This window comes from Elephas maximus, chromosome 5, assembly GCF_024166365.1.
Source record: "Elephas maximus indicus isolate mEleMax1 chromosome 5, mEleMax1 primary haplotype, whole genome shotgun sequence".
Taxonomy (NCBI): Eukaryota; Metazoa; Chordata; class Mammalia; order Proboscidea; family Elephantidae; genus Elephas; species Elephas maximus.
Window position 1 is genome coordinate 137,929,615 of NC_064823.1, and position 144,179 is coordinate 138,073,793.

A 144,179-nucleotide genomic window follows, 5' to 3' on the forward strand; every position below is an offset into this window, starting at 1 on the left:
ATATGTGTCTCCACGCAGAGTGGCTCCACTCTCTTCTGTTGTGGTTTAACCCATAAACATGACTGTCTTCGTTCTCTTTTCTAATAATTTGTACAGTGTCATTGTTATGGACTGAATTGTGTCCCCCCAAATCCACGTGGAAATCCCAACCCCTATAGCTGTGGATGTAATCCCATTTGGGAATAGGGTTCTTTGTTAATGAGGCCGTATCAGTGTAGGATGGGTCCTAAACCTTATGACTTCTGAGTTCTAAGGAGCAAGGTAGACACAGAGACAAGCAAGCACAAATGGGGAAAGACAGATACCACATGAAGATCACTAAGAAACCAAGAAATGCTGGGGCTATGGAAGCTGAGAGAGACAAGGATCTCCTCCAGAGTCAACAAAGAGAGAGCCTTCCCCTAGAGCCAATGCACTCAATTTGGATTTCTGGCCTCCTAAACTGTGAAAAAGTAAATTTCTGTTTGTTAAGGCCACCCAACTGTGGTATTTCTGTAACAGCAGCACTAGGAAAACAAGACACTCATCTTCTCAACCACCTCTTGGGCTGGAACAGATATGTGTTACCTTTCTACTGCCCAGCCCAGAGCAAGACTGCTTGTAAATTAGCATTGTTGTTTTTAGGTGCCATTGAGTCGGTTCCAACTCATACTGACTCTATCTACAACAGCACAAGACACTGCCTGGCCCTGCGCCATCCTCACAGTAGTTGCTATGTTGGAGCCCATCGTTGCATCCACTGTGTCAATTCATCTTGTTCAGAGTCTTCCTCTTTTTCACTGACCCTGTACTTTACCAAGCATGATGTCCTTCTCCAGGGACTAGTCCGTCCTAATAACATGTCCAAAGTATGTCAGATGAAGTCTTGCCATCCTTGCTTATTAGGAACATTCTATTCTGGCTGTACTTCTTTCAAGACAGATTTGTTTGCTCTTCTGAAAGTCCCTAGTACATTCAACATTCTTAGCCGACACCATAATTCAAAGGCAACAATTCTTCTTTGGTCTTCCTTATCAATTGTCCAGCTTTTTGCATACATGAGGCGACTGAAAATATCATGGCTTGAGTCAGGTGCACCTCCATCTTCAGAGTGACATCTTTGCTTTTTAACACTTTAAAGAGGTCTTTTGCAGCAGGTTTGTCCAATGCAATACGTCATTTGATTTCTTGCCTGCTGCTTCCCTGGGTGCTGATTATGGATCCAAGTAAAATGAAATCCTTGACAACTTCAATGTTTTCTCTGTTTATCATGATGTTGCTTACTGGTCCAATTGTGAGGATTTTTATGTTGAAGTGTATTCCATACTGAAGGTTGTAGTCTTTTATCTTCATCAGTAAGTGCTTCAAGTCCTTTTCACTTTCACTTTCAGCAAGAAAGGTTGTGTCATCTGCATAAAGCAGGTTGTTAATGAGTCTTCCTCCAACCCTGATGCCATGTTCTTCTTCATATAGTCCAGCTTCTTGGATTATTTGTTCTGCATACAGATTGAATAACTATGGTGAAAGGATACAACCCTGACGCACACCTTTCCTAATTTTAAACCACGCAGTGTACCCTTGTTCTGTTTGAACAACTGCCTCTTGCGTCTATATACAGGTTCCTCATGAACATAATTAAGTGTTCTGGAATTCCCATTCTTCTAAATATTATCTATAATTTCTTATGAACTATACAGTCAAATGCTTTTGCATAGTCAATGAAACATAGGTAAACTTTTTTTTCCTATTCTCTGCTTTCAGCCATGATCCATCTGACATCAGCAATGACAACCCTTGTTTCACGTCCTTTTTGGAATCTGGCTTGAATCTCTGGCAGTTCCCTGTGACGTAATACCGCAACCATTTTTTAATTATCTTCAGCAACATTTTTCTTGTGTGTGATATTAATGATATTGTTCAGTAATTTCCACATTCTATTGGATCACCTTTCTTTGGAATACGCACGTATATGGATCTCTTCTAGGCAGTTGGCCAGGTAGCTGTCTTCCAAATTTCTTGGCATAGATGAGTGAGCACTTTCAGTGCTCGTCCATTTGTTCAAACATCTCTGTCAATTGACATTCTGTCAATTCCTGGAGCCGTGTTTTTCGCCAGTGCCATCAGCGGAGCTCGGAGCTCTTCCTTCAGTACCATTGGTTCTTGATCATATGTTACCTCCTGAAATGGCTGAACGTCAACCAATTATTTTTGGTAGTGACTCTATGCCTGCCTGCCTACGTTTGGAAAGTCCCTAGGTGGCATAAATGTCTTGAGCTCGACTACTAAGTAAAGGTTGATGGTTCAAGCCCACCCAGCAGTACCACAGAAGGCCTGGCAATTTGCTTTCCTAAAGATGACAGCCAAGAATATCCTATGGAGCAATTCTACTCTGTGACACATGGAGTCTCCATGAGTTGGAATCCACTCAAGGGCAGTTATCTGTCTGTCTGTCAGTCTATCTATCTAATCTATTAGTATTTGGAGCCAGACAATCTGTTTTGCATCCTGGCTCTACCATCTACTAGCTGTGATTTGGGACACAACAAACCTCGCTGAACTTGGGTTTGTTTTTTTTTTCCCTCTGTAAAATAAGGATAACAATTCTTCCACTGCACAGCTGCCCAGAGAATCGTATGCATCTAGGTAAAGGACCATATGGTCTCTCCCACTCTGTACCCTCGCCCTTTCATGACAGACACCTGCAGGGAGAACCTTAAAATGTAGACAAGGAGAAGGAGAGAGGGTGCACGCATGAGCCTCAGGTCTGGCCTGGGCCCAGCAATCAGGATCTTTGTGTACAATTTGGCAGATCCAGTCGTTTCTGGGTCCAGCTGGTTCTAGGACCTCCTGGTCAGCTAAGTAGCAAGCTCAGTGCCATCTCCTTGGAGCCTAGGAACCCAGGACCAAGGAGAGGCATCTTTTGCCTCATTCACCAAATGGCCAGAGCTGCCTAGACTGGGCAGTTCCCCATGAGGGATGCTTTGGATGACCCAGGAGAGGTGCAGCCACATGGAGGCATTGACCCAGATCTGGGGAGGCGCTGAGCTGCACCTCTGCACGTCATGGGCCACCCAGTGCTCCTTCAGTAAACCTCCCACAGACAGGGCAAGAATGATTATCTGCTAGTCCTGCCGCATCCAGGGCCCCGACCTATGCCTCCAAGCCTGGCTCGTTCAGGCCCACCCTTCTGGGCAGTCTTCTTCGGCCCTCTCCTCGCTCTGCCACACATAATTGTTTCCATGATCAGCAGCGCACTAAAGACAAGGCTAAGCAGGACAGCACCATAAACACTCACTTCCTGAGCCAGTGAGGGAAGCTGCTGATTCCAGACTGCAAATCAAATCAGACCTGACCTCCACCTCGATTATGGCCTTTTAATCCTATCTCCCAGATGTAGGAAATACTAACCTATGGCTTGATATATGAATTAAGACTGGGGTGGTTCAGTGGGGGAATTCTCCTTCCATGCTGGGGCCCAGGTTTGATTCCCAACCAATACACCTCATGTGCAGCCACCACCTGTCAGTGGCTTGTGTGTTGCTAGGATGCTGAACAGATTTCAGCAGGGCTTTCAGACTAAGACGGACCAGGAAGAAAGGCTTGGTGGTCTGCTTCTGAAAATTAGCCAATGAAAACCCTACGATCTCAACAATCTGATTCACAACTGACCATGGGGATAGCACGGGACTTAGGCGGGCCAAGAACTGAGAGGCTAGGGTTCTGGATGGCCACTCTTTGGTTCTGTTGTGTGTGGGGTCTCAATGAGTCAGGGGCCAATTCGATGACCCCATGCAAGTGGACTTAACATTTTTAGTCTGTTCTGTGTCCCTTGTGGAGCTGGGTATGTATCTGCTGAGTTCCTCTATCCTCTAGCACGGTCACAGACGGCAGAGTGGTTAAGAGCTTGGCTGCTAACCAAAAGGTCAGCAGTGTGAATCCACCAACTACTCCTTGGAAACACTATGGGGCAGTTCTACTCTGTCCTATAGGGTCACTATGAATCGGAATCGACTCAATGGCAATGGGTGACTGCAGTCTTAAGAGTGGGGTTAAGAGTATAGCTCTGCGCCTGCCAGCCCGAGTTTGAATTCCAGCCTCACTTCTTCCTGAGTGGCCTTACTAAGTTACTGGCTCTCCTTCTGTCCTTTCAACACCCCCGCATCCTGGAATGCATGTAGCTTTCTCTGTCCTCATCCCCTCATCACTGTCATGCACTCGTCTCTCAGCCACAACCTCCCATTCATTGGTGACTTTCACCACTGTTATCACCATCGTCCCAACTCACTGTGACCTTCTTCACCATTATCACTGTCATCCCAACTCACCGTGACCTTCTCCATTATCACTGCCATTCCAACTCATTGTAACCTTCTCCATCATTATGACTGTCATCCTTTCTGGCAACTTTAACCACATGGCTGAGCCATCCAGAGCCCTGGTCACTCCATTCTTGACTTACTTAGCTCCAGTGATTTTCTCCTCAACCCCATCAAATGTACTGCCATAGTTACACTTGTCACCATCAACTCCATCACCTCTGTAATCTTCATTGCAAACACCCCACTCCCTGACCAAAATCCCTCCGATTCTAAAACTCCACAATTCTCCCACCTTCTAACCCATGGCTTCTGTGGCTATTTTACTATCTTCCCTGCTCCCCATGTCCTCACTCTCACTTTTCTTGGGTTAGATCTCGAAATCAGGCAATATAATCACCCCTTTGGAAACACCTCTTTCCCTCTCCTCTCCCTCTGTGCCTCGTTGTAGTGGCCTGGAAAAACACCAGTCCTGATTAAACCCCAACCCTAATCCGTTCTCACACCTGAGCTGGAGAAAATTGATTCTATTAATTGGACTCGCTTGAAATTTGTCACAAATCTCCAATGGGCCCTCAATGTGAAAACATCGTCAGTAAATTCACTTTCCCATCCTGAGGCAACTATTTCACACTTGTCCTCTCATCACTTTCTGCTATGACCTTGACATCTATTTCACGAAGAAGAAACTGTGTGCCTACCACCAGTCCCACCATCCGACAGTATCTGTCCACACTTAAACTCCTGTTAGGATGGAAGAAATGTTATGTTCCAATCAAAGGCTGATCACAGATCTAAGGTATTGGTCCCGGCCCTTTTTGCCTTCTCAAGGATTTGGCTCATACGTTTTCCACAGAATGATTGAATTTTCCCTCTTTAGTGGGTCATTCCTACTGCTGCATTGTTGTGTTGTTAGCTGCCATCGAGTTGGCCCCCAACTCATGGTGACCCCATGCACAACAGGATTGGACTGTTGTGACCCAGTTTTCATTGGCTGATTTGCAGAAGTAGGTCCCCAGGCCTTTCTTTTTTGTCTGTTTTAGTCTAGAAGTTCCGCTGAAACTTGTTCAGCATCACAGTCCACTAACAGACAGGTGGTAGATGTGCTTGAGATGCACTGGCTGGGAAATGGACCAGGTATCTCGCGTGGAAGATGAGCCACCCTCACTGATGTGTCATGCCCTCATCGATATATGACTTAACATCACCCATCTTTAAAAAAATCTGGATGCCAGTCCCACCGCCCCCGCCCCCACCTCTCTAGGCACCACTCCATTCCTCTGCTCCTCAGGCAGCAAAAGTCAAGAGTTGCCTACATGTGCATTCTCCACTTCTCCTCACATCTACTACACAATTGATTTCATGGGGTCGCTGCCCCAATACGCCTCTGAAACAGTTCCTGACAGTGTCACCACTTTCAACATTTCAGAGGTCATAATCAGTTCTCTGTCACTCTCTTTTTCTCTACTTCTTGGCAGCATTTGACATGGCTGATGGTTCCAGCCTGACTGGGCATTCGTAAAGCCAGTCACCTGGACCTCCTGCCACCTGGGCCGCTCTTTCCAAGCCCCCTTCAGTGGCTTCTCCTTCTCTAGCGGAACATACCACATGGACTCTGTACCTTGTAGGGCCCCGGGGCAACGGCCTCAGCCCCTTCACTATCCTCACTCTTGCTATATCTTAACTTCACATTCCAATTGAGCGGAGACCATACCATGTGTTTTTTTATCCTATCAACACTAGAAAATTTCACAGTATCACTTAAAATGCTGGCTTTCACTAGTGTAGTGTATAGATGCTGGCCACCCACCAAGTTTTACTATCTGAACGGTGAAAATATATCATTTAAAATAAGAATAATGTCCAGTGTCAGGAATCAGGAATACAGAAATAAAAACATTTCCTTAAGGTTTCAGCCTGGTTTAGGGGGATAAGAACACATTTCCTAAAGTTCTTAGCCTGGTTCAGGGGGATATATGAGAACATTTTATGTTTGATGGTAGGAGGCACAAACAACAAATTTGTCTCATTTTAACATTTAAGACAGCATATGAAGGTGGTAAACACCATTCACTTGCAGTCATGTCATGGGAGAGATTCGTCACTCATACTGCAGCGACCACGCATCCCGCCTCGGCTGGGGGCACTGAGAGGTCTGACTCCCTGCCCCAAAGGGAAAGTGACAATCACGGCCACACTTACCACACTTGGTGTCTACGACTTGGCCTGAACGTTGTTGTCGTTAGGTGCAGCAGAGTTGGTTTCGACTCACAGTGACCCTACGTACGACAGAACGAAGCTCTGCCCAGTCCTGTGCCATTCTCACAACCATCGCTGTGTTGCTGAAGGCGCCCCAGCCTTTGCAGTGTGTTCTTCTCTACATACGACAGTGCCTAGGCAGGGTTGGGGCGCAGTTACACCCACCGACAGAATTATAAAACGTGAGCATTTTCCATGTATAATTAAACCTTTTTTTAGAGTCACTTCTAAAGAAAAAAATCCATCAATTTTCAATGCATCTAAGTGGACAGCTTATGACCTTAAAACTAAGAAGTGCTAAACATCGAATTTTGTTTTAAAAAGAAAAAAAAAAAAAAAACAGCTTCTATAGAAGGTAATGGTTCTCACACCTTAGTGGGTATAAGCTTACCTGGTGAGTTGGTTCAAACTGCAGTCCCGAACCCTATTCTCACATTCTGACTGCTCAGGCTTAGGGTGGAACCTATGAATATGGATTTTTAACCACTGGCCCAGGCCATTCTGATGTGGTGATCTGAGTCATGGGAAATCCTGTCCTAAAAGCTTGATTTGCTCAGAAACCAGAAAAAAAGTGGAAATGAAACTTCAATTACCTACCATATTAGTTTCCTAGAACTAATGCTCTAACAAATGAGTTTCTGAATTGGATATTCCCCGTAAGAATTCAGACACTAGGTTCTGTTCTAATATGTTCCTTGTTATTGTTTGGTAAGGTTTTTGCGACCTTGACTTAGTACAACTTCCCCAGATTCAGTGACAACTAAAATCAAATACAGACTCTAGTAAATACAAACAGTCTAGATGATTTTCATAATTGTATGAGGTGCCAAAGAAACTCTGATTTGCTCGTGGTGAAATCACGCGACCCATGACTTCAGTCACGCCATCTTCAGTTACGGAATCCACTCAACTGCAACGGGTTTATTTTTTCATTATCTCACTAGAAATAAATATTCAGTACATGTTTACTTGCTGGAATTCCCCCAAGAGTATGAAAATAGTTACTCAACTACCTCAGATAATCTGCCCTAGTTGTGTCATCGTAAACTCAAGGCTCTGCTTTAATAGTTTTCTTCTCATTTTTATTCAAATGCTCTGGATAAAGAAGACAGAGCATTTTGCCAAGTATAAAATTGTTTTATTGGAGAAAAAAAAACGAAAAAATATGAAGCCAGAGAACCAGAAAGGCTTTTGTCCAGGCCTATTAAGTCTGGCAGAAAAAAAAAGGGGGGGGGGGGGAAGCCTATTTAAATTTCTAAAAAAATCAACATGATTTATTCTGGAAAAAGACAGTAGAGAACAGAACATTGTAAGTGCTAATGAAAGCCCTGGAGGGCAGCGGTGGTTCAGTGGGAGAGTTCTCGCCTTCCATGCAGACCTCACGCGCAGCCACCACTCTTCTGTCAGTGGAAGCTTGTGTGTTGTTATGATGCTGAACAGGTTGCAGTGGAGCTTCCAGGCTAAGGGACTAGGAAGAAAGGCCTGGCAATCTGCTTTGGAAAATCAGCCAATGAAAGCCCTGTGGATCACAACAGGTCGAACCTGCTGTGCTTGGGGTCTCCGAGAGTAGGGCGTCGACTTGATGGCAGCTACAACAACTGTTATCAGGTGCCTCAGACAGGCCACCACAGTGCCCTAAAGATAGCCCCATTTAGTCCTCAAACCCTGAGACAGGAACTCAACTATCCCCACTTTTAAAAAAGCTCAGATGCCCAGTTACACGCACAGCCAGTAACTGGTGGAGCTCCAATTCCCAGACCCCTCCACATCCTCACAATCCCCTTGTTGTTGTAAACATATTAGGGAACCGGTCTATGATTAGAAATGATCCACACTATTAACTGACATCAGTGTTAAGGGAGCTGATAGAAGCAATACCGGTCCCTGGTTCAAGTAAACCAAGAGTCTAGGAGTCTCAGTTTTCATTGGAACCCCAGAAAACAAATATGTACATATATCAAAAAGTCCTTAAAAAGGTAAGGCTGAAGTCATGTGACAGACTAAGGGAGAACTGATGGCCTATTACTCGTAATTCATTCTAAGTACAAGCTGTAATTATTTGTCCCTAAAATCCAACCGTTATTTGAATGTTAGGCAGTAGATTCGTGCAATGCATTCATTCCCAAATGCTCTACATATCCACAACCTGTAATTTCTCCTTAATGATGTCCAACAGTTCACCTTTCTTGCTCATAAAAGCTAATTCAAGATATTCTGTGCTCTGCCACGAACGCTGACCAGCCATCAGTAAACATTTAAAGGCTACAATCTACCATGGTCAGTCTTCTGTTCACCTCTAAATTCTAGGATCATGCACAAAACAATGGTTTTCTCTTCGGATTTCTCTGCAAAACCCACCAAGATTAGACCAACTGAGGTACCCTGAGGGTATCTACCTAAAATCCATGTGTAAGAGTTACCTATTAAAGACAATGACATAGTAATCCTGCAATCACCCATTTACCTGGCTTTATAGATTATAGTACATTTTCCTGTCTAAATATATTTAAAGGTCACTGAGCAGTGCAAATGGTTTGTATTCAACTATTAATCTAAAGGTTGGTGGTTCAAACACACCCAGCACCATGGAAGAAAGGCCTGGCAATCTGCTTCCATAAAGATTTCAACCAAGAAAACCCAACGGAGCAGTTTTACTCTGTAACCCATGAGGTCACCATGAGTCAGAATCAACTCTATGGCAATGACTTTTTTTTTTTTTGTAAAGACATAAAAAGCTTTAAAAAAAGGAATTCTCTCATTTATCAGTGAACTGACACTAGAATTTATATATAAAGTGAAAACCCTTTAAAAGTCACTGAGAATACTTTTCTACTTTAGGTATTATGGAGCTCTGGTGGTGCAGTGGTTAAAGGCTATGGCCGCAAAGCAAACGGTCAGCAGTTCGAATCCACCAGCCGCTCCTTGGAAACCTTATGGAGCAGTTCTACTCTGTCCTACAGGGTTTCTATGAGTTGGAATCAACTTGACAGCAACAGGTTTGGTGTTTTGGTTTTAGGTATTAATAAATCAACAGTAGCTGGTGTGCACTAATGCTAAATTATGTTTGTCGTTAGGTGCTATCAAGTTGGTTCTGACTCACAGCGACCCTATATACAACAGAATGAAACAGTGCCTGTCCTGCTCCACCCTCACAATCCTTGCTATTGTTACAGCCACTATGTCAATCCATCTCCTTGAAGGTCTTCCTCTTTTTCACTGACCCTCTACTTTACCAAGCATGATGTCCTTCTCCAGAAAGTGGTCCAACCTGATAACATGTCCCAACTATGTGAGATGAAGTCTTGCCATCCTCGCTTCTAAAGAGCATTCTGGCTGTACTTCTTCGAAGCCAGATTTGTTTGTTCTTCTGGCAGTCCATGGTATACTTAATATTCTTCGCCAACACCATGATTAAAGGCATCTATTCTTCTTTGGTCTTCCCTATTCACTGTCCAGCTTTCATATGCATATGAGGCAACTGAAAAACCACAGCTTGGATCAGGTGCATCTCAGTGCACAAAGTGACTGCTTTTTAACACTTTAAAGAGGTCTTTCCCAACAGATTTGCCCAAGGCAATATGACATTTGGTTTCCCGGCTGCTGCTTCCATGGGAGTTGATTGTGGATCCACGTAAAATGAAATCATTGACAACTTCAGTCTTTTATCCATTTATCACGATGTTGCTTATTGGTCCGGTTGTGAGGATATTTGTTTTATGTTGAGGTGTAATCCATACTGAAGTCTTTGATCTTCATCAGTAAGTTTAGCTGACCAATATTTCTAATGTTCCCAAGGAGTGACAGATGGCCACTGTATGTCCTTGATCAGTTCTAAACAGGAAAGAAGACACACCCAGACACTGCTGAATTTAGAGCTCAAATACAGTAAGAAAATTATGAAAGATAAGCATATTGGGTGTCAAGCAGTATTTCTGCTATTTAAATAAAAAAGACAGTATCTGCAGTAAATCAGTAAAATTTATATTGAAAACAACTTTGAAAGCATTCAGAAGTTCAAAAATGAACGAGTAGAAGATAGAAAAACAGGAAAAAATGTTGTCTAAGTTTTTAAATAATAAAATGCATCAAAATTTCCAGTGATGAATGACTGTTTTAATACAAATTTCTTCCCTGATGTAGAAATAATTCCTCATACCTATCTTTTGACAAAGAAGACTGAACTTTTTCTTCAGATGCGACTTGTTTTCTCAGTTCTGCATACAGTATTAAAGAAAAACCTCAGCAAAAATAAAGTCTATCATAGTGACATAAGGAGCCCTAGTGGCAGAGTGGTTAAACGATCTGCTGCCAAGCAAGAGCTGGAAACTGGAACCTACCAGCTGCTCGACGGCAGAAGGATGTGGCAGTCTCATTCCGTAAAGATTATACCCTTGAAAACGCTAAGGGGCAGCTCTACTCTGTTCTATAGGGTCGCTATGAATCAGAATCAACTCTATGGCAACAGGTTTAGGTCTTATCAGAGTGACTATAATGGTTAAGAGATGATGAAGCCGAATAAAAGTAAATAAAATTCACTGTTTATTTCTTTGTTACACAAAGAAAATTAAAAGTAGTCACAAGACACCTGAGCCCACCTTACTTTTGACATAATGTGAAGAGGCAAAATTATGACAACGTCTAGACTATGAATCCAGCTCGGGGTCGAGTTTTTCCACTTTAATTACTATCTCAGGAGGTGCAACGGCAGCACTGGCTGGCTGGTTCTCTGCCTCCGACTCAGATAACACTTCTTCCTTTATTTTTACAGGCTTATTGCTGGCCTCCTCATCTTCATCTGAAGACTCATCAAGTTCCCATTCATCATCAATGTCCATTTCAAATACTCTCACGTGACGGAGATTTGAGCTTAACTGAAGAAGAAAAGGTCATGAAAAAATTTTTAAAGTAGTGGCTTAACTAATACATTATATAGAAGAAATTATATATTACATGCTTGAATCAAAGAATGGTTTTATAAAAGCTGAATTCCTGACAACTGACAACAAAAATCACTAAACTCCACCTTCATTTTGTGTAAAAGGATCTCCACGTACAACAGTGATACTCCATGATTATTAAAACCTAGAATTGTTGTTAACTACTTAGTAAGCGTTCTCAAAACCAGAGAACTAAACAGCTACAGTTACAATGTGCTCATAATCAACATAAACTATAATTCACAGAATGTCGTACTGAAAGCACCTTCATATCATGTATTTAATGAAGGGCCCACAGAGCAATGTCACGTCTCCGTTACTTTTAGTTAATGAACAGTCTGTAAACACTTACCACACAGGACACTTTTCGAAAACCATTCCCAGCAACGTACTGTGCTTTCATGCTTTCCAGCAATCTCCAATGCTTCTCAAAATGCAGAGTACGTGTGGGGATAGCACCGCACTGCTCATCAAGCCTAGACAGGGAAAAACCCAGCCCGGGAATGAAAGGGGGATCTTCTCCCTGGTTTTACCAGTAGGGGTGGTATTGGGGTCATCTACAGGTTCAACTTCTACCCCATACTACCATTCCCAATGTAATTCTACCAGCCACCATATTAAAAGCTGTGATACTATATTCTATTAAAAATACTGCAATTTCAAAGAGTCCAAATGTCATCTTAGTATAGTTTTTCATTCCCTTTCAAGGAAAACTAATGAATACACTTTTAAATTAGAGAAGAGATCTGATTACTTAAACCTCAGTCAACTAAAGCCATCTCTTGGAATTTGAGAACTGGGTTCCTAATTCTGGAAGGAAACAGCAAAGGTAAATTTAAATAACTGAATTCTACAAATTGGGGTTAATGCTACCCTTAAAAACAGAACTAAAAGAAGTTTCAATTCCCACCCCAAAACAATTCCCCACCTTGTTCCAGCAAATACTTCTGGTTTACTAGCATAGCAAAGTGACAGGAAAGCTGCTGAAGCCAGTATTTATTGAATAAAAAATAGGATTATTTCTGCTTTGCTGACTTCACAGCTAACCCTAGGGTTAGGGATTGAATTGTATCCCACCAAAATATGTGTTGTAAATCCTAACCTCTGCCTGTGGATACACTCAGAGTTGTGAAAGGGCCATGTTTGTTATGTTAATGAGGCCGGATTAGTACAGGGTGTATCTTGAGTCAATCTCTTTTGATATATAAAAGAGATTAAACAAGAAAGCAAAAAAAGAGGCACTGGGGACGAGGGATGCCAAGCCACATGAAGATCGCCCAGAAGCAGAAGCTCAAAGAGACATGGACTTTCCTCCAGAACCAACAGACAGAAAGGCTTCCCCTAGAGCCAGCACCCTGAATTTGAATTTCTAGCCTCCAAACTGTGACAACCCTGGTGGCATACTGGTAGGAGCTACGGCTGCTAACCAAAAGGCTAACAGTTGAAATCCACCAGGCGCTCCTTGGAAACTCTAGGGAGCAGTTCTACTCTGCTATGAGGCAGAATTGACTCAACGGCAATGGGTTTGGTCTTTTGGTAAACTGTGAGAAAATACATTTCTGTTTGTTAAAGCCACCCACTTGTGATATTTCTGTTATAGGAGCACTAGATAACTAAGACACCTAGTAACTCAAAACAAAAACAAAAAACAAACCTGTTGCCACCGAGTCGATTCTAACTCATAGCAACCCTATAGTACTAGATAAACATTATCTAATAGACCTAAAGAACTGGAATCTATGATACACATTAAAAGTGTTTAACTGTTACATCAGAAAGACAATTTTACTGGGTCCATACCTCGTAGAATAAGTCCCACTGAACTGATAGTCTGCAGAATCTTCACTGTTATAGACAGAAGACAACGGCAACTGGACCAAGAGTCTATCTCTTCCTTCACGTCCTACAGTGTCTTTAAGAACTACTGTTACAGTTTCATCATCATAAAACTGTGCATCTAAACAACTGTAGGTACTAGAATCGAAATAGGTTTAGTAGGATCATCACTACCGAGAAATTGCTGCATGCATAATATTCTGGCACCAAGCAGAAAAAACCGTAATAAAAAAAGATCCGATGACATTCTATACAGTAACATTTAAAAGTAGATTATTTAGTTTGCACTAAAATCACGGGTATCTGTTGTCCTGATTATTCACAAATATAATTAGGCCTTGAAAATAGGTAATCACATAAAAAGAAAAATCTGTGAAGTTGGTTCACAGTTTCAGAAAATTCTTGACATTAATAGCCAGGCCTTCAGCCTGTGGAAATCCCATGAATGACATCTCATATAAGCCTTGGGGAAAACGTAGTTAACTAGGCTGGTTTTAGTACATACAAGAAAGTAAAATTAAGATTTTGCACATAAAAAACAAAAAAGACACAACAATTCCAAAGACTTTATCATAGAAAATTTCTTCTACGTAAGGAAAAGAGAATGATAAAAACATCAGCTTATCGTTAGTGTCTTTTCCCTGTAAAGCCTCAAGGATGGCTTAGGTATTATTACCCTTTTTATCTTAAGAAAGTTCCAGATGAGTGAGAATGATAGCACCTCACACTTGTTTTGGTTAGAACACGAACTTCAGCCTTGTAGGGCGTCTGCCCTGGAACCACATTATTTTTCTAGCAGAGAGCTCGGAAGTATTATAGGAAACCATGCCAAATACACTTCTCAGGAGCAGTAAGGTTCTAATCAATTTTAAGTCAAATCATTCAAATACATAAAATAAGACTCCTTCCCCTCATGGTGGAAGTGACAAAGCCCTTCTGCCTACATCATCGCTACAACAGAGAGTGACCACATTTCTATAATTGCATTCATTAGACACACAAACGTTATGTACATATATATTTTATCCAAACAAGATTCAAGATTTACCTTCTTCTCACTTTTTCAGTTGTAGCATATGTGAAGCTCCCAAATTTAATACCAATTAGTCCACTGCTTACAGATCTTGAATAAAGAAGGGAGAAAAAAGAGACTTTGTAGAACAACTTGGATAGCCAATAATCTAAATGCTTGAAAGATCATGACTATCAGTGTTAGTACATTTACCTAAATACCAAATCCCAGACCAAAATACTGTTACTTTCACTCTAGCACACTAATAACTAGTTTTAGTCAAACACCTAGAAAGATAAAACTAACATCAAAATTACAACTGGGTTTAAAATCTTATAGTCACCAAAGTTGTTCCATACCTTACAAAAGGAAGGTAAAATGGAGCAACCAAATTGTTTCTCTTTGGCTATATCTTGATCTCAGTAAATTTCCTTTAAATTCAGATTTAGAACCATTTAAAACACTAGCGGCACTGTGATATGACTTACCTTTCAGAACTTTTACTTTGGATCTTTGAAAGAAGTCTCTATGGGCAAGCCTTGTTTAATGAAAGGCACACTTAAGCTAAGGTAAAAAATCATTTCTATAAGGTACCCGATAATATAGTTTTGAACTTTTAAAAGTTCATGAAATATAATCCTGAATTTTTTGCTGCCATGTTTTTCCTAACCCTAAAAAATAATGCTATATATGATGGAAACCCTGGTGGCGTACTTGTTAAATGCTACGACTGTTAACCAAGAGGTCAGCAGTTCGAATCCGCCAGGCACTCCTTGGAAACTCTATGGGGCAGTTCTACTCTGTCCTATAGGGTCGCTATGAGTCGGCATTGATTCGATGGCAGTGGGTTTGGTTTTTTTTTGTTTATATATGATGGCTACCATACAAATACAAATTAGAAAATCTAGAACTAGAAAGGATCATGTAAGTTCCTAATTTGGCATTATCATTTTAATGATACGAAAACTAAGACTGAGACCAGTTAAGTGGCCAGCCTGAAGTCACAAGGTGGCTAGAAGCAGGGTTCATCTGCCTAAGTAAAACCTGAAATGTTGGGAAGGGAAGCTGTATGTTTTATTATTAGAAATAATAATCTTATCTCTTTGATTCACACTTTACATGAATACTTACTGGGAAATATCAGTATGTCTCCTTAAGATACACATTTTATAAAGTGAATCTTCTAAAATAGTAAAAATAAGATAATGCAGATTTGAAGTTTTATTATTCCACCTGTGGGAAAAAGATTAATGTCAAAACATGTTATTTAGCTATTGATACTTAGAATGGAATTGTATTCTTCACATAACAAAAAATCACACACTTACAGAAAAGGAAATTTGAACAGTCTACGTGTACAGTCTTCACTGAAACAAAAGGAAAAAAAATTTAAGGAAAATGTAAACTGGCTGCTGAATTACACCACACAAAAGTTAAAGAGAATTACCTTCTAGCATCTTTATATAATGGAATACAGACTGCTTGATTCATTGATTTTCCAATTACATCCTATAAAAATAAGATTTAAAACTATAACTAGAGCACTGACATACACAGATAAATACAGAAAGTAATTGATGCTCACTTTTCAACTCTAGTAAAAAAAAAAAAATCGTCTATATCAGCAAATCTTTCACACAAGAAAAAATTTTAAATATGTAGTGTGTTTTTTATTGTGGTGAACATGTATGTAATGAAACACTTGCCATTTGAACATTCTTCACATGTACACTTCAATGCCATCAACTGTGTCTACCACGTTGTGTGGCCGTCACCTCTCTGTTTCCAGATTTTTCTACCCCCCTTAACAGAAGCCCAGAGCCACCGAAGCAAGGAGCCCGTTTCCCACTCCCTCCCACCCCCTTCCGGTATTAGGTACAGGTCCAAGTTCATTCTTTCGTTTATCACACAGGAAATTAATGACAGTCACAACAGCAAGGAAAACAGAGAAAATGCCAAGCTGAAAGGAATCTCAGAGGTAAGAGCACAGCAGGTTAGAACCACCTCCTCCTCCAGTCTCGTAACAGCAACCATCCACCCTCCGGGGGTAAATGTGAGCCAGTCAGCTCTATAACTAAAACCGTTTCCAGTGAGTTTGTTCTGGGAACAAATAAAACACCAGAGATACCAACACTTTCAATAACTATATACAGTCGACCACTGGTAACCACGGGCAATGGTTCCAGGACCCCTGTGGATACCAAAATCCATTGACACTCAAGTCCCTTATATAAAATGGCGTAGTATTTGCATGGAAACCCTGGAGGCATAGTGGTTAAGTGCTACAGCTGCTAACCAAAGGGTCAGCAGTTCAAATCTGTCAGGCGCTCCTTGGAAACCCAATGGGGCAGTTCTACTCTGTCCTATAGGGTCACTATGAGTCGGAATCGACTCGACGGCACTGGGTTTGGTTTTTTTGGTTTAGTATTTGCATATAACTCACACACATCCTCCGGTACATCATCTCTAGGTTACTTATAATACCTAATACAATGTAAATGCTATGTAAATAGTTGTTATACTGTATAGTTTAGGGAATAACGACAAGAGGCAAGCAATGCTCAGACAGTGAGTGCTGGAGAGAGATTGAGGATCTGCGAAATGGGGGAGGCTACAGCAGGGCATGTCTACACATCACTCCATTCATGTGGATTCACTGCAGTGTGCAGCAAGTTCAAGTTTTGCTTTTTGGAACTTTTTATTTTTTTAATATTTTTAATCCACGGTTGGTTGAATCTGCAGATGTGGAAACCGTGGGTCCATGGAATGCCGACTGTATATATTTCCTTCTTATTTAGGTAAAAGACTAACGAGACAAAATATTAGGTTGAATCACATGACCTTGCCATTTTTGAGAGGCAAAAACAGTTGAATATTAGCATCTTCATATGGTTTATCCTAATAACTACGATGACCCACATACGTGAGCCCACATATAGTAGATAGTCTTGCTCCTCCTACACAAAGACATGCGTTTCTTTCAAACTTACTGCTGGCTTTTGCAAGCAATGATCAATAATGTTCTCCATCCGTCTTTTCACAAAATGCAATGATTTTCGAGGATAATAAGGAAACAGCAAAGGACTTTCTGTTTTCAAACAAAAACAAAAACAGCTGTAGCAAACCAGGTGATTAGGAGAAAACAATCTACTGGGGGAGCCAGTCCGCACAGCTTATCTCACAGAGGTGCTCGCACTGGCCACCCCACTCTACTTTCCCACACCCTCAGTAAACATAAACATAACCTTCTGCCTTTCAGCCCACTCCACTGCGAGCCCACTAAAACCAACCACACTCATGAAAAGCTTAGCCCTTATCAGCCTATTATTCTTTACCCTACTTCTCCCACCGATATCCGACAGTATGCTTCTGCTGGCTATGAGAAGAAAGGAATGATTTGGGAACCCAAAGACATATAATAAAGCTCGTTCTTCTCTGTTCTTTGCCATAACAAAGTGACTACAGCAGACCAGCACTGTTTTGGAAGTGTATGATACTAAACTCAAAAACAGGAGACAAGAAATGAACTCTCTAAATAAGCTCTTTACTTTTGAAAAGACTGCTTTATCAGTAGAAAGTAATATATAATTTAGCATCTACTGACTATCTACTATGCCAGATTCTTTCTTTACATATGTACACTACTTCTATTTCTTACAACAGCCCGACAAAGTACGCATCGTAGTCTCTAATGTACAGATAAAAAAAAAATGAAATTTATGGGAGTCGGGCAATTGATTGTGTCCAGACCTATGAAGCATAATCAGGCCTGACTCCAAAGCCCACCCTCTGTGTGGCCTCCCTTTTATAAAGCCTTTCACGTCCCACTTATGCGGGATGCAATAAATTTTAATCATGTTAACATTTTAAACTCCCAACAGGTGACAAATTCTAAAATATGTAGAAAACTTCCAATGACAATCAACTGCTAACATCTACTGACTGCTGACTATGCGCCAGGCACTACTCCAAGTTTAACCAGATTAATTTACTCTTCATAACAGCTTTTTGAGGAAGGCACTATTATCACCCTCATTTTAGAGATGAGAAAACGAGTACAAAGAGATTGGGCAACTTGCTCTAGCCACACTACTTGGAAGCAGTAGAGCAAGATTCCAGCCCAGGCATCTGGCTTCCAGAACCCCCCTTACCCATTATGCAATACTGACTCTCTAATAATGTACCCTAAGAAAGTACGTGTGTATCAAGAGTAGCACTTGATTTTTCTGCTTGAAAAAAATTTTATTATTTTCTTAATAGTTCCATAAAGGTGGCTGGTATTACTTCAAACTAGACTAAGAACCTGGGAGATTAATGTGCTTGCCCAAACTCACATACCAGCAAAATCTTGAGCATTTAAAAGATTGTTCCACCCTGGGACTCCTCTTTTGAGGATTAGGATATGTGTATGACATTTTAAGATCCTAGAGAATGAAACACAGGGTGAGTGGAAAAGAGGAAGACCCTCAACGACATGGACTGACACAGTAGCTGCAACAATGGGCTCAAGCATAACGACTGTGAGCAAGGCGCAGTACCAGGCAGGGTTTTGTTATGTGGTACATACAGGTTGCTACGGATCACAACCTATTCAATGGTACCTAACAACAACAATAGAGAATGAAAGGCACAACCAGAACACAAAAAACTACAACCTCGAAAGAATCCAGTTAAATGCAATTATGCTTTTAGGAGCTAACAAACTGTCATCAGCAAAACAGACTCCTCTCACTAGTGAACTCTGTAACATGCTCCCCCTCAACATCCCGTTTTTGGTTAAGGTGTAAAACAGATATGTGACAATACTTAAGAATAAGCAATCTCACTATATGACAGCTAATTTAAAAATGTTTTCTATCTATCATGGTGATGTCATACATACTTGTTACTCTGTTGTTTCTCTAGTCAAATAAAATGGGCACAAAAAAATAAGTCTAAAGAACTCAACTACTTAGTAAGTGTTCGACAAAGTTGTGTGCAGACCTGGTCTCAGGTAAATGTAAACATGGCCAAAGTCTACTTGGTACACGAGTACCTTTAAGGTGGCTGCTATTTTGAAGAAAGTCATACCACTGGTTTCCCTCTGTGTTAGGGGGCGACACAAGATCATCGTCTTCATCTTTCAAGTACTAGAAAAAAAGAAACAAAAATTAAAATTCAGTAAATCAAAGAATTGAGCTCCAAAAAAAGTTTATATTTAATATTTTTCTATTTAACAGGTTATTCTGTCTTACTGTCAAATCCTCTGAAAGTACATTAACTATTCTAAGTGAAAACCTATGACTAGCAGCAGAACACTGTCTGATACAGTTCCGGAACAAGAGCCCCTCAGGTTGGAAGACACTCAAAAGATGACTTGGGAAGAGCTGCCTCCTCAACATAGAGTCGACCTTAATGACATGTATGCAGTAAAGCTTTCAGGACCTTCATTTGCTGATGTGGCACGACTCAAAATAAGAAGAAACAGCTGCAAATACCCATCAATAATCACAACAAGGAATGTACCAAGTTTGAATCTAAGAAACTGGAAGTTGTTGAAAATGAAATATATAAAGATCAATATCCTAGGCACTAGTGAGCTGAAATGGAATGATATTGGTCATTCTGAATCAGATAATCATATGATCTACTATGCTGGGAATGACCAATTGAAGAGGAATGGTCTTGCATTCACCATCAAACAGAACATTTCAAGATGCAATGCTGTCAGTAATAGGATAACATCTATATGGCTACAAGGAAGACCAGTTAATATGACTATTTTTCAAATTTATGCATCAATCACTAATGCCGAAGATGAAGAAATTGAAGATTTTTACCAACTCCAGCAGTCTGATAAAAAATGCAATCATGATGCACTCATAATTACTGATGACTGGAATGTCAAAGTAAGAAAAAAAGAAGGATTGGTATTTGGAAAATACGGCCTTGGTGATCGAAATGACGCTGGAGATCACACGATAGAACTTTGTAAGACCAATGACTCATTCACTGCAAATATCTTTTTTCAGCAACATAAACAGTGACTATACATGTGGACCTCACCAGATGGAAAACACAAGAATCAAACCGACTACATCTGTGGAAACACATGATGGAAATGCTCTATATCATCAGTCAGAATAACGCCAGGGGTCAACTATGGAACAGACCATCAACAGCTCACATGAAAGTTTAAGCTGAAGCCAAAGAAAATTAAAACAAGTCCACAAGAACCAAAATATAACCTTGAGTATATCCCACCTGAATTTGGAGACCATCTCCAGAATACATTTGACACACTGAACATTAATGACTGAAGACCAGCCAAGTCATAGGATGACATCAAGGACTGTATCAGATGTAAAGGAAGTAAAAAGTCATTAAAATCATAGGAAAGAAAGAAAAGACCAAAATGGATGTCAGAAGAGACTCTGAAACTTGCTCCTGAACACAGAGTAGTTAAAGCAAAAGAAGAAATGATGAAGCAAAAGAGCTTAACAGAAGATTTCAAAGGGCAGCTCAAAAAGACAAAGAATATTATAATGAAATGTACAAAGACCTGGAGTTAAAAAAAAAAAAAAAGGAGTTAGAAAACCAAAAAAAGGAAGAACACACTTGACACTTCTTCAGCTCAAAGAACTGAAGAAAAAATTCAAGCCTTGAGTTGCAATACTGAAGGATTCTATGGACAAAATATTGAACAACTCAGGAAGCATCAAAAGAAGATGCAAGGAATACAGAGAGTCACTGTACCAAAAAGAAACGGTCAACGTTCCACCATTTCAGGAGGCAGCACATGAACAAGAACCAACAGCATTACTGAAGGAAGACGTACAAGCTGCACTGAAGGCACGGCGAAAAACAAGGTTCCAAGAATTGACAAAACATCAACTGTGATGTTTCAACAAACAGATGCAGTGCTGAGGCTGCTCACTTGTCTATGTCAAGAAATCTAGAAGATAGCTATCTGGCCAACTGATTGAAGAGATCCGTATTTGTGCCCGTTCCAAAGAAGGGTGATCCAAGAGAATGAGGAAATAATCAAACGATATCATTAATATCACACAAATAATATTTTGCGGAAGATAATTCAAATGCAATTGCAGCAGTTCATTGACAGGGAACTTCCATAAATTCAAGCGGGATTCAGAAAAGGACGTGGAACTAGGCATATCATTGCTGATGTCAGATGGATCTTGGCTGAAACGGGAGAATACCAGAAAGATGTTTACCTCTGTTTCATTGACTATGCAAAAGCTTTAGACTGTGTGGATCATGACAAATTATAGACAGCATTTTGAAGAGTCCCAGAACACTTAACTGTGATCATGAGGAACCTGTACATAGTCCAAGAGTAAGTTGTTCGAACAGAACATGGGAATACTTCATGGTTTAAAATCAAGAAAGGTATATGTCAGGGTTGTATCCGTTCACCATACTTATTCAATCCGTATGCTGAGCAAATAATGTGAGAAGCTAGACTACATGAAGAACTTGGCATCAGGATTGGTGAAAAACTCATTAACAACCTTCGATATGAAGATGAAACAACTCTGCTTGCTGAAAGTGAAGAAGACTTGAAGCACTTACTGATGAAGATCAAAGACTACAATCTTCAGTATGAATTACACTTCAACATATAGAAAATGAAAATCCCCACAACTGGACCAATAAGTGACATCATGATAGGCAGAGAAAAGACTGAAGTTGTCAAGGCTTTAATTTCACTTGGATCCACAATCAACACCCACGGAAGCAGCAGTCAAGAAATCAAAAGACGTATTGCATTGGGCAAATCTGCTGCAAAAGGCCTCTTTACAGTGTTAACAAGCAAAGATGTCACTTTGAGGACTAAGATGCGCCTAACCCAAGCCAAGGTATTTTCAATCACCTCGTATGCATGTGAAAGCTGGACAGTGAATGAGGAAGATGGAAGAAGAATTGATGTCTTTGAATTATGGTATTGATAACGTATACTGAATATACCACAGACTGCCAGAAGAATGAACAGGTCTGTCTTGGAATAAGTACAGCCAGAGTACTCCCTGGAAGTGAGGATAGCAAGACTTCATCTCGTACTTTCGGCATGTTATCACGAGGGACCAGTCCCTGGAGAAGGATATCATACTTGGTAAGGTAGAGAGAGGGTCAGCAAAAAAGAGTGAGACCCTTGATAAAATGGATTGACACAGTGGCTGCAACAATGGGCTCAAACACAGCAAGCGTTGTGAGGATGGTGCAAGACAGGGCAGTGTTTTGCTCTCTTGTACACAGGGTAGCTATGAGTCAGAACGGACCTGACTGCACCTAACAACAACATTCTAAGTGCGGTGACCAAAACTTGCTAAACGCCAAGCAACTAAGCAAACCGGAAACTACTAAAATGTTAGGATATTGTAAATGCAGAGACTATAAACAGACTTTAAACTTTGTGTTCCATTTTCATGAAACATATTTTAATCTCACATGTGTAAATTATAAATTAATTTTACAAGTATCAACTGTCAATACAATGTACGGCAGTGGTTCTCAAACTGGCAATCCTCAAGATGGTTTTAGGGCTCCATGAAGCAATACTATTTTTATAACAATTTGCTGTCTTATCAACTGCCGTCGAGTCAGCCCCAACTCGTGGCAACTCTATGCACAATGGGATCAGACCGTTGCGCTCATTTCAGAAGCAGATCATCACAACTTTCTTGGTCCAGAAGCTGTTCACATTCACAGTAACCAGTAACATGCAAGCCTCCACTGACAGATGGGTGGTAACTGCACATGCAATGGCCAAGAATCGATCCTGGGTCTCCTGCATGGAAGGTGAGAATTCTACCACCGAACCACCACTACCCCCTTTTATAAGTGCTGTTGTTCACTGACGTGGATTCTTACTCACAGTGTCCCCGTGTGTGCAAAGCAGAACTGCCTCACAGGGTTTTCAAGGCTGTGATCTTTCAGAAGCAGATCGCCAGGCCTGTCTTCTGAGGCACCTTGGGGTGGCTTTGAACCGCCTTTCTTTCAGCTAATAGCTGAGTGCTTAACTGTCTGTGCCGCCCAGGAAGCCTTTATAATAATATTATTAGGATGTTATCTGCCTTTTTCACTGTGTGGATATTGCACTGATGATGAGAAGCACTGGCGGGAAAACCTGCTGGCGCCTTTGCCAGAGTCAACGTAGTAGCCCCAAATCACCACAGACTCACAGTCCTGCTTACCTCGGAGGAAGCTATTAAAATTATTCATTTTATTAAATCTCAGCCCTTGAGTACTCCTGTTTCTAATATTCTGTATGACAGAAATGGGACGCATACATAAAACACATTTAGTGCACCCCACAGTATGGCAGCTAAGTTGAGGAAAAGCACTTATGAAATTGTTTCAGGTGCGAGTTCAACCAGGTACTTTATTTTTAAATGGAAATCTATTTTTACTTGAAAGACAAACGATGATCCATACGTGTGTATCTGGCAGACATTTTCTTGAAAATAAAGTGGGCCTGTCGCTTCAAGCAAGACAACTGACGGTATTATTGCTGCCAATGATAAAATTCAAACTTTCAAGCAAAAATTAGAATTTTGGAAAACCTGCACCTGCCACTGAGTGCCTGACGGCTTCCCGGTACCTAGAAGACTTATGGTGAGACTGGTCATGATACTAAGGAGACAGGGCTTCAGGGGACTGTATGATGAAAGGTGTCAGTGTTTGCAAGATGCACCAGTATTTCCCAAATAATCAATGCCCGATGTTACAAAATCACACACGGTGTGAGAGAGCTAGTCCCAGCGCACAGCAGGTTAGTGGATTTTAACGTAATAGAATGAAAAGTTCACTGACGCAATTTTAGGTTCCACGCGTGATTAACCTTTTAAAAGACTATCACTTGTCAAGACCTGGTACAGTATCAAAGAATATCCACAGTTATCTGATAAAACTATTAAAACACTGACTTTTCTGACTACATACCTGTGGATCTTCTTTACACACATTAACCAAAACAACGTTACCACAAGTGCAGAAACAGGAGAAATCTAGCTGTCTTCTGTGAAGCTGGACACCAAAGAGATTTGCAAAAATATAAAACAGTGCCACTCTTCACTAGATTTGGGGGAGCGGGGGGGCTGGAAAATCTATTATTTTTTACTAACAATATTTATATTAATATATAATAGTAATTGGGTTTACTGTTATTTTTAAGAGAATTAAGAAATAATCATTTTAGTCTAATTTCTAATACCTAATAATATCCATCTATCATCAACAGATGTAGCCCACATAAACAAAAGATATTCAGTGTTCTCAATAATTAAGAACGTGAAAGAGTTCTAAGACCAAGAAGTTTAAAAATTTCTGCTCTTTGGTTATTTTACTCAAAGGTCAGGGCTGTTCCACAACGTGGCATTGTATACTTCTCATAAACACTGAATAGCAAAGATTAATGCTGATAGAGTTTAAAAATTACTTCTTAAAATTCAAGAGTAATAATAACTGAATTCAATCCAAAGCACTTACCTGACCAACTTTTTCAACATTGAAGTATTTGCCTTTTCGATTATAAAGGTCTGGAGCCTGGAAAGAAAAAACGAAGTTTAATTCTTAAGTCAACTCATAAAAGAAAAAGAAAAAAAATCTTAAGTTTAAATCAAAAACTTTAAGAGAACTGTTAGTACCAGTTACTCTATACTTTTAGGGATTGTAAAACATACACTAATAGGTCAGGTAATAGCCTTTATGTGTAATAAATAAGCACTGCCATTAATTAGCTCAACAGTTTAAAAAATGTAATTGCTAAGAACTTCTACTAAACTGGATTAAATCTGATTAGTTCTTACCATTACCCAGGTTTATCACACTAAAAAAAACCAGCATTATAAAAATACAAATTTCCTACCTCATTGAAATGTTCAGTGAGAAAATCAGCAACAAATGTGATATCTTTTTGGGTCATCTATCAAAAACAAAAAGAAACCAATCAAGATAAAAGAAAGCTTCTCAGTTAACGGAACAAATACTAAGTAATAACAGGTGTGATGTTTTTACTATCCACCAAAAGCCATAGGGAAAACAGGCAAAGTTCCTTCAAAGAAACACCAATAGAAATCCAGGAGATTATGCCACTATGAAAACCATGAAATCCTCGGGCTCTGAGAAGCATGTAATTAAACATTTTAAACCCACATTTCCAACCAGCTAGTCCAATGGCTACAGAACTCCTTCTGGCCGAAGACTGCTCACTGACTACATCCTGCGCTAAGACTGTGTGCAGGTCCCTTTAGGAGAGGGGGGTTGTAAATCCAGACAAGCAACGTCAGCCTCCGTCTAGGGCTACAACTAAACGGCATTATTAGCTTCGGTGTCAGCCTCTGCTTCTTACAGTGACCCTGCCTTCTCTCCACCTCAGCCCGTTAGCCCTCAAAACGCTGTACATTAAGCTCCCCTTTTCCCAACAATTAACACACCTTACCTCCCAAAATGAAGCTAACAGTGATGTCAGAAAAACAGCTAACACAGGAAACTTTCCTAGTTCGCGAGGTCAGGCATCCAGAGCTCAAAGGACCTTTCACGACATCTACTTAGTGTAAGAGCTGTACAGTGAAGGATCCCCTGCTCATCCCATCCCCCTAACTGTATTGTTTTCTATTTTTTCAGGCTCAAAATTACCTACTCTATCTGAATCAGATGGTCTGAGCACGGTAACGATGAGCGAGCCACACACATCTAGTGGGAATTCTGCCCTATTCCATAACCTTTCTGGAGGATATTCCACTGTCACTTACCATGATCCTTATGGTCCAACAGAAACTGTTGCTTACCAGACATGAACACGGGTACTAATATCTAATAAGTAGATCTTCAAGGAAAATGAAAATGTTTTTAAGATGTAAGAAAGTTAAAGTAAGACCTACAAGGATCCTACATTTACAGATTATAAAACCTTATATAAACATGAAAATTATGCATTTAGATAGCCATCATAAAGGTATTCTGTGACATGGAAATAAAACCACGCAACTCATGTTTTTACCTTAACGTCTTAAAATAAATATTACCTTATTCAGCTCGGGAAGCACATGGTCTTCTGTCATTCTCAACATCGCTGAAAATATAAAGTTGAAATTATCTTTAAACTACATACCTAACTTTAATTATAGATGCATTTCAAAGGCTGCATCTGTTTCATTTAGGCCGAAATCAATTTGAAACAGCTTCTAGTAGGGTAGAATATTTACAGTATTATTTTCACCAAGAAAATTTTATTTTTCTTCTAAAAACTAAAGGGCAAAGAGCCTGAATTTTATTTATTCCTCTGGTTCAAAAGCATTGGTCTAAGCATTCTCAACTATCATTTTTCTTTTCCTCCCTGTCACTCCAAACAACTCTAACTTACTGCCTTGCACTGAGACTTCTAACCTCTCAAAATCTGCAGGCAATTCTTCCCACCAAAAATCTGAGAATAACAAAGACCCTGGGGCCTTTTTTAGCTATATGAAGACATCTGCAGTCGTATTTATATGCGTATACACACACATACATGCATATTTATATACTTTTCTTTAATCTACTACCTTTGGTTGACTCTTTTTCATGAGGTTGTCCTCACCAATATTGTGTTTTCTGTTTTGCCCACCTAAGTCAGGACTAGGTATGCTGCATGTTCTTTTGCATAGTGTTTAAGCATGCTCTTTTATAGTGTTTTGTCAGGAACAAGCTTCCTGGACATAGTTGTGCAGATATAGATGATTTTCAAGCTTTTTAAAATCAATTCAAACTTCTAACTTATCTGAAAAAGCTGCCATAAGCTAATTCAAATCATTCATTTATCCATCCAAATAATATTTACTAGACATACTACAGGGGCAGCAGTATAGAAGAAAAAATCCCTGCCTTCTTGGAGCTTACATTTTACAAAAGAGAATATCAGCTAACCAGACTAGAGACAGCCATGACTACAAATTAGGTCTTCAATTTTCCAAGGCAGCATGCTTTCAACACCACCATGCTCTAATGATAAGAAATGAGCAGGTGCCTAAATAACCTCCAATAATCGCGAGTAAAAGCACACTACTGTATAAGGAAGTTATTTCCAAGGTCTCATTCAGTTTTAATGTTGTATGACTTCTTATTCCAATTAACAACTCCGATCTTAAAACACGCTGCCCTGATAAATCCTCTGGCTCCCCATTCTGGCTATTACTGGTACAGTTTTGGGAAAACCTAAATATTGCAAATATCAGCATCTGCAATTATATTAGGCCAACAAATCTGGCTTCTGCATTAGAGCTGGGGCAACTCTGAACATTTGTTTACAGGAATGTTAAGCACATTACAATTAATTTACTTTCTATTTCAGTCTTTAGAATGTCAACAAATATGGAATAAAACCCATTTACAACTAAGTTTTGCATATGCTGGAGGAAAATGAATGCTGGATTATTTCAGGGATGTTAACAAGGAGTACAAAAACTTCTGTACAAATGTAACTAAATATACGTACACCGTAAATGAAAACATTTAATATCAAGTCAAATATTTGTTAACTATCTACCCAAATGCAAAGATACTGTGGAGACACAAAGAAATATAAATCTAGACCCTTATCTATACAAGTGGTCTACAATCCACTAGGACACTGCTGTCCAATAGAACTTGCTGGAAAAAGGAAACATTGTAATTCTGCACTGTATGGTGCTCACTAGCCACAAGTGGCTACTGAACACTTCAAATGCGGCTAGTGTCACAAAGGAATTGAAGTTGTAATCTTATTTCATTTTAATGTAGGTGTAAATAGCCACAGTTGGCTACTGGCGACCACACTGGACAGGACAGATCTAGAGACAGAAGATGAAAGTACAAAAACAGGAGGTTAGTTACTCCAGGGCAGAGGCTGTGTCTTATTTTTCCTTTTCTTTCTTTTTGAATCTAATACCTAATAGGGATTCAAAAACGTTCTTTTAATGTAAGGGGATATTAAAGGTAGGAAATGCTTAACTCTGAGTAAGTGATGGAAACAATAAGAGCCTTAGGAAAGCTCCCTTAAACGTGGGGGGAGGTGGGGATGGGTGAAGATGAAGTAAGACTGGCCATTGTATTGGTAATTGCCGAAACTGGGTACAATGGGGTCTTTATATTCTTCTTGCTGCTTTTATATGTATTTGAAATTTTGCAGAGTAACTGAAATAATCTAATACTCTCATAATTTTTTAGAGAGGGTTAAAATAACAAGAATGTTTGATTCAATTAACTTACCAACATACAGCCACCGAAAAAATGCTTTGAAGTTTTTCATACTGCTATCTATAACTCTAAGAAGATAAAAATAAATCAGAGGTAAAATTTTCATGTGGGGTTCATATGTCATTGTGCAATTGTCATGGATATAATAGCCCTCACCATTCTATTTTATCCTGTCTAGATAACAGTTAAGCCTACAGAACAGCAGATTTTACAAATCGAATGTATATATATTTAATAAAAATTTTTAAGAGCAAATCTTGATTCTTTTCAAAAACAAAGCAAATAACTCAGATTCTAAGTGGTTATGACAGCCTTGCCACAAACTGTGTAACAGTCGTCCCTGGCATTCAGTGAAGTGTGAAATTCTTTTCTAATTTTGCAAAGAAATCAGGAAAAAATCATTTCCGACATTATTCCCAGTTTAAAAAAATGCTCACTGGTCAGTAAGAAAAGCAAGCATCAACTCAAGAGAAAAATCATTATTATAAATTTGTACTGTGTCATCATCAGATACCAGCGGAGATTACTTTTGGAAATGGATTTTGGTTCCTTATAATAACTGATGAGATCTCAAAAATGGAATTTCCCTGGGCTTAACACAAATATGCCCAAAAATTTAGGATTAAGGTGGAAGTCATCTTCATTTTCGTGAAACTTTCTGAATATAGAGATGGGTATCATTTTTTTTTTTTTTTAATTTCTTTAAGCTCACATCTTTAAGATAATCATCCTAAGCATATACTACCGGTACTTTTCACCTCTAAATCTCAAAGCTCTTTCCAAGCATTAACTTTGACAACACACTTACTCCTCTCATTTACTGACCATCTTATTATCTGACATTTTGCACTAAAGACTGTAAAAAATTTATCCGACTATTTCGTGCATTAACGACACACATCTTTTAATAAAGAACACCACGGTGGGAGGTGAGGGCAATGCTGTGACGGTTATGTGTCAACTTGGCTGGGCCACGAGTCTCAGTGGTTTGGCAGTTATGTAATGATGTAATTTGGCCGTTATGTAATGATGTAGTCCTCCTCCATTTTGTGTTCTGATGTGGTCATCCTCCATATAATGCCGATTTTTGCATAACAACCTGGTCTTTGGAATCTAACCATGTCGAAAAGTGAGTAGTAGATGTACTACTGGAGAGGTAGGTCAAATCATTAACCTTTCTGTGTAGAGTAACACACTTGAAATAAAAGACTATGACATCTTATGTTACCAAACAGTATGATTAAAGTCCTCTTGCAGCAAAAATGAAGGGAAAAAAAGAGACCTCATCATTCTGAGAGTTCAGAGAATATTAATTTGATATCTTATAACTACCATTTAAATTCTTTTACCATATTAATTTACCTGTAACATTCGTTAAAAACAAACCTTATTTAGCTACAATTTACATAAAGTAAACTGCACCTATATTAGGTGTACAATTTGAAGAATTTTGATAAATCTATACACCCTTATGAGCACCACCATAATCAAGATAAAGAACATTTTCAATGCCCTGAAAAGTGCCTTCATGTCCTTCTCAGCCAGCCCCCACCCCTACCCCAAGAAACAATCAATCTGTTATAAATATTAAAATTCTCATCGTCTCATTTTCTCATTTGCAACCTGTAATATTACTCTACTTACCACAAAAGAGCAAGAAGTTAAGAGCAGTCACAGAGACCTTAATATTTTATATTTACTCTCAGCAAATATACTGAACTAAAAAAAAAAATTCCAACCTATGGAAAGAGCAATTCCATTTCTCCTCTCATTTTTCTCTTCTGAATATAAGTGACTATAGTTTCTATCTTCAAAAAACGAAACAAAAAACAAACCCGTTGCCATCAAGTGGATTTCAACTCATAGCAACCCTACAAGACACAGTACAACTGCCCCATAGGGTTTCCAAGGCTGTAAATCTTTACAGAAGCAGATGGCCACATCTTTCTCCTGTGGAGCGACTGGTAGTTTCAAACCACTAACCTTGCAGTTAGCAGCCGAGTACTTAACTACTGTGCCACCAAAGCTCCTTATAGAGCCATCAGCTCATAAAGACTACGGACTCATAAAACCAAAAACCCACTGCCATCAAGTCAATTCTGACTCATAGCAACTCTACAGGACAGAGTAGAACCGCCGCACAGGGTCTCCCAGGCTGTAATTTTTACAGGGGCTAACTGCCACATCTTTCTCCCATAGAATGGCTAACCTTTCAGTTAGCAGCTGAGCACTTAACCACTGCGCAACCAGGCTCCTATCTTCCAAGACACCATCAAAACAACCCCAGAAGGGGCAGGGAGCTTGTATCAGAAACTCACAATAACAAAGGGAACAGCAGGAAAGAGATAAAATTTCAGAAATGCCAAGGTTGATAGAGGACTGGTGCCTAGTGAGACTCAGCAGCAAGACCCACATGCTGGACAGTGCAGAGGGGCAGCTGTGGGGAGCTGTCTGCCCTGGAGGACTCCGGGGACACTCAGACCCTGTCGAGTTCCAAATACAGCTTCAAAGGAGGACATTAGGATGATGTGTGGAGCTGGAGACAGAAGGACACAATGAAATCTAAACCCAGAGTGGTTAATGTGCTCTTTCTCCAAAAACATGAAGAACTTGTCGTTTATGTTCCACTCAAAAACAGACTAAACGAACAGTAGGTTCTTCTTTCAGGGAGAAGGAAAAATACCCTACAAAGGAGTAAGAATAGAGAAGCACCAGGCCTTCCATTAGTAACAGAAAGGTCAGAAGACAATGAACGATGCTCTCAAAGGTTTATGAGTGATTTCTCCCTCAGAATCCAACACCTCACAGAAATCATCAACCAAGTATGGGTACGAGAAAAGACATAGAACAGAAAATTCATCCTTCCTCTCTGCTTTCTGAATAAGTTACTGGAGGATATTTTCCAGCAGAATGACTAAAGAAACCAAGAAAGAGAGGAGATACTGAAAATTCTGAATCTAAGCCATGAAAGCAATGAAGAATCCTGCAGGGTGGCTGTGTAGGGCCTCTGGAGCACGGTTGCCCACTCTGAGGCAAGAGCTGTTGCTGTTGTTGTGTGCCGTCGAGTCAATGCTGACTCACAGTGATCCTACAGAACAGAGAAGAACTGTCCCAGGGTCTCCTGGGCTGAAATCTTTACGGAAGCAGATTACTAGGTCTTTTCTCCCACGGAGCAGCTGGTGGGTTTCAGCAGCAGGTAGGTTTGAACCACTGACCTTTTGGTCAGCAGTCGAGCAATTAACTATTGAGCAACCAGGGTTCCTTATGGCAGGAGACAGAAGGCTAAAGAGCAAGGCATCTGGGTCAGAAGTGGATCCAGGGATATGATACTACCCTGGAGACATACTTAAGGACGTGATAAAGGCAGACAATGCAAGGAAAAAAAAAAAAAACAGAGCCTACGATAAACAAAACAAACATAGGGAAAATAATTTCTAAAAATTTATATATAAAAGAAATGGCAGTATAGTCATATAATTTAGAAATATGGAAGTAAGCTATAGAAAAACTGGAATCTTAAAATGAGTTATAAGAGTTAAAATGATTCCTTCTAGAGAGAAGGCCTTGGGTGAGAATGGTTGAGACAGGAGAATACTGCTTCATTTTAAAAGAGCTCTGTGCTACTGGCTTGTTTTAATCATATAAAGTTTGATAAAAGTAAAAATACTTAAGAAAATCATGACAACTTGCTAGGTTCTTATTTATGTTGAAAGTGAAACACTCTCAGGTCAATGATTTCCGGTATCCCCAATACTCACTGAAGAAGTTCATTTGCCTTGAGTATGAAAGAGCCCACAGCGGTAATAGCATCTAAAGGGGGGGAAAAATAGGTATCACTTGTCAAACAAGTAAACTGTGTTTAATGTATCATATTGAGAAATGAAATCACTACCTTCAATTCCTGCCGCATCTAGTCCAAGAGGTTTGTATTTTTGCTTCCATAAAGCCATTCCTTTCAGTTCACTCAAATGGTATAATAAAGACTCTGAGCCACTATCAAAAGAGGGTAGAAAAAAACTATCATTACTGTCATTGACCTTGTCTGAAAATTTCTAAATTTTCAGAAAAATTGAAAGTAACTTTGATTTTTCTCTATGAGAAGTAACTATTTCTCAAAACTATTTCTCAAAACTGCAGCAGGAATCATTTGGTCATCATGACTACTGAGATTGACATATGACTTACAAGATCAAATTTTATAAGATTATCAAATTATAATGCATATTAAAAAAATTATAAGGCAGTCAGTCCTGGCATTTTAACATGGTCATATGGTCATCTAGTTCACCCAACAGCTACGTATTCACCATTCAAGAAATCTTTACTGAACTCGTACTTTAGGTCAGGCCCTGTGCTGGACACTGGGGACGTAACAGCGTTAACAAAGGTCCTCCTCATGGCACTGATGGTCTAGTGGGGCAGATGGTCCTAATGACACAATCATACAGTATATTGTTCCAACCACAATAAACGCCTCAGAGGAAACACACAGAGTGCAAGTGTAACAGAAGAACCCAATCTAGTCTGGACGATCAGGGAAGGCTTCTCTGAAGAAGTGATATTTGAGCTGAGAGCTGCAAAATGCAAGTGAAGAGCAGGGTGGGAATGTTCCAGAAAGGGAGAAGGACATACAAAAGCCCTGGGATGAAAGACTAAATGTCAAATCTGAGAAAGTAAAAGGCCCCTAGTTTGGGCAAAGCCAAGTCAGCTATGCTAAACGCCATGTAAAGGATTTTGGTCTTGGTCCTAAGAGCAGCGGGAAGGCACTGGAAGGTTGTAAGGGTAACATGATCCGATCCGTTGTGGACAGTACATTTGAGGGGCACCGTGTGGACAGGAGAGACCAGCCAGGAGGCTTCTGCAGTGGTCAAGGCAGAGGGGGTGAAAGAGGATGCTAGGGACTCAGAACACAAAGGGATTTTTGGTCAAACACTCAGCATTATCACTCACAAACTGCTTCACTAAGGTGGCTGTGGATATAAACAGCATGAGACTGACAAAGAGTTATGCTAACTTTGGGCCAGCCATATGACCATTCTGAACTTTAGTTTCTTCTTGTGTAAAATGAGATAATGATAACCAACACTTTGCTAAGATGTTAAGTCAAAAATTATGTATATATATGGAACTCTGGTGGTGCAGTGGTTAACACATTGGCTGCTAACCAAAAGGTTGGCAGTTTGAATCCACCAGCTACTCCCTGGAAACCTTCTGGGGCAGTTCTGCTCTATCCTATGGGGTCGCTATGAGTTGGAATATATAAAATGTGCTTTGTGAAATTATAAGATGATATACAAAGATATTAATTTCACTGCCTCAAAAAAGGGACATATGTCCTATCTCAAAATATATCTCATGGTTCTCTGAGTGAAAAAAAAAAAAAAAAGCCAGAGAGGGTGAAGCCCTGTGTAATGATGTTGGAAGACTATTTATAAACTAGAATTACCATTAGGCATTCTTTAAATCTCGGGCATTCCAAGATTTTTCGCAAATGCCAGTGCAACCATTGTAGCTAGGTAAGGCTCAAAAAGAGAATGCCAGGTGATGAAGCGAAACGTGAGTAAAGAAGAACAGTGTCACCACACAATGGGGTTCTATGTTTGCGTTACATGTGAATGCAATACCAAAAAGTTCTACAGCACCGTCATACCTCTGTAAGTGACTTATAACCAACTTTTGTATACTGGAATATGATGACTCTATAGACTGGCCAAGCTTTTTTAAGCCCTAATTAAGAGAAGAAAATATATTTAGCACACAACTAGGACACTACATGCCGTTCTAACAAAAAAAAAAAAAAAAAATTACGACTGTTTCAGAGCCACTTAAACACACTGATAACTTTAACCGCACCTTTACAGTTAACTGGTTCATTAAGAGAGTCTGAAGTTCAGCACTAAAATGAAAAAAGAAAATATTTTTAGTCATTTCTCTATTCAAAACCCAAATGTACCGCCTCAACTGTGAACCTTCTAAGTATAAACAAGATTTTTAAACAAAGTAAACAAAAATTAAGGCTTTTGGTACTCATACTAAGAGAGAAAACAATAAAGTCCAGAAACAGATTCAATTATAAATGAGAATGTACTGTATGCTCAAATGACATTTCAAATCAGTAACGAAAAGATATAATACTCGAGAAACCATACTGGCCAATTATCTAAATATTTAGGAAAAAAGAAGTTAGCCTTCCATGACACATAACTAAATAAATCACATCTGAAACATATAAACAGAAAAATACAAACAACAAAAAAGCTCTAGAACAAAATACAAATCAACTTTTGAATGCTTTTACGATAGAAAAGAGCTTTCTAGGAATAACAACAGAAGCAGACACCACAAAGGAAAAGATCAATTTGGTTACCTAAAAAATTTGACTTTTATACATACATATATGCATATGTGTACACATACACACATTTCATTCTGGTATGCATAAAGCTGCCATGAGGAAGAGCTGACACGACTGGCCACTAACAATATATGTCTGTATGTATGTACGTGTATGCATATACATACACACATATCTATATTAATGTATGAAAGTTTAAAATTTTTTGTGTATTTTTATGTCTACATAAAAAACATGTGTATAGTGAAGTCCAGAAAGATATACACTGAACAGTTATCGGAGCCCCGGTGGCACAGTGGTTAAGAGCTACGGTTGCTAACCAAAAGGTCTGCAGTTTGAACCCACCAGTAGCACCTTGGAAACCCTATGGGGCAGTTCTGTTCTGTCCTACAGGATTGCTATGAGTCGTAATCAACTCAATAGCAATGGGTTTGGTTTTTTTGATACCGGGTAACAGTCTGCTTCCATAAAGATTCACAGTGTTGGAAACCCTACGCGCCAGTCCTACTCTGTCCTATAAGGTCGCTGTGAGTTGGAATCGACTCTACAGCAATAGGTTTTGCTGGTTTTATCCTGGGTAACGGAATTAAGAGGGCTTTTTACAGTATTTTTTGTTGTTGTACATTTTGTTGTTGTACATTTTTTAACGATGAGTACGAATTACTCTCGAAATTAAAAAATTAAAAAAAAAAGCTCTCAAAGACGAGAGAAAAGAAAGAGCCCCCAAAATGAGTTTATTACCTTGCTTTGCCCCACAGCAGCAGGTGCATGAATTCATCTTGCACTGATGTGGTTGTGTTCTTTTCCTAAAGAAAACGATGATAAATATTTTAATAAATCATATTTATTCAAAATTATAGGAACATGACTCCAATTCTTCTCCTCAACCTTCCCCCAAATCCATATTTAAATTGATCACCCAAATACCAATGACTTGAAGACAGTCAGCTATTCCAAAACCTGCCCCTCCGAAGCCATCTGCTCCATTCCACAATCCTGTCCCCGACTAAGTTGTACCAATGGGAAGAGAGCCCTTTGTGCAAATCTCTCTAAAAAGAACTCTTTTTTTGGTCATGTCAGTTTTTTTTTCATTTTATTTTTTTGTTACTGTTGTCAAGAATATACACAGCAAAACATACACCAATTCAACAGTTTCTACATGTACAATTCAGTGACACGGATCACAATTTTCTAGTTGTTTGAGGTTAGACCAAGCCATTTGAAAGAAACCATGAACTCTGCCTTTTACAAATTAGACTGATTCTTCTCTTGTACCTCATAAAATAAATACGGACATGGACTATTCTTTAACTCTTTCTGCGGAACGTTTGGTTACATTACCTGCACAAATGTGGTGAGCCGAGAATCCATCTGCATCAGTATTTCTTCCCACGCCTCACACATGCACGTAAGTGACAAATTTATATACTATCAGCAAGAAAAAAAAATTAAATTAGTAAAAATGTTTAAATCAATATGCTAATTAAATAATATATGCTTCTTATTGTCAATTACTCACAGGAATCCGAAATTTGCTTTCAATCACTCTTAGTTAAGCTTGAGATAAAGAGATCATGTGCTAAAACGACCACAGTTAACATTTAATAATCACTAAACTATACAAATTTCTATGATTCTTAGAATTTTACAATAAAGCTTTCCTAAAATTAAGTTTCTATCTTATAAGGTAAATACCCTCAAGCTTTTTTATATATATATATATCTTTTTTGTACACTAACTGTCAAAAGGCTCATCTGGTCAGCTATTCGGCTTTAAAACAGGATCCTTAAAAAAAAAAAAGGCCAAAATTCTTTTTAGTTCCTCCCACCAAGTCAACTTCTCCAGCCCCTGTATCTGGGCTGGCCTTGCATCTTGCTTTGTATCAACAGGATGCAGCAGAAGCGAAGCTGTGAGTCCAGGGCCTCAAAGCCTTTGCATGCTTCTGCTTGCAATAAAGACCCCTGCCACCACCATCACGTGAACAAGCAGGGGCTAGCTTGCTGGAGGATGAGGGGTGTGGAGCAGACAAAACCATTACAGAAGAGGGACACTTAAAATCAGCCCGTTGAGCAGAGATGCATGACCAAGCCCAGCAGAGATGAGATGAAGCTGGCCCAGATCAACAGAACCACCTGGATGAACCCAGCTCAAATGGGCAACCTACAGAATCATAAGTAAATTTAGGGTGGGTTTATTCTGCACAAAAATTAACTGACAGGATTGACGACTGTTTCCACAGTACGTTATTTACAACAAAACTTGTAAAAGTCCCAAATAGGATTTTATTTATGGGAATATTTAAAAAAAGGTCTAAGCTTTTTTTTTTCTTCGAGGTGGTAAATAGGGTTAAGTGGGAACAGATTCTCAATTAAATTTCCTTTTCTTCCTTTGAGATTATAAGATCAGCTATCAGGATAGACACTTCAACCACAGACAGCTTTACAAAATAAAACTTTAAAGTTTATTTACAGTACTTCAGAACACTTATAGTACATGTTCACATAAAACAAGCTATAAATACCTGCAAAAGAGCTGAAATGTGAGTAAACTTTCTGGCCATCCGAGTTACTTCAGGTAAGAAAGAGTACAGTAGATTGGTTTTGAGCTGTAAAATCAAAAGAATAAAGTGCAGTCACAATCAGACATACTTGCTTCTTTTAAAGGTGAATCGGTCCCTCCCAGCTCAATATCAAACAAACAAACAAACCTGTCGTTTACGGAAGAGTCTACCTACGTATCAGACAGTATCAGAATCCTACTCTTTGAGCGTAACACAGCTCAGAGACAAAGAGACATCATTTTACGATTTTCTAATCCGCTGCCTAATTGTGTACAGTCCACGCTCTCTGGGTCATCCATCCCCCCTACCTATCTAGAATAATGTCATGACTTATCTTGTGACACTATTACGAGGAACTTAAAACATGATCGCAAATATACATACAAATTATTGAAGGAAAGAAAAGGAATTTTAAGCTATTAATAACCACAAGTGAAATATCTGTTACAATGACATGTGAATTATTTCATAAAGCTGTTATTAAAAATGTCTATTACAAATGCCATAGAAATAATAAACCATTTTGTTACAGCACCAAATGCAATCTTGGAAATCCCATTTTCACAGAATCTTAGGATGAAGAGGGAAAATCAACCACAGTCACAGTGAACCACTAAGTCAACCCTGGAGCTCTGAATATAAGCAAGACTGTTGGAAGGCATCACACAATCTGCCGTCTGGCATTTTTTTAAATTTTTTGTTGTTGTTCTACTTTTGAGAGTCCAGGTGCACTTTGGGTAAGTGCTTGGGATATTTAAGATGACAATTTTAGGAAGATTTGTTGAAGGCAAGGCTACTGAAATTTAAAGACTAGATCAAACAGTTTCCTCACCCTACAATAAAAACCGCACACAACAAAAAAGGTTTTTTCTAATATTAAGCGGCCACCTTATATAAGAGGCAATGCGCTGGTTAAGAGCGCAGACTGCCTGGCACCACTTTCCAACCCTACATCACCAAGCAAGTTCTGCATTCCCTGTGATACCCATTCACTCTTCTACAGAATGAGGATAATAACCGTCTCTACCTATTAGATTGCAGTGCAGATTCAAATAACTACCATGAACACTCAGTACCTGGCACATATTAAACAATCAATAAATACTAGTTTTTCTTATTTTTATTAGGGTCAAAAGTCTTGAGAAAACACATGGTACAAAGTTGAATTGGTACAGTGGCCAGGTCATTAACAGACCATCAAAATACCATTTTTACAAAAACAATATTGTACACGGAGACAATAAAATGGTATTCACTATAATAATATTCCATACATAAGATTTTTGGAAGCTCCTAGTAGTAGATTTTTTTTTGGTTTGTTTGGTTTTAATCAACATTAGAATCCACTGACAAAATAAAAACCTGTAAAATCCATCAAAAATACATTTACTCTCTACCGCTATTAGGTATCAATACTCACCTGAAAGTATGAAACTTCTGAAGCACCATCAGTAGAAACCTCTGTGACCACTGATAATGATTTCAAATCACTTGATAAGCATAATGCAAGGCAAGTACCAGCAATCTGTAAGACAGTCAGATCCCTCAGTATATTCAGTATTACTGCTAGCCTGCATCTGCTTATAATACAGGAAGAATTCACGAAGAGTTTTCCAATGTCGAAACACGTACACCTGGCTCATGTGTAGCACATGAGGGTGGGCATCCCCTGCATGGCCCTTCTTAATCCCAAGGGCACAAATACACACACACATCCCTCCAAGGTCCCAAATCTATGTTGGAGAACGAACATATGCCACACAGTCTACAGTATCTTTTGCCTCCTGGGAAAACGGTAAGAGCAGAGAGGAAACACTATGGAGAAAGACTAAGACTCGGCAGCTGTGGCTGACTCAGCACTGAGCATAAGATTGTCTCTGATGACTTTCATTACATTCTAATCACAAATTCCAGCTCTTCTCTATAGCAGGATAGGAAAGCTCTCAATCACTCAAGTGTATGATACTAACCTTAAAAAAAAAAAAAACTTACCTAAAATCCACGAATAGCCCCCAATCTTTATAAACACCTTATCACTATTTTATCTTAGTAAGAAAACTATCCTCAAAACATTTAAGAACTAATCATCTCAATAGCTGAAACTGAAAAACTGTGTTTTATTCTTTTTCCATAAATCAATTACTTGTAACATTCTCACAGAAATGATACAGAAAATTTTCAAGAAAAACTTACCCCTGTGACTCGAGCAATTTTGAACATTCCATAGGCATAAAGCTCAATAAATCCAGAACTTCCTCCAAGGACAAGAATATTAAGCCTAATTAAAAATAATGCAACAAGCTGAGGACCAGTCAACAACAGAGATGACCAAATTCTTAAATCAAGACTGAAATTGTTACTGCTATGATCTAATCTCCGTGCTAAAGCCCTCCCCCCCGAGGGCAACTGAAATTACCCCACAAATCCACCGACTTATACTTCATCTTCAATCATACTGAGCTAACCCCTTTTTTTTTATCTAAAGAAAAAACATAAATTCCACCTAGCTTAAAAAATCAGCTTACAGCAAAATAAGAATATATTATTTTAACGGCAATTGTATCGATACACTCTCAGTAACACAGTAAGTAACACTTTTCCCAGCTAATACCAAGTGCCATCAGTTTTATCATGGCTATGACACTAAATCTATTAGGGGTATTAAAGAATTTTAGTATTTAAATCTAAATTTTAGAAACTCTAGTACATCTGTTCTCCTTTACTTAAAGAGAGATAAATTTTGATACACTGTTGGTCAAAACTTGCCAAAATGAAAGACCATACAAAAAAAAAACAGTAACAGGCAGTAATGTGTATACTGTTCAGAGCTGCTATGTCAGCAATGAAATAACACACCAAATAATGGACTTGATCTTGAAATTGCCTCAAATATTAAATACCAACTTTAGGAAACTGGACTTGCTGTTTAAGACATATGCAAGATTTACCTGACATCTCCCAAGAGCTTAATAATTTCATCAGAATTTTCTTCACTAAAATATAAAAAACAAGAAGGTTATCTTTCAACTATATATCAAATAATAAATTATCTTACTTTTAAAAAAAGGAGTACCTTACCTAAATATTTTTGAGGTGTTGCTATAACTAAAAAAAAAAAAAAAAGATTAAGGTAAGAAATACCCTCAATAAAAATTTATTTTTAAAAACTTATAAACTGTCACATAAATGTTAAGAGTAAAGAAAAAAAATCTGCAACAGTAATTCTGAAGAAAGCAAACTCTGTTACTTACTTTTTTGGCAACGTAGGTAATTTAGGTAGGAGAAGATTTGACTCATCCTCAGCATTATAAAAGGATGTTAAAACACTGAGAAGGAAAAAAAAATTACAAAACAGCAAACACTGTACTTCCCTTTCCACTAAAAAATGTTAATTTTTTAAAACACTGCCCAGTTTTATAACGCTACCAAGTAAACAGATGCCACAAACATATTACATCATTGTAAAATAGTGACCATACCAATCACAAATAGAAAAGAAAAGCAGGAAGCTCTTGGTTTAAAAGGGGTTTTATTTTTTTGGAAAAGCAATCAGTCTGCTCATTCTACAGTTAGAGGAACAAACTTAATTTTCTCAGCATCACATAAACTCAGTATTCATGTACTGAGATTTTATGATTTAATTCTCATGTAAGAAACCCCACTAAACATATGAGTACCTAGAGTAATTTTAAAGACCACCACAATGATTACATCATTTAATTGTGGATTCTACAGCTTACGTATGGAGCCCTGGTGGCACAGTGATTAAGTACTCGATGTTAACCGAAAGGTCGTGGTTCGAACTCACTAGTTTGGCTCTGCAGGAGAAAAGACCTGGCGATCTGCTCCCATAAAAAGTACAGCCTTGGAAACCCTATGGGGCAGAGTTCTACTCTGTCCTATCGGGTCACTATGAGTCGGAATCAACTTAACAGCAAAGGTTCATAGCTTATATGCACATGGCAATTTGATAAGTCAGCAGATTTCTAAGACTGACTACACGTACACTTTGAAATAGTCTAGTTACCCCCTTTTTTTTTCCTTCTAAATTCTACCTCCAAAAAAGGCTGGAAATAAATGAGCAAGCAAGTGAAAAAGTGGTGACTTGACAAGCATTGTTTCCCACTTTACACAAAGTAGCTGTCCTGAGAGACCCTAGAATCTCCACATAGCATCAATTAACTATTAGTAGGAAATGTGTTAGGAAGACATTTAGCAGGTAACTGGACTGGGATAGAAAGTATACGGTATGCTCTGCTTCCCCACCCTTCTATGAATTTATACAACCATCTGCAATCCTTGATTATTTGATGATGGATTAATCACTCTGTTTTTTTTATCAGGAAATTTCAAACCCTAGGCTAGATCCTTGTCATCTGATTCTTTCCAAGCACCTCTTAGGAATGTTATCAATTAATATTCAGGACTTACAAATTTATTTGATATTAATGAATTTAATTAGAAAGGGACGCAAAATGCAAAGAAAATTATCACATTTCCCCAAAAGCCAAAAGAATTTTTTTTTTCAATAATAGCTAAACCCACTGATGCTTTAGGCCATCTTTATTGCACACCTGGTGTACTGCTTGACCACGCAGAAAGCAAAATTATTTTCATGAAACAAGGAAACTATTAGGCACTATGAACACAGAAAGAACCCATTCAGCACTTTTTATACTCCAAGACTATTTACTAAGACACAAAAAACAAAGCTCCAGACAAAATAGATGGTGAAAAGAAAAACAGAACCTATACCTGCTAATCGGTAATTTTAATCAATGTTACTTGGAAGTATAAATCATTGCCATCAAATTCTAAACACGACTTAAAAAAAAAAAAACGGCCACTAAGGCATTATTGCTCCAATAAGAAAATAGATTTTTTCAGGAAAAAAGCCTAACAAAGCATTAAAAAATTTCATCCAGCTAAACTTAAAATCCAAATTTAAATGCAACGTACGTATCCATTCAACACTCAGATGTATATACCACTCAACACTCAGAAGTTACCGTTTTAAAAAATGAAACTTTACAAATGTTCTATGGTGACCACTGGAGTTTTTCTTCCTTTATTACTCTACCTGCTTTCTACGGTCACTTCCATCCAATGCATACAAGAAACTGGAGCCTCCACAGAAAATGAGTGCAAGCTTTCAGGTTTTTCCACATCACACAAAACAATTTTTTTGGTGTCAGCAAGAGCAAAGGCCAAAACTAAAACAAGATAAGAAAAAACAGAACAAATTAGTGTAATATTTGAGAAAAACAAATGGGTATTTCACTTACTGCCCAGTTTTACTATTTTAAATACATCTTAACCACAGAAATTATTTGACCTAAAAATCCTGACATTAAGTAATATCTTAAAAACCAAAGAGATATTTGCATATAGTTACACTTTTAAGATTACTCCAAAAGAAACCCTATGGGGCAGTTCTACCCTGCCGCATAGGGTAGCTATGAGTTGGAATTGACTTGATGGCACAGAATAGTAACACACTTCCATTTAAGTTTATCTTCAAGTGTTCAAACTTTCATGAGCGATCTACCACCATCTCACGTCCATACTTATAGTCTTACTTGTCTCTAGATTAGAACCCTAACTGTCAAGCAGAAAATACAGGGCAAGTCTCGACAGATTCACAATAATATCTTACAACTAAGACATAATCTACTGACCACTGCCATCTAGCTGATTTTGACTCATAGTAACCCTATAGGACAGAGTGGAACTACCCCATAGGGTGTCCAACACTGTAATCTTTACAGAAAGGAGCCCTGGTGGCACAGTGGTTAAGCATTTGGCTGCTAACCAAAAGGTTCATAGTTCAAATCCACCAGCTGCTCCTTGGAAACCTATGGAGTAGCTCGACACTGTCCTATAGGGTTGTTATGAGTCAGAATTGACTCAATGGCAACCAAGTTTTGATTTTAATCTTTACTTACAGAAGCAGACTGCCACGTCTTTCTCCCACAGAGGTGGTGGTGGGTTTGAACCACCAACTCTGCAGTTAGCAGCTGATTGCTTTAAGCACTATGCCACCAAGGCTCCTTTACCAAGACATACTGGTCCCTGAAACATGTCTAAAAGGTAAAAACTTATTCCACCTGCTCTGTCCTTAAGAGTCCCCCGCACCCCGTTTTGTATTTCTAATCCTTAACGATGAACCTTCCTCATTTCACTATGGCTGAATTACTTAGCAGTTTCTCTATATAAGTCATTAACCAGTTCCTAACTTAGCAAACTTAAGGATTTCTAAACAGAGGTCAGTGAGTTTCAACATGTGCCAGTCCAGGCTACCTGTGCTAGATATAAGGCAATTCCACCTCCTCTCCTTAAAAACAACTTAAAATAATCTTGGAATAACTACTGTCTAACAAAAGCCATGCTTCACTGTCCAAAAACATGAGACATATTTTTTACTGATAAGCACACTGAAGTAAGTTTTAATACACACTGACTTTCATGATTCATCTTTGAGATCCTAGTGTTTTGGGAAAAATACTAACAGGAGATCTCAAGATGTTACTTACAAAGCCTTCTAATTTTACACATATCCTACATATAGTTAAGTATAACTAAAAGACAAAATAAGAGCTGAGCAAAATGACTACAGAATGAGTACAGAATTTTAAAAGCACTCCTAGAAATCCCACTTCTGGGAATCAACCTAAGAGCTAATCACACAAAGTTCCTTCCAGTGTTCCGAACGTTTTATGCAGCATTATTCATAAAAGCTAAAAAAGGGAAACTCTCTAAATGTCCACCAAGGGAGACAGAGTTAGTAAATCACAATATATAAATAAAATGGATTGTTGTCGTTCTTGTCAGGTGCCGTCAAGTTAGTTCCAACTCATAGCGACTCTGGGTACAACAGAACGAAACACTGCCCAGTCCAGCACCACCCACAATCATTGCTATGTTTAAGCCCACTGTTGCAGGCACTGTGTCAATCCATCTCAGTTAGGGTCTTATTTTTCAATGATCCTCTACTTTACCTAGCATGATGTGCTTCTCCAGGGACTGGTCCCTCCTGATAACATAACCAAATTACATGAGATGAAGTCTCACCATCCTCGATTCTAAGGAGCATTCTGGCCACACTTCTTCCATGACAGATTTGCTCATTTTTCCAACAGTCCATGGTATATTCAATATTCTTCATCAACACCATAATTCAAAGACATCAATTCTTCTTTGGTCTTCCTTACTCACTGTCCAGCTTTTGCACGCATATGAGGCGATTGAAAATAGCATGACTTTGACCAGGTGCACTTTAGTCCTCAAGGTGGTATCCTTGCTTTTTAACACTTTCAAGAGGTCTTTTTTTTTTTTTTACAGCAGATGTGCCCAATGCACTGCGTTAATTTCTTGATTGCTGCTTTCGTGAGCTCTAATTGTAAATCAAAGTAAAATAAAATTCTTGACAACTTCAATATTTTCTCTGTTTCTCGTGATGTTGCTTATTGGTCCAGTTGTGAGGATTTTTGTTGTCTTTATGTTAAGGCGTAGTTCATGCTGAAGGCGGTAGTCTTTGATCTTCATCAGTAAGTGCTTCAAGTTTTCTTCACTTTCAGAAAGCAAGGTTGTGTCATCTGCATACTGCAGGTTACTAATGAGTCTTCCTATAATCCTGACACCACAGTCTTCTTCGTGTAGTCCAGCTTCTCGGATTATTTGCTCAGCATACGGAATGAGTAAGTATGGTGAAAGGATACAACCCTGACATACACCGTTCCTAATTTTAAACCATGCAGTATCCCCTTGTTCTGTTTGAATGACTACCTCCCGGACTATGTATAGGTTCCTCATGAGCACAATTAAGTATTATGGAATTCCCATTCTTAGCAATATTATCCGTAACTGGTTATGATCCACACAGCTGAATGTCTTTGCATAGTCAATAAAACAAAGGGAAACATCTCTCTGGTATTCTCTGCTTTCAGCCAAGATCCATCTGACATCAACAATGACACCCTTTGTCCCACATCCTCTTGAATCTGGCTTGAATTTCTGGAAGTTCCCTGCTGATGTACTGCTGCAACTGTTTTTGAATTATCTTCAGCAAAATTTTACTTGTGTGTGATATTAATGATACTGTTCAATAATTTCCACATTCTGTTGGATCACATTTCTTGAATAATGGGCACAAATGTGGATCTCTTCCAGTCAGTTGGCCAGGTAGCTGTCTTCCAAATTTCTTGGCATAGAACAGTGAGTGCTTTCAGCTTTGCATCCATTTGCTGAAACATCTCTATCGGTATTCTGTCAATTTCTGAAGTCTTGCTTTTCGTCAATGTCTTTAGTGCAGCTTGGACTTATTCCTTCAATGCCATCAGTTCCCAATCATATGCTACCTCCTGAAATGGGTGAACATTAACCAATTCTTTTTGGTACAGTGACTCTGTGTATTCCTTCCATCTTCTTTTGACACTGCCTGTATTGTTCAACATTTTTGCCCACAGGATCCTTAAGTATTGCAGTTCCAGGCCTGAATTCCTTCTTCAGTGCTTTCGGCTTAAGAAATGCCGAGTTTTCTTCCCTTTTGGTTTTCCAACTCTAGGTCTCTGCACATTTCATTATAATACCTTCCTTTGTCTCCCTGAGCCACCCCTTGAAATCTTCTGTTCAGCTCTTTTACTTCACCATTTCTTCCATTCATTTTAGCTACTCTACATTCAAAAGCAAGTTTCAGAGTCTCTTCTGACATCCATTTAATGACCACTTGCTTTCTTCATGAATGATGTCCCTGATGTTATTCTACAACTCATCTGGTCTTCAGTCATTACTGATCAACGCATCAAATCTATTCTTCAGATCATTGTCTAAATTCAGATGGCATATACTCAAGGTTGTGTTGTGGATCTTGTGGACTTTAATTTTCTTCAGCTTCAACTTGAACTTACACATGAGCAATAGATGGTCTGTTTCACAGTCGGCCCCAGCCTTGAAACCTGTCCGCCACGGGTGACCCTGCTGGTATCTGAAATACCAGTGGCATAGCTTTCAGTAACACAGCAACATGCAAGCCACCACAGTAAGCCAAACTGATAGATGAGTGGTAAATTACAATATATAAATAAAATGGATTACTATACATTAATCACTATCAGGGCTTTGAACCGGTTTATTCCAGTTTGGTAATGGCCAGGGTGTGGGGCTGGGGGGTGGGCAGTGCTGACACTGGAAGAGATATGAATTTTTAAAATTTGGGTGACTCAGAACCATAGCTGGAATGGGAAAAATTACAGGTCAAAGCCCTGCTAGAAACTTAATCTCCCTATTAGAAAACAAGGGGAGCATACGCGTTGCATAGCAACCAAATCTGTTACCCACTGAATTCTGCAGAGTCAGAAACAATGGTGCCCAACATAAAAGATGGCAGCCAACTGTGTGGCTTTGAATATGTGTTGCTGTCCTGAGTCCTGCCAATAATTCAATCTCACTCATCAAGCTCCTGAAAGGGCTCACTACACCTCTCCCAAATCTCCCATTCTAGGGCTTCTACTTATAATTTTTCCCCTTCCCATATGGTTCTCGATCACGCAAATTTTAAAAAGTTGAGGTCCCTTCCAGTTTCACTTCACCAGCCATGACTGAACCGGTTTGAACCAGTTCAAAACCCTGATTTCTATACATTGATATATCTACATACACTGACATAAAAAGGGTGAACTTAAAAAATAAAATAAAAAGGGTGAACTTACCCCCTCCAAAAAAAATACCTAACAAAATAGCACACCTTGAATTACCTTCTTTTGATAATACTGTACGTCTACATCTCTACAAATGTACATACTTTATCAAGAAAGGTCTGGAAAGGTGATGGGCTTTCAGGACTCTTTTATTTATTTATTTATATGTGTCTACAAAAAAAAGTTAAGCAACGAGAAAGAGCCAAAAAAATCAAACCCACTGCCATCGAGTTGATTCTGACTCACAGCGACCCTACAGGACAGAGTAGAAGTGCCCCACAGGTTTTCCAAGGCTGTAAATCTTTACAGAAGCAGACTGCCACATCTTTCCCCCACGGAGCGACTGGCGGGTTCTGAATGTCGACCTTCTGGTTAGCAGCCAAGTGCTGTAACCACTGTACCAATGAGTACATACCAAAAAAAAAATTCAGTTCTTTTTCTGAAAGCACCAGCGATAGGTTTACATTTTACTGTAGTCACTGTACGCGCACAACAGATCACACAGGGGCTGTCATTGTAAAAACAACAGATGGGAGAAGAGCAAGTTCAGTCATTGCAGCCATAACCAGCTATAACATAAAGGGGCGCCAGGAGAAGAGAGAGCACACAGAACTAGAAGAAGTGGAGTCGGATCTGATAGTCCTTCAGGTGAGGTAAATGGACATGCACAGAGAAATGAGTAAGCATGAGCCACACATTTAGTACAAAAATACAGTGGGGAGAGGCCTACGGGGGAAGGAAGGGAAGACCACGACGGCACTGAACTGACTGGTGAGCAGCACGTGGAGGCTGGGCCAAATGGTGCAGGACTGGACAGCAGAAGGAACAAAACCAAAGCAGCTTTTATAGCCCATCAGATTTCATTTTAGGGTTATCGTTGCCAAGAAACGAGATAATAGACTTCATCTGGGTTCTACAGAAAAATTTTAAACCTTCTAAAACCAAAGACCCTAAACTAGTATTTAAAGTTCTAGGATATAAGCGGAACAATAAATTATTTCTGGAAATGAGCTTTCTTTACCGGCAACTCTTTGGTAATAATAAAAATATATTTTTTATAAGACAATCATTACGTTTGCCATCTGGTCTCCACGCCAGACAGGTCACTTCCTTTCCTGTATTTTCATTTGGTGGGAAGCTCCAAACCCGGTGAAAACTTGCAAGTCGATGTAGTAAAACCTACGACAAAACAGAGATGGTGGCAGAAAATAAAAAATCAATTTCCAAAAATAAACCTAGATCCCCACTACAAAATTTGTTTTTAAATGCCCATTTCTTTAATACTTAGTTATACGGTCGCTATGAGTCGGAATCGACTTGACGGCACTGGGTTTGGTTTGTTTTTTGTTTTTTTTTAATTTGAAGAGATTAGAGAAAGACAATGAACATAAGGTATTTTGAGAGAAATGGGTGAAACACTAAGATCTAATTTAACCCTGAACCCTATATACTGTCCCACCTGTAATGTCAACTGGAAACTTACATTTTAGAAAGGAGTAAACAGCCTGGCCAAGACGACAAAGAAAGAACATAAATAGCACTAAAAAGGCAGATGTAAGACAGCCAAATCTGCATGGAAGCTTCTACTCTGTCACACGGGGTCACTGTGGGTCGTCATTGACTCGAGGGTACCTAACGATATACTCAAGCAACACTAGACTTGCAATCAGACAACTCAGAATCTATTTTCGGCTATGTCACTTACTAGCCATGGATTTTAGACCACTTAACAGTACCAGCTGCCACTGAATCAATTCCAGCTTATGGCGACCCCCTGTTTGTCAGAGTGGAACTGTGCTCCATAGGGTTTTCAATGGCTGATTTTTCAGAAGTAGATTTGAACCTCCAACCTTTCCACTGGCAGCTGAACACATTAATCATTGGCACCACCCAGGGAGAGACAAGTTGCTTACAAAAAAATCTTGTTGCCGTTGAGCCGATTCTGACTCATAATGACCCTACAGGACAAGGTAGAAATGTCCCTCGGGATTTCCAAGGAGCAGCTGGTAGATTCAAACAGCCGACCTTTTGGTAAGCAGTCACAGTTCTTAACCACTGCGCCACAAGGACAAATCACTTAGCCATCCTAAATTTCCATTTCCACACGTACTAAGTACCCACTTCAGAGGATCAAGATGATACTACAGGGCTCCCTGAGCTTCAGATAAGATGCTCCCTACTCCAGCCTCTAGACAACCATTGAAACTAAGAAGACCTCACAACTGCACATGCTGCTGAACACGCCTCCCACACCACCTTAGTTCCCCACGCTCACAGCTTCATCACCACTCCTTGACTTAGTGCCCTGTTACCAGTCACCACAGGGAATTCAGGACTCCCAAGGAATCACTCATTCCCCAGCCTTGATGCTCTCTCTTCTGAGCCCACTCCCACCAGTCCTTCCTTTGAAAGCCCTTCCTCTGTGCCCTCTGGAATTCCTGGTCAGATGTCACCAAGATACCGTGTCTCTTCATCCTCTCATCTGAAGACACCGCGTTCCTGCAGACCTCTCAATGTGGTAGTTGTTTCGAGTCCCATGCCCGTATACAGTCGGGCTAGAAGATGAAGTGAGTGTCCTCCCTGATGCTCACTGCCACTTCCGGACCTTTTTTTTTTTTCTCTTTTCTAAAATCCCTAATGTTAAATCACATGCAATGAGACGAAATATTACCCACTATCCCTCTTAACTGCAGTCATCTACAAACCACTAGGCCATTCCACTCATACCTTAGAGCTGTGGACTCCTGGTTCACTTGTGTTTCCCAGTACCACTTTTCATCGCTTTTGGCAATTCCAGGTCCACAATGTCAGGCTTTTCAGTTTTCAACTACCTCTCCTCCAATGATGACATCTTCAGTCTCCGCTCAGCTACTCCCAAGGTCACACCCTCAACCTTGTCATTACCAACAACAGCAATGGTGCCCTAATCTCAGTTCCAAATTTCTCACTTCCACCAACCACCTCTATCCTCCCAACTCACCCCTACTAATACCCAACTCCATTCTGCAGCCCCACCAGGACATACACTCCGCTGAGCACACCACCTATTTGCTGTCATTCATCCCACACATGCCCTCACTTCCACTCTTAATGAGGTCAGAATCCAGGCCCATCACTGCTATCACTTCCCTTGCATCTACAGTAAAACCTGCAGAAGCCGGAAGCTGTGTAAGGCAGAAACCTGTCAGAGAAGGAAAACGCAAATATTTTCCACTAAAATGCGTGATAGAAAACTGGTAAGACTGCACTCTGTCAAAGGTGGGAAACTTGCAAGACCCGGCAAAACAAGGCAGTCCCGTTGAGTTCCAGCTCTCACAAGTTTCACTGTACGGAACTTCGACTTCCTTGCATCTCTCTTGCTTTGTCATACTTCCAAACAACAACCTTGGTTAAACCAAATCATGGCTGCATCCACACAGCTGAACAGCACTGAAGAGACAAACAACCATGCTCAGTGGTTTCTCTCAAATTGATGCTGTTAGCTGCCAAGTCGGCCCCAAAACATGGCGTCTTCATGCACAACGGGATCAGGCTGTTGTGATCCACAGGGTTTTCATTGGCTGGTTTTTCAGACGTGGATCGCCAGGACTTTCTTCCTAGTCTTTCTTAGTCTGGACGCGCCACTGAAATCCGTCAGCATCATACCAACACACAAGCCCCCACTGACAGGTGACAGTTGTGCATGAGATGCATCGGCTGGGAACTGAACTCAGGTCTCCCACATAGAAGGCAAGAATTCTACCACTGAATCACTACCACTCTCTCCCTCGAATTACACCACCACTAACCTTACGTGCCTGTTAAAACTGGTTGGCAAGCCTGTTATTTCCCTAGTCCACTCGCCCTGTCATCTTTTTAATAATACATTCTTCTGTAACTTCCAATATTTTCCCCACCAGTCTAGCTCTTAGACAATGCCCTTGCTCATGTCTTCACTAAGAAAATGGAGACAACAGGTGTCCACTCTCACACCCACCCATCTGATGGCACTGAGAGCCCTATTCTCTACCTTCCTCCCTACTGCTGTGACTGAATGATCTGTATTCTTATCTAGAACCACAACAGAGTAACAAAGCGTCCTGGCATAAGAGAGTGAATTACTTAATGTGTCCCTTCTAGCCCCAGTCTTTGTAACTCCCACCAAATCACTGGGTAAGGCTATGCAAATGAGATACTTAGGGCCCACCAAGGGGATTGGACAGCCTGCTAACAATGTAAAGAAGCCACACGTTGCCCTTGTAAGGGTGGGACCATGCAAACAAGTTGAATGGAACTCTAATGACACTGGTCAGTTCTGCCATCCTGCTAGGCTTAAAGGGAGATGTGGGAGGAGAGCGGGGGGAAAAAAAGGGGGAAGGGGAGAGAAAAAGAAGCGGAGAGACGGAGAGAGGAGCTATAACACCAAAGACACAGTGAGAGACGGCGGTACCAGGAGACTCGCACGAGACAGCCACAGTAAGGCTTGCTGACCCACGGAACTTCAAGGTGTAACACTTGCCCAAGAAGGCCCCCGGCAGGGCCTGGTGGCAGAGGGTGAGAAGATGCTGTCCTGAGTTGCTGTTCCTGTTACTTCCAAGCTGATCCTCCTCCCGAGCTGTACCATTACTTCCCCCATAAACCACTTAACTGTAAGTACGCTTCATGAGTTCTGTGAGACACTGCAGCAAATTACCAAGCCCAAAGATGAGAGGGAGAGTACTGAGGGGAGCAGTCTGCTTCTGTAAAGATCACAGCCTTGGAAACCCTATGGGGCAGTTCTACTCTGTCCTATAGGGCCACTAAGAGTCAGAATTGACTCAGCAGCAACGGGCTTTTTGGTTTTGGAGTGGTACAGCACTTTGGAAAAGTTGGACACTTGGGATATCTTTAACTTCTGTCTCATAGGAACCAGCTTGGTGGTGATCCTTCTGAAAGGAACTGTTCATTTAAAGGCCTTGAGAAACAAGACATCAATACCCTGGTGACGAGCTGTGGCAGACAACATGGTGATGCAGTTTTGCAGGCTGTAAATTCCTTACCACCTAGTTTCCAAACCTGGCAGCACACACAAGACTCATGTGGCCGGACAGCTACCAAGAAAGCTGCCAAGAGGCCAGAGGAGGAGAGATGCACAAGTGAAGGTTTCCTTACAAGATGGCTGCCAGGTAACAGGCACTCTCAGCAGAAAGCTGGGTACAGTGGGTTATATTAGGCGAAGCATAATGTAATGCGAATCAGAAACGTTGACATGACAACACTCATGCACATTCTGACAGGAAATCAGAGCATCACTCCCTTGTTCAATTTAAAGGTATTCTTACTGGGACGGTGGCTATTCAAGCCCTAGTGTAAAACTTAGACATCAAAATGCAAATCCTTAAACTATAGCCTATGACAGCTATGTGATCATTTGCAGCGAAAAGTTTGACAACTATAACTCATCTTCCACTAGTAAACTGTAAGCAAATTTAGGGCAGGGTGTGTGGGTCTATCATTTCATCTAGCTCAAGAATGACATACAATGGGGCTTTAAAAAATATCCCTTTAACAAATAAATCTGCAAGTGAAGGTAACTTAGGGCTGCGGAACTGTGTGACTGTGCTAACCTGTGTGAAAACTGCTGTTTTAGCGATATAATACCGAAAATAGCATACAAACATAAATAATCTTTCATACATGGCCCTTTACGTTGTTGCTGTCCTTCAGCCAATTCCTACTCATGGCGGCTCCATGTGTGCAGAGAACTGCTTCACAGAGTTTTCAAGGCCGTGACTTTTCAGAAGCAGATCAACAGGCCTTTCTTCCGAGGCACCTCAGGGAGGGTTAAAACCAGTAACCTTTGGGCTAGTAGTCAACGATGAGCCGTTTAGGGCGCCCAGGGACTCCTTGGCCCCTTATACTTTGACTTAAAAGTTTACAGCCATCCTGGGAAGGAGCGGAAGGCAGCGCAGTGGCCCAGGTCTACGGAATAGGAAACAGGTTCGCGCAGGCTGTGCTCCCGTGCCCCAGGGGCTGTCCGCCTGCTCACCTACCTCGCCCGCTGTGTTGGCCAAAGCAATGAGATCCCGCTTCGGAGACCAGACCAGGAAAATGATCTCCTGCGGCAGCTGCTTCTCTCCCACCACGCGGAAGGACGGGAAACAGGTCGGAAAACGCAGCATGGGGGCGGCCCTGCAACGACACCCCAGTTGAGGCCGGCAGCAGCCCCCGTGGGTCCGGGGAGCCCCCCAAGCCGCCCTGCCCCAGCCAGGTGCGAGCGTCGCCTCGGCCCAGGCTCTCCGCCGGGAGCCCCGAACGCGGCGGTACCTGCGAGCTTGCCTCGGCGGCCCACACCTCGCCGGCGGCCTCGCTCCTCAACCGGCAGGCGCAGGAGCCTCCGGACAGCGCGCCGCCGCCCCCGCGCTGCGGCCACTTCCGGCGCCGGGGCTTCCTCTCTAGAGGAAGGAGGCGGGCCGGGCCGGAGCACGGGGGCGCGGGCGCGGGCGCGGGCGCGGGCGCGGGCGCGGGCGCGGGCGCGGGCGCGGGCGCGGGCGCGGGCGCGGGCGCGGGCGCGGGCGCGGGCGCGGGCGCGGGCGCGCCCCTCCCGCCTTTGGGTAATGGGTGTATGCGTGTGCACGCGCGCGCATGCCCGCAGGCCTTCCCCGTTTTCCTGGAAGTTCACTTCTGTGGGCAAAGCGACAGTCAGAGGTTTAGGGCTGAAGCCTCAGAGGTAAAAAAGGGGAGAGGAAAAGGAATGTAAATATTAGGGCCTGGCCAGCTGAAGCCTCCTTTGACAACCTATAAGCAAGTGGTTCTCAGGCCTGGTTGCGCGGTAGAAACACCTTGAAACCAAAACCAAACCCGTTATGATGTAGTCGACTCCAACTCATAACGCCCCTCTAGGACAGAGTAGAACTAACTGCCCCATACCGTTTCCAAGGAGCAGCTGGTGGATCTAACTGCCGACCCTTTGGTTAACAGGCAAGCTCTTAACCACTGCGCCATAAATCCCCCTTGCCCAGGCGGCACCCCAGACCAATTAAGACAATGAACACTTGATAAGCCTCAGTAGGAGTCCCTAGGTGGCGGAAACGGTTAAACTACTAGCTGAAAAGTTGGTGGTTGAATCCACCCAGAGGTGTCTAGGAAGAAAGGCCTGGCATAGAAGTGTTGGGTATTTTCAAAATACCCACCTGAGGTTCTACTCAAACACAGAAGAGGTCGCCGTTGAGTCAGAACGGACTGAATGCCAACAGGCTGGTTTGGATCTGTATCTACTAAAGCTTCCTGGGTGATTCCAACGTGCAGCACAGGTGAGGACCCTGCTCTAGAACCTCCTTGATACAGGCAATTAATACTTGATTCCTTAACCTATTTCAGCCTCAGCCTCACAACATACTGATAGTCATGTTGTTGTTGTGTGCCATCATGTTGATTTTGACTCCTTGCAATTCCATGTGACAGAAAACTGCCCCACAAGGTTTTGGAGGCTGTAATATTTACAGAAGAGCCCTGGTGATACAGTGGTTGAAGTGCTCAGCTGCTAACTGAAGGGTTGGCAGTTCAACCCACCAGCCACCCTGTGGGAGAAAGATGTAGCAGTCTGCTTCTGTAAAGATTACAGCCTTGGAAACCTTGTAGGGCAGTTCTACTCCATCCTATCGGGTCACTATGAGTTGGAAATGACTCAGTGGTAACGGGTTTGATTTTTTCAGATTTAATCTTTATGGGAGCAGATCAGCATGTCTTTCTCTGGAGGCGCTGCTGGGAGGGTTCAAACCGCCAACCTTTAGGTTAGCAGCCAAACGCTTAACCATTGTGCCATGAGGGCTTCTATTGATAGTCATAGCCCCACCATAATGAATGGTTCTGTGGGCTCATCTGGGATTTACCCTACAGCTATTTGAGCATCTATGTGAATTTGAGGCTACGCAAATGCATGGGACAAGGGTGGGCTTGGTCCCAAGGGCTCACGGACCAGCCTGGCAGAGAACATGTAAATGCTGACCCTCCTGGTGCTCCTTTATAAAGGACATGTTTAATTAAATGTGTCTGCACGTTCAACAGTTCCCACAGCTGTGGTTGGGCTAAAAGAATTTGACAGTATCACTGTGATTCTTCAACTTAAAATTTATGGTAGAAAACCATCAACTTTTACTCATTCAAAGGAGAAGAAGGCTGCCAGATCTTGGACTTTCAGCAAGCAGCATCTTCTTACCCCTTTTTGGCTCTAGCCCCTGGGAAGTAGGTGACAGAAGTAGATTAATTCATTAAGTATTCATCAAGCAGCTATTCTGTGCCAGGCTCTGTTCTTAACTCTTGACTTGATGCCACCCTGTTCCCTCAGAAGTGGGTTTTTGCAACCCTTGCCTTTGCTGCAAATAAGCATGTCCCCCAAATTCTTCCAAAGTCAACATTTCTAAGGTGAGAAAGGGTATATACCTTTGTTATTCATGAAATGCATTTTCAGGCGTTATTTAATGTTTTCGTGGTGACAATAACTGATCATCTGGATGGTGGGGGTCCAGTGTCTATCCACCAAACAATCTTATGGAAGTTGAATGCCCATTTTCCTGGAAATTCTCCTAAGTAGGAACCCTCAGACAACACATGAAAAGGACTGTTAGTGGAGGTAGAAACAGTACAGTGGAGACAGAGGAAGGTAGAACCTACACATGAAGACGTCTTCACAGCAGAGATGAGTGTGGATTTTCTAGAAGGCACGTATAACAGCACAGGAAGCAGCACAGATGCGAAGTTCCAGGTGTGGTCAGGAAATAGGAAATAGTTTTAAGTGGCTATGGCAGGAGCAGATTGCCAGGCCTTTCCTCCAAGGTGCTTCTGGGTGGGTATGAACCTTTTGGTTAGTAGTCCAGCAGTGCTGCCAAGGCAATCAACAATATTCAATACAACAATCAATCAAAACTATTCGAGGGATATTGTTAATTAAGGAAGCTCTGGTAGCACAATAGGTAAGTGCTTAAGTGCTTAGCTGCTAACTGAAAGGTTGGCAGTTCAAACCCACCCAGTGGCTCCAAAGGAGAAAGAGCTGGTGATCTGCTCCCATAAAGATTACAGCCTAGAAAACACTACGGGACAGTTCTACTTTGTCACTCAGGGTCACTATGAGTCAAAATCAACTCAATGGCACCTAACAACAATAGTGTTAATAATTATAAAAAGCACTTGGGAGATGTCCCATCTTGGCAGAATGGGTATGGACTCCTGGTGTTTTTGTCTCCCACAATCACCACAGTAACTATTAGGGGCAAGAAATCCAGAGACTAACACACAGGACTCCAATGTGAAGAAGTTCTAATAGGAGTTACATATCCAGTCTTCAGAAGTATAGAAATTTATCCTAAGGAAATAAGACTTGGTTATAAGCACATTCATCAGAGTTGTTTATAATAGTGAAAAAATGCAAACAACTTATGTGTCCAACCATGGGAGATTCATTTTTTAAAATACGGCATATCCATATTGGAAAAAATACTGTTGTTATAAATTGAGGTCCACAACATATTTATGAAAAAGAGTGAGTTACAAAACAGGAATAATTAACAATTCTGTATTTGTGGGGGAAAACTTAGGGTATGTCTGTATTGCTATCTATGCAAGAATCTATCCGTAAGAATAAACCTCAACGTTTTAACAGTGATTCTCTCTGGGTGGTAGGATTAGGGGTGATTTTTTCTTTGATTTACTGGGCTCATGTATTAATAGTCCCCTTTTAACACGCAGAATGTTTGGGTGACTTTCCCTAGTTTGCTCCCACTCCTCACTGCCACATTTGTAGGTGAAGAAACTGAGGTCTGCCTACTCCAGCTGTTTCTTAGGAATTACCTTGTCTCATCTGCAGTGGTATTCAACAACTAACCAGTCTGAGAATCTTGTGACTGTCCAGCTAATGGGGTAAAACTCAGAGCTAGCACGTCTGCTTGCTTACTTGCTTACTTTTGCTGCTATCTCCCTCAGTCTACACTAGCTCACCTGAAATCAAATAGTAGAAATCATATCATATGATCGTATCATATCACTTTCAAGTAACTTAACACATGTCCTAATGCTCCAATTAAAATAGCATCAAATAAATGAAATTAGATTTTCCTTTCCATTTTCTGGAAGTGTTCCTCACCTGGGCAGCTCTAAGTGTGTTAGCTTCCTATTCAAGTAGCAGAGTTAAGGTTTTGAGGCATTTCCACTCACTTAATCTGTATTTATAAGCACCTAACACTTGGAAGGTTTTTTTTAACACTTGGAAGGTATTGTCTTGGTGTAAAGAAATGCGTTAGGCTGTCTGCCTAATTCCCAGAGTTGTTGGGTGGAGTAACCCAGATCATACATGATGCAGCTGGTTATCTCTGATGTCACCGGGCGCAAGGGGCAGTTCCAGGAACCAGTGAACAAACATCGTTATGTCCACAAGGCCCCTGTCATCAGTGAGCTTCTAATGTGTAATGAGGTAAACGAGTACCTAAAGTCATTCTAATACAGCGCATGCTTTAAGTACCTTAAGAGAAGTACAAATTAAGACACACACAAGCACACATTGTATTTTTATTGCACTGGCAAGAGAAGTGCTATTCCCCTGGAGAGAACAACAAGGACATCGTGAAGGAGGTGGCATCTCCCCAGGGCCTTTTGCAGGCTGTAGTTTTATACCCAAAAGCTCGTCAAACTTCTCCCAGATGCCTAGTATTTTATAGCTTACTTCGAAGAGGCCAGACATCAACATAAATGTTTTTCTTAAAACAACCTAGGAAGCCAAATTATTCTAAGTTTAAAGACTTCCAGATAAGGCTGTCAATCTTCCTCACACAGCACATTCCAGCATTGAAAACCTCAGTGTTAGAATAGTCCTTGTATTGACTCTAAATTCCTATCAGAATTGTGTAGATCTGTTTTCCCTTTTTTTCAGCCCTTACAGGAAACAGAAAATAGAAGTTCTCTCCATATCTTACGCATGCCTACCATCTGAAAACTTCTAGAAAATTCTATCCTTCAAAACAATTTTACTGAGCACCTATAACGTGCAAGAGAGACATAAATGTTGAATTGACGTTATGTTGTGTTATATATATATATATTTTTACAATTAAAAAAAGAAAAAATTGATGGTGTCTTAAAATTAAGGAAATAATGTGATGATAACCATTAGCCATTAGGGCTCAATTCTTCAGGAGTCATGGTCCCACAGGTGTCTGGGTGCCAGACAGAGATACTTGAGAGATTTCATAGTTATCATGTATGGTGGATACCACAACAGTGAGGCAATGTCCCTGTCCATGTCTGACTCAGAGAAGGTTACTCTTACAATGATTTTACCAGGTTCACATCTCATCTAATCACCTCCAAATCTGTCTCTCCTACCACCATAGCAACCCACGTGACCAAGGGGGCAAGAGAAGAGTTTTCTGATGCTTCTAAAAGTCCAGGAACTTGGCCCATCCTTGGATGTCACCTGAAATATACCACTACCACAACGATCAGGGCCACGCTAGAGTATTCCACTTCATGTATTGAAAAGGCCTAACATACCTGGAATTCAAACACCAGATGGAGTGCACTTCCCTCCAACCTTACTCACAGGGGACTCCAGCTAACCCCAAGCAAAGATGCCTCCAAATTTGCTCTAAAGCGGTAGTTTGGGGACAAGGGAAAGCCATTATGCAGGTGGAAGCCATTCGAAACTATTCAGTTTTGAGGAGATAACGTCAGATATCTAGCAGGGAAATGGGGAGATGAACTGTTTGTTCTCTTGAGTATAAACTGCTCCCTGCAGTGCTTTGATACTGGACCACTGGAGGATTAACATCGGGCCTCCCCAGCAATCTTCATTTGTTATCATGGCTCACCAGTGACAGAAGAGAGCCATGAGTGAGGCACATGTGTCTCATTTAACTCACTAAAGCAAACCTGGGTCTACCTATTATTATCCTCATTGTAATAATGAGTAACGGGCTTCTAGACAGTGAGTGACCTGGTCAAGGACACACAGCCAGGAAGTGTTAGGATATGAGTGAGGGTTTAAACCACCAAACTAGCCTGCTTTCTGCTACTACTTACACATAGAGATACACTAACAGCATAGATTAAAAGAAGCCGAGATGACACAGCTCGTTGATTCTAAATGTCTCATTCATTCAACAAAGACAAGTGATTCTGTACATTGAAGGACAACTATAAAATGTACTTTACAAGTAAATATTTAAGAGTAATGTCATCATAATTATATTTATATCTTCAGAGTGCCTTTGTCAAAACTATTTCCATCTTCAGATGCAGCCTAAAAATAATTGTACATTGTACGTTTCTTTTCAAGTGGAGTTTAAACCATCTCATACTGTTTTAATATTTAACTTCAAATATTTCCATTTCTAAGTTAACAGAGTTTTATGTTCAATGTAAACAAAAATTCTTAAGTTTTCACTTTCATTTTCTTCTGACACCTTCTGCAAAAGAATGCTGTATGTCCATTTTTCAGATAAAGAAGGCTAAAATAGTATGATTGGAAAAGAGAAGGAAGGCATGCAGAGAGAGCTAGTAAGCCAGCTAAGGATGGAACAACTCCCCAGGTCTCCAGAGAGGTGGACAAGGCATCTATAAACCAGCATATACTGCCTGACTGTATCTGGCTTAGCCAGGTACATACCTTTGCAAGTGGCTGAATTTAAGTCCAGTGTGGCACTTTCAGAAAATGGCATCAAAGGTTGGACTATAAATCTTTTCTGATTCTCAAGTCACTGGACATTTAAGAGCAAAGATATTGATGGGCTCTTTCCCTTCTCTTTTTTTTTCCTTCTAACAGATGTATGATTCATGGATTGTCCTTTAGTGGTCTCCAATTCCATCTTATTACTTTTTCTTTGCTTCTGCTTCCTGACAGCTCTGAAAAACAAGGTACTAAATTATTTTGTAGAATGAGCACAGTAAATTCTGTAATTATGTTGAAGTTTAATTAACTAGCTAACCAAATAAGAAAACAGAGGAGAGAAGGAATTTACTGTATTATAAGCATAAATCCACAGAACTCTTACCATAGTAACAAGGAGATAGCCAGAAGCCTGACCAAACAAAATGTTTGAGAAAAGAAATTTCTTTGAAAGATGGTTACTACACATTTAGAACAATCTGTTTAGGACAAACACATCACAGAGGTAGTCAAGCCAATGAGTTATGTTTTTGGTTTTTTCTGTTTTGTTTTTTTTTTTTTTTTTGGTACATCCATACTGCTCAACTCAGCACTTCAATCTTCAAACCCCTGAATTACATTTTTTACAAAAAGGACCTATGCATTCGGCAGTTAGCATAATGGGAAAATGACAACACTGGAAGGGGCCCATTTTATAAGTCCTACAGTCCTTGGGCTAATTTTCCTTTCCTCAGGAACTAAAAGTCCTGGGCAAGTGCCATACAGGTTGTCCACATTTTGTGGTCCCTGTCTTCCTGAAAACTAGCTTCAAAATGAAAAAGCTGGACCCTGCCCTCTAAAAGCACTAAACCACACCAGAAAAAAACAGATCATTTGCTTCTGGCATTCTCTGAACTAAGTTACGGGTAATCTGTGGCTGAGAAAGACTACTGGTTTGTACATTCACTTTCTCCAAGCTGGAAGAATACCATTTATCGTATCATGAACCAGAGAACAGGTTGGGCTTAACAGTTCTGGCAAGCCTAGAAATTTCCCGTCACTAGTCAGCAAAAGGAAACCCTGGTGGTGTAGTAGTTAAGTGGTATGGCTGCAAACCAAAGGCTCAGCAGTTCACATCCACCAGGTGCTCCTTGGAAACTCTATGGGGCAGTTCTACTCTGTCCTACAGGGTCGCAATGAGTCGGAATCGACTCGACAGCACTGGATTTGGTTTTGGTTTGGTTTAGTCAGCAATAACAGAAGCCCTCGTGGTGAAGTGGTTAAAGTGCTCGGCTGCTAATGGAAAGGTCCGCGGTTCGAATCCACCGGACTGCTCCACTTGAGAAAGATGCAGCTGTCTGCTTCTGTAAAGATTACAGCCTTGGAAACCCTAGGGGGCAGTTCTACTCTGTCCTATAGGGTCACTATGAATCGGAACTGACTCGATGGCAATGGATTTGGTTTTTGATAGCTAGCAATATCAATAGTTAGCTTCACCTCTCGTAAACCACAAGCCCTGGGGAAAAGCTTATTTTTGACCTCCCAGGACCAAAACCTGCGAAAGGTTTCACAAACAATACATAATCCCCTAGTGAACCAAACTTAAGCCTCACTTTTTGTTCACTCGGCATAAGTGTCAAGAATACAAAAATGAATGGGCATAATCTTTGACTTCAAAGAGCTAGAAGACAGATGAGGCGGAAATCACCCTCCTATCCCTTCCCTAGGCTTTTTTTAGGAAAAGAAATTAAGGCTATGAAAATCTACGATCATCCAGTGAGGAAGTGGCAAAACTAGACTGATTCCAGAAACTGCTTTTAATCATTTTGGATGCTATGCATTACTATAAATTACTCAGCTATGCAAAATGCTAAGCATATGGTAATCACTCAATAAATATTAGTAGTAGTTCCACACGACTCAAGTGTTATTCAGTTTCGCTTGACAAGTTTGCAATGTTCCGTATGTAGACTTTGCACTATGGATTGGAATATTCTATCAGTTCAAAATGAAAACAGTCATCTTTATATTGTTTTTGCACGTTATACAAATCTCCTCTTTCCCCCAGCCAATTTTTAAATGTAAGATAATTTCCTGATAAGTGATGATTTAGCAAGTTTAATGAAGTATAGTATAATCTCTTGATAACAAAGTCAATGCCTGTACAAATAAATTTAAACAAATTTTTCTTTGGCTCATCCGCGAATAAGCATGACTAAAAATCAACACTATAACCAGATTTCACTAGGGGATACAGTAAACAAAAATAGGTGGAAAAAAATCTTAATATATTCATTTTCAATATGAATAAACAAAGCTTTGCAGATATAAAGTCTTGAAGCTGTGATGAACTGATTGAGTATAAATCAAATAATTGTTTTTACTTAAAATTAAAGTTAGTCTTTGTCCTCTAAAAGTATTTATGTAATTGACAAAATGAGTTTTAACCACAAGAGGGAGCCAGCATCATTCCAGTTCACAACCAAAGGAAAATTAGCATTAAGGAAAAACAAATTAATATAAAACAGCTGTAAAAAACAGAAGCTAAAAAGATCTTTTATGCCATGTATGCCTAAAATACTATTAAAATTATTTTTTTACTATCTTAAAGAGAAAAAATAACATAGCCTTGTTAATTTTAAAATAAAAAATTTTTTAAGAGAAATGTTAGCAAGAGTTTAGGAATCTTCTCTGAGAGAAGCAAGTAAAATACTATTTAAGAATGACCAGATATACCACATCCCCAAGGATTTGCTCTTAGACTTAAACTTCCTAAAATCTGTACTGAAAGACACAGATGAATTCCCACAATGAAAACAATATACGGTAAAACCTGTGAAAGCCGGAACCTGTGTAAGGTGGAAACCTGTCAGAGAAGGAAAACACAAATATTTTCCACAAATAGAGAGCAACAGAAAAGTAGTAAGACTGCAACCTGTCAAAGGCCGAAAACTTTCAAGACCCAGAAAAACAAGGCAGTCCTGTCACGTTCCAGCTCTCACAGGTTGTACTGTATTACCACAAAACAGACTAACTGAGGCTATTTAAAACCCAGGAAAGAGCCTACCGGGCCCTGGTGGTACAATGGTTAAGCATTTGGTTCCTAACCAAAGGGTCAGCAGTTCGAGTCCACCAGCAGCGCCTTGGAAACTCTGGGGCAGTTTTACCCTGTCCTATAGGATCTATGAGTCCGACAGCAACAGGTGTGTGTGTGTGTGTGTGTGTGTGTGTGTAAGAATGCAAGTTCAGTTTCTATGTATCATGAGTTTACAGAGGTAAAGGCTGAGCATGTTATCTTCCTGTTCCTACTGAGAATAGTGTAACAGTCACAGACCGATAGTTTATTAGGTTGCATTCTACTCTTAAAGGTTTCTACTAGAAGATTTTGTAAGATTCGTCAATAAGTTCTGTCTGTTTCTATAATGATCTCAAATCCCATAAGGTCTAAGACACTATTATGCTTTCAAAATACATATGAATAAGCACTCATAATATGAACTTAGAACTATGTCTACCACTCTGAGGCTCTCCTAATAAAGTAATTTAGAAAATTTCTAAACTTAGACACAGAAACACAGGAGCATGTGAAGTATGTAAAGAATGTAAATAACCTTTAAGTTCACTCTGACCCAGCATCCTGTGATACAAGAAAACAACATTAATTAAACAACCTCCCTAATGTCTAACCTTGAAGAGAAAATGCATCTTTTGGCTACTCTCTAACCCTGAAGAAAAGACAGAACATACTAGTCTTTGACGTCACACTGGCCCTCATGTGAAGCCAAGGTGATAAATTCACATATAAACTCTAAATTTCTGCTCGCGTACTGAGAGAAGATAGATATGGAACTGAGATTCTGTCCACCACCACTGGCCTTGGACCCTAGCTGTAAGGGATCTCTAATGAGTTCCAGCTGTGGTGAAGCCTGCCTCCTGAGACCTCTCATCAAAGGTATAAACCTGAAAGCAAAAGATTTGGACTCTAACCATTGACCAACATTGTAATTGTAAATTCTGATTCTCCAGTTCTAAATGAATGTTGTGAGGTCTTACCTGCATGACTACCTTGCAGTAAACTAAAGCTTATGCATATCAAACCTGAGTATCTCTTTACTAATTTTCTAAGATATTAAAAGCCTACACGACAGCCTCTTTAATGTTTTTAAAATTCTACTTCCATTCGGGTTACTTAATGGAAAAAATTATTTAAAATAGAGTAAATCTGATAAAAAGTAATGGAAAAGTCAGTTTAAGTAGGAGGTAGAATTCAAGTGGCTGGGTTTTAATGAAAAAAATTAATTTTCACAAAGAAAATAAAAAGAGATAATAGAATCCTAATACAATCATAAAATAGTAACTAATGAATGCATCATATACTTCTAATACTAATAGGTGTTTTTTCATCACAGCTCACATGACGGCTCAGAATCTTCTATCTTGATTTCAAACGTTCATGTAATGTGAAATTTGGATATCTGGTAATCTCTACCTAATAACCATGTGACCTTAGGAAAGGGTCTCAGTTTTCTTATCCATAAAACAAGAGGGTTCAATTCCTATCATCCCTTTAGTTTAAAAAAAAAAAAAAGATAATTATAATCATTCAAATTAGCCTGGTTGAAATAGCAATGGTTTTCCTAAATATGCTATTGTTACTGGTATAACTTTTCTCTGGTCTACAATCAATACCAAATATTGGTGGTAGTAGTGAAAATAATCATAGAAAAGAATGGCAATAAAAGTTTGAAACATTTACATATTAAATATTTTTAAGTATTTTCCTTTCGTCTGACTTGCTTTTAAGAAATAATTTCATTTTACAATTTCTCTACCATGGAATTACATGTTACATTCAATCTGAAATACCTTCTCCAGCCTTTCCTGCTACCACAAGTCTAAACCTGATCTGTCCCTGGAAGACTGGCTTAAAGAGTCCTTCAGTAAAGCCTGAACTCTTACCCTACAGTGAAACATAACCTCTCCCTCTATCAAATTACAACTGGACACAGGACAGGTACAGTTAATCAGTTTCTGCCTTATATTTTGGTTATTTTCATGTCTTATCCTGTAAAATTGTGAACTTTTTGAAAGCAAGCTCTTTGACTCATCTTCATATCCTGCCTCCATCTATGCAAACAATACTTAATTTTTTAGTAAATGATTACTAGTAGAGATTGTGACTTTAAATGTTTTATTAGTATCTTTTCAACGATAATAGCGAATGAAACCCCGGTGGCTGCTAACCAAAAGTTTGGCAGTTCGAATCCACCAGGTGCTCATTGGAAACTCTATGGGGCAGTTCTACCCTGTCCTTTAGGATGGCTACGAGTCACAATCGACTTGACGGCAATGGGTTTGGTTTTTTTGGTCACAATTAAGTGAGCACTTTTGAATCCTCTGACTACATACTTTTACAGCTTGCTCTCTGTGAGCTGTTCAAGGAAAGATTTTTCTAGTAAATAAAAGAATTCAACTAACTTGTTTGCTCTCTGAGATGAGGAGATGTTAGGGCAAGTGGTACGTTTGTGATCTAATTCACCACAGACGAAGCAGCCATCTTTAGGACCGCCACAGGAATGATGTGGAGCAGCACAGTAACTGCAAACGGTACAGTGGATCCAGGCTGAAAGATAACAATTACCTTTTAGAAGAAGTTTATTTCCTATAATTTGTCGTTTTACTAACTTTTAAGATAAGAAAACATGCATAGTATTTACTTCAAATATTGTGATTGGTTTGTATATCTGGTTATAATTTGGCTTAAGAAAACAAGGCAAAGAGGGTGGAATCCCACACAAGCCAGCTAACTTCTTCTCGTGACACAGCAACAAATTCAGCCCTTCTCCAATGAGCTCCCAGCCACTGGGATAGCAGGGGCCTATTAAGATAAGCCAAATCAACTCCTACTGCACTGAAACAGGTTAGCAGAACCGCCTCTCCCTATGAAGGAGAGAATATACAATTTGGTAACAGTAAAACTTAAAAAAGCAAGTAAATGAATGCAAATCTCTACAGTTGCTATTTTTTCTTTTATGAATACAATTAAATAAAAATCCTATTTAGATGAAGAAAAACTCTGAAATGTTTTAAAGGCTCTCAAACACCAAGTCTCAATACTCACAAGGCTTCACACACTTTTTGCAGAGAAAGCAGTGGTTCCATTTCCTGCCATCCTACAAAAACAATTTATAAACTATGTTTAATTTGTCACTAAAAATCAGGTTCCACAATTAAAAATTAAAATGTCTAATTAAAGTCTGTGTAAATTATTCATTCTTTATTTCTCACTTTCCTGGGCTTCACAATTAAATGCTTTGATTTAATTTATGCATTTCTCCACTCAACTCCTATGCCTCCTCCCTGGGCCTCAATTTCCTTAACTGTAAAACTGGGAGATTTATCTCGATGATCTTGAAAGTCTACGTAGTTAAAGCAAACCAATCTGCACAAAAAAAGGACTCAATAAAAATTTCAATAGAATGATTCATAATTTTGTGTCCATACTGTACAATAAAAATTCATTAAATTCAAATTTGAGAAATTTATGTAATTTAGATAGATATTACTGGTTACTGTTCAAGTAATTTTAAAACAGTGAAATAAAACATTATCTTGAAAAGTGCATAAAACGTATATGTCCAGCTTAACAAGTACAGGTAGTCCCCGATTTACAACAGGGTTCCATTCTGACAATTCCATTGTCAGTTCTGATTTTTTTTTTTTCATTTTCATTATTATTGCCAGAGCCTGCTATATGGCAGTATTTTGACCAGTAAACCATAACACTGAATATCTGCGAGTGAACATCTGAGAGGGATAACAGCAGCAAATCACATGCTGCAACACTGTATGTAGTACATATTACAAAGGATAAGATGTAAAAAGAAAAGCCCAGATGGTAAATGTAGTTCACCGTAACTCGAACACGTCCTAAGTCGGGGACTACCTGTATTAAAAACACTGATAAAACCCACCAGGTCATGAAAGAGACTCTCAGCAGCCCCCCAGGAACCTCCCCATGTCCCCCTTCCTAATCACAGCCTTCCTCCTCCCCCACAGAGTAACACTTATTCTGGGTTTTGTAATCATCCTTGCTTTCGTTTATTTTTACAGCTTATGTGTCCACCCTAAATACTAAAGTTTTGTCTTCTCCATTTTGAACTTTATAAAATGTAGGCATAATATTTAGAAATGAAGAATGCAAATAATTCCTAAACTAATGGAAAGAATATGTCATCAGATGTGCTACATAGTTAAAAACAAGTATAACCAGTAATAAAATTATACAATTATGAAAAACATACTTTCTAGTAGTTATATAAATATAACCTTTTCTTTGGGGAATAATTTGCACTGATCAGCCAAACTGAGCTTCACATGCCCTTTCTGACCAGATTTACTTAAAATAAACGAAGCATCTTAAGTATCATCCTACCCTTCTAAACAACAAATAGAGGTATGTCACCGGTCTGGAATCCCTGGGTAACAAAAACTGTTACCCGACAACTGTCTAGAAGTTCGGTGACTCAAACACATCCAGGGTGCCTCTGAAAAAAGGCCTGGAAATCTGCATCCGATAAGTGACAGCCTTGAAATCCTTACGGAGCACAGTTCTACTTTGCACACATGGAGTTGCCACGAGTTAAAATCAACTTAACAGTAACTGGGTTTGGTTTGGTTTTATGTCCCTTTGTAGCCTTCCCTCATCTGTAAGAACCAGGGAATAACTGTACCTACTTCGTAGGGCTGTTGAGAGAAGTGAAGACTGAATGAGTTAATCCATATAAAGCTTTCAGGAAAAGGCCTGGCACATAAATGTGCAGAATACATGTTATTATTATTTCACTGGAATAGTGATGGTTATCTAGTAAATCAATGCCTTATTTGTAACACATAAGTATATATAAATTTTATATACACACGTAGATATAAAGTTAGCACTCATTTAATGCCTTATTTGAAACACTCATAATTTTGGCAGTCATATAAGAAAATAGTGCTATGTAAAAATGAATTCAAATACTTGCTGATGATGATGAAGGCAATTAAGTATTTTAAAAAGCCTGTTGACCTCCATAATTATAATTAACATATAACATTAAAGCAAGACTAATAAATGAGCATGCATATTGATGTAAATTATAATATTAAAAAATAACATTACACCAAAGTAGTGAAATTAATAAAGTAAAATAAAACTAATAAAGAGGTATTCCATAAGAAAACAGTACCTTGGATGTACAAGAATCACAGTGCTCACAGTGTTGATTCTCTAAAGAAACATATCGTTGACACAGAGGGCAAAATCTAGATGAAAGAAAGAAACGTAGAGAAATCAGCTACAGGTACTCACTGAGATGAACGCAGTAGATAAAAGTTTACAAGACACCTATTACAAAAAGTGGATGTAATCCAAATTCAATATAAAATTATGGACCAAATTTAAAATTAAACACATTTTACTTTTAGAGATATGTATATATACATATATATATATTTTTTTTTTTAATAATAATACTTTATTGTGTTTTTGATGAAGGTTTACACTTCAGTTTAGGTTCCCATTCAAAAAATTTCTACACAAGTTGTTCAGTGACATTGGTTACGTCCTTCACAATGCGTGAACATTCCCATTATTTCGATTCTGGTTGTTCCATTTTGTTTCTTTATTTTCAGTGATTCATGGATATCGAAGTCCTGCTATGATCTTACCTGTAGCCTTCTTCAGTAGGAAGGATTATCTTATTAGGTGGAATGTTGGTGAAAATTCGCACAGGAGACTGTTTTCGACCTGTCTTTCCATGTTTATAAAGTGCATGATTATCATAATCTACCTAGAAAGTTTAAATTAAAAAAAAGGCAAAAAGAAAATTTACTCAAATGAGTCAACACAAGATTTGTTAAGCAGGAGGAGATGGAGCCAATATGTCGCCACAGACAGAAGCACCATGCCATTCCTCTGTAGCAAAGACCTGAAAGGCTAAGTAAAACAGATACAAACGTTAATCCTGAAACCCTAAGCATCAAATGAAGGAATAAAGACCTAGATAAAACACTGAAAGGAAGAAGAAAACTGATGGAAAACAGAGCACGAGGAGAGATATGGAGTGGAGGTTCCCTTGCCAGTCAACAGGGCACAGTGTTGCCATCTTAGAACAAAGACAGCAATTACCTCAGACTGGGGGTACAGGCAGGCAACAGCACTGAACTCCCAACAGGAGACACAGCACCCAGTAACCAGAGAAACATGCTTTCCACCCCTAACCCTTCTGCCCCATAGGCTACCTCCACTCCTTCCTGATGGGCTACACTATGCCACTTGGCTAGAGAGCCGTGGGCCCACTACCACCCCAGGTCTATCCCGGCCCCCCGCCATGCCATTTTTTCCCATTTTTTTCCTTTTCTTTCTCCCTCCTGCCTAGCCCTGTACAAAACTTCCATCCCTTCTGCCAGGCCACACTGCATGAGCTAGAGAGAGCCACTGGCCCACTGCTACCTCAGGTCTGCCCCACCCCCACCCACCAGATTCTGCCAAGGCATTTCTTTTTAGTCTTTTTTCTTTCTTCCTTTTCTTTCTCCCTCCCACCCAACCCCTATGCCACCTCCACCCGCCCCTCCCCTGGCCAGGCCAGGTTATGCTGCATCGGCCTGAGAGCCACAGGTCCATCATTGCTCCAGGTCTGCCCCACCCCCACCCATTGTCTCCCACTGCAGTATTTTTTTTCCCTTTCTTCCTCCCACCTAGAACCGTATACCACCTCCACTCACTTTTTCCCACTGGGCCACACTGTGCTGCCTCAGCTACAGAGCAACCAGCCTGTCACCACCATAGGTCTGCCCCGACCCCGCCTCCCAATTCCCACTACGCCATCTTTTTTCTTTTCTCTTTCTTCCTTTTCTTTCTCCCTCCCACCTAGCCCCACACACCACCTTCTCCTCTTCCCGCCAGGCCATGCCACACCACTGCAGCTAGAGAGCCACTGGCCTGCCACTGCCCCAGGTCCACAAGGCCCCCACTCACTGGCTCAACCCATGCCTATTTTTCTCTTTTTTCTTTCTCTTCTTTTTCCTCCTATCTCCCTCCCACCTACCCCTATACATCACCTTCCTTCACTTCTAACCTGCCCTCTGACCAGTCATCTGGGCCCCACTGTATCGCCAGTTTCTTTATCTTTTCTCTTTCTTCCTTTTCTTTCTCCATCTCACTTAGTGGCATACATCAATTCCCCCCCTCCCCCGCCACCAGACCCTGCCACGCCACAGAAGCTAGAGAGCCAATGGTCCGCTACTGTCCCAGGTCCACCTTGCCCCCACCCAGTAGATCCTGCCACATTGCCATATTTTTTTCTCTTTATTTTCTTTCTTTTCTTTTTCCCTCCCACCTAGCCCTGTAATCCACCTCCCCTTCCTTCCCACCTGCCATCGGGTCAGACCCACTCCCAATCATGGCCCCAACCATGCAGTTTTTTAATTATTTTTTTCCTCTTTCTTCCTTTTTTTTTGCCCTCCCACCTAGTCCTGTACTCTACCTCCCTACCTTCCCGCTGGACCCTACGCATGACTACAGAGCCGCTGACGCGCCGACCCGCTGCTGCCCCAGGTCTACCCCACCCTCACCCGTGGCTCCCAACATGTCATTTTTTATTTTCTTTCTACGCTTTTGTTATTTTTTTCCTCCCTCCCACCTAGCCCAGTATGTCACCACCCCTCCTTCCCCCGGCCCCTGGATCCACCCTGCACCCAATGGCCAACCTGCACTGCTCCACTACTTTTCCCCCTTTTTCATTTTCTTTTTTTCCTGTTTTTCTTTTTTCTTTCCCACTCCCACCTAGCCCCCAGGTCTGCCCCAACCCCACCTACCAGCTACATTTTTTTCTTTATCTCTCTTTTCTTCCCCCCTCCCCAACCTGGCCTCGTATGCCATCACTCCTTCCCACCAGCCCCCACTACGCCGCCATGGCTAGAGCTTCCCTGGTGCTCAGGCCTGCTACCTCACTGGCCCCACACCACCCCGCCCCTCTCACCACTTAACCAGCTGCTGAATGGTAGGAAGTAGGCCTATACCGCTCCCCGTCCAACACCACCACCTATCCAGCAAGGGGCTGTGAACACTCCCACAATGCTGGGCCAAAATCAGGTGGCAGACAGCACCCACCAGTCCATCCTCAACCACCTCAGCAAACCAGTGTACAGCGAAATAGGTTCACCCTAACTGCTGCTGCCCTGACCACCCAGACAAGGTGGTAAGAGCTATCATGCCCACAAACGAGCAAGCGGCACGCACGCCTGACCTGCCTGACCTGACATATCAAAACAAAGCAAAAAAGAAACAAATGAACATACAATCGATAAATAAGGAAAATAATACCTTAACATCTTGGAGACAGCAGACAATATCAAGACATACAAAAACCAGGACAAGATGGCTCTGGCAAGTGATCAAAATAAAGACTCAGGTGCCCTTCCAGTAGAAGATAAGGCAGTGGAACTACCTGATATGGAATTCGAAAGACTAATATTTAGGGCTCTCCAAGAGATGAGGAAAGAAATCAAGGGAAATACAGACAAGACAAAGGAAAAAATAGACAAAATCGAGAAAACCAACGAAAACACAGCCAAAATCAAGGAAAACACACAGCAATAGAAGAATTAAAAAAAAAAAAATACAAGAAAACGTAAAAATAAATAATTAGAAATCATACAAAAACAGCAACTAGAAATCCAAAAGATAAGCAACAAAATTTCAGAAATGGACAATTCAATAGGTTTAAGAAATTGGAAAAAATGGAAGAGAGAATCAGTTAGATTGAAGACAAATCCAAGGATGCCACTTCGTTTGAGGAAAAATAAGAGAACACTTAAGAACTGTGTGCAACACAATTAAGAGCAAAAATTTTTATGTGATCAGAGTTCCAGAACGGGGAGAAGATGGAAAACACAGGCAAGATTGTTGAAGGTTTGCTGGCAGAAAACTTTGCAAATACAATGAAAGATGAAAAGGTGATCATCTGAGAAGCTCAATGAACCCCATATAGCTTAGACCCTAAAGAAAATCACCAAGACATATCATAATCACACTTGCCAAAACCAAAGACAAAGAGAGAATCCTGGGAGCAGCTCGAGAAAAGTGAAAAGCCATTTACAAAGGGAAAACAAAAAGACTAAACCCTGATTACTCAGCAGAAACTGTGCAGGCAAGAAGGCAATGAGACAACATATATAAAACCTTGAAAGAAAAACTGCCAACCAAGAATAATACATCCTGCAAAACTCTCTCTCAAATACGATGACAAAATTAAGACATTTCCAAATATACAGAAATTAAGGGAATTCATAAAAACCAAACCAAATTTACAATAAATATTAAAGGGAGTCCTTCAGTTAGAGAATCAACATCAGACAACAACCTAGTCTAGGACACAGGACAGCGTCAGCCAGATGCCAACCTAGGTAAAGAACTTTCAATGATAGAACAAAGATTAAAGACTTAAAACAGAGAAACAGACATCAATCTATAAACGACTGATGTCAAAAGAATAAAAAAGGGAATAAAATGTGTAGGTATAGAACTTTCAAATGGGAGAGGAAGTCAAGGCAGTATCAAGTAATAAAAGACTGATTCAAATTTAGGAAGATAAGGGTAAATTTCAAGGTAACCACAAAGAAAGTTAACAAAACTACTCATCAGAATAAAAAAAAGAAAAGCATGAAGACTCAGTAAACACAAAATCTATAATAATTAAAGAAAAGAAAACCCACAAACAAAAGGAACTCAGCACAGAAAAATACGAGGAATAAAGAAAATATCAGCACTTCCCCCCGCAAAAAGTAAAATATGACAGCAATAAACTCATAAAAAAAAAAAACCTATCAATAATCACACTGAATGTAAATAGCTTAAATGCCCCTGTAAAGAGACAGAGAGTGGCAGAATAGATTAAAAAACATGATCCATCAATATGCTGTCTGTAAGAGACATACCTTAGAAACAAAGACATACATATATTAAAAATCAAAGGACGAAAAAATACATACCAAGCAAACAATGACAAAATAACGGCAGGAGTCGCAATACTAATCTCAGATAAAATAGACTTTAAGGCAAAATCAACCATAAAAGACAAGGGAAGACATTATATAATGATTAAAGGAGCAATTCACCAAGAAGACATAACCTTAATAAATATCTATGCACCCAACGACAGGGCTCCAAAATACATACAACAAGCTCTAACAGCACTGAAGAGAGAAACACACAGCTCCACAATAATAGTAGGAGACTTCGACACACCAATCTTGGTAAAGGACAGAACATCTAGAAAGAAACTTAACACAGATACAGAAGATCTAAATGCCACAGTCAACCAACTTGATCTCACAGACATACACAGAACACTCCACCCAACAACAGCAAAGTATACATTCTTTTCCAACCCACAAGGAACGTTCTTCAGAATAAACCACATTTTAGGCCACAAAGCAACCCTCGATAAAATCCAAAACATCAGCATAGGCGAGAGGTAAACAGAAAGATGAAGATGAAACGAGAGATTCACAACTCTAGTTGTTCTCCCCACAAGACAATTTCAAACATTTACCTCTCGCCTCAATATCCCTAACTCAACTTCCAATCTCAGCAGATTATCTTGAAAGTAAACTGAAGCGAGGAAGTATGATTTCTATTAGTTTCTTGCTTCCTTCTCCTCCTCCAACCTATTACCCACACACATTCTTAATTTGGTTTTAAACCTGCTATGAATCCACCTGGGCACTACATCCAGCTTTCTTTATATCAGTCATTCTCAAAGAGTGATGTGTGGGTAAAAGGCATCAACATTACCTGAGATCTTGTTAGAAATGCAAATGCTTGAGCCCCACGCAAAAAAAAAAAAAAAAAGCCATTGCCATAGAGTCAATTCCGACTCATAGGGACCCTACAGGACAGAGCAGAACTGCCCTATGGTGTCTCCAAGGAGCGCCTGGTGAATTCAAACTGCCGATCTTTTGGGTAGCAGCTATAGCACTTAACCACTACACCACCAGGGTTTCCTGAGCCCCACGTAAGCTCCAATAAATCAGAATCTCTGGGGGTAAGGCCTAGATACCTATGTTTTAACACACTTATGTTTGAGAACCACTACTTTAGGCTGTCCACAAGAATATCATCAGATTTTTATGAGGTCAATACAGGTAGATCCCGACTTTCAAGTAAGTTGTAATGAATTGTTTGAGTTCTAAACAGGAACACGCTTAGGACTCACAACAGAATTGGCTTGCAAGTTAGCTATTTAATAACCAAATCACAAAAATGCAAGGAATTGCTGACAATGGAAAGAGAGGCCTTACATGGCACATCCCAAGGCACTCTCTTTCGCCCTGTCCAGTTTAACACCAATGCCCTGGATAAGTCGTGGGGGAAATGCCTACCAGGATTATACACGAACAAATTTAGAAAGAATAATTAATAAGCTTAAACAGTGGGCAAAAATGGGTATAGGATAAGGACACTCAGCTAAGCAAGGGACAGTGTGAAAAAAACCCTAGAGGTTTTGGCTGTCACAGAGTGGCCCAACTGTAGAAGCTGGTGTGGGCTCACAGTGGGCCTGCCGAGAAGTGTAATATCACAAGAAAAGTAACAGGTTAGATCACATATGAAGACTCACAGTTATCAAGGATCCTAGATCACACAACCGGTTTGCACTCAACTAGTAACCTAAAGGTTCACAGTTTGAACCTACTTGGCAGTACCGTGGAAGAAAGGCCTGGAGATCTGCTTCTATTAAGATTACCACCAAGAAAACCCTAAGAAGCAATTCTACTCTGTAACACCTGGGGTACCCATGAGTTGGAATCGACTCGACAGCAACAGGTTTGGTTGTTTGGGTATTTGGTCATTAAGAGAGACATTGATAAACTGATTCCTTTTTATTGAAAATAATAGGAATAAATAAAATTTATAGTTTAACAAATTGGGGGTGTTTATTCAGAAAAGGGAAGACTGGGAGACTCTGACAGCTATTTTATAACTGAAAGGGTATCACGTGGAATAAAAATTTGACTTACACTTAATTGCTTCAGAGAACAGCACTAGGACCAATGGTTAGAAGTTAATGGGGAGCATATTTTATCTCAATGTGAGAAAATTTTCTAACGATTGGAGCTATTAAATAAATTGAGTTGCCTTATAAGGCTGTAGGACTCAGCTCACTGAAAGCATTCAAGTGAGGCTAGATGACTGCTTGTCATGAATTTAGTGAAGGGGGTTTTTACATCGGGAGATTAGCCAAGTTACCTCTATGTTTCTTTTCAACTCTAAAATTCTATGAGTATATGTTACCTATTAAAGGCTAATATACAAAAATAGATTTCACTTCAAAATCACTTCAAAATAGTACCTTAGTTTCCTTTTAAAATGATTTAAATTCATAATATTCTGTGTACTTAATAAATGTTACCTTATTAAATTCAACAAAGATGTTCTGAGCATTTATGAGTGTCACAAGAAAAAAAAATTCTTCGCAAGAGAATCTTACAAAGATTTTCAAATGCTGGAAAATAACATTTTAGAAAGATTTCTAGTACATAGACTATTCTGTGCCATAGATAGCAGATGGAAGAGAGAATAAAAACAAGAACAATTTCTTTATGATTACGCAAGGAGTTAGAGAATGTGTCAGGGAGGTGGCTGATTGCCTGATTTTGCATAACCTAATTGAGGTTATTATTATTTTTAAACGTGGGTTTGTTGTGCTAATTAACTATAAACACATGGTATGTAAAATGCATGCTTCTAGGGTAAATCAATGTACCTCTAACATGCACCCATATTTCATAGCTTTATCCACACAAATAAACCTCCTATGGAAGTGCCGTAAAGCAAACACAATTTTGCAAATTGCGTATCACTAGCGGTAGAGCTGATACACCATTTTCCCGTCATTATCCCTGACATTTCACTCACAATGATGATGAGAGGCATTTTCAAATAGGAAATTTCTTCCACGGAACTGATTAATGTGATGAAGTGCTGTATAGAAATGAGGAAAAGCATAAAATGTCTGCAATTCGTAACTTTTAATTTTATCTATACACAAATGTCTTCCGTAACATGAGGCTGAAACTAATAACACAGAAACCAAGATGTGCAAGTCAACAAACATTTTTTTGCACCTACTATGTTCCAGGTGGAGCCCTGGTGGCACTGTAGTTAAGCATTAGGCTGCTAACCAAAAGGTTGGCCATTTGAATCCACCAGCCATTCCTTGGAAACCCTATGAGGCAGTTCTACTCTGTTCTATAGGGTCACTATGAATCAGAATCAACTCAAGGGCAACGGTTTTTTTTTTTTTTCTGGATGTTCTAGGTGTCCTGCGGGAAACAAAGATTAAATAAGACAGAGCACTTGCATTTTCACAACTGCCTAAGAACTGAGTTATATTTAATTTCAGTATACTCAAAAGGTCCCAAGTGCACTCTTTAGCTCCATCAACCAATTTCTACCACGCCAATAAGGTCTTTTAGCCATACTCCCCACATCCCGCGTAGCTTCTTATTTAACATTACTGTATATACCTATTTTCCTTTTCGCACCAAACCCATTAAGTGGTTTATGCTTGTTATGTATTGAATTTTCAGAATTTAAGTTGCCATCATGTAATTTGCACTAATTTCGTAAAATACCTGTCAAAATATTTTCATTTCTGAATGTGAAACTAGCCCTGAAAAAACACAAAAGTTCTTATACAGGCCAATTTTAAAAAAGGAAAAAAATATAACAAAAGCAAATAGCTCTATTCTTGACAACTGAGCCACGTGTTCTATATTACATAAACCAAACCAAAACCCACTGCTGAGGAGTCGATTCCAACTCATAACAACCCTACAGGACAGAGTAGAACTGCCCCGTGGAGTTTCCAAGGAGCACCTGGCAGATTCAAACTTCCGACCTTTTGGTTAGCAGCTGTAGCACCAGGGTTTCCACACAGAAATGAGAAATCATAGAATGTTCAAGATATAGGGTTGTAAGATCATCTAGTTCAAATATGGCAAATACAGGGCACTAATGATCCTGCCCCTGGCAGACATCACTAATCAATCACATTACTCTTTGTCACTGAGCTGGTATTCTCAACAAAGCTCCAGAAAGTCACTACCGATTTACCAGGCTTAGCACTAGAAGTGGAACTTGTCTGCCATCCCTGTTCTGGTTCAATCACTTTACTTCACAGGTAAGGAGACAGACCTGGGAAGATAAAATGACTTCTCTCAAAATTAAACAGCCTCTAACAGGCTGTGCTACAACTCAAACTTCTTCTGACTCAAAATCAGAGTTTTTCATTATCACATCCTTCTTTTCTAATCTGCCCTTGATAAACTCTTGGTTTGATGACTAGAAATTTTTATTCAGTACTCATCAATTGCTTTATCACTGAAGTGTCTACATAATTTATATTTTATGAAGACTTGAAGCATTTCCTCTCTTCTCTTACTGATAAGTATTTTGAAGTAAGAGATTTAGTGATTTTGTTTTTTCATGGCGCTGTGGTTTGGGGGCTTATAATCATCTCAGGCAATGTCAGAAAGAAGGCCTAATCAAGGTCTATAGGAAAAGATCAGTGATGAAGGAGAGGAGACTCTGAAATTTTTCATCTGATGAAGGAGGCTAATGGAAAAGGAAAAAAGTACCATACCACAAAATGAGGCTAAAGTAATAGAAGAAGAGGAAAAAGTGAAAGACTCGGAAAGGAATGATAATAATAATAAATCTAGAGAATTTTTTTTACAAATGGAAGGAAAATCACCAAGGAGAGGTACAACAAATTAGGTCTCTGAGTATATTAGGCAAAGTGGCAAAATTGGCTTCTCCAGCATGTGTGTGTAATGGACAACACTGTTCATACCTTTTTTTCGGAATCATGAAAAACAGGCTTAAAATTTTGTGTTTTGTTTGCTTTATAGATTTTATTCTCACTTTTCTTTTCAAAGGTTAGCTTTCTCTTTAATGAAAAGACTGCTTTTCACCTTGTCAGATACATATGACTGAATCAGAAACTTTTTTTCACCAGCACACTGAATTGTGTAGTTATTTTTTAAAAATTTGGACCTTGGAGCTGTCTCTCTGAACTAAAACTTCCCAAAGTCCTTTCCTAGCAACACAGGCTGCCGAGGCACGAAAACCGGTTACTCTACCTTAACCACGTTATTCTCTGTCTGCCTTCTTTGGCCTCCTCACCATTTTAAGCTCTTGCCCACAGTGAAACTCTCCTTCTCTGGATGTGGATGCACTAGTCCACTGAGGGCCCTTGGGTCCCTGTACAAAAAAAGGACCCGATGAAGAGTCTTACTCCCACTGAGGAACTATCTGAATGACAACAATGACAGCGTAGTAATAGCAATAACCTTTACTCTACAGTTCCTAAGCCTTTTTATGCATTATCTCATATAATTCTTAAAACCTATGAGGCAGACATATTATTACTATGCTCATTTAACAGACCAAATGAGCTTCAGAAAGGTTAGGTAATATACGTAAGGCCCAGGTATAAGTGGCAGAACTCATTGCTGTTGAGTCAACTCTGACTCATGGCAGCCCTACAGGACAGAGGAGAACTGCCCCATAGGGTTTCCAAGGAGCAGCACTGGTGGATTCACACCGTTGACCATTTGGTTAGCAGCCGGGCTCTTAACCGCTGTGCCACCAGGGCTCCAGTAAGTGGCAAAACGAGGATTAAAACCCAGATCCTTTTGACTCTTTTTCCTAAAAAAAAAAAAAAAAAGCAAACTTAAAAAGGAAGCATGAAGCAGACTTTGTCTGAAGCAGAGCTCAGGCAGTTAAGATGGCTTGTGCCACACACTTTTGGAAAGGAACTTGTTAATATGGCTCAAAAGCCATGAAAACAATGTCTATTTGACACAGTAATCTCAGTTTTGGAAATCTATTTTAAGGAAGTTATCTAAAATATGGAAAAAATTATAGGCATGAAAGCTATTTATGGTGGTATTATTTATAATACCTTAAAGATGGAATTGGACAATGAAAAAGGAAGGCAGAAGAACTGATGCATTCAAATTGTGGTTTTGGTGAAGGATATTGACTATATCATGGACTGCTACAAGAATGAACAAATCAGCTTAGAAGAACTACAGCCAGAATGTTCCTTAGAAATGAGGATGGCAAGACTTCTACTTTGGACACGTCATTAGGAAAGACCAATTGCTTGAAAATGACATCATGTTCAATAAAGTAGAAATCAGCAAAAACGAGGGAAACCCTCATGGAGACGGACTAACACAACAGTCACAACAATGAACTCATACACACCAATGATCATAAAGATGGTGCAGGACCAAGCTACGTTTTGTTCTGTTATACATATGGTCGCCATGAATCACAGCTGACTCAATGGCAACTAAAAACAACAAAGACAGAAACAACCTATTAGTCCAAAAAGAGGCGAATGATAACATAAACAATAACACAGTCTGTTAATGAAATAACTAGTTATTAAAGCATAAAGATTATGCAGTTACAATTTTAAAATGTACACTTATATAAGGCATAGTGAAGAAAAAAATAATTCAAAATTGTCTGTTATGATGACAAATATGTAAAAAATGCTTTAGAGAGACTGGAAATGAATACTTAGAAAGTGTAACAGTTGCTGTGTGGGACAGAAGCACAGCTAAGGTTTGCCCCCTCATTTTTCATAAAATTATTTCAGAATTTCAAAATAATTTTCATGAAAGTATAGCCTTCAAGATTAGAACCAAGTGCTGGTTTGGAACAACTAGTGAAGACATCTATAGTTCTGGGGCTGGAAAGCCTTGGTCAGAGTCTAGTCAGATCACATGTACTGATGGTGACCACAGGAAAATGTCAGAATCCATGAAAATGAATACAGGAAAATGGACGTTAAAGCAGAAGAAGGAACTTGAGGGACAGTTTTTTTTTTTTTTTTTTAATGGAGCTACCATGGATACTGGTGTTTACTCTAACCTAAGGCATGAGGAAAATGCCATGGGTGGTGACATGAAGAAGGAGATGTGTGGGGAAAATACCAGGAGCTGATGTGAAGGAGGCAATCTCCATTTCAGTAAATAACTACCCTGAACCAAAGCACTCACACTCATGCTCCCAGCCAGACCCCGGCATTACCACCTTCTCTGATATCCCATGACCTTGTACACACCCTCTTTAGTTCTTGACATCTTCTGAGAGCACAGTAAAGTGTGCATGGAATCCTACCACCTAGAAAAAGCAACTTACTTCTCTACAACCTCCAAACAGAGAAAACTCAAGTTCACAATGACAATCCTGGGGTGTAAGAAATCTCCTGGTAATGATAAAAGATTAGATTAGTTGTTCTAAAAGCTAGCTGCACTTCAGAATCACCTGAGAAGCTTGGTAAAAATATTTTTTTTCCTGGGACTTCACCCTGTGATGTTGACTTGGTAGCTTTATTTTGGTACTGAAGAATCTATATTTTTATCAAGCACCCTGGGTATTACAGACATTTAGGCACCTCCTTGGAAACTGTATGGGGCAGTTCTGCTCTGTCCTATAGGGTCACTATGAGTCAGAATCGACTCAATAGCAATGGGGTTTTTTTGAGGGGGGGGACTAAGCTACACATGGTATAATTTTAGGTTTTAGTACAGCATATAGTATTTTAATTTACCAAACACAATGGATAGTCTTACCAGAAATATTTACTTTAGCAGAATACCCATTCCCAATCATGCCAGTAAGAAAATTTACTATACCTGGTAATCCAGCATGCAAAAGCTTGGAAAAAACTGACGAATTCGAGATTCAAAAAAATAGGGGAAAATCCAGAAAATGGGTAATTCTTTGCAACTGTCATCTAGTGGATCACAAAAAAAAGGGGAGGAAGAGTCAGAAATTGGCATTAAATAAAAAATAAAATCGATAACTATAATTGGAAAACTTCTGGTATCAGGAGAAACTGCAATTGTTCAATAAAGTTAAATCTCATACAAAAGGTAAACTCAAATCTCATACAAAAAAATTTCTCATACAAAAGAATGTTCATCAGAGTGACATTTACAACCTGACTTTCCCAAAGGTCAACGGGGATGTTCTTTTATATAAACACAGGTACAAACAGTATATAAAATAATTCTTATAATTATAAGGAGCCCTGATGGCACAACATTTAAGCACTCACTGCTAACTGAAAGATCAGCAGTTCGAACCCCCCCAGCAGCTCTGCAGGACAAAAACCTAGTGATCTGCCCCTTAAAAGATTACAGCCTAGGAAACCCTATGGGACAGTTCTACTCTGTCATATGGGGTTGGTAAGAGTCAAATCAACTCAATGGCACCTAATAATAGTGACATAATCAAGGTAAAGGCAAAGATATTAACAACAAAGTGGGAAATAAAAAAGGACTGTCACTGTGGAACACAAAGGTAGCTCTGTTGCAGTGGATAGAAGCCTGACCTAGGCCTTACATCTAAATCCTAGTTCTGCCACACCTCACTATCTTGTTTCCAAGGGTGAATCAATCTTCTGAATTGTGAAAGATCCTTAGAAACAATCTTATCAAAATTAATTTTTATGAGTGGCAGGACATAGAGCTATTATTTACACCCAGTATAGGCTAGGCACTATGCTAGGCTGCTGTTGTTAGGTACCATTGAGTCAGTTCGGACACTGTGACTCTATGTACAACAGAATGAAACACTGCCTGGCCCTACACCATCCTCACAAGCGTTATGTTTAAGCCCACTGTTGCAGCCACTGTGTCAATCCATCTCATCAGGGGTCTTCCTCTTTTTTCACTGACCATACTGACTCCTTAAAATAATCCTTCATCAGGTATTAATAACCCCATTTTACAAATGGGGAAACAGAAGCCCCAGATGTCAAGTAACAAGCTCAAGCCCACCCTACTACATGGCAGAACCAGAATGCAGGCCCACAGAAGTTCTTTATTCCCTCCCCAATAACACTGATTGTATCCAGTCTGATAAGTGGACTTTAGAACCGCAAATAAGTGGAATACTTAAGACTATGAGTCACATTTCAGATTTTGTTTGCGTTCCACCCCCAATGCATACATCTTATGTAGCATACTTAATGGAGACGCTCGATCACATAAACCCCGACACTTACAAGTTATCAATTTGCAAACTAGAAACTCTATCTTAAAAAATGATTGTGCTAACTAGGTGATTACATAAAATACTTTGAAGTCCTAAGCCATTTTAAGTGAAGAATAACACAAGGCCATGAAGCCATCTTCAGGGTTGGGTATCTGGGTGTCACTGAGAAGCACTATTAGGCTGCTAGATGTCTGACCTCCACACCCCAATCCTGGCAAAATTTAGAGCTCTGGGCAAGAGCCTGGTTCCCTCTGAGAGTTTGGGGAGAGACTTCAAGAGCGGGAAATGTCAGGCTCACGTGGGCAGAGACTTGTGTCCGTTCTGTTCACTACTCTATTCCCAGCACCTGAACACTCAGTAAATATTCACTGATTGAAGGACAACGCTCACTGCTGTCCTTTATAACGTCCTCTATCCCCACCAAAACCTAATATTTTACCTATAAGCCATTTTAAAAACACATGATTAGGATAACATCAAGTGTATCATGATAATAAAGTTTGCCACATCACTGAATAAAACAAACAAACCACCCCCCCCTCCAAAAAATAAGCCTGTTTAAAAAAAGACACGCACTCAAGACTTGCACATTTTCTCAGTGCTCTGATGCACAGGGCTCTGCTAGTATTTCACAGGCAGCAGGTGCATGTTTATTTTGCAGTAAGTAATAAATCACACACCTTGGCTTTGACCTTCTTTCCACAGAGCAATTAACTTCTTGAACGTAACAGCCAGAGGTTCAACCAGGCCGCCAAATGGAGGATCTGTCACCATAATGACTCCTTTGCCTTCATCCTCCTGTAAAAATGCTCTGCATTTTTCAAGGGCAGCCTAGAACAAATAAAACTTACTTTGAATCACCAACCTTTCAGCTAGTAGTTGAATGCTTAGCCATTTGCACCATCCAGGGACTCCTGCAGACACCTAGTAGATACTTACTGAGTGACTGATTAGTAGATGGTAAAGCTACTGAAAAACTTAACTTGGAGTGGGTAGGAAAAGGGAGATGTTAAACTCATTGAAACACTAGTTTTCTGCATATCAATTCATACAGCTGCAATGCTACTGAGCGACTGCCCCTAACACATAGAGTAAGGACAGCCTGTGCTGGAGGGCTGTTTTCTTCTAGGAAAGATGAAGTGAAAGCTCACTCTTTCCAGCTTATTCTAACAGTTGGCTTATAAAATTTATTCTATAAAGTCATTCTGTAAACTTTCAATGTTATTTAGAATTTTCTGGAAAAAGGCTAGTTACATGTTACCTTTTTAAAATATATAAAATCACTAGCCAAGAGTTAGGTATTTAATTTTACTCTTTTTTTGTCCTTATTCAAAATACAAAGCAAAATCATGTATGGTGTTAAAAAAAAAAAAAAAATCACTAGCCCACCACTGCACCATCAAGTAGTAATATAAATTTGATTACTTAATTTACTATGTCACTAGTCCCGACCTCACCCCTGACTCAACACCCCAGAGTGTCAACTGGCCCTACTGGAAACCTCCACATCAGTACTCCACCAGCCCCCAAAATTCAACATTTTCCAACTTTACTTCCAAAAGGAGTAAAATACAAATTCAGGCTACACCACCAAGTCATCTTTGACTTCTCCTCAGTACACCTTATCATTAAGTCTTCTCGTTGCCATCTGTGAAATGCCTAGAGAACCCATTTCTCTCCTCTTTCGGTCCTAGTTGAGTGGTCTCTCATCATCTCCTGTCAAGAGATTTCCACTCCCTGTTATGTTTCATCTAATCAGTTGTGAAATCCTAGTGATTCTCAACCACATAAACCTTTTGGGAAACGGTGAAATACATCTAATCCTAACTGCTGTTTATTTCAATATTCGGTTTTATCAGCTATCATGGCTAAGACATATATATCTCAATACTAAACTGACTCAAATGAAAGGAATACATCGTTGGCTGTACTTACCAACACAGAAGATTTATTTTTTAATCCCATCCAACAGTTTAGAGCCTGTTTCCATTTCCTGAATGCTTATAGCTTTTCAGCCTTGTTAATCACGGTCTCATTTTATCATTAGCTAATACCCCAAAATACAATATATACTTAGAGCATGGTTAAGACTTCAAAAAAAATACATATGCATATATCTGCAGGTATGCTTCAAGTAGCGTTCTTGATAATTTTAAAGCATTTCTGAGCATCTTCCTGACAGATTACTTGGGCGGCTAAAGTTTTTATTTTGTAATAGTCTGACAAAGAGCTCAAACTAGAAGTATCAACTCTGCTATGTTGTTTGTCTGTAGTGTTATTACTGACATCATACTAAAAGTAGCTTTTTTAAAGCTACTTGTCTAATTTTTTAAGGATTTGTTTAATAAAACCATAAATCTTCTTAACTGGGACATGGCATTTATCAGAGAGACAGACACTCAACAACTAACCACACAATAAATTACTTAATTACAATACAATAAGTCTATAAAGGAGTCCTTGGGTGGAGCAATGGTTAAGCGCTGGACTACTAACCAAAAGGTTGGCAGTTCAAACCCACCCAGAGGTGCCTCAGAAGTGAGGCCTGGCAATCTGCTTACCAAAAGGTCACCAAACCCCTTGCCAATGAGTCGATTCCGACTCATAGCAACCCTATAAGACAGAGCAGAACTGTCCCACAGAATTTCCAAGGAGCGCCTGGTAGATTCCAACTGCCAACCTTTAGTTAGCAGCCATAGCACTTAACCACTATGCTACCAGGGTTTCCGAAGGTCACAGCCAATGAAAACTCTATAGAGGAATTCTACTCTGACACACATAGGGTTGCCATGAGTCAGAGTCAACTCAGCAGCTACTAACAAGTAACAATAAGAAATCTATAAAGGAGAACTTGACCTTGTCTGGGGGCTAGGGGGACGCTTAAGGGAGTGATGTTTGAACAGTGCTCTGGAAGACGAGTTCAAGTTAACAAGGCAACAAGAGAGAAGGCAGAGGGAACAGTATACGTAAAGGTGGCGTGAAGGAGATCTGACCAGTTCAAGGTGAAAGCCAGGTGCCCTGAGCACAAACACCAAAGAGGGGAACAGGGAGAGAAGAGGATGGAGAGGTAACAGGGTTCAGATCCCACAGAGCTGCACGGGCCTTGGTAAGAGTGTGGTCTTTATCCCAAAAGCAGCGGCAAGTCATGAAAGGTGAATGACATAATCACTTCTGGGTACTCAATAAATACTTGGTGAATTAATAAAAAATAAATATCAATAAATGAGGGAACAGTCACAATTTGATCTTGAGGAAGCTGAGAAAAATAACAAAAAGTGTATCCTTGAATTTGTTATTCCACAATAAAACAAGAAAGAGACAGTGGTTATAACTCTTACCTTTCCATCAAAGAAATGATGGTTAAACATGTTATAATGGCAAAAGCTATCTTCCATATAAAACTGTGAATACCTGTAAAATAATTGTTTTTATTATTGGAGTTACTTGCCTAGTTACAGCTTTACATTAAATAAATACAAGCCAAATTTTAAAACTATGAAAGTGTACCTTTAATAAAATAAATTTCAACATTCTTTAGTTTTTTGAAATAAGGCATACTTTCTGAAAATCTGAAGTCTTCAACAATGGATGGGTAACAGACTTAAAGTATCTCCCAAGTTGAGCAAACCAGTGGCAAAACCACAGGATACTCATACATAAAATACACGTGTTGCTATGGCCTAGAATTTGACTGATAGGCTTTATGCGATTTAGGCTTGAGATGGGTTGGCAATTATAATACATCCTTCATAGTTAATCATTTTAAAGGAAATGCGAATCAACATTTCTGCTGAACAGCTGTTATTTTTTTCTGTAGTTAACAAAAAAAGGATTTAGTACACACAAAGTTTTCTTGACTGATTAATGTAGATTAGCTTATAAAATATGGTTGTCGACACATGAGAAAAAAGTATGTACATGTCATATTTACTGAATTAGTGCGAGGAAAAAGGGATGTTTATTACTGGTTAAATTATTTTATTCTTTTAACATACTACAGACAGTCCTGACTTATAACATATTTGAGTTACAATGAACCAACTTACGGCCAACCTTTTTTTTTGTACACCTTATGGTTAATAGCACTATGTACTACGTACAGTGTTGTAGTGCCTCATTTGCTGATGTTACCACTTGCAGATGTTCAATTTTATGAGTTATTGTTCAAAACACTGCCATACACTAAGTCAGGGGCTTCAGTTGCTTCAAAACATGGAGTCAAATGCTGATCACTTTGCTAAAGTCAACAGGCAGTTTCAGGAAGTAGTAAGATGTTACCATAAAATACACGAAGAAAAAAAAGTACCATATGGACAAGTCTCACTTATCTGACTACAAATGCCATCCCCGCTCCCACAGATGATCCAAATGACCCAGAACCTTCCACAAATGGAGTTATTACCACAACTGACAAAATGCCAATGCCACCCAACTCGTCTTCACTGGTGGGTAAATTTTTATGATTTGTGTTTTATGTATTAAAATATATCTGTAAGTTTATATGTAATGTTTCCAACCCCCAAAGATCGGATTTATAAAGAAACTGATAATAAAAGACAATAATAATGAAAACTAAAAGAAAAAAAAACGAGGTTTTCAACTTTCGTCACAACCAACTTACAAGAGAGTCAGTTAGGAACTACCTGTACTTTAAAATGCCATCAGCAACGAATGAGAGTCTTCTTAAAACCAAATAGGTTAACTAGTAAAGAATGTTTGCCTTCGGCATTATGCTCTTTTAAGATCAATCTATATAGGATCAAATTGACAACAGCAACTCGAAAGATTACATAGGAACCTTAGGGGGTAGTGAGTTTATGTTAATGGGGAAGGAAGAACTCAGAGGAGGAAGGTAAAAATGGCTGTACAACTCAAAGAATGTAATCGATGTCAGCGAACTATACATGCAGAAACTGTTAAATCGATGTATGTTTTGCTGTGTATATTTAACAATGAAAAAAGAAATAAATTATGAAAAATAAAAGGCAAACTCAGTAAGCCCGTGAGGAGCTTTTAAAAAATACCAAAGCCTAGGCCAGACTCCCAGAGATTCTGATTCAACTGGTCTGGATTACAGTCTAGGCATGGGTAGTTTTTAAAAGTTCCCGAAGTTGAAATCTCAATAAGGCCGGAAGATTGTATCAGTATCACCTTCATATGAACCATACCAACCTTCTACAGAATTCATAATCTAGTAAAAAGACTGAAAAAAATCAGGAATCCATTCTTAATTACGTGACTTCTTGCAAATCATGATCATGCTACTTCTTTGCTCCTACTTCTAGTCACAATTACCTATTATCATCTATAACTGATTCAACATCTATGGTGAATATTTAATACAATGGACAAGCCTAGTTTATCCTTTTCCTGTTAAATTATGGTTAAGAGCACAGGCTCTGCAATGAGATGGTCTGGTTTGAAACTCTCACTTATTAGCTGTGTATGTAACCTTAGTAAGTTATTTACTGAGCCTCAGTTTCTTAATCTACTAAATGGGGATAATAACAGTTCCTTCCTCAGAGGACTTGGAATAAATGAGATAACATAAAGACCTTTATACAATGCCAGTTACACAGTATATACTCAAATGTTACGTACGCATCATTCTTAGTATCGTATTTTTCACTATAATGCGCCCACCCACACATATGTGTGGATGTGATGAAATAAAGTAAAACGGTCCTGGCACAGCACACCCATGCATACACCACACACGTCTCGTGACACTTCCAGTGAATTTCGGCCTCATTCACCTGTCCTCCCGTATTACAGATAAATCCTACTGTTCTGTTCACTTTCTTTAATATCCTGCTTATATGTATAAAAAGAATCTGAAAATGTCACTTTTGATCATAATTTTATAATAAAGGTATAAGCCATGGTCAAGAAGTCATGGATCCAAGTTTGGCAGTCCCCCAGTAACTAGAAAATAAACAATCAAAACTGTGTTTGTTTCTATTAATTTGATAATTACAGCACATAAGCTCATCAGTTAAATGCAAAAACCTTATCAGATTATCTTAAGTGAAACTATTAGGTTACATTAAAAAAAAATTATTTCAGAGTTTGTCTTCGTAGTGTCAACTGAAGTCAGTAAATTATAAAAAAATTGACATACGAAACAAAAAAACAAACCAAACCCAGTGCCGTCGAGTTGATTCTGACTCATAGCGACATACCACGCTTATAAAAATAACGCATGGGGGTTGAGCAGTTGGCAAACAACGTACAGCTCGTGTGTTGTTTGTGAAAAAATACGGTATGTCTTTTAATTCCCCTAATACTAGGGAATCGTGTTAGTCGACCAAAATTTCTTCTCCTATAATCTAAACTTATTACCTCTCGTTCTCTAGAGAGGACAATATCCCTTAATATCATTTAAGATACAGTTAGCACACCTACTGCATTTCATACAACAGAAATTTGCACTGCAGAAATAAACTAGAGGTTCAGATAACTGGAAAATATTAAAACTATATATTTTAACCTAAAGAACATTCCAAAAACTGTGGGACAATATCAATGACCATTAACAAACAAATATATCTTCTTATTTAACTAAACTCCAAATAATCGATTTAAAAAATATCAATACTAGTATAGTCATGGGCCAACTATCATACGTGAGTTTTCCTCCCTTTTATGTTTTGTGAATGTGAGCAAGGGAAAATACAATCCTGTTTTTCAATATACCACTCTCCCATCCTATTCTTTTTAATTGCTTCACGAAGACACAACAGTTATTTTTTCGAATTACAAAATTTTTTTGAATTGCACAAAATTCTGCACAGCACCCCTGTCCAGATCACTCTGAACGGCAAGCAGTGGGTAGAATCACAGGGGAAAAGCCAAGATTTCATTTTCAAGTTTCCATCAAACATAAACAAGGGGGCAGAATTATTCACACTTTAAATTATGAAAAATCACTCAATGTTGCCCTCTTAAAGTGAAATTGACCACCAAGACTTATTCTCTCCATTGAATAAGGCAAGCAAAGCTAATCGGGAATGCATGCACTTGACAACTGCTCAAAAGGACATTCATTTAATTTAGCCATTCATTCTGTTTAAATGAGAGCCAGTTACCAAGTATGGAATGTGCCCTACATACAGGAAATGTAATCAAGAGCTGAACAAAATTCATTCATGAGATGAACCTAAGAATTGCAGTCTATGGAAAGAACTTTATTTGGATGATCACTTGCCAAGTGGAGTTTCACGTCTTTCATGTTAAAACTAGGGCATACAGAACTCCATCTTAGCAAACACTCGCTTATCTTTTACCCCCAGAAAAGAATATTTATAGCATGTCTACACAGAACACTATGTAGAACATCCACAAAGGACACTACACAGAACCCTGCAGCCTCAGATGGACTTTCTGCAGCCCGACAACAAACCAATGTGGCAAAAGTAATTATTCGCTGCCACTCTATGCTACTCACAGGAATTTTCTCCTAATTGTGGTCTTTGTAAGAAATCTGAGCCAACCACACACTCTATTCACACTGTAAATATAGGCAATTGACTCTGTTCCTTGTGGCTACTGTTGTTGCTATTGGGTACCATCGAGTCAATTTCAACTCACAGGACCTCGTGTGATAGAGGAGAACTTCCCCATGGATTTTCTTGGCTGTCATCTTTAAGGATGGGCGGGTTTAAACCACCTGAGCACTTAGCCATTGTGCCACAGGGTCCCTTTTGGCTGCTAATGTGTGTCAATAAAGCAGTTCTCTCTTAACACCCTCTCATAGAAATGAGACAGTAAAAGACTATGTTATGAAAGCAACTACATGAGGATGTCTCCAGCAGAATACTATCAGCTTGTTTGTTTGCATCATACAGAGAGCAGTATACACACATGAAAATAAGTAATAATATATTCAATAACTTGTCAAATAATTTAAGAGCATTTTTCTTTAAAAAAAAAAAAAGGAAACCAAGATGCTTGCGATTTCAGCAAGTTCTTTGAGGTGGAACACTGATTTTTTTTTGTTTTTCCTAGTTCCATTCTGTATTAAGGAGCCCCCATGGTGCAGTGGTTAAGTGCTTGGCCGCTAACCAAAAGGTCGGCGGTGCAAACCTACCAAGCACTCTGCAGGAGAAAGATGTGGCAGTCTGCTTCTGTAAAGATTACAGCCTTGGAAACCCTCTGGGGCAGTTCAACTCGGTCCTATACAACACCAGTGGGTTTGGTTTTGGTTTTCTGTATTAATTAGCCCAAAACTAGCTCACCTTTAATGAAATAAAAATCATTATATAACTTTTTAATGCAAAGTCAAAGAACCATACTATTGGAAATACAACACTGTGCCATTTCCACAGAAGTAAAAATGCCCAAGGTAGGAATTTGAGTGTTGCTAATAACTGATACTGTTTTTAATAATTCAGGTGTGAACATCTAATTTTTTATGTGTGTGCCTAGCACCTATATGCCCTCTTCCTTCAGTCGAACACCTATTTCCTCTGGTGAGCATATTCCATGTAGTTGGTTGGGCACTAACTGTGAAGGAATAAGTACCTGACTTGAGTCTGGCCAGAGTACCCTAATCACCAAGCCACAGTGACAGTTCTGGGACAGGCATGTGACCCAGCCAAGCTAATAAGAGTACTCCCTGGAGTTTGCTGCGGGAGCTCTCAGGAAAGACAGTCTCTTTCCACTAGGCAGTTAAGCTGAGACTTAACTATGTAAGCTTAAAGCCGCTGCCCATCCAAGTCCCTGGTAGCATAAAGGAAGCTTTCTATAGAATAAAACCAACACACAAACGAAGACTAAATGAGAGGTGAAGAGAGAAAGATGGAGCCCTAACAATACTGTGTGACACCCTGCACTAAAGCCTGCTATACATCCTTGTAGTTAGTTGTTGTCAAGTCAGCTCTGACTCATAGCGACCTGAGGTATAACATAAAAAAGGTTGCCCAGTCCTGTGCCATTTTCACGATGCCTGAATCCACTGTGGCAGATATTGTGTCAATCCATCTCACTGAGGGTTTCCTTCATTTTGCTGACCCTCTACCAAACACGATGTCCGATTCTGCTGAGTGGTCTTTGTGATGATATATTCAAAGTAAGCAAGCAAAACTCTCAGGATTCTTGCTTCTGGTTGTATTTTTTCTAGGACTGATTTGTTCATTCTGCTAGCAGTCCATGGCATAAATATTCTTTGCCAACACCACAGTTGGGATGCATCAATTCTTCTGTTTTCCTTTTCAATGTCCAGCTTTCACAGGCACATGAGGTGACTGAAAAGATCTTGGCTTGGGTCAGGCACATCTTTGTTATCAAAGTGACATCTTTGCCTTTTAAAACTTAAAGAGGTCTTTCGTAGCAGGTTTGCCCAATCCAATATATGATTTGAATTCTTGACTGCTGGTTCTATGGATGTTGATCATTGATCCAAGTAAAATGAAATCACTGACAACTTCAATTTCTTCTTCGATAATGTTAGCTAATAAATTTCCTTTTACATGAACAGATTTCTGGGACCCCAGTGAGGTATTCCTGACTGAGTGAGTGCCTTATTCTAAATACATGAATAACTTGATCATTAGTAATCCTACTGACTCATCCAAAAGCCTTTGTAGAAAGGCAGGGAAATAGTGGGAGAAAGGCAGAAATGCACACATGGCAAGAGAAAAGCACACTATATAAGAAAGGCTTATATACAAGTCGAAAAGTTATCTCCAGAAGATAACTTATTTGTTGGAGTCAGACTGTCTGAGTTTAAGTCCTAGCTCAGTCACTTATAACTTCGGTCAAGTTATTTAACCTCTTTCTGCCTGTCTTCTCATCAGAAATGAGGATGATAATAACATTTATCCTACAGGGTCACTGTGAGGACTAAGTAAATGCTTAAAACAGAGCTTGGGAATGGTAGGCATTCAATAAATACCAGCTACTATCACTGTCATTAAAAAAACAAAAGTTAAACTTCTACCTTTAAAAAAATGAATTTATAATAATTTAACAATACTTTCAGAAAAGAACATAGTATTAAAAAAAATAAACTGATATATACATACAGTGGAATATTATTTAGCCATAAAAAGGAATAAAGTACTGATGCATGCTATAACACAGATGAATCCTGAAAACAGTATGCTGAGTAAAAGAAGTCAGACAAAAACAGCCACATATTGTACAATTCCATGTATATGAAATGTCCAGAATATGCAAATCCATCAAGACAGAAAGGAGCTTAGTGGTAACTAAAGGATGGGAGGACAGGGGAATTGGGGCTGACTGCTCATAAGTACAGGGTTTCTTTTTGGGGTGGTGGAAATGTTCTGGAATTAAATAGTGGCAGAAGTTGCACAACATAGTGATTATACTAAAAACCACTGAATTACACACTTTATAACAGTGAATTTTACATTATGTGAATATCTCAATTAAAAGAAAAATGGGTTTATGTATGAGCAGCAGCCATGGATCACGCACGTCAGGCAGACATAACTAAGCTGTCTAGTCCTGTTAAGAAGGGATAAGCTATGAGTAGATAATTTTCAAGAAACAGTTCCTAACAGTAGACAAACTAAATCCGACTTGGAAATCCATATAAAACTAAATCGCAAAAACCGAGATTTTTAATGTGATTTTTAACACTTCAAAACCATGCCTGCCTTGATTTTTTCCCCTATTTTTAACATTTTTATCATGTTGTTTTTAGGTGCTGTTGAGTTGGTTCTGACTCATAGTGACCCCACGTAGAACAGAATGAAGCACTGCCCGGTCCTGTGCCAAGCACACAATCATTGTTATGCTTGAGCCCCGTGTTGCAGCCACTGTGTCAATCCATCTCGTTGAAGGTCTTCCTCTTTTTCATTGACCCTCTGCTTTACCAAGCTCGATGCCCTTCTCCAGGGACTGATCCCTCCTGATAACATGTCTAAAGTAGGTGAGACGTAGTCTCGCCATCCTTGCTTCTAAGGAGCATTCTGGTTGTACTTTTTCCAAGACAGATTTGTTCATTCTTTTGGCAGTCCATGATATATTCAATATTCTTCGCCAACACCACAATTCAAAGGCGTCAATTCTTCTTCTGTCTTCCTCATTCATTTTTATCATAGCAAAATATATACAACAAAAAAAAACTGCCACTTTGACCACTTTTAAGTGCACAAGTCAGTGACATTAATTCATTTACCATGTTGTGCAACTATCACCACTATCCATCCAGAAGTTTTTCATCACCCCAAAAAGAAACTTGGTACCATTGAAGCAATTAACTCCCCACCCACCTCTTCTCCTAGTCCCTGGTAACCAGTAATAAAGTTTTGTCTCAGTGCATTTGCCTATTCTAGATCATTCAAATAACTGGGATAATATTTGTCCTTTTGTGTCTGACTTACTTCATTTAGCGTAACGTTTTCAAAGCCTGTTCACATGTCAGCGTGCATCAGAACATCATTTCTCCTTCTGGCTGAGTAATAATCCACTGTATGGATATACACTTTGTTTATCCAATCACTTGTTGATGGACACTTGGGTGGTTTCCACCTTGGGCTTCTATGAATAATGCTGCAATGGACATTGTTGCACAAGTATGAGTCCTTGCCTTCAAGTCTCTTGGGTAAACATCTAAAACTGAAACAGCTGGTCATATGGTAGTTTAACTTTTTGAGGAATCACCAAACTGATTTCCAAGGCAGCAGCACCATTTTATATTCCCCCAGCAATGCACAAAGGTTTCAATTTCTCCATATCCTCCCCAACAGTGGTTATTTTCCATTTTTCTGACAACAGCCACCCTAGTGGGATGTCTGCCTTATTTTTTGGGAGCGAGGACATGTTTCATAGATTCTCTGTAAAATGTTCGAATATTGGCCAGATGGACTGCATCAGATCTACATAACAAGGAACACAAAACCTGATTCCTTCAATATTGATGAACATGTGAAACATATTAAAAACACAGTGTATTTGTGGGACAATGAACTAGGCTTGGCCTTAGTCTCTGGTTTCTCAAAATAGCATGAGGAATCAACAGACTTTGGTTTTAAAAAACATCCAGACAACACAAATATATGCAAATGAGTTGAGAGCACCCAACTCATCACCTTGGCAACAGTCCTTAGGAAGGGAGGGGGGATGACTGTCCCCTCCACCCTCTGAGGCCTGATACATGTTACTGTTGCATGTCATGTGGGCTTTGGGGTATAAAAATGGCTGAGCAAGGAACCTTAGGGTCCCTTCAGCTAGGGTGCTAGTAAGCAGCACACGCAACAGAAGCTTAGCCCACCTAACTAAGCCTGCCTGGCCTGGGGTGACTGGCAGTCCCTCACCTATGATGCCAGGTAGAGGCATGCATGGAAGAGTTCTCTATCTCCAACAGGAGAGTTTCCAGAAGCTGGGGGCGGTGGGGGAGGATGGGCCTGTTGTGTAACTGGCCCCTTCGGATCCCTCGTCTATGGCACAAAGTAGGGTATGCATAGTTGTCCATCTCCATCCAGACAGCTTTGAGCCAAGGGGGACTGCTCACCTGTCGTATGCCGTCTGCTTATTCTGGTAGGTAATAAAACCTACTTTCCATTTGCTAATGTGTGTTCACGGAGCAGAAGGACGTGATGTTCGTGGAGGAATCACAGGTAGCAATTTGTCCCCTATTTCTAATGGCCTCCTGGTTATTTAGAAGTCGGGGACAACCTTTGAGTACCTTACAGTTTTGGCATGGTGACTCACAGTATTATACATTCGCCACAAGCTCCTGGAATTGAAACATCTGAGGAAACTAAAATGGGGACTTCACATTTATAGACTGAATCACAGAGATTGCAGATGGATGTATTTACCACCCCACATTATAAAGCAAAGATCTGTATCTTCTAAATTACACCAGAGGGGTCTCATCTCCATTTCCCCAACCCATCCGATGCCACTGAATTCTCACCCTCCGCCACAAAACTTAACTGCTTCCTAACCACCTTCCTTGGGACCAGTCTATTCCCTGATTAGTGTTCCCTTCACTTCAGGCTTCCAGTGAAAGACAATATGCACAAGGTTCTGTAAAATACACTAAAATAATGTCTTCTTACACTTCAAAGACTTGATGATGAAACAAAATCCTAGTAACCTGATTATGAAGAAATTCAGAATTATCTTTGACAATAAGTGTACGAGAAGAAATTTCATTGAATAGAAATTTCTCTGTTCAGTTACATGCCAAAGACAAGTAGACAGCGTCATAGAGAAAATCTAGGAAGCAAGGTAGGAAAAAGAGAAATCCACTGCCTCCCTGTTGAAACTCTGAAAGAGGACAGGTTGGGTTTATAGGACACTCAGCTAAAGAGGTGCCTCATAACCAATTACCAGTTATAAATGTCAATTATGGAGTTTTAACAGATTACAAACAACTGAGAAGAGAAAAACGTTACAAAGAAACAGGAGAAAAGGAAGGAGAACAAATATACTTTGTAAACCTACCGAAAATCAATATCCAGTAAGAGGCTTTTAATGTTAGACTCCTTGTCATCTGATGCTTTCAACCTGATCAGCTCATGCAACCTAAAGCAATTAGTGAAAGCAAATTTCATAAGAAATTACAAATACCAAAAATAAGCAAACAAAAAAATCATTAATGTTTTTCTGATATTTCTGGTATTTAAATGAAACTTTGAAGAGAACTGGCACATGTAACCAAGGTTTTAGTTTAGCAGATATTTTTTAAAACGCAAAAGAACCTACCTGAAAAAGTCTGAAATTATAAACAATTTAAAAATCAAATCAGAAGGATTCTCCTATCACATGCCAGAATCTATAAAGATTCCTCTCAAACTTTATATTCCCTTAGTATTCTTAAGGCTTAATGCTGTGCCCTGCATATCCTAAATAATAACACGATAAAATTTTCTTACAATTTAAATAGTATTGATAACAAAAAAACCATTACCATGAAGCTGATTCTGATTCACAGTGCCCCTGTAGGACAGAGTAGAACTGCCCCATAGGATTTCCAAGTCTGTAATCTTTTTAATTGTACTTTAGATGAAAGTTTACAGAGCAAATTAGTTTCTCATTAATCAGTTAATACACATATTGTTTTGTGACACTGGTTGTCAACCCCACAAAGTGTCAACACTCTCCCCTTCCTGACCTTGGGTTCTCCATTTCCATTCCTCCAGATTTCCTGTCCCCTCCTGCCTTCTTGTCCTTGCCCCTGGGCTGAAATGCCCATTTAGGCTCATATACTTGTGGTATTGTTTATTTTATGGGCCTATCTAATCTTTAGCTGAAAGGTGAACCTCAGGAATGACTTCAATACTGACCAAGGTTGTAATCTTTACAGAGGCAGACTGCCACATCCTACGTCCATGGAGCCACTGGTGGGTTCAAACTGCTGACCTTTTGGTTAGCAGCTGAAAGCTTAACCACTGTGCCATCAGGGCTCCTCAAATAGAGGAGAAAGAGAATTAAAAAAGAAAAGATCACACAACATACCTCGGTGTTCCAACACACAGCACTCTCCTGAATCCAAGGGTAGACAGTAGGTCTACCAAGAACTGACAGCTCCTGTCAGCAAACAAATACTGGGCATTTGTCTTCTTATTTTCCAACGGGTAAAGCAGGTGACTGGGCCTTTTTAACTGGGTGACAGAAATATCACCCAGGACCTGATGCTCACGATGCTCCGCCCAGTCCTCTGGCAACAACAACTGCTGACATCTTTGACAAAACTTTCTCTGAGACAAGGGTAACTCGATAAACTTCAAGTACCTTTAAGACACAAAAAAACACAGGGTAATATTTTTTGGATTTGTTATTTTGAAAGACAATGGGCTCTTGCTATTTTTAGTATTCCTAAAGTATTCTTCTTTCCTAAAAAGTATTGCATAAAGAAACAAAGGTAAGAGAAATCTGTGGCATAGTGGCTAGAATTTATGTCTGGCTGCAGACCTACAAAGTGGGAAAGGATCAGCAATTTCATGAGAATAGAGATGCTCCAATTGAGTCCTGAATGAAGATCAATACCCATTTAAAATTATGAATATATTACTCAACCAACTCAGTAGGAATGGTGACTGCTATCATGTTTAAATTTATTGACAAATCCATGTATTCTAACTTTGAAGTGTTAAACAGTCTGGCTCAGGATGACAGTCATCTTAAAATGAGAAATTAAGATCATTCTTCAAGTTCTTATGGCATACTTAGCAAGAAAAATTACCTCCTAAAAGAAAAGATGTTCCCATAAAGCTCCTCTATTTTTAGCAGTACTGATGGGGGTGGTTATCAGCAGCTCACCCCAAAACAGCAAGACAACCTTCAAAGCCTTAAAAAGACTACGTTGGATATCCCCTTTGATCTCTTTCAAATCACTCTTATATCAGATTTCAAAGTAACCATTTTCTTTTTTCTTTGTACTGAAGATGAGTGATGAGAGAAAATAATCACAGTTAGAGTGTTTTAAAAGCTGCTGCTTTTGAATATGCTGACAGAAGCTATGAAATCACAATAAGAAAAGAAATCTTATTTTAACAAAAATAAGATTATTGAGGCCTACAGGGGCTCAGAAGGTCTAAATCCAAACATGTCAAATAATACTCTAAAGAATTCTTTCTTTTTTTAATATTTATTTTTGGTGAAAATATACAGAGTGAAACTCACTTCAATTCCAGTTTCTAGACATAACGATCAGAGACACTGGTTACATTCTTCACATTGTGTCAACGTTCTCCTTATTTCTGTCCTATGTTATTTCTGTTCTAACTGTTTCATTTCCATTTACTTAAACTCCCTGGCCCCCAACTTTCTCATCTAGGGTTTAAAATAGCTGTTGACCGTGTGGTCTTACAGACTTGTTTTTTTCTTCATTTAAACGCAATACTCAAGGGTCACAATATTTACTCCTTGAGCTAAACTGTTGTTGTTAGGTGCCTTCGAGTCAGTTCCAACTCATGGTGACCCTAGGTACAACAGAATAAAACACTGCCCGGTCCTGAGCCATCCTCACAATCGCTGCTATGTTTGAGCCCATTGTTGCAGCCACTGTGTCAATCCACCCCATCGAGGGTCTTCCTCTTTTTCACTGGCCCTCTACTTTACTAAGCATGATGTCCTTCCCCAGGGACTGGCCCCTCCTGATAACATGTCCAAAGCACTTGAGATGAAGTCTCACCATCCTCGATTCTAAGATGCATTCTGGCTGTACTTCCTCCAAGGCACATATTTTCATTCTTACAGCAGTCCAGGTTATAAACCACATAGTATCCCCTTGTTCTGTTCAAACAACTGCCTCTTGATCTATGTACAGGTTCCTCATAAGCACAATTAAGCATTCTGGAATCACCATGGTTCATAATGTTATCCATAATTTGTTATGAGCCACAGTTCAAAGGTGACTTCAGGGGGTAGTTTCAATTCAAGGTTTGAAGAGTAACTCAGCCCACAGTCTCAGGAACTCTTCCATCCTTAGTATGTTCAGTAAGTCGGAATTATTTAAGAATTTGAAGTCCTGTTTCACATTTTTCTCCCTTTTTATCCAGATTCATCTATTGTGTCCCTGATCAAAATGAAGTAGTGAAAATGCTTTTTCTTTAGTGTTTTAATATTAGGGAGAATATATTTTCTCATTTGTTTTAATATAGCTGTATAAGCTGTGATTAATCTCTAGTCCTTGGAAAATGGTACAGGCTCTGTCCAAAATATAACTGAGCAGCCTGTTCCACCCTTAAACTAACACCCTAATACCTTACAACGTATTTTCCCCTATTCATAATAGGCGATTGAGAGCTTGACATGACTAACACCACAATGATGCTCTAAGTAATCTTGAGACTTTTTAATTGCACCAGCTGCACCAGTCTCTTCCAAAGGGGTACAGAGCTATCTCAGCTCTTGTGGCCTTGATGTCTTTCTTTGTTCTCTTGAAAAATGGCCTTCAGCCTGCAAACCAACAAGAAGGTTTTCTTTCTTGCTCCCTATCTCAGCCACAGTGGACTTGGCAAAACAGCCCCATGAGCCAAGAGATTCTTATGAGAGTTTTTCAGCCTGTTATAAATATACTAATTAGAGTTCAAGGTGCCTGACATGTTTATCTTTCGTTTAATAAAGAGTTTTTGTAGTTGTTTCGTGATGTATAAGACCATCTGTGGACTACGTGCTCAAAACGTTAGGTAACCCTGATCTTTTCCATACAAAACCCTCCAATCAACCCTTTAGGACAGACAGAATTTGGGAGAAATTTAACTTCCTCTGTCTTTTGAATACCGGTATTCAATAAAGCGTTCTTACTGCTTACCTCCTCCTGTCTCGGTATTGGCTTTGCAGCAGGCGGCTCAAACCCGCAATTTGCGGTAACAAAAACATTCAGTATTGGTAGACAGGCACCATCTACTTCTTCTGGTCTCCAGGTTCTCGGAGACAATTAGTTCTACAGCCCAGTTCCTTCCATGATTCTTTAGTTTCCTTCTTTCTCTTTTGTTTCAAACAAACAAACACCAATAGTTCTATCTTGGATGGCTACTGGTAAGCTTATAAGACAGCAAATACTACGCACCATGCTGGAGGGTAGAACATAAAGTTTAAAGATTATATTACTCAAGTTGTCTTGATTTTCCCACAAGACCATGGCTCTAGGCCCCCAAACCAAAAGAACTAATCCCATGAGGTGACTGAATATGTGCAATTAGTATCAGCATCTGTAGCACCCACCCCCCGCAACGCCCTTCTTTGGTTGTTGTCTAAAGAATTCCTGTAGTTTAAGAAGAGTCATACGGTTTCAACAGAATAAACCTTGAACTGCACTATAACAACTGTGAACATAGAACCAGAATGATTTTTAAATTTTTTTGTATCTATGCACAGTTTCATTTCAAAGTACCCAATGCAGTGACAAACACACATTCTGAATGATGACAGGAAGAAATGAACTTAATCACGCCAATAATTTAAATGTTTCTATCCATATAATAACTCTTCTTTTGACAGTCTTTTCTATGACTAGAAAGAAGAAAGGGAAAGAGAGATGTTAGAAGAAACTGCTTAGTAATTCAAAGTAAGAATGTCACGAGGGAAAAAGCCCCCTAAGATGGGAAGGGCCAGTGGAAAGAACCAGTAGACAGTCTTTAGCAACAGCAACACCGAATTTACCACTGTATCTTTCATAATTAAAGTTTAAGTGTTGAAGACTTCCACATCCAGTTATGATACAGCAACAGAGACTAGATTTACCATCCTACCTTGAAATTTTTTAAACAGACAAAATAGATGAAAAACAGTTCTCAGACAATGAGGAAGCTGTGAAACATTTCATAACATGGAGGAATCTGAAAGGCATTATGCTGAGTGAAATTAGTCGGTCGCAAAGGACAAATATTGTATAAGACCACTATTATAAGAACTTGAGCAACAGTTTAAACAGAGAAGAAAACATTCTTTTGTGGTTATGAGGCGGGGAGGGAGGGAGGGTGCGAGGGGTATTCACTAATTAGATAGTACATAAGACCTACTTTAGGTGAAGAAAAAGACAATATACAATACAGGGGAGGTCAGCACAACTGGACTAAACCAAAAGCAAAGAAGTTTCCTGAATAAACTGAATGCTTCGAAGGCCAGTGTAGCAGGGGCACGGGTTTCAGGACCATGGTTTCAGGGGACATCTAAGTCAACTGGCGTAACAAAATCTATTAAAACATCCTGCATCCCACTTTGAAGAGTGGCATCTGGGGTCTTATAAGCTAGCAAGCAGCCATCTAAGATGCATCAGTTGGTCTCAACCCACCTGGAGCAAAGGAGAATGAAGAACACCAAGGACACAAGGTAATTACGAGCCCAAGAGACAGAAAGGGCCACGTGAACCAGAGACTACATCATCCTGAGACCAGAAGAACTAGATGGTGCCCAGCTACAACCGATGACCACCCTGACAGGGAACACAACAGAAAACCCCTGAGGGAGCAGGGTAGCAGTGGGATGCAGACCCCAAATTCTCATAAAAAGACCAGGCTTAATAGTCTGACTGAGACTAGAAGGACCCTGGTGTTCATGGCCCCCAGAACCTCTGTTGGCCCAGGACAGGAACCATTCCCGAAGCCAACTCTTCAGACATGGATTGGACTGGACAATGGGTTGGAGACAGATGCTGGTGAGGAGTGAGCTTCTTGGATCAGGTGGACACTTGAGACTATGTTGGCATCTCCTGCCTGGAGGGTAGATAAGAGGGTAGAGGGGGTTAGAAGCTGGCGAAATGGACACAAAAAGAAAGAGTGGAGGGAAAGAGCGGGCTGTCTCATTAAGGGGAGAGTAATTGGGAGTATGTAGCAAGGCGTATATAAGTTTTTGTGTGAGACACTGACTTGATTTGTAAACTTTCACTTAAACCACAATAAAAATTACTAAAAAAAAGGTTCTCAGATACTGGACAACCAGCAACCCAAAACGGTGAGCCCTGAGAGAGGAAACAGATGAGGGAGTCATACACTTGCTCAGCTTATTGCCTGTGGAAAGGCGGCAGCACAGGGCAAACCCAGCCAGAGCCTAGCAAGCTCGATGAGTTGATGAGGCAGAGTTCAGAATTCAGGGAGGCTGAGGAAGCTAGCCCCCACACATCTGCCAGCTTATCGTACTCTGCGGGCTTGTGTGTTCCAGTGATGCCGGAAGCTATGTCACCAGTATTCAAACGCCAGCAGGGTCACCCGTGGCAGACAAGTTTCAGCTGAGCTTCCAGACTAAGACTATGAAGAAGGACCCGGTGGTCTACTTCTGAAAAGAATTAGCCAGTGAAAACCTTATGAATAGCAGCAGACCATTGTCTGATATAATGCTGGAAGATGAGCCCCTCCTGTTAGAAGGCACTCGAAATACGACAGGTGAAGAACTGACTCCTCAAAGTAGAGTCGACCTTAATAACGTGGATGGAGTCAAGCTTTCACGACCTTCATATGCTCATGTAGTACAACTCAAAATGAGAAGAAACAGCTACAAACATCAATTAATAATCGAAACATGGAATGTACAAAGTATGAAGCGAGGAAAACTGGAAATCATCAAAAATAAAATGGAATGTGTAAACATCAATATCCCAGGCATTAGTGAGCTGAAATGGACTGGTATTGGCCACTTTGAATCGGACAATCATACAGCCTACTACACCGGGAATGATTACTCAAAGAGGAATGGCATTGCATTCATCATCAGAAAGAACATTTCAAGATCTATCCTGAAGTAAAACGCTGTCAGTGAGAGCATAATATTCATATGCCTATGAGGAAGACTGGAAACCCTGGTGGCGTAGTGGTTAAGTGCTATGGCTGTGAACCAAAGAGTTGGCAGTTCGAATCCGCCAGGCGCTCCTTGGAAACTCTGTGGGACAGTTGTAATCTGTCCTTTAGGGTCGCTATGAATCGGAATCGACTCAACGGCACTGGGTTGGTGTTTTTCGGTTTATGAGGAAGATCAGTTAATATGACTATTATTCAAATTTACACACCAACCACTAAAGCCAAAGATGAAGAAATTGAAGGTACTTACCAACTTCTGCAGTCTGAAATTGATCAAACATGCAGTCAGGATGCATTGATAATTACTGGTGATGGGAATGTGAAAGCTGGAAACAAACATCGATCAGTAGTTGGAAAATATGGTCTTGGTGATAGAAACGATGCTAGAGATCAAATAATAGAATTCTGCAAGACCAATGACTTCTTCATAGCAAAATTTTTCAATAACATAAATGGTGACTATACATGTGGACCTCGCCAGATGGAATACACAGGAATCAAATCAACTACATCTGAGGAAAAAGACGATGGAAAAGATCAGTATCATCCATCAGAACAAGGCCAGGGGCCGACTGTGGATTAGACCATCAATTCCTCATATTCAAGTTCAAGGTGAAGCTGAAGAAAATTAGAACAAGTCCACAAGAGCCCAAGTACGACCTTGAGTATATTCCACCAGAATTTAGAAACCATCTCAAGAACAGACTTGATGCACCAAACACGAAGGATCGAAGACCAGACAAGTTATGGAATGACATCAAGGACATCATACAAGAAGAAAGTAAAAGGTCAATAAAAAGAAATGAAAGAAAAGACCAAAATGTATATCAGAAGAGACCCTGAAACTTGCTCTTGAAGATCAAGTAGCTAAAGCAAATGGAAAAATGATGAAATAAAAGAGGTGAAGAAGAGATTTCAAAGGGCAGCTCGAGAAGACAAAGTAAAATATTATAATGACATGTGCAAAGACCTGGAGATAGAAAACCAAAAGGGAAAAACATGCTTGGCATTTCTCAAGCTGAAAGAACCGAAGAAAAAAACAAGCCCCGAGTTGCAATACTGAACAATTCTATGGGAAAAATATTAAACAGCACAGGAAGAATCAAAAGAAGATGAAAGGAATACACAGAGACACTACACCAAAAAGAATTGGTGGACATTCAAGCATTTCAGGGGGCAGCATACAATCAGGAAATGATGGTACTAAAGGAAAAAAATTCAACCCGTACAGGAGACACTGGTGAAAAACAAGGACCCAAAAATTGACGGAATACCAATCGAGATGTTTCAACAAACGATGCAGTTCTAGAAGCGCCACTAGGCTGTGCAAAGAAATTTGGAAGACAGCTATCTGGCCACCTCATTAATGTGCAAAATAGCTGGAGAGCAGATTTTCCACTATTGTCATAAATGTGGAATGTAGGATAATGAGACAGTATGTGAGGAGTAGATGTAGTCCTAATTCAGGGTGTTGGATGGGCCACGTTCTCTTCAAAGATTCTAGGGGAAGATCGTTTCTTGTCTCACATACTTTGGACATGTTATCAGGAAGAATCAGTCCCTGAAGAAGGACATCATGCTTGGTAAAGTAGAGGGTCAACGGAAAAGAGGAAGGCCCTCAACCAGATGGATTGACACAGTCGTTGCAACAATGGGATCAAGCACAGCAACGATCATAAGGATGGTACAGCCCTTGTTTCGTTCTGTCGTACATAGAGTGGCTATGAGTCGGAACTGACTCAATGGCACCTAACAACCACCACAAGATGTGTATTTTTTCACTTTTTAACATCTATGCCATCAATATAGGATTTAAAGTTGCCAGACAAATGGAGGTCATGATGAAGTTGGGCTGCTGTAACAAAGTACCACAAAGCAGGTGGCTTTAAACAAGGTGAATGTATTGCCTCACAGTTCTGGAGGCAAGTACACCTACTCCTCACTTGTCAACATGGTTAGGATCCAAAGACCTGGTCATTATGTGAAAATCAGCACTTTGCGAAAACAGAGGATTTTTTCTTTTTTTCTGTCTTCAGACTACCCATTTATCTGATTTTTTTCTATTTAGCAAATACGATCATAGAAATAATAATAGCTAAGATTTATTGATGTGCTTATCACTGTGACAAGTCCAGTTATGGATTACTCCTCTGCCAAGAAGGAGGCTTGAAGGAGACACAGCTGGACAGAGTGGGGCTGTGTGACTAGGGGGCCCATGGTTTAGCAAATTCACCTTCCTCCTGTGCAGGTCAGAGCTTCCCTCTCGAAGCTGCCTCCAGGGCTCTACTCCCACCTCTGCAAGCCCTGTGTTCACCATCGTGCAGCCTGCTCTGTCCTCAGGGATTCCTGCAAGGGCACTGGGAGCCTGGCCAGAGACCTGGCCCCACCGAGGGGGAGGCTTCAGGACCAGTTCAGCTCACTTTGGGATGTCATTAAACTTGCATGCATTTCTTCCAAACACCGTCTCAGATACTTCTTTCTTTCCTTCTTTCCTACCCCACAGCAATCTTGAGCTACAGGGCCTAAGGCTGCATAGGAGCTGGGAACCCAGAACAGGCACTCACTGGCTTAGTGCTGCCTGCGTGTCTACTCAGAGGCCGTGCCATGGAGGACACTGCCCCACGCTGCAGCTGGACAAAATGCCTCCACCTGCAGAAGGGAGTGCAGGGTGCAGGGCAGCCCAGCCCAGCTTCCTGGAGGCTGCCCAGAGACCCTCCTTGAGGGAGTGGATGCCCCACAGCCATTGCTGCCATGCCCACCACCTCATGAATGCACAAAATAGGTAGAAGATTTTTCACTACTGTCTTAAATGTGAAATGTCAGATAACGAGATAGTCAATAAGTGAAGAGTAGGTGAATTCACGGTTTTGGATGGGCCATGTTCTCTCCAAAGGCTCTAGGGGAAGATGTCTCTTGTCTCTCTCAGCTTCTGGAAGCCCCAGGCACTCCTGGGCACGTAGATTCATCTTCACATGACTATCTCTGCTCCGTGTGTCTATATCTCTTCTATAAAGAAGGCCCTCAAACTGGATGAAGACCCACCCTACCCTGGTATGCCCTCATGTTAACTGATAACATCTTCAAAGATCCTATCTCCAAACGATGTCACTTTCACAGGTACCAGGGATTGGGACTTCAACGTAAACTTCGGGGGCACACAATTCGATCCTAACGCTGCCCGTGTGCAGACTTGGGCCTAGCTCTTCACATTGCCATCACTGCAACTCAGCACTTGCACTGCTAGGACTACACGTGGAGTGTAACTACCATTGTGCTATGACACAGCACCAAAATGCAAAGCTATTTTGCACAGAACTAGAGTTACAGACAGAGCAAGAAAACATACTTTTAGTACTATCCACTGCCATCGAGTCGATTCTGACTCATAGCAACCACAGCAACCTATAGAGCAGAGTAGGACTGCCTCATAGGGTTTCCAAGGCTGTAAATCTTTAAGGGAGCAGACTGTCACATCTTTCCTCTGTTGAGGTGCTGGTGGGTTCGAACCACCAACCTTTCAATTAGCAGCTGAGCGTTTTAACCACTGCACCATCAGGGTTCCCTTTTGGTATTACAGATGTAAATATTTGTTGTCAGAAAATGAGGACAGTAATCAAGGGCTTTATAGGACCTAAAAAATAAAACCTCACGAAGTTGTGTTAGGTTTGCTGTTGCTAGGTGCTGTTGAGTCCGTTCTGACTCATAGTGACTCTATGTACAAAACACTGCCCAGTCCTATGCCATCCTCCCGACCCTTGTTATGCTTGAGCCCACTGTTGCAGTCACTGTGTCCGTCCATCTCGTTGAGGGTCGTCCTCTTTTTCACTGGCCCTCTAATTTATCAAGCACGATGTCCTTCTCCAGGAACTGATCGATCCCTCCTGATAACATGTTCACCATCTTTGCTTCCAAGAAGCATTCTGGCTATACTTCTTCCAAGATAGATTTGTTTGTTCTTTTGGCCAAACCAAAAACCAAACCCATTGCTGTCAAGTCAATCCTGACTCATAGTGACCCTACAGGACAGAGCAGAAGTGCCCAAACGGTTTTCAAGAAGTGCTTGGTGTATTCGAACTGCCAACTCTTTGAATAGCAGCAGTAGCTCTTAACCACTATGCCACCAGGGTTTACATTGTTCTTTTGGCAGTCCGTGGTATATTCAACATTCTTTGCCAAAAGCACAATTCGAAGACAGACATCAATTCTTCTTAGGTCTCCCTTATTCACTGCCCAGCTTACGTGTATGAGGTTGACTGAAAACACCATAGCTTGGGTCAGGCCCACCTTAGTCCTCAGAGTGACATCTTTGCTTTTTAACATTCTAAAGAGGTCTCTTGCAGCAGATTTGCCCAGTGCAATGGGTTGTTTGATTTCTTGACTGCTGCTTCCATGGGTGTTGATTGTGGATCCAAGTAAAAGGAAACTCTAGATAAGTTCAATCTTTTTTCCACTTATCACGATGTTGCTTATTGAGGATTTTTGTTTTCTTTATGTTGAAGTGTAATCCATACTGAGGGATGTAGTTTTTTATCTTCATAAGTCAGTGCTTCAAGTCCTTTTCACTTTCAACAAGGTTGTACATTTGCATATTGCAGGTGGTTCATAAGTCTTCCTCCAATCCTAATGCCGCCTTCATATAGCCCAGCTTCTCGGATTATTTGTTCAGCATACAGGCTGAATAAGTATGGTGAAGGGATATAAAACGGACGTACGCCTTCTGCGACTTTAAACCACAGAGTATCCCCTTGTTCTGTTCGAATAACCGCCTCTTTATCTATGTACAGATTTTTCATTAGCACAATTAAGTGTTCTAAAATGTCCATCCTTCACAACGTTATCCGTAATTTGTTTTAATCTACACAGTCGAATGCCTCTGCATAGTCAATAAAACACAGATAAACATCATTTGGTATTCTCTGCTTTCAGCCTGGATCCATCTGACATCAGCAATGACATCCCTCATTCCACGTACTCTTCTGAAACTGGCTTGAATTTATGGCAGCTCCCTGTCAATGTACTGCTGCAACAGTTTTTGAATGATCTTCAGCAAAGTTTTACTTGCATATGATATTAATGATCTATTTAATAATTTCCACATTTGGTTGAATCATCGTTCTTTGGAATTGACATAAATATGGATCTCTTCCAGTCTATTGGCCATACATTGTCTTCCAAAATTCTTAGCATTGATGAGTGAGCACTTCCAGCATTACATCCAGTTGCTGAAACATCTGAATTGGTATTCCGTCAATTCCTAGAGCCTTGTTTTTCGCCAAAGTCTTCAGTGCAGGTTGGACTTCTTCCTTCAGTATCATTGGTTCTTGATCATATGCTACCTTCTGAAATGGCTGAACATCAGCCAATTCTTTTTGGTCCAGTGACTCTGTGTATTCCTTCCATCTTCTTTTGATCCTTCCTGCATCCTTCAGTATGTTGCCCACAGAAAACCTCACTACTGCAACTTGAGGATTGAATTTTTTCTTCAGTTCCTTCAGCTTGAGAAATGCCACACGTATTCTTCCCTTTTGATTTAAGACTGCCTAAGAGCGCGGTGGCACAGTGGTTAAGAACTGGGCTGCTAACTAAAAGGTCAGCAGTTGGAATCCACCAGCCGCTCCTTGGTAACCCTATGGGGCAGTTCTACACTATCCTATAGCGTCCCTATAAGTCAGAATCAACTCAACGGCAATGAGTTTGGTTTCTTTTTGCTATTATACACCAAACAACACAACTGAGGGGAAGAGATGATGCAAGGTCCCTAGCAAGAGATGAAATTTCAAAGAAATGAGGGGCCAGTGTGACAGTTCGTCCACTACACATGACTATCTTAAGGCCTAAAGTTTAATTATTTTTAAAAGGAAAGGAAGAATACTGCTAAGTGAACATCCACTTGTATGATGTATCTTCTTGACTTGTCAAGTACCTCTTTAAGTATTTCCAAATTGCCTTTCAGAAAGCTTTATTGCTAGTTTATCATTTCTCGACAAAAGATAAACTAAGATCTTGTGTATATTTTTTGCTGTTCATAATCATTCAACAATACTGTTTTAAATTTAATATTCAGACACAAGATTAACATTTGGTAGAAAACATGAGAATATAAAGAGCTACGGATAACTCAGCACTCCCTCCTTATTCCTATTTACTACATACACCCAGGGGCAGAAAAACTTCATTCTGCTCCATGCCTCTGCATGATCCACAAATGACAGGCTAGTATTCTGAAATGTCATTTTTATTGATCTCCATTTGCCTTTCCTGGAGTAGACAAATTATGTTTATGGCGTTTCCCCAACTGCAGACCTTGAAAATCTGAGTTTAAACTGGCACTGAAAAAAACACAGCCAAATGAAATAGCAACTAAACAACGCTATCTGCATGCACAGAAATTAATGCTCATTGTAGCATTCAAAGAGATTTTCCCTAAAACTCCATAGGTCATAAGAAGTGTGCCAACATACTACATAATAAAATATATCAGTTTTCAGGACGTAACAGGCAGCTAAAAAGGATAAGGAAAGGCACATCTCAGCCACAAAACGTAAATCCGCCAACTGAACACGTCTCACACATAAAACATGGTGCCAAGAGTGAGAAGATGAGAAAAATGACTTTTCAGCCCTATTCTGCAGAACCTGGAGATTCTGTGCAGCACTGCCATTGCCACAGAAAAATTGGGTAATAACGGCCAATTTATGTTGCTAGCTACCATCATTCCTTTCTAATGACTTAAAAAAATACACGAATCAATGAAAAACGATTGTTACTCCACATTAACAGAAGAAAAGTTTGCCTTACAAAAGTTTAAATGCATTTTCATGCTTTCAAATACAATAATTATTTAATGCATTAACTCATAAATGAGTTGTACGAAGTTGAATTATCCAATTTAAAATAATTACTTTCTCAAAATAAACAAATAAATAATTACGATCTCAAGTAACAGTACATCATCCTTAGGTTCACTGCAAGTCCCAAGGTAATTCATTAAAACTTTGAACTTAAAAAGCCAAAATTTTAATAAGGCTTCCTTATCTTAAGGCACTAAAATCTTTAGAGGAATGACTGATTTCAAACTTTTTTACTCCATAACCCATTCCTGTCAAGTTGATTCCGACTCATAGCAACACTATAGAAGAGAACAGAACTGCCCCGTAGGGTTTCCAAGGAGTGGCTGGTGGATTCGAACTGCTGACCTTTTGGTTAGCAGCCAAACAGTTAAACACTATGCCACCAGGACCTCCAAAGCATAATATAAAGCGTGGGAGCATCAGTTGGTCCCTGGGTAGTGCAAACAGTCTGCACTCAACTACCAACCTACAGGTTGATGATTCAAAACCACCCAACAGCACCATGAAAGAAAGGCCTGGCGATCTGCTTCCATGAAGATTACAGCCAAGAAAACCCTATGAAGCAGTTCTACTCTGTAACACATGGAGTCACCATAAGTTGGAACTGACTAGACAGCGATGGGTTTGCTTTTTTTTTTTTTTTTGGAAGCATCAGTTATAAAGTGATACAGTGGAATCAATAATATTCTATTTCATAAGCTTACACTTCTACCCATTCTCCAAAACTGGTCACAGACCATGTCTTTACACAATGACTGTGTTGCTCAACCAAGGCACAAATTAGCTCTTGATTTTCTGGAGTTAGTCTCTTCTATGGATGTCGACAGCACTTAATACATTCTTCTTTGCATTTAGAATCTTTGTATGTATCTAAACTCCACTGTTGTTGTTAGGTGCCGTTGAGTCAGTTCCGACTCTTAGCAACCCTATGCACGACAGAACAAAACACTGCCCGGTCCTGCACCATCTTTACAATCGCTGTTATGCCTGAGTTCATTGTTGCAGCCACTGTGTCAATTCACCCCGTTGAGGGTCTTCCTCTTTTCCACTGACCCTGTACCTTGCCAAGCATGATGTCCTTCTCCAGGGACTGATCCCTCCTGACAACATGCCCAATGTATGTAAGACGCAGTGTTGCCATCACATACCAAGGAGCATTCTGGTTGTACTTCTTCCACGACAAACTTGTTCGTTCTTTTGGCAGTCCATGGTATATTCAATATTCTTCGCCAACACCACAATTCGAAGGCATCAATTCTTCTTCGGTCTTCCTTATTCAATGTCCAGCTTTCACATGCATATGATGCAATTGAAAATACCATGGCTTGGGTCAGGTGCACCTTAGTCTTCAAGGTGACATCTTGGTTTTTCAACACTTTAGAGAGGTCCTTTGCAGCAGATTTACCCAATTCAACTCCATTACTACCATTTTAAGTTCTTTTTGAGTCCTCGACAAATATTTGCTGAATGAAGAAATGGCTTCTGGCAACAAAATCCAAGGTTATGGACCAGATTATTTAAGATGTTGAAAATCATTTTATCGAGACACACTTTCAAGGACTGGCACAAGAAAACAGATGAACTATGTCTCACATACCTTGGACACATTATCATGAGGGATCAGTTCCTGGACAGGGACATCACACTTGTAAAGCAGAGAGTCGGCGAAGGAAAAGAAGACCTTCAACGAGATCTACTGACGCAGTGGCTGCAACAATGGGCTCAAATACAGCAACGATTGTGAGGACGGTACAGAACCAGGTAGTGTTTCATTCTGTCGCATACAGGGTCGCTATGAGTCGGAGCTGACTCAATGGCACCTAACAACAACAACAACGGCTCCCATGAAATAAGATTTTGGGAATTCTTTATTACCTCATACTTCAGTCAGAATACTGCCTGTATGTTCTAATTAATATGAAGAATAAATTTCTTTATCAAAAAACCATACTTTCACAATAAAAAGACAAGAATGGTGGTTTAGCTCTAAATCAAAAATTCATGATACAGGGGAACAACAAGATCACCTAGATTTTGTTATAGAGTTTAACTGAATCATCAATACCCTGAAGTATTAACATAAAAAACATGCTTGTCAGACAAAAGTAAGTGATAAGCGCAGAGTACAAAACTATGTATGACATATGACTACAGCCTTGTAAAGCGAAACTTAAACAGAAAAAAAGGCCAGGAGGAAACGCTATAAAATCACCAAGGTGATGGTTTCAAATGGAGAAACCGTGGGGAGATATTTTCTACTTTTTACTTTCTGCGTCTTCAATATTCTACCTTACCTCATTACAGTAATCTCATTATGATATATCTCTATAATGTTGTGATGGATTGAATTGTGCCCCCAAAAATACATGTTATAAATCTTAACTTCTATGCCTGTGGTTATAATCTTATTTGGGAATGAGTTCTCTGGTTATGTGAATGAGGCAGGATTAGTGCAGGGTGTGTCTTGAGTCAATCTCATACAAGATATAAAGGAGGAAGCAGACATGGTAGAAGAGAGATGCCAAGCCATATGGAGATTGCTTAGGAGCAGAAGCTCGGAAGAGGCAAGGACCTTCCTCCAAAGCCAAGAAAGAAACACTTCCCTGAGGACGGGCACCCTGAATTCGGACTTCTAGTCTCCTAAACTGTGAGAAAATAAATTTCTGCTTGTTAAAGCCACCCATTTGTGGTATTTCTGTTATAGCAGCCCTAGATAACTAAGACAAATGCATTCCATTTTCTTAAATCACTGTACATCATATATTAATCACTATCTTCTGTTTAAAAATAACATCTTAAAATCAGAGAGACATTAACTTTGAGTCACAGCTTAGTCGTTTTAATAGTATGAACTTGATGAAGTTATTTAACTTCTCCAGTTCTTAATTTCCTCATCTAAGTAAACCACCTCAGCAGGATTAATTAATAGCTCATATAAAACACCCAGGACAGTGCCTACCTCACAGTAATAATCAATATATATTAATTCCCTTCTCAGCACTTTTTGTTGACTGAATCCAATACAGTAAGTAGACATCTATGACTAAGCACTGTAGTTTAGGGAAAATCAAGTTATTTTAAGAAAAGCTTCCTCCCAAGAACTTTAAAATCTTTGAAGAAGCTCCAAAAAGACATTTTTAATAGATCCGAGCACTCCCTTTCCACTTAACATGGATAAGGTCTCAGAATCCTTCTGAACACAGCAGCCCAGGTAGCCTGAAAAGATCAGAGTGAAAATCTGTCACCTGCATCCCAGACCAGGGGCTCCTTCAGAAGAAGTTAACTCACTATCTGCTAAAGTGATAAATTCTTTTCACCGGTTTGCCAAAGAAGTAAATCTATGGCTTAAGTCCAACTAATCCAATAAAACATTTTAACAATGTAGATTTAAAAAAACAGGTGCTCTGAGCTTTTTTAAATCTTTTGGTTCTTTCGGTATTTCAAAAAAGCAACATGACAGCTAAAACAATTAAGAAAAATAGCATGGCATCAGTACCTTTCCACACACTGCATTCGAGTTAGCGGAGGCTGACATCTTCGGTTATGAGCTTCTCGGGCAGCAAGTCTAGCTTCTGACAACTGAAAAAGTGTACAAAGCTCACTTAATAAACTATCAAACTTGCTAGCATCCTAGAAAAACTGGTGTTACAAGCTGACATCAGGAAGTCAGAAATTCAAGTAGCTCAATGCTGCAAGGAAGCATTCATTTCAGGGGAAAACAAAGCACAGAAAACTGGGAATTCTAAAGGCCTTTTTAAACGATAGTCAACATGTTAAAGCACCGAGAGATTTAACTCTCATGGTGATGTTAAGGGATCTGCAGAAGAGTGGTGAACATGGCTTTTTTCCAATAAACCTAACAAAGCCAAAAGTTCTCTAGTAAAAACATTCAGAAACTAACTGCAGCCGAATCCAGGATACCAAGCTCATAACTCTACCTCCAATTGCCTTTGTAAGGTCAACCAGTAGTTGTATAAAAGATGTTTAATGCAGACGTTCAAAAAAAGTGTTTTTCTAACACTTCCTGGAAATGATCATGAACTAGATTAAGGAGAAATCTGTATTTGCAAACAGAGGATAAGTCCCCCAATACCAACACCTTGGAGAGTCTTAAGGAAGATAAGTTTTTGAGACAGTAGTTCAAGACACCAATGATCAGAGCTGTTGTTAGTGGCCGTGGAGTCATCTTCGACACAGTGACCCTGTGTAACAGAGTAGAACTGCTCCACAGGGTTTTCTTGGCTGTGATTATTATGGAAGCAGGTTGCTAGACTCTCTCCCACAGAGCGGCTAGGTTCAGATACAAATTCCAGCTTCCCATACCAAAAAAACACTGTCATCTTCATCTCTCTTACAGGTTTATCTCGTATAATATTCAAACTACCTACATTTTTATTGGTTTAGACATTCTCAATACAATTGTCACATACATCAAAAATAAAAATTTATATCCAAAAAGGTGATATACCTTTTCATCTTCCCATTGAAAAAAATTACAGTCTTTCCTATCTCTACAGGCTGAGCAGGCATAAAACCTCCTTGTTTCTTCTATCCCTTGGTTCACCTTTACAAACAGAAGAGTAGGTCCTAGACCAGAATAGAAAAACAAAAAAAGTCAAACCATAGTTGTCTACATCAAGTTCCTAGTTTTCACCATACTTAAATAGAGTTTGTCTTGGTTTTACACACAATTTGTCCCAATTATATCCACCACTCTGTTTTTTTTTTTTTTTTCCTCAGCCACAACATTCAGATATTGGCAAATTACTAAAAACAAATATTAATCCTTGAAAACTAGTCTTTCTAGAAAGAAAATGCTATTCTCAGTATAGCTACTGCCTACATAGTGAATGTTAGAGGCCTGGATTCTGAGATTAACACACAGAGGTCCAGAAAACTGAGCCGTTGCCATCTCCCGCTCCTTCATCCTTTCGGTGAAAACTCGAGCTTTTAGAATGCAATACACACTCTCCCTGAAGCTTAGAGGAAAAATGGGTCTGGTTTTCAGGTAAGAACTCATTCTTTCGTTCTCCCTAACTTTTTTATTGAAAAGACAACACAACAAATGAAGTCCCTGAACACCTGACACCAAGGGTTATTTAGTCCCATACATTCTTTCCCTATACTCCGTCCCCCACCATCCCCCCTCCAAAAAACAGATGCAACAATTCTGAAACCAAACCACAACAGTGGGGACTTTCCATGATGGTTTCTCAAGATTGTTGAAAACTAAACGTCCCGAGGAAAAGGCGTTTCCCAGTCGTCACAAAGGGCGGGCGAGCGGGACAGATAAAAATCTGGGAGTCCTGAAAGCCCCGGCAACCCCAGGCCACCTCCGCCGGCACACAGCACCCTGGCGGAGGCCAGACGCGGACCCACCGTGTGGGCACAGCGGCGCGGGGACGGTGGGGTCCGGGGAAAGCACCACCTCCACCCCCGAGCTCCCCCGGCGCCCTGCGCTCCCTTCTGCCTCCCCAGCTTCGCTCTGGTGGCTGGGGGCCGCCATCTTCCCACCGCCGTCCCGAAAGCCTCAGTTCGACTCAACGAGGCTGAGAAAAGAGCGCCGACGGGCCACACAGCGACCCCGCGCGCCCAGGAGGAGCTGCAGGCGCCGAGGTGAAGATCCCTGCCTTAAATGCAGTCCCCGCCCGCGACCTCTAGCGGTGGGGCTTGCAGGCCGCTTGTTGGGCCTCCCGCAATGTGCTGAGTTCGCGCCTATTTTCGAAATAGTATTTTCTGCCCCACCTTCAGCACCTGTAAGCTCCCTTCTTTCATAGAAGTATAGCTGGGAGATAAGACGAACATTTGGATCAAATATTTGGTTGAGCTGCAGGTCCAAAGGGCAGCATCGCCAGCAACAGCAGCTGACAGTAGAAATAGCTGTAGCAGCTGTGCTAAATAGAACCATCCCCTTTCTTTCCGCCTCCACACCCTCTTAGTAACAATCAGTGTCATCCTCCGTCGTTTCAACATTTACAGTTGCATATCCTTTGACATTCATACATGTGCTTAAATGTACCAACTCATAGAGACCCCTATAGGACAGAGTAGAACTGCACCCATAGGGTTTCCAAGGAGCAGCTGGTGGATTGGAGCTGCCAACCTTTTGGTTAGCGGCCGAGCTCTTAACCACTGCACCACCGGAGCTCCTACTTAACATGACATCCTCCTTATTCTTTATCATGTCCCTGTGGGGGGACCTATCATAGTATGATAAATTTGGCTCAAGCCAAATTCTTGAAGTCATTCTTCACTCCTCTTTTTCTTTCATGGCCCACATCTGACCATCAGCAAATCCTTTATACATTCAGAATGTATCCAGAATCTGACCACGTCTCACCACGTTCTCCGCCACCACATCTTGTGTGTGCCATCACCATTTCTTACCAGGACCACTGCAGTGGGCTGCTCACTGGCCTATCTGCTTCTGCCCTTGCACGTCTGGAGTCGAATCTCAAGAAGCCAAAGTGATTATTTTAAAGCCTAAGTCAGACCATGCCCCTCCTTTGCTCAAAGCTCCCCAGTGGCTCCCATGTCATCGAAGTCAAAGTCTTTATAACTACTTACAATCTGCCCTTTCCCATGGACCTCTCTGCCTTCATCTCCTACCCCTCTTCTCTCACTTCACCCACTCTGGTTACACTCACCTCTTTGTTGCTCCTCAAACACACTAAACACGTTCCTGTGAGAAGGCCTTTGCAACTTGATGCCACATCCTTCTTCATATAATCCACCTTCTCAGATTATTTCCTCATCATACAGATTGAACCGGAATGGTAAAAGAGTACAACGCTGACATACACCTTTCCTGATTTTAAACCATGAAGTATCCCCTTGTTCTGTTCGAACGACTACCTCTTGATCCATATGCAGATTCCTCATGAGCACAATATAGTGTTCCAGCATTCCCATTCTCCACAATGTTATCCGTAATTTATTATGATCCACACAGTCGAATGCTTTAGTAGAGTCAATAAAACAGGTAAACATCTCTCTGGTATCCTCTGCTTTCATCCAGGATCCATCTGACATCAGCAATGATATCCTTGGTTCCTCTTCTAAATTCAGATTGAATTTCTGTCAGTTCCCTGTCGATATACTGCTGTGTCGCAGCCACTTTTGAATGATTTTCAGGAAAAGTTTACTTGCATGTGATATTATTGATATTGTTTGATAATTTCCACTTTCGGCTGGATCACCTTTCTTGCGAATAGGCACAAATATGGATCTTTTCCAGTCAGTTGGCCAGGTAGCTGTCTTCTAAATTTCTTGGCAAAGACGATTGAGCACTTTCAACACTGCATCCGTTTATTGAAACATCTCAATTGGTATTATGTCAATTCCCGGAGCCTTGTTTTTCCCCAATACCTTCAGTGCAGCTTGGACCTCTTCCTTCAGTACCGTCGGTTCTTGATCATATGCTACCTTCTGAAATGGTGGAACATAGACCAATTCTTTTTGGTATAGTGACTCTGTGTGTTCCTTCCACCTTCTTTTGATGCTTCCTGCATCATTTAATATGTTCTCCGTAGAATCCTTCAGTATTGCAGCTGGAGGCTTGAATTTTTTCTTCAGTTCTTTCAGCTTGAGAAATATCGAGCGTGTTCTTCACTTTTGGTTTTCTATCTCCAGGTCTTTGCACATGTCATCATAATACTTTACTTTGTCTTCTGGAGCCGCCCTTTGAAATCCTCTGTTCAGTTCTTTTCATCATTTCTTCCTTTTGTGTTACCGTGGGGATAGGTTTTAGGCACCTATTTATTGAATATATTCGAACATTTAAGGATTGTGGGACAGACTGTTACTTGATTACCCAGCAGTCATTCCCAGTCCAAGCCTCCTTGCTGGCAAATCCTAGCTCCCTTAATAGAAGCTGAAAATGCCAAATTTTGTCTTGCCTAAGCTTCCCTAAAACTAATGTGATCTGAACATAGGGTCCATTACACAACCAAGGGGAAGTCTGCTGGCGACTCCCACGAAAGTTCCTTCCTAATAATAATAACAAAGAGAGAGCTAGCCCTTCCTTTCTTTAATTTTGTGGGGGTATGATGTAATTGTTTTATGATGTATGGAGCTGGGGCAGCTATCTTGCAGCCCTAAAGGCCTGTGCCTAGATGAGAGCCAACCTGGGAAGGATGAAGAAGCCAAAAGATGAAAGAACCCGTGCTCTTGATGACATCAGATTAACTCCTGAATTCTTGTTATATGAGATAATAATGTCGTTATTGTTAAAGCCACTTTTCTTTAGATATTATGTTACCCGTAACCAAAATCATCTCAACTGATGGTTACAATAAAGCCTTTTCCTTTCCTTTTAGAAGCTTTATTTTAGTCAGTTGTTTGTTCAGAAACAAAGGCTCCAGGTTCAGAGCTAAGCAAGGGATACAGTTTAGGGTGATACCAGATAGACTTCTGTGAGTTTGAAGATTATTTTCCAACCCTTTATCTATTATTTTAAATTTTAAAAACCAACAAAATACACATTTATTTACAGCAGAAAACAATACATTGAATTTGTACATAAAAGAAGAGGCAGGGAGTTCCACTTCCAGGAAGACGGGATAGACATAGTCTTCTTTATTCCTTCCAGTATGTACAATTAAAAGCCCTAGGCATGTATACATCAAACACAAGAGGACTTGGAAAGGCGGGGAGAAAAAGGCGAATGGGCTAGAGACCTTGGAACCCAAGGAATGGTCTGGTGATATTCCCTGGGTTTTCTTTTTGCCTCAGGTATCCCAGACTTGGGGCAGAAGAAGCCAGCAACCCAGGAACGCCAATGGGTGCAGACCAAAAATAAACAAATAAATAAAAGCCTGTTATCTGTAGACAAAAGACAGCCTAGCAAAATGGAACACTTTTACAAAATTACTGCTCTACTCTAATCAAAAACAGAGAAAAACTGTGGCCTTACCCCCGCTCACACTAGCAAAGGCTGCGTGGTGCGCCCAGACTTCTATAACTGTGTGTCTACAATGAGGCACCACGGCCCTTACCCTCCCCACTGGGGTAGTGTCATGGAGGATGGAGTAGGGAGCTGGAAAGTTCATCCGTACATGAAGGTAAGTCAATGCGAGCCGCACAGGAAGCAGTAATGAGACCCTCCTACCATTTGAAGCCAGGGAGGTATCAGTGAAGCCTGTTCCTGCCTAGACCTAGTAGGGACCCACCCCACCTAGCAATAATGAGAGTGAGTGGTGTCGCTAGGGAGGCTGGGGGGAGGGGAAGCGGTAAGTGCAGAATGCAACCAAGTGACACTGTCAGAGGGGTGACACTAAAATGACTGTCTATCAAATTTTTATGCATTCCTTCAGCAGAAATTTATTATTTTTCATAAAAATATCCCTGTAATTAGCTATAATAAATAACAAAAACATTTTTTGCAAGCCAATCTTCCGAACTGAAACCAGTTGCCATCAAGTCAATTCCTACTCATAGCGACTCTACAAGACAGAGTAGAACTGCCCTATAGGGTTTCCAAGGAGCAGCTGGTAGATTCCAACTGTCAACCTTTTGGTTATCAGCCTGAGCTCTTAACCACTGCACCACCAGGGCTCCAAGCCCAGCACATGTATCACTATACCTACAAGGCTAAAACTCTATCCTAATTTATGTCTCGAACCTTCTAATGCATTCCAGTCTGAGCTGTCACTATTACCCAATTACTATGACACTTTGAATCACGTGGTTTCACCTGCAGCCGCTACCAACAAGCCTCACGGTAGTTTTTGATGCTGCCGATGTTTTTATAGTTGCCAATTTTGTCAAGTTTTCTGGTGTTTTCGCTACAATATTGTGGTAAGTAGTATTTGTGAAACTACATCAATAACTTTTTTGAGAATGAAGTAGTAATTAAAGGAAAAGAAGGAGTGATATACAGAAATTATGATTTACAAGTAATGTTAGTACAAAAAACACTAGTAAGGATTCTGTACGGTCTGGTACAGAAGGAGGTCCATGATGAGGGGGCATGAGTTACCATACTGCAGGACACCAATCCTAGTGACACTAGTGATGAGAACCCCACTCAGGTGTCAATATATGCTGAGTGGGGAACCTGGAATTCTACTCCCACCCTACCCTATTGGAGTAGCGTCAGAGTAAGCCAGCTGAAACAGAGGTATAACTAAAATGCAAGGTCTCCCAACATAATTGCCAAAATGTCCACATCCTCAATGTGTGTCTTAGTTTTCTAGTGCTGCTGTAACAGAAATACTACAAGTGGATGGCTTTAATATACAGAAGTTTATTCTAGAAAGATAGGAGGCTAGAAGTCCGAATTCAGAACATCAGCTCCTAGGGAAGGCTTTATCTTCCTGTTGGCTCTGGAGAAAGATCCTTGTTATCAATCTTCCCCTGGTCTAGGAGCTTCTGTGCACAGGAACCCTGGAGTCCAAAGGACACGTTTCTGCTCCCTGGCACTACTTTCTTGGTGGTATGAGGTCCCCATATCTCTCTGCTCGCTTCTTTCTTTTATACCTCAAAAGAGATTGGCTTAAGACACAACCTAATCTTGTAGATTGAGTCCTGCCCCCATTAACATAACTGCCACTAACCCCATCTCATTAACATCATAGAGATAGGATTTATAACACATAGGAAAATCACATCAGATGACAAAATGGTAGATAGTCACACAATATTGGGAATCATGGCCTAGCCAAGTTGACACATATTTCGGGGGGACAATTCAATCCATAACAATGGGCTCAGATATACCAATGATTATGAAGATGGCACAGGACCAGGCAATGTTTAGTTTTGTTATACATAGGTTACTGGAGCTGACTGGATGGCAACTAACAACAACAACAGGAACAAGTGTGTCAGAGGCTGGAAAAGAAACAAGGTCAACAACATGATGGATCTCTAATGTTTTAGGGACAAGCACTGCTACCCCTTTCACTTGTGTGTTATCAGCATGCCTTTCGAAAAGTCTTTTGGAAGTTTGTGCCTGTCCTTTCCCTTTCTCTGAAGAGTATCATGTAGACTCCTTACCCTTACCTAGGTGTCCCAAGACACTTCTTCCTGTGCTGTCCCCAAAGCAATTCTTAAAAGGGGTCTCAAATGTAATCATGTGTTAAAGAAACAAGTGTATAATTTTGATGCATTAAGGAATTGGGGTGAGGTGGTGTTCAGCCTCTGCATGGGATCATGTCCTTCCTTTTATTTTGTTGTTGTAAAATATGTAGAACATAATATTTGCCATTTTAATCATTTCAAATGTACAATTCAATGACACTAATTACATTCACAATGTTGTGCAACCATGACCACTATCTGTTATAAAACTTTTTCATCACCCCAAAGAGAAGCTCAGTACTCATTAAGCAATAACTCTCCATCCCCCCGCGCCCCCAGCTCCTGGTAACCACTAATCTACTTTTGTCTCTATTTGCCAAGTGAGATCATACAATATTTGTCGTTTTGTGTATGGCTTATTTCACTCAGCATAATGTTTTTAAGGTTCGTCTGTGTATCAGAACTTCATTTATTTTTATGGCTGAATAATATTCCATTGTATGTATATACCACATTTTGTTTATCCATTCATCTGTTGACAGACACTTGGGTTATTTCTACCTTTTAACTATCATGAATAAATGCTGCAATGAACATTGACATATAAGTATCTGTTTGAGATCTGCTTTCAATTCTTGTGGGTATTGGCTTATATTCTCCCAAAATATGTACTAAGCCCTAACCCCCGTACTTGCAAATATGACTCTGTTAGGAAATAGAGGTTTTCTTTTGTTATATTAATGAGACCATACCAGAGTAGGGTGGGTCCTAAACCTAATCACTTTTCATGGTGTCTTATAAAAAAGAACAGAATAGACACAGACACACACACACAGGAGGAAGACAGATGCCGTATAAGGACCTGTCTACAAACAAAGGAACACCAAGGATTGCAGGCAGGCACCAGAAACTAGGAAAGAGGCCCACAGAAGGAATCAACATGACCAGTACCCTACCTTTCAGCCTCCAGACCTGTGAAAAAATACATCTCTGTTCTTTAAAGCTCCCCACTTATGGTATTTATGTTATAGCAGCACTAGCTAACTAAACCCAGGAGGATTGCTTGGTCCCTCTTCTTTTTATTGTATGCTTTTTACAAACAGCAAAGTCCTTTTTTAAGAAACATCTGAATTTGTGGTCCTAATTTCCACACAAGGATTTACTGTGCTAGAAATTTTGCTAGCATGCGTACATGATCCCATTTAAGCTTATTACCACACTTATGATCTAGGAACAGCATTTGCCTTTTACTAATGAAGACACCAAAAAGGAGCCCTGACGTCAAAATGGTTAGGTGCTCAGCTGCTAATTAAAAGGTTGGCTGTTTGAACCCACTCGGCAGCTCTGTGGGAGAAAGACCTGGTGGTCTGCTTCCGTAAAAATTAAAAAATTACAGCCTAGAAAATCCTATGGGCAGTTCTACTCTGTCACATGGGGTCACTATGAGTCAGAATTGACTTGATGGCACCTAATGACAGCAACAATGAAGATACCAAGCCTCTAACAGCTTTATCAGCGTGCCCAGGGTTACACAGCTAGTATCTGGCAGGGCTGCAGTTTAAACCTTGTATCTTCAAAAAGATCATCCAAAAGCAGTTGGTGCAATACATCGACAGGAAACTGCCAGAAATTCAAGCCGGATTCAGAAGACGACATGGAACCAGGAATATCACTGATGATGTCAGATGGATCCTGGCTGAAAGCAGAGAATACCAGAAAGATGTTTAAGAAAGATGTTTACCTATGTTTTATTGACTATGCGAAGGCATTTGACTATGTGGATCATAACAAATTATGGATAACATTGCAAAGAACAGGAATTCCAGAACACTCAATTGTGCTCATGAGGAACATGTACATAGACCAAGAGACAGAAGTTCAAACGGAACAAGGGGATACCACACAGTTTAAAGTCAAGAAAGGTGTGCGTCAAGGTTATATCCTTTCACCAGACTTAGCCAGTCTGTATGCTGAGCACATAACTGAAGAAACTGGACTATAAGAAGAAGAATGTGGCATCAGGATTGGAGGAAGACTCATTAACAACCTGCAATATTCAATGACACAACCTTACTCGCTGAAAGTGAAGAGGACTTGAAACACTTACTGATGAAGATCAAAGACCACAGCCTTCAGTATGGATTACACCTCAACATAAAGAAAACACAAATCCTCACAACTGGACCAATAAACAACATCATGATAAACGGAGAAAAGACTGAAGTTATCAAGGATTTCATTTTGCTTGGATCCACAATCAACGCCCATGGAAGCAACAGTCAAGAAGTCAAACGACACACTGCATTGGGAAAATCTGCTGCAAGAGACCTCTTTAAAGTGTTAAAAAGTAAACATGTCACTTCAAGGACTGAGGTGCGCCTGACTCAAGCCATGGTGTTTTCAATCGCCTCATATACATGTGAAAGCTGTGCAATGAATAAGGAAGACTGAAGAATTGATGCATTTGAACTATGGTGTTAGGGAAGAATATTGAATATACCATGGACTGCCAGAAGAATGAACAAGTCTGTCTTGGAAGAAGTACAGCCAAATGCTCCTTAGAAGTAAAGATGGTGATGCTTCATCTCACATACTTTGGACATGTTATCAGGAGGAGCAGTCCCTAAAGAAGGACATCATGCTTAGTAAAGTGGAGGGTTAATGAAAAAGAGGAAGACCCTCAACAAGATGGATGGACACAGTGCCTGCAACAATGGGCTCAAGCATAACGATTGTGAGGATGGTGCTGAACCAGACAGTGTTTCGTTCTGTTGTACATAGGTTTGCTATGAGTTGGAATTGACTCAACGGCACCTGACAACAACATCTTCAAATCTTGGCACTATCTTGCCTCCTGTGGAGGTATCCTCCATCAAGGTATTGTAAAACATTATAAATTAGAGAGAAGCTTGGAGAAAAAATCTGTGTTGGTGGAATTAGGTCCCTGGATGGCACAAGCAGTTTGTGCCTGACTACCATCCATTTAGGAGCCATGGTGGTGCAGTAGTTAAGAGTATATCTGCTAACAGAAAGGTCTTTGGTTCAAACCCACCAGCCACTCCTCAGGAAAAAGATGCTGACAGTCTGCTTCTGTAAAAATTACAGCCTTGAAAACCCTGTGGGGCAGTTCTACTCTGTCCTCTAGGATGGCTATAAGCTGGAATTGATTCAGTGGCAATGGGTTTGGTTTTACTATTAATTTAGTAGCCTAAAAGTTGGCAGTTCAAACCTACCCAGTGGTGCCGTGGAGAAAAAGCGTATCAATCTGCTTCCATAAGTATTATAGCCAAGAAAACCCTATAGAGCAGTTCTACTTTGACACACATGAGGTCTCCATGAGTCAGAATCTACTCAATGGAAACAGGTTTCTTTTTTTTTGGGTGGACATGAACCATTAGATTTTACTCAAGTACTAATATTTTTGCATTACATTTCAAAATGGCCGGTAATTATTGGGATAGTGCTTTTTTTTTTTTTTAAAGTGTTTGTAATATTTACGGATATCTGGCACATTTGTCTTATTGTTTCAATTTGAAATGTATACTTGATTTTAGGTAAAAATCTTCAATTTCTTCATCTTTGGCCTTAGTTGCTGGTGTGTAAATTTGAATAATGGTCATATTAAATGGTCTTCCTTATAGGCATATGATATTATCACTGACAGCGTTGTGCTGTAGGATAGATCTTGAAATGTGCTTTTTGGCAATGAATGTGATGCCATTCCTCTTCAGTTAGTCATTCCTGGTATAGTAGAGGAAACCCTGGTGGCGTAGTGGTTAAGTGCTACGTCTGCTAACCAAAGAGTCGGCAGTTCAAATCAGCCAGGTGCTCCTTGGAAACTCTACGGGGGCAGTTCTACTCTGTCCTATAGGGTCGCTCTAGGGTCACTATGAGTCGGGATTGACTCGATGGCACTGGGTTTGGTTTTTTTTTTTTGGTTTTGGTATAGTAGACCATATGATTGTCTGATTCAAAATGGCCAACACCAGTCCATTTCAGCTCACTAACGCCTAGGATATCGATCTTTTTGTGTTCCATCTCATTTTTGACGACTTCTAATTTTCCTAGATTCATACTTCATACATTCCATGTTCTTGTTATTAATGGATGTTTGCAGTTGTTCTCATTTGAGTCATGCCATATCAGCAAATGAAGGTTCCAAAAGCTTGACTCCTTCCACGTCATTAAGGTTGACTCTGAGGAGTGGCTCTTCCCTAGTCATATTTTGAGTGCTTTCCAACCTGAGTCAGCAGTTCAAATCCACAAGGCCCTCCTTGGAAACCCTATGGGGCAGTTCTACTTTGTCCTGTAGGGTAACTGTGAGTCAGAATCGACTTGATGACAACGGGTTTGGTTTGGTTTTTGGTTCCAACCTGCGGGGCTCATCTTCTGGCACAATATCAATGCTCTGCTGCTATTCGTAAGGTTTTCACTGGCTAATTCTTCCCAGAAGTAGACTGCGCAACCTTCCTCCTAGTCTGTTTTAGTCTGGAAGTGCAGCTGAAACCTGTCCATCAAGGGTGACCCTGCTGGTGTTTGAAATACTGGTGGCAAAGCTTCCAGTATCACAGTAACACGCAAGCCACCACAGTAGGACAAAAGGACAAAATTTAAAAGACAAGTTAAAATTGGATTGTAAATAGTTTTGGCTTGTCTAATTACTACAAAAAAAAATTTTTTTTTTTTCTTAATTACTACAGGTACTAGCTTTGTAAAAGTTGCTTTGAAAAACTTTTGCTTGTTTAGGTTCATAAGTCTGGCCTGTCAGGCATTTGAAATGCTTCAGAAAACCAAATCTGGTTAAAATGGTAAATATAGTCTCAAATATCTGAAATAGCTTAAGTATTTTTTGCAAATTGTCCTAGAAAATTTTAATATGTTAAACTTGAGTTAATTAAGGAACAAGTGAAAGTGATTATTCTTATTTCAGGCTTTTCTAAGTGGAACAAGATTTATAAGCTTAGCTGAAGAGCTTTCAACAACCTAGGTTTTGAAATTTACAACTCGGATAATCTGACTATCACTTTAATTCCAAATAGTTATAAATAGTCATTTGCATGCCCAAAAGACTGTCGTTAAAAGCTCAGATTGATATGCAGCATTGAGGACTTCACCCCACGAGCCTACCACAACCACCCATTGCTGTCAGGTCGATTCCGATTCATAGGGACCCTAAAGGACAGAATAGAACTGCCCCATAGGATTCCCAAGAAGCACCTGGTGGATTCGAACAACCGACCTTTTGGTTAGCAGCCATAGCTCTTAACCACTACGCCACCAGGGTTTCTCCCACAAGCCCAAAGAGGCATTAATAATGGTTTGCAAAGCTTCTCCATCAGCAGCATCCAAGCCACTCCAGCCTCCACCTGTGTTAGGCAAAGGTGGGAAAGACAAACAGAAGCAAGGAGGGGCTGCCATGCATCTGAAAGCCAGGGAAACATGACTCATAAACCAGGACAGGACATGATAGCTACTATTTACTGAGCACTTAAAGAAGCCCTGGTGGCATGGACTATGACTTGGAATTGATTCAGTGGCACCTAACAACAACAACAACAGCTGAGCTCTTACTATGAACAGTCCCTGAGCTAACAGCAGTGTTTATTTTTTATTTTGGTAAAATACACATAACATAAAATAAACCATTTTAAAGTGTACAATTCAGTGGCATTAAGTACACTCAGAATGCTGTACAACCATCACCCCTGTCTGGTTCCAGAATGTTTTCATCACCCTAAAAGGAAACTAGCAGGTACTCCCCATTCTTCCATCCCCCTAGGCTCTGGCAACCACAACTCTAAAAATTGATGTGAAAATACCTCAAGGCGGGAGGGAGCAGTTGGCAGATGTAGAAGGCTTGCATTATTTGTGTAAAAATATGGTAATCTACTTTTTGTCTCTATGGATTTGCCTTTTCCAGATACAGTGAAACCTGTGAGAGCCTGAACTCAAAGGGACTGCCTTGTTTTTCCAGGTCTCACAAGTTTCCCACCTTTGACAGGGTGCAGTCTTACCACTTTTCTATCACTTATTTTAGTGGAAAACATTTGAGTTTTCCTTCTCTGATAGGTTTCCACCTTACACGGTTTCTGGCTTTTGTAGGTTTTACTGTATTTCATTTCAATGGAATCATACAATATGTGGTCTTTTGTGTCCGGCTTATTTTACTTAGCCTAATGTTCTCAAGGTTTATCCATGCTGTAGCATGTTTTAGTGCTTCATTCCTTTTTATGACTGAATAATAGTCAACTGTGAGCCCAGGCGGTACAGTGGTTAAGAGCTTGGTTGCTAATCAAAAGGTAAGCAGTTCAAACCCACTGGCTGTTCCCTGGAAACCCTATGCGGCAGTTCTACTCTGTTCTATAGGATCACTACGAGGGGATCAACTTGATGGCAACAGGTTTTGTTTTGTTTTGTTTTTTGGTAAGGATATACCACATTTTGTTTACCCATTCATCAGTTGGTTAACATTGAGTTTTCTACCTTTTGGCTATTGTGAATAGTACTGATATGAACATTTGTATACAAGTTTTTCTTTGAACACCTGGTTTCAGTTGTTTTGGGCGTATACCTAGGAGTAGAATTGCTGGGTCATATGGTGTGGATTGAATTGTGTCACCCCAAATATGTATTGGAATCCTAATCCCTACATCTGCGGATGTAATCCCTTCGAGAACAGGATTTTCTTTGTTAAGTTAGGGAGACCATAGCAGTGTAGGGTGTGTCCTAAATCCGGTCACTTCTGAGTTATAAGGAGCAGCATGGACAAAAAGACTGAAAAAGCATAAACAAGGGAACATGGATGCCATGTGAAGATCGCCAAGGAACAGAAGAATGCCGGGGCTACAGAAGATGAGACAAGAATCTTCCCCCAGACTGAGAGGGAGAGAGAGACAGAGAGACAGAGGGAGAGAGGGAGAGAGAAAGAGAGTCCTTCCCCTGTAGCCAGTGCCCTGAACTAGAATATCTAGCCTCCTGTACTGTGAGAAAATTAATTTCTGTTTTTTAAAGGAGGGATCAGTCCCTGGAGAAGGACATCATGCTTAGTAAAGGGTCAGCAAAAAAGAGGAAGACCCTAAATGAGCTATATTGACATGATACCCACAACAATGTGCTCAAGCATAACAACAATTGCGTGAATGGTGCAGGACTATGCAGTGTTACGTTGTGTTCTGCATAAGGTCCCTATGAGTCAGAATCGACCCTACAGCACCTAACAACCCAACAACGTGCTGACTTTCGGAGTCCCTGGGTGGCGCAAACAGTTAATCACTGGGCTACTAACCAGAAGGCTGTTTCAAATCCACCCTAAAGTGCCTTGAAAGAAAGGTCTGATAATCTGTTTCTAAAAAGTCACAGCCATTGAAAACTATGGAGTGCAGTTCTGCTCTGAAACACATAGGTTCACCATGACTTGGAATCAACTCCACGGCAACTAGTATCCAGCCTTGCAATTCTTAATAATTTTTTAACAAAGGGCCTGCATTTTTGTTTTGTGTGGGCATGCACAAGTCCAGAAAGTTCTCCGTTTCAAAAGACATAGAAGTGCAGATGATATAGTGGAAAGTGTAAAGCCAATCCTGCCTAGAGGTGATGGCTCCCCTACAGCCTGTCCTACTCCTGCCAAGCCATTTCTGCAGCCCAGAGAACACCCTCAGGCATAGGGATGCCATATGCTTCCTGTGCATGGAAAGTGTCTGCAGGTGACCTCTGGGGTGGGGCAGTACCTGCATTAGAACACCTAACTGAATCCTCACAGCAACACCATAAATTAGAGTGCAGTGACTTGGGGTGGACTGGAGTTGGGGGGGGTTATTGGTCAAAGCTATTTATTGAGTTGAATCCTCAAAAGTTACGTGTGTGTTATTAACCCTTTTTATGGATAAGGAAACTGACGCATAGGGATGTTATTTGCCCAAAAGAAGCAGAAGGTAAATGGCGAGAGGGCCAGGACTTGAACTCAGGTCGGGAGTTTTTAATCTCTCCACTCTGTTGCCTCTTTAAATTCAAGAATCTCTATCACTGATACTGTGGGCAAATCCCAGGGTACAGACATGCAAGGTTTAGCAGGTGAGGAGAGAGGCTTACACATATTTATTCTATTGCCGGAGGGAGTGGATTAAGGCCTGCTGAACTGACTACCATGTATATATCAAATAAGAAGGCCATATGTACCATATGGAGTCCTGAGAAGGTGTAAACAATTAACACCCTCTGCTGCAAACCAAAAGTTTGGAAGTTCCAGTCCTCCAAGAGATGCGTTGGAAGAAAAGCCTGATGATGTACTTGCGAAAAATCACCCACTGAAAACCCTATGAAGTACAGTTCCACTCGGACACAGGTGCGGTCACCATGAGTTGGAATTAACTCAACAGCCACTGGTGTGTGTATATGTACACCATATAAGCAGATCCAAAACAGAAGGTGTTCCCCATTTTCCGATGAGAAAACACACACACACCCATGTTTTGAACACATAAACTTCTAGGGTTACAGATGAAATAGCCAAATAGCTCCACATAATATTTAAAGAATTGATGTTGTACATACAGGCAGTCCCCCGATTATGAATGCCCGAATTATAGACAACTCATACTTAAGAACGGACTGCCATAAAGCCTATTATATTAAAAATTTGAGTTAAATACAATGGTTCGTAATAATGAACACATGCACTACTTTGTTACGCTCATGAAAATATTGCGGATTTGGAAATATTTCTTAAGTGTTTTATATGCAAAAAAAGGTAAAATATATACTAGGACAAACATTTGACTAACTGATGCTAAATAAGAATACTACGTACCTGTTACAACTTACCTACAAATTCAACTTAAAGACAGACTTAGGAATGGATCTCATTTGCAATGCGGGGACAGCCTATACATAATTAACAGCACATATTTGATACAATGATATGTTAATTTAGAAATATTGTTCTTTCTCACTCCCATTTCATGCTACAGTTTCAAACCCTTCACCTGTATATGTATCCTCCGTGTCTTTGACGTAACTCCGTTGTGTTTGGAGTTGTTCGCCGAAAGTTTCTGGAGCACATCATCTGCATCTCTATGTCTTTTAAGATTGGGAACTTTCTGGATTCATGTACGATGATGAAAATTTTATCTCAAGACCTAACTACACATTGATACTAACATTGACACTTCAAAAAAAAAAAATTACCTTATAAGCATAGATTCGTGATCTTGAAATGATTTATTTACAAAGTACTCAATTGAATTTGTGAAATCATGGCACCAGAAATAGTTACTAAATTGACATTATATTTGTCTCTTTTAAATAATCCTGATTCTGTGAGGTGACCTCTCCATGCAGCCCAAACCGATGTGGATTTACAGCCTCTACAAGTAAGCTCCCCCTAAACAGTACAACTCAAAATAAGAAGAACCAGCTGCAAACATCCATTAGTAATCAGAACTTGGAATGTATGAAGTATGAATTGAGGAAAATTGGAAGTTGTCAAAAATGAAAAGGAAGATTTGAAGATCAACATCCTAGGCATTACTGAGCTGAAATGAGCTGACCATTTTGACTTGGATAATCAGATGGCTACTAAGCTGGGAAGGAAAAATTGAAGAGGAATGGTGTCACGTTCATTGCCAAAAAGAACATTTCAAGATCTATCCTGAAGTACAACACTGTCGGTAACAGGATAATATCCATATGCCTACAAAGAAAACCAGTTAATACAACTATTATTCTTATTTACGCACCAACCGCTAAGGCCAAAGATGAAGAAGTTGAAGATTTTTACCAACTTCTGCAGTCCGAAAGTGATCAAACGTGCCATCAAGATTCATTAATAGTTACTGGCAGTTGGAATGCAAAAGTTGGAAACAAAAAAGAAGGATTGGTAGCTGGAAAATATGGCCTTGGTGGTAGAAACGATGCCAGAAATTGCATGACAGAATTGTGCAAGACCAATGACTTCTTCATTGCAAATACCTTTTTCCAACATCATAAATGTTGACTATACATGTGGACCTTACCAGATGGAATACACAGGAATGAAATTGACTACATCCGTGGAAAGAGATGATGATGGAAAAGCTCAATATCATCAATCAGAACAAGGCCAGGGGCTGACCGTGGAACAGATTATCAATTGCTCATACACAAATTCAAGTTGAAGCTGAAGAAAATTAAATCAAGTTCACGAGAGTCAAAGTACAACCTTGAGTATATCTCACCTGAATTTGGAGTCCATCCCAAGAATAGATTTGACACATTGAACACGAATGACTGAAGACCAGTCAAGTTATGGAATGACATCAAGGACGTCATACATGAAGAAAGTATAAGGTCATTAAAAAGACAGGAAAGAAAGAAAAGACCAAAACGGATGTTAGAAGAGACTCTGAAACTTGCTCTTGAACGTAGAGTCGCTAAAACAAACTGAAGAAATGATGAAGTGAAAGAGGTGAACGGAAGATTTCAAAGGATGGCTCCAGAAGACAAAGTGAAGTCTTATAACGAAAAGTGCAAAGACCTGGAGTTAGAAAACCAAGAAGCAAGAAAATGCTTAACATTTCTCAAACTGAAAGAACTCAAGAAAAAATTCAAGCTTTGAGTTGCAATATTGAAAGATTCTATGTGCAAAATATTGAATAGCATGTTGTTGCCAGATGCTGTCTATTTGATTCTGACTCATAGAGACCCTATGTACAACAGAACAAAAGACTGCCTGGTTCTGTGCCATCCTCACAATCATTGTTATGCTTGAGTCCATAGTTGCAGCCACTGTTTGAATCCATCTTATTGCGAGTCTTCCTCTTTTTCAATGACCTTCTACTTTACCAAGTGTAATGTCCTTCTCCAGGGACTGATCCATCCTGATAACATGTCCAAAGTATGTGAGATGTAGTCTTGCCATCCTTGCTTCTAAGGAGCATTTTGGCTGTACTTCTGAGACAGATTTGTTTGTTCTTTTGGCAGTCCATGGTTGAGTCAATATTTTTCGCCAACACCACAATTCAAAGGTGTCAATTCTTTGGTCTTCCTTATTCATTGATGGTTTTTGCATGCATATGAGGCGACTGAAAGCATCATGGTTTGGGTCAGGCGCACCTTAGTCTTCAAGGTGATATCTCTGCTTTTTAACACTCTAAAGAGGTCTTTTGCAGCAGATTTGCCCAAGGCAATGAGTCGTTTTATTTCTTGACTGCTGCTTCCATGGGTGTTGATTGTGGATCCAAGTAAAATGAAATTCTTGACAGCTTCAGTCTTTTCTCTGTTTATCATGATGTTGCTTATTGGTCTGGTTGTGTGGATTTTTGTTTTCTTTATGTTGAGGTGTCATCCATACTGAAGGCTGAGTCTTTGATCTTCATCAGTAAGCATTTCAAGTCCTCTACACTTTCAGCAAGTAAGGTTGTGTCATCTGAATGTTGCAGGTTGTTAATGAGTCTTCCTCCAATCCTGATGCCACGTTCTTCTTCTTATAGTCCAGCTTCTCGGGTTATGTGCTCAGCATACAGACTGAATATGTACGGTGAAAGGATTCAATTTTGACGCACATTTTCCTGACTTAAACCACACAGTATCCCCTTGTTCTGTTTGAAGGACTGCCTCTTGATCTATGTACATGTTCCTCATGAGCACATTTAAGTGTTCTGGAATCAAAAGAAGATTGAAGGAATACACAGAGTCACTGTACCAAAAAGAATTGATTGACATTCAACCATTTCAGAAGGTAGCATATGATCAAGAACCAATGGTAAAGAAGGAAGAAGTTGGCATTGGCAAAAAAATAGAAAAAAAAGAAAAAAAAAGAAGGCATTGGCAAAAAAATAAAGCTCCAGGAATTGGTGGAATACCAATTGAGATGTTCCAACAAACAGAGGCAATGCTAGAAGTACTCATGCATCTGTGCCAAGAAATTTGGAAGACAGCTGCCTGGCTAACCGACTGGAAAAGACCCATATTTGTGCCCATTCCAAAGAAAGGTGACCCAACCGAATGTGGAAATTATCAAACGATATCATTAATATCACACACAAATAAAATTTTGCTGAAGATAATTCAAAAATTGTTGCAGCAGTGCATCAACAGGGAAGTGCCTGAAATTTAAGCTGGATTCCAAAGAGGATGTGGAATGAGAAATATCATTGCCAATGTCAGGTAGATCTTGGCTGAAACCAGAAAGATGTTTACCTGTATTTTATTGAGTATACAAAGGCATTTGACTGTGTGGATCATACATTATGGATAACACCGCAAAGAATGGGAATTCCAGAATTGTGGTCATGTAGAACCTGTACATAGACCAAAATGTAATCATTAAAGCAGAACAAGGGGATATTGTGTGGTTTAAAATTGGAAAATATATGTCAGAGTTGTAGCCTTCACCATACTTATTAAATCTGTATGCTCAGCAAATAATCTGAGAAGCTGGGCCATATGAAGGAGAACGTGTCATCATGATTGGAGGGTAAGAACCTGCAATATGCAGATGGCACAACCTTGCTTGCTGAAAGTGAAGAGCACTTGAAGCACTTATTGATGAAGACTACAGCCTTCAGTATGGATGACACCTCAACATAAGGAAAACAATATCCTCACAACTGGACCAATAAGCAACGTCATGATAAGTGGAGAAAAGACTGAAGTTTACTTGGGTCTGTAATCAACACCCTTGGAAGCAACAGTCGAGAAATCAAAGGATACATTGCCTTGGCCAAATCTGCTGCAAAAGACCTCTTTAAAGCGTTAAAAAGCAAGGATGCCACTTTGAGGACTAAGATGTGCCTAATCCAAGCCCTGGTATTTTCAATCACCTCATACTCATGCGAAAGCTGGGCAATGAATAAGGAAGAAGAATTGACGCGTTTGAATTATGGTATTGGCTAAGAATATTGAATATATCACAGACTGCCAGAAGAACAAACAAATCTTGGAAGTACAGCCAGAATACTCCTTAAAAGCAATGATGGCAAGACCATCTCTCATACTTTGGACATGTTATCAGCAGGGACCAGTCACTGGAGAAGGATGTCATACTTGGTAAAGCAGAGGGTCAACCAAAAAGAGCAAGACCTTCAAACATGACCTTAATGTATTTCTATTGTGGATAAATGTTCTTAGACAGGAAAAACAAAACAAAAAAACTCTCTGCCCTTTCCCTAAAGGTGAGAACATCAAAAGGGTGGGAACCAGTGAATTGTCTCACTTGAGATTATTTTTCAATGCTTTTTAAAAAAAATTAGGAAAGAACCCTGTTGGTCTTCTAAAGATGGTCTAACTGGCTATAAACTCAGGGACATTCCAAGTGCATAGATGCCAGATATGACAGCCCCTGGATGGTCAGGTCAGGATAGGGCCACATCTGGGTCTTTGCATAGTATGTGGGTGCATGGTAAGGACCAGCATGAATCCAATCCTCAAAGTGGAGATTGATCCAGTTCTCATATTCCCACTTCTCCATCCTCCTTACCAGCTGCCCCCCGCACCACTCTCTGACTCTTGTCACTCAGAATCAGGTCAGAGCTCACAAGTTCAAAGGACACTGTCCTTCAGACTGCCAAATAGGTAGATGCCAGCTACAAGTTTGGAGAATCCATATGACACTCCAACCTTCTGACCTGTAGGCCACAAATTTGGGGCTGATTTCCCTTCTGGATGCCACCTACAAGTTTGGGAGTTCACATGACACCCTTACTTTCTGGACTGCTAGCTTGTGCTGCTGCTTTGCGTTTGCTAATTCACTGGAACAACTCACAGAATTCACGGAGTGTGACTACAGATTTATTATAGTCAAAAAAGACACAAATGAAGAGTCGCCCAGGGCAAGGTCTGCAAAGGTTCCCATTTTGAAGTTTCCATGCCCCAAGGAATGTGCTACCCTCCCAAGAGCAGATGTTCTCATCAACCAGGAAGCTCTCTGAACCTCTGTGTTCATGACCTCTATCGACCAGTCCTGTACAATAGGCTAAATCATGCTTCCTGAGGCTAGCTGATATTTGCTTCCCAGGTGAGTTTTTTCTGTCCTGGCCAGTCCCCATTCATCAGCATAAATTCTCAGGTGTATCCTGGAAGTCCCAAACCAAGGCACCCCAATTGATCCAAGGGTTATTTCTCAGGAGCCAAGGGCAAAAACCACTGTACTTAGGTTAAAACTAGGACCGTTATCCCACAGTGGGCCAATCACCAGGCAAACCCGATGGCAGGGTCTATAAACCACCAACCTCTGTCCCATGAACGGTGAGTAGGTGAAGGGGGCCGTGAGGGCTTGTGGTAGAACAAGGCAGAGGAGAGAACCTGGGGGGCTGTGGACCTGGCTTTGAGTATGTAAAGTGGTTTGCAGATACTAAGAAAAATATTATCAGTGAAAATATGAGATATTTAGTACATAATGGCATTTATAATGAAAACAGCTATAATCATCAATAATGGTTATTGTGAACTCATTTTAATAAACAGATGAAACATTGTACACCAACATGTGAACATGGATAAAGAGGATTGTGACTGGAAGGCTGCATGAGAACAAAGAACTTGTGTGGGATTGTAACAGTTAGCAGCTATTCACAGGCGGCACTGAGTTTCTGTCAATGGTGGTGAAATAATTTAGAAAAGGGTAGTGGTAACGGCTGTACAGCATGATGAATATAATCAATGTCACTGAATTATACATGTAAAAATTGTTGAAGTGGCAAGCGTTTTGTTATGTATACATTTCTTACCACACGTGCACACAAGTTAGCAGCTATTCAGCTTGACCATGAAAACTTGGCAGGGGAAGGACTGGGACACAAAGAGCCTAGTGTAGTGCTCCTTGGATCTGTGGAAAACAGCAACAACGCTACAGAACCAAACGCCCTGAAAGTAAGGACACCTTTTGATAAGATGTGACAGAGCCAGTCTTTCAGACGCCTGAGAAGACCTGTGGATGTGGATGTTCTTGGCGGCATTACATCAACACTCTGATGGGGCTGCCCCTCCCCTTTCCTTCTCACCTGAATATGTCTCTTCAGTGTGAGAGCTGGGAATTAAACAGGGAGGAGAACATGTATTTATGTGTGTGTAAATGACTTTTTTTTTTTTTTTAAATGACTGTTCTTTGTAAACACATAGAAATGAAACCACCCAAAACCGGAAACCTGGGGAAAAATAACCTTCTCCCTGAGAACTGATGTAGAAAAAAGTATCAGCTGTGTAATTCACCAACCCCCCCCAGCTCTGTCACTCACTCTTCAAGTGACCTTGGAGAATTTACTCTCTGAGCTTGTTTTCTTATCTGGAAAAGAAAGATAACAATACTGTCAAGAAATGTGTGTGTGTGGGTGTATGTGTAGGAGTAAGTGAATAAATGCAAGTGAAAGCACTATGTAAAGAGTCAAATGATATACAAATGTTACTAAATTATTCTTTTATAGCTGTGTTCAAATATGTAAAGATACTAATATATAGAAGAGAATTCCATTTATCCTGGATTGCTCAACCCAGCAGCAAACAGTCGCTGTTGAGTCAATTCAGCTCACAGTGACCTCATGTGTATCAGAGTAGAAAACCATAGGGTTTTCTTTAAAATTCTTTTTTTTTCCTTAATTTTTTGTGAAGATATACACAGCAAAACATACACTAATTCAACAATAATATGTACAATTCAGTGACACTGGTTCCATTCTTCAAGTTGTGCCACCTTTCTTGTTATCTTTTTTCTGAATTGTTTCGCCAGCATCAACACAAACTCACTGCCCCCTAAGCTTCTTATCTAACCTTTCAAGTTGCTGTTATCAGTTTGATCTCATATAGATAATTCTTTTAAAGAACACAATGCTCAAGGCAGACATTCTTTTCTAGTTAAGCTAAACTATTGTTTGGTTTAAAGATGACTTCAGATTTGGTTTAAGGTTTAAATTTCCTCAGGGCACTGGTTTTGAAGGTCATCCAGCCTCAATCACTCCAAAAAGTCTAGATTCCATGAAAATTTGAAGTTCTTTTCCACCTTTCCCCCCTTTTGATCAGTATACTTGTATAGAATCTTTGTTCCAATCACTCAGTAATGACAGCTGGGCTCCATCCAGTTCTTCTGGTCTTACGGCAGAAGAGGCAGTTTTTCATGAAGGAAATGAGATACATATTCCAGCTTCTCCTCCAGTTCCTGACCCTTCTTCTTCCTCTGCTGCTCCAGGTTTTTGTTTTTATTAACACCAGTGAGCCATTTCCATCTCTAGGTCCATGGGGACAGGGGAACAAGCAGGTACCAAAGCCCAGAGAGAGTCATTCTATTGAAAGTGTAGCCTTACAAGGGCCGTGGCCTTCGGTAGAAGGTCTGAGCCAACCACAACAAATCCTCAGGGAAGCAGCTGACAGAATCAATACTCCAGCCTCACTCTCCTTCAGCCTCAGATCTGCCCTCGTTGTCTATTGGCAAAATGCACCCAGAAGTGAGAAGTGAAGGTCTCTTGCACCTATAAAGGTCAGTCTCCCAGAGCACAGAGGTAGGGGGAAGGGTGGAGAGTAGATCTGAGGAGCAAATGGGAGGTGTCCAGCACAGTTTGAAAAACATCCAGCATAGTAGCTGACAGAGTAAAAACTTCTAGGAGTGATAGCAAGTTGTTTGAGTTTCCTATGCTGCTTTTCGTGTGTGTGTGTGTGTGTGTGTGTGTGTGTGTGTGTAGCAGTACAGGAAACTCAAACAACTTGCCCCAAATTATTACTAGAGCCTCTGCTAAAATTGAGTTTGCTCTCTTCGTTCAAAGTCCAAAGCTTTCCCCCTGCATTTCTCTATAGATTACACCAAAATTTTGCATCAACAATGCAAGTTGTCTTTTCTGAGCCATACACTTTTGAAACTTAAAGGAAATAATTTATTGTTGTTAATTGCCATCAATGGGCTCTGACTCATGATGGCTGTATGTATTATGACACAATGTTGTCCTGTCTTGTACCATCTTTATGATTGTTGGAATGTTTGAGTCCCTTGTTGTGGCTATTGTGTAGTGCCTTCCAAACTAGGGGGCTCACCTTCCAGCACTATACTGGACAGTATTCTGTGGTGATCCATAGGGTGTTCATTAGCTGCTTTTTGGAAGTAGACTGCCAGGCCTCTCTTCCTAGTCTGTCTTAGTCTGGACACTCTGCTTGAAACCTGTTCACCAGGGGTGACCCTGCTGATATTTGAAATACTGGTGGCATAGCTTCTAGCATCATAGCAACATGTAAGCCACTACGGTGCAACAAACTGACAAACTTACCCTCAAAACATTACCATCCCAGTAAATCAGCAGCACTTTAGCTAGAGGCTCAGGGAATTATGCATCTTCAAATCCTCACAGACAGCACAGATAGCAAGTGTAGTTAGATTTTAAATTGCTCAGAAACTATACTAGCAGTTGCTACTGCTGGCACCTTGGTTTAAATGCAGTTCCTGATTACCTTTAAGTACCACAATTTGAAACAAATGGTTGAAGTGTAGAATAGCTTCCTAGATTGTTCCCAAAGCCACACAGGGATAAAAGGCAGTCTCACTCACCCTGACTGGAGGTCAGGTCTAACAGGCATCAGCATCACCGGATCTGGTCGAACCAGTTCAGGAGGCCACAGCATCCGCCCTGGATGTTTAGACAACTTTCTGGCTCTTGGGAAACACAAGGCTACCTGTCTGTTTTCGGCTGCTTCCCCAGGCCTCAGTAGTTTCAGAAACCTTAACTGCCAGGTGTGGATTGTGTAACCAGAGCTCCTGGAAAGGGCAGGGTTCCTGGAGTCAAAGAAAAAATAAACACATCTTTTGCTTACAGAGTAGATTAGTTGCCTTCTTTTTGAAATCACATGCTTTCAATTTCCAGGTGTTAAAAAAAAAAAAAAAAAGAAAAACAGCTCACGAGGGGACCTGCAGAGGCACCAGCCACCAATTGCCAGGCTAGCATCTCAGGGGCTGGGACTGAGTGTCATGACTCTAAAAAAAAAATACTTTTTGAAATATTGCTTCATTTCTAGGGAGTCAGGTTTGGATCAATCTCTTGCCATTCCCCAGTGACCTCAGGTGCCTTTTCCTCTTAACCCCTGATTAACCCTATATGTACCATGTAATAGGAAACTTTAAAAAGAGCTTTATGAATCCAAATTCGTCACCATGCTCCAAGAAAGATGGCATCAAATGTAGAAACTTGCACGTGCACACGCTCCCTTAATGCAATAATCCAAACCCACAAACACAGATGTATGCCTTATTTCACCAACGTCTAAAACTAAAAGCCCACACAGCTGCTCGGGTTGGAACTGAATATGTAATAGCATTTGTACTGCACTTTTCACAAGCTGTACCGTGTTTTGCCCTTGGTAAACGCTCAGCTGCTAACCAAAAGGTTGGCGATTCAAACCCACTCAGCAGCTCCATGGGAGAAAGACTTGGCGATCTGCTCCTGTAAAGGTTACAGCTTAGAAAACCCTATGGGGCAGTTCTACTCTGTCCTATAAGGTTGCTATGAGTTAGAATCGACTCGACAGCAATGATTTTCTTTTTCTTGACTACCTTTTTTGAGACTCTGGCATACAGATAATACTATATATATGTATATATATTTTATTGTGCTTTTTGGTTTTTGGTTAAAGTTTACAAAGCAAATTAGTTTCCCATTCAACAAATCGTACACAAAGTGTTCCATGACACAAGTTGCAATCTCAACACTGTGTCAACACTCTCCCCACGTTTGCTCTGGGCTCCCCGTCTCCTTTCATCTGGTTTTTCTAACCCTTCCTGCCTTCACATCTTTATTTTTGGGCAAATGTTAACCTTTTTGGTCTCACATAATTGTCTGTTCTACAGAGGACGTTCTTTTCAAATGTTATTATTTTATAGGCCTATCTATTGCTTGGCTGGAAGGTGGTTTCCAGGAATGGCTGCAGTTGCAATTTAGAGGGGTGTCTTAAAGCCATAACCTCGGGGATTTCTCTAGTCTCTATCAAGCCAGTAAGTGTGCTCTTCTTTTTTTTTTTTAATTAATTAGATTTTTCTACATTTTTCTGAATGTTCTCACAATGCATCCCCACTGCCTATTTTTGCTTCTAGGCCTGTAACTAGACTTAAGTCCCAGCTCGCCCCAAGAGGTGAAGTACAAGGTGTGACCCAGGAGTAGGTACACTACATTCCAAAAGAACTGCTTGGCTTTTCCAATATGTACAAATACAAACCTGGGAAATATGTGCAGGAATGGCTCTGACAAAATGATTTGACAGTGGGAACTCCACTAATTGACCTTGAGTACATCCCACCTGAATTTAGAGACCATCTGAAGAATAGATTTGATGCATTGAACACTAGTGACCGAAGACCAGATCAGTTGTGGAATGACATCAAGGACATCATACATGAAGAAAGCAAGAGGTCATTGAAAAGACAGGAAAGAAAGAAAAGACCAAGATGGATGTCAGAGGAGACTCTGAAACTTGCTTTTGAACATCGAGCAGCTAAAGCAAAAGGAAGAATTGGTCAAGTAAAAGAACTGAACAAATGGGAGTATGTAGTAAGGTGTATATAAGCTTATATGTGACAGACTGACTTGATTTGTAAACTTTCACTTAAAGCACAATAAAAATTATTTAAAAAAAAAAGAACTGAACAGAAGGTTTCAAAGGGCATCTCGAGAAGACAAAGTATTATAATGACATGTGGAAAGAGCTGGAGATGGAAAACCAAAAAGGATGAACATGCTCAGTGTTTCTCAAGCTGAACGAACTGAAGAAAAAATTCAAGCCTCGAGTTGCAATGGTGAAGGATTCCATGGGGAAAATATTAAACGACACAGGAAGCATCAAAAGAAGATGGAAGGAATACAGAGTCATTATACCAAAAAGAATTGGTCGATGTTCAACCATTTCGAGAGGTGGCATATGATCAGGAACCAATGGTACTGAAGGAAGAAGTCCAAGCAGCTCTGAAGGCATTGGCAAAAAACAAGGCTCCAGGAATTGATGGAATATCAACTGAGATGTTTCAACAAACAGATGCAGTGCTGGAGGTGCTCACTCATCTATGCCAGGAAATATGGCAGACAGCTTCCTGGCCAACTGACTGGAAGAAATCCATATTTATGCCTATTCCCAAGAAAGGTGACCCAACTGAATGTGGAAATTATAGAACAATATCATTAATATCATCACACGCAAGCAAAATTTTGCTGAAGATCATTCAAAAATGGCTAAAGCAGTATATTGACAGGGAACTGCCAGAAATTCAGGCCGGCTTCAGAAGAGGACATGGAACCAGGGATATCATTGCTGATGTCAGATGGACCCTGGCTGAAAGCAGAGACTACCAGAAGGATGTTTCCCTGTGTTTTATTGACTATGCAAAGGCATTTGACTGTGTGGATCGTAATAAATTATGGACAACATTGCAAAGAATGGGGATTCCAGAACACTTAATTGTGCTCATGAGAAACCGTTACATAGATCAAGAGGCAGTTGTTCAGACAGAACAAGGGGATACTGATTGGTTTAAAGTTAGGAAAGGTGTGCGTCAGGGTTGTATTCTTTCACCATACCTATTCAATCTGTGGAAACCCTGGTGGCATAGTGGTTAAGTGCTACGGCTGCTAACCAAGAAATCGGTAGCTCGAATCTGCCAGGTGCTCCTTGGGAACTCCGTCGGGCAGTTCTACTCTGTTCCTCAGGGTTGTTATGACTCGGGATCGACTGGACGGTAGTGAGTTTGGTTTTTGGTTTTTTATTTAATCTGTATGCTGAACAAATAATACGAGAAGCTGAACTATATGAAGAAGAGCAGGGCATCAGGATTGGAGGAAGACTCATTAACAATCTGTGTTATGGAGATTACATTACCTTGCTTGCTGAAAGTGAAGAGGACCTGAAGCACTTACTAATGAAATCAAAGACCACAGCCTTCAGTATGGATTGCACCTCAACATCAGGAAAACAAAAATCCTCACAACTGGACCAATGAGCAACATCATGATAAACGGAGAAAAGATTGAAGTTGTCCAGGATTTCATTTTATTTGGCTCCACAATCAACAGCAATGGAAGCAGCAGTCAAGAAATCAAAAGACGCATTGCATTGGATAAATCTGCTGCTAAGGACCTCTTTAAAGTGTTGAAGAACAAAGATGTCACCTTGAAGACTAAGGTGCGCCTGACCCAAGCCATGGTATTTTCAATCGCATCATATGCATGTGAAAGCTGGACAGTGAATAAGGAAGACCAAAGAAGAAACGACGCCTTTGAATTGTGGTGTTGGTGAAGAATATTGAATATACCACCGACTGCCAAAAGGACGGACAAATCTGTCTTGCAAGAAGTACAACCAGAATGCTTCTTATAAGCAAGGATGGTGAGACTTCGTCTTACATACTTTGGACATGTTGTCAGGAGGGATTAGTCCCTGGAGAAGGACATCATGCTTGGCAGAGTACAGGGTCAGCAGAAAAGAGGAAGACCCTCAACGAAGTGGATTGACACAGTGGCTGCAACAATGAGCTCAAGCATAACAAGGGTTTTAGAGAGGGCTCAGGACCAGGCAGTGTTTCATTCTGTTGTGCATAGGGTCGCTATGAGTCAGAACCGACTCTACGGCACCTAACAACAACTACAATGGGGCTGATTAGACCTTGTGGTGGTAGGGGCCAAGTGGTGCACTCAGTCAACAAAAACAAGGTGGGCGTGATTACTGTAATGATAGCAGCATCAAAGCAGTAATCAGGAGTAGTCTGACTCATATGGACTTAACGGCATTGGCTACCTAGTAGTGAAATAGATGGGAAATCTACTAAATATTTACTTGATCTGTAAGAGCGGAAGAATTTTAGGTCAAGTGAATGGCAGTCTAACTTGAATCTCCAGAATAGAGAGTCATGGCCCCTCAATCAATATGCAGATTGAGCCGTTTACGGACCCACAACCTCTTGAATGAAGGGGGAGGATGTTGATCCCCTTGTGGAAGGAACTCACTGCACTTCCAAAAATTTCTACTGTTAATCTTTCTCCCAGCCTCCCCCAAACGGATCTATGGCTTTTTGCGACAGTGGCTGTTCATTGGGAAATAGGAAATAAGCAGACTTTTCATGGATTATTGGATGCTGGCTCTAAACTGACTCTAATTCCAGGAGACCCAAAACATCACTGGCCCACCAGTTAGAGTGAGGGCTATGGAGCTATGGATGCCAGGTTATTGATGGAGTCTTAGCTCATGTCCATCTCACAGTGGGTCCAGTGGGACCCTGAACCCATCCTGTAGTTCTAAAGTGCATAGTTGGAGTAGACATACTCAGCAACTGGCAAAACCCCCACATTAGATCCCTGACATGTGGATAAGGGCTATTGTGGTAGGAAAGGCTAAGAGGAAGCCATTAGAAAACCTCTCCCTCAGCTCCCACTGAGGAAAATAGTAAACAAAAAGCAACACCACATCCTTGGAGGGATTGAAGCGATTACTGCCACCATCAAGGACTTGAAGGATACAGGGGTGGTAATTCCCACCACATACTCATTCAACTCACCTATTGGCCTGTGCAGAAAACACGTATCTTGGAGAATGATAGTGGACTACAGAAAGCTTAACTAAGTGGCGACTGCAATTGCAGCTGCTCTTCCAGATATGGCTTAATTTCTTGAGAAAATAAATACACCTCCTGATGCCTGGTATACAGCTATGGATCTGGCTAATCCTTTTTTCTCCATACCTATTTCAAAGGACCATCAGAAGCAGTTTCTTTTCAGCTGGCAAGGCCAGTGATACACCTTCATCATCCTACCTGAGAGGTATATCAACTCTCCAGCCCTATGTCATAATTTAGTCTACAAGGAACTTGACCGTCTTTCCCTTGCACAAGATATCACACTGGTCCATTACACTGATGACATTATGTTGATTGGACCTAGTAAGGAAGAAGTATCAAGGACTCTAGACTTATTGGTCATACATTTGCACACTAGAGGGTGGCAAATTAACCAGACAAAAATTCTGGCACCTTCCACCTCGGTGAAATTTCTAGGGGTCCAGTGTGTCAGGCATGTCAAGATATTCCTTCTAAAGTGAAGGGTAAATTATTGTTTCTGGCCCCTCCTACAGACAAAAAGGAGGCACAACACCTGGTGGGCCCCTTTGAATTTTGGAGGCAGCATACCCCTCATTTGGTTGTGCTACACTAGCCCATTTACCAAGTGACTTGAAAGGCTGATAGTTTTGAGTGGGGCCCAGAAAGAGAAGGCTCTGCAACAGGTTCAGGCTGCCCTGCAAGCCACTCTGCCCCTTGGGCCATATGACCAGCTGATCCAATGATGCTTGAAGTGTCAGTGGCAGAGATGCTGGAGTCTTTGGCAGGCCCCTATTGGTGATCACAAAGCTACTCTTATGATTTTGGAGCAAAGCCCTGCCATCCTCTGAGGATAACTACTTTCCTTTTGAGAAACAGATTTTGGCTTGTTATTGGTATACTGTGCTGGGAATGACAAATTGGAGAGGAATGGCATTGCATTCATAGTCAAAAAGCACATTTCAAGATCTATCCTGAAGTACAAAGCTGTCAGTGATAGGATAATATCCATACACCTACAAATTTACCCAATGACCAATAATGCCAAAGATGAGGAAATTGAGGATTTTTTTTTTACCAACTTCTGCAGTCTGAAATTGATCAAACATGCAATCAGGTGCATTGATAATTACCGGTGATTGGAACATGAAATTTGGAAACAAAGAAGAAGGAACAGGAGTTGGAAAATGTGGCCGCGGTGATAGAAACAATGCCGGAGATTGCATGATAGAATTTTCCAAGACCAACAACTCCTTCATTGCAAATACCTTTTTTCAACAACATAGTGACTATACATGTGGACCTCACCAGGTGGAATACACAGGAAACAAATTTACTACATCTGTGGAAAGAGATGATGAAGAAGTTCAATATCATCAGTCAGAACAAGGCCAGGGGCTGACTGTGGAACAGGCCACCGATTATTCATATGCAAGTTCAAGTTGAAGCTGAAGAAAATTAGAAAAAGTCCATGAGAGCCAAAGTGTGACCTTGAGTATATGCCACCTGAATTTAAAGTTCATATCAAGGATAGATTTGACTGATTAAACACTAATGACCGAGGAACAGAGGAGTTGTGGAATGACATCAAGGACATCACACATGAAGAACGCAAGAGGTCTTTAAAAAGATGGAGAAGGAAAAGACCAAAATGGATGTCAGAAGACACTCTGAAACTTGCTCTTGAACACA

At 40.2% G+C, this 144,179-nt stretch overlaps 2 protein-coding genes across 7 annotated transcripts; both read right to left on the reverse strand.

Moving 5' to 3' along the window:
• Positions 1-11,075: 11,075 nt before the first annotated feature.
• ANAPC4 (anaphase promoting complex subunit 4) lies at positions 11,076-59,862 on the reverse strand. Of its 2 annotated transcripts, none has more exons than XM_049886416.1 (29): positions 59,775-59,862; positions 53,173-53,311; positions 48,235-48,340; positions 42,547-42,679; positions 40,718-40,792; positions 40,545-40,571; positions 40,415-40,459; positions 39,660-39,744; positions 38,887-38,991; positions 37,428-37,511; positions 36,247-36,333; positions 35,647-35,711; positions 34,404-34,446; positions 34,201-34,277; positions 32,443-32,543; positions 32,309-32,360; positions 28,563-28,618; positions 26,366-26,412; positions 25,207-25,263; positions 24,828-24,884; positions 19,375-19,468; positions 17,330-17,427; positions 15,787-15,848; positions 15,668-15,706; positions 15,471-15,572; positions 14,376-14,450; positions 13,292-13,465; positions 11,844-11,967; positions 11,076-11,425 (listed from the first exon to the last, which is right to left on the reverse strand). In XM_049886416.1, the coding sequence occupies exons 2-29, from the start codon at positions 53,299-53,301 to the stop codon at positions 11,198-11,200; spliced, it is 2,427 nt and encodes an 808-aa protein (XP_049742373.1). In that variant the 5' UTR covers positions 53,302-53,311; positions 59,775-59,862; the 3' UTR covers positions 11,076-11,197. The 2 variants fall into 2 exon arrangements, with proteins under 2 accessions (XP_049742373.1, XP_049742372.1); XM_049886415.1 differs by lacking the exon at positions 59,775-59,862 and adding an exon at positions 53,447-53,592.
• ZCCHC4 (zinc finger CCHC-type containing 4) lies at positions 59,843-114,491 on the reverse strand. Of its 5 annotated transcripts, XM_049886417.1 has the most exons (13): positions 114,332-114,491; positions 113,421-113,539; positions 112,449-112,531; positions 96,322-96,597; positions 95,308-95,388; positions 85,221-85,293; positions 82,563-82,713; positions 80,517-80,617; positions 68,466-68,587; positions 67,985-68,060; positions 65,875-65,926; positions 65,232-65,376; positions 59,843-60,010 (listed from the first exon to the last, which is right to left on the reverse strand). In XM_049886417.1, exons 1-13 carry the CDS (start codon positions 114,456-114,458, stop codon positions 59,863-59,865), a joined length of 1,554 nt encoding a protein of 517 aa, XP_049742374.1. In that variant the 5' UTR covers positions 114,459-114,491; the 3' UTR covers positions 59,843-59,862. The 5 variants fall into 5 exon arrangements, 3 of the variants coding, with proteins under 3 accessions (XP_049742374.1, XP_049742375.1, XP_049742376.1); XM_049886418.1 differs by lacking the exons at positions 113,421-113,539; positions 114,332-114,491 and adding an exon at positions 99,122-99,383 and having other exon boundaries at positions 112,449-112,533; XR_007517692.1 differs by lacking the exons at positions 59,843-60,010; positions 65,232-65,376; positions 65,875-65,926; positions 67,985-68,060 and adding an exon at positions 75,924-78,510 and having other exon boundaries at positions 68,503-68,583.
• Between the last annotated feature and the right edge of the window lie 29,688 nt (positions 114,492-144,179).

Excerpts from the sequence above, each read along its gene's own strand:
- ANAPC4 (XM_049886416.1), bottom strand. The coding sequence starts at position 53,301 with ATGCTGCGTTTTCCGACCTGTTTCCCGTCCTTCCGCGTGGTGGGAGAG. Across the intron at positions 14,451-15,470 it reads AGACATACTGATATTTCCCA|ATCTGTAAGCAGTGGACTAA; the intron begins GTAAGTATTCAT and ends TCTTTATTCAAG. Across the intron at positions 11,968-13,291 it reads AGTGGGACTTATTCTACGAG|GCTTGATGAGCAGTGCGGTG; the intron begins GTATGGACCCAG and ends TTCCCTGTCTAG.
- ZCCHC4 (XM_049886417.1), bottom strand. The coding sequence starts at position 114,458 with ATGGCGGCCCCCAGCCACCAGAGCGAAGCTGGGGAGGCAGAAGGGAGC. Across the intron at positions 113,540-114,331 it reads CGCGCCGCTGTGCCCACACG|GACCTACTCTTCTGTTTGTA; the intron begins GTGGGTCCGCGT and ends ATTCTGGTCTAG. Across the intron at positions 82,714-85,220 it reads ATCATTTCTTTGATGGAAAG|GCTGCCCTTGAAAAATGCAG; the intron begins GTAAGAGTTATA and ends TATTTGTTCTAG.